This window comes from Rattus norvegicus, chromosome 18, assembly GCF_036323735.1.
Source record: "Rattus norvegicus strain BN/NHsdMcwi chromosome 18, GRCr8, whole genome shotgun sequence".
NCBI classification, from domain to species: Eukaryota; Metazoa; Chordata; class Mammalia; order Rodentia; family Muridae; genus Rattus; species Rattus norvegicus.
The window spans coordinates 57025716-57169894 of record NC_086036.1 but is presented as its reverse complement, the minus strand read 5'-3'; the positions used below and the strand labels follow the sequence as shown (position 1 = coordinate 57169894).

At 47.8% G+C, this 144179-nt stretch overlaps 1 protein-coding gene and 2 non-coding genes across 3 annotated transcripts; 2 read left to right on the top strand and 1 right to left on the bottom strand.

Moving 5' to 3' along the window:
• Nucleotides 1–38428: 38428 nt before the first annotated feature.
• Nucleotides 38429–140631, top strand: Ppargc1b (PPARG coactivator 1 beta). The gene is made up of 12 exons (NM_176075.3): nt 38429–38539; nt 116834–117007; nt 123416–123628; nt 127494–127610; nt 128306–129401; nt 130154–130190; nt 130747–130808; nt 131813–132614; nt 135579–135654; nt 137628–137749; nt 139359–139513; nt 140345–140631. Exons 1-12 carry the CDS (start codon nt 38462–38464, stop codon nt 140443–140445), a joined length of 3033 nt encoding a protein of 1010 aa, NP_788264.2. The 5' UTR covers nt 38429–38461; the 3' UTR covers nt 140446–140631.
• Nucleotides 40883–40995, bottom strand: Mir3557 (microRNA 3557). Its single transcript, NR_037335.1, has one exon. It is a non-coding gene; the product is annotated as a microRNA 3557 (primary transcript).
• On the top strand, nt 40909–40973 carry Mir378 (microRNA 378). Its single transcript, NR_032139.1, has one exon. It is a non-coding gene; the product is annotated as a microRNA 378 (primary transcript).
• Nucleotides 140632–144179: the final 3548 nt, after the last annotated feature.

Sequence of the window (144179 nt, the reverse complement as noted above, 5' to 3'; positions counted from 1 at the left end):
TATGAAAGAAAGAGTTTTATCTTAGTTCACAATTCCAGTGGGAAAGTCACAGTGGCAGGAACTTGAAGCAGCAAGTCAGGTCTACACTTATAAGCACAGAGTAAATGAATGTGTGCTTGTACTTGCTTTCATCTTTTTTACACAGTCCATGACCCAAACTCAGGGACTAGTGGTTTTGACCAATTATAGACTGGTGCATCCCGCATCAATTAACACCATCAAGAACATTTCTCATAGATATCTCACAGATTCACAGACCAACCTGATCTAGAAAATTTTTCATTGAGACTCTTCCTTGGTGATTCTAGATTGTGTCAAGTTGATAGTTAAAACCCTATCATATCCTTCTTCCTGTACATTGATTATTAGCAGCTATTTGGTCACAAGAAGAATAGTACCAATAATATAGAAAGTTAGTACCAGAAGTGGGGTGTTGCTGTGATAAATCTGACTATATGGTACTTGGGACTTTGGAACTGCTTTGCCAGAGGAATGTGAAAGAATTTGGAGCTGTGGACTAGAAAAACCCTGGAAATATTTAATAGGCCATTCTGATGGATGTTTAGAAGACCAGAATGTGGAGAGAAATATGAACACTGGAGACCTGACTCATGATATTTCAGAGAAGAACAAAGTTTATAACAACAATAGAGATAGAGTTATTCCAGCTATAGACTGGCAAAGAATATGGCTCATTTGTACTGGTCTACTGAGAATTGGTGTTTCTTTTCCTGGAACCCAGGTGGCCAGTATGAACAGCAGGGACCATCCTCTGATGGGAGTTTTCAACTGTGAGCTACCACAACCCCATGGGCTTCAGCTGCAAAAATGAAACAGAATTTAAAAGCTTTGTTTGACTTGAAACCCAAAAAATCAGACACTAAAGTTGGAAGACATAGGTAACTTGAAAAGCATTCATAGCAGTGATTGGCTAAGTTCTTTGAAAGTATCTGAGAGATGTACATTATCCTTCAAGATTCAGGATTGCCAAGATGAAACTAACTGGCTACTTAGTTTAGCTGTGAGACTTGACTATGGAGATATTGCTGAAAGATACAAGGTCTTTGTGCCTGGTAACACAAAAAGCACTGTCAACTACAAACACAAAGTCACCAATCAACTTGGCCATAACTAATCCTGAATTTAAGGTTGCCGTAATTGCTCTGGCCTACCTCCTTCAGATTCACGGTCAGGATGGTTACCCAGGGATACCTCAGGTGTTTTGGTTGAGGAACACCTAACAGAGGGTGCTGCTGCTAAAGCAAATCCAACAAAAGAGGGCTCCCTTGTCACTGTAGGCAAACACATTCTTGGTTTTAGAGCAGGAGATGAAGCTGCTCAGAGTCTGCAGTTGTCTCACGTAGAGAGGTACAGACAAAGCTTGATGTGTCCATAGGATCTGTCCAGACAATTCCTGCTGAGTCAAAGACAGAACGCATACTGGGGAATCTCAGATGATGAACATGTTGGGATTTTTCACCTGCTTAGGATGATGGGAACCGTGAACACCAGCATGTGTTTGGAAATCACATATTACATTTTCAAAGGAGGAATCCCAGAAATTTGACTCTGTTCTAGAGATTTACCAATACTGTTCACTTTTACTGTTCTCTGCTCTTTTCCATGCCCACAAAAAAAAAAAAAGAGAGAAAAGAAAAAGAAAGAAAGAAAAAAAGCAAATGGACCAGAAAGTTACAAAAAAAAAAAGTGCAGTTTAGCAAGAAAATGAGAAAGTTTAAAGTCACAAACACGATTGATTTAGATTCAGAGCAATTAAACTTGTTAAAGAGTTTAGCAATATTAACAATAAACTTTTTCCTCTGCACTGGGACAACAGGACTGTGCCTCAAGGGCAAGATTCCAGCCATTGGCTTCCATCTAGTGAAAACGCAAGTCCATCTGAGAGGAGAGAACTGGAACTGGGACTGTTGCTGAAGGGGACCCTGCTCGAAAACAATCATTGAAGAAGGACTTTGGATTCTTTCTCCAAAGGCATACAAAGGCCACCACTATGGTACCTGAGGGAGCAAGAGTACATCTCCATCTAGCAGTGGAATTTGTTGGCCTTGTCTACATGGTACTGTTGATATGAGAGATGAGAAAGCATGTGTCCCACAGAGGCTTGCACCAGTGGGCTATAGAGCCAGGCAATGTGCGGCAGGTTGGAATCTCTGCGTGGAGCTCCATTGTATGAAGCTATGAAGGTAAAACTCAAGCTGCAACTCCAGCATGTTAGGGATGCTGGGACTATGGGACATCCACCAAGAACAACTATAGGCATGGAGCATAGATGGCACCAGAGAAAGGCTGTGCGTGCTGCAGATGGCAGAACTGGAGGGAAAGGCTTAGGTATCCCTTTGGAGCCCAGTTGATTTTATCATAAGTCCTGGCTGCTGGACATGGAGCTGAATGATTTAGTGTTGTTCCTGTAGGATTTGGATCCTTCCTTGTTATCCTCTTGTTCTGCATGTCTAGAATTGGACAATACTCTTATGTCTGTTGAATGTATCTAACTTGCACTTTGATTTTATAGAGCCTCCTAGTTAAGAGATTGCTTTGAATCTCAGAAGAGATGTTGGGCTCTTGAACCATGTTTGGACTACTGAAGACCATATGGGGATTGTTGACGTTGGAAAGCATGGATTCTGCATGGTAAGATAGGCACAAGTCTGTGGAGACCAGGAGTGGAATATTTTGGTTTGAGTACAAAATGCCCCTCATAAGCATAGGTTGGAAGATGGTGGCACTGACTTGGTAGGTTGTGGAACCTTTGGGAGACAGTGCTTTGGTAGATGAAGTATTACACTGGGATGAGCCTGAGGATTTATAGCATGGCTCCAATTCTTGTTTACTTTTCGCTTCCTAAATATGGGCACAATGGGACCGACTGCCTTACTCCTGTTTCCATACCCCCCCACCATGATAGCCTGCATCCTTTTATTATTAATAATAGTGTGTGTGTGTGTGTGTGTGTGTGTGTGTGTGTGTGTGTACACGCATATGAACACAAGAGCAGGCACTTATGGAGGCCAGAGGCATCAGATGAGATGCCGTGGAGCTGGAGTTACAGTCAGTTACAAGCTTCCTGAACGGAGTAATGGGAACCAAATTTGAGTCCTCTTCAAAAACAGCCATCTCTTTTAACCATTGGGTCATCATTCTAGTCCCTGCATCCATCCCGCTTTTAAAAAACTATTTTTATATTTAGTCGTACATCTGTGTATCTGTGTGGTGTTGTGCATGTGAGTGCAGTACCCTCAGAGGCCAGAGGCTTCAGATCCCCCTGAAGGTAGAGACACAGATGTTCATGAGCTGCCAAGTATGTGTTTTAGGAGCCAAACTTAGGTCCTGGCAAATTCAGTAGGTGATCCTTGCCAGTGAGCCAAATCTCCAATCCCCCCACCCCCCCTTTAAATGCCTTTTAAAATTTGTGAGCCCAAATAAACCTTTCCTATTTATGTTGTTTCTTGTTATGTCAGTCATAGCATCAAGAAACGGAGATTGCGGACAACAAGATGGCTTACTAGGTCAAGGTACATGCTATAAAAGTACGATGTTCTGGGTTCGATCCCCAGAACCTACATAAAGGTAGAAGAAGAAACTGACTCTGTAGACTTGTCTGGCCACCACACATCAGACTCATCATAGTCCTCATCCCCAGCAGTAATAATTAAAAAGTAAAATTTAAAAAGGGGCTAATACAAGAATTCAGGTTCCATAGCAAAAACTGAGAGACACCTCCTACCCCCGCCCTCAGGAAATGCTGTATGGCGTCTATCATAGGCCCTTCCCCCTACCTCTTTCCTCTCTGAAGGGACCCTGGGGAAGGGGGATCACTGGTCTCTCAAGTATCTTTGGGGCACTAAGTTCATTGACCTTGGCCTGAATTGCTGAGGGTTATGTGGCTATAGTAGCTACTTAGTCAAAAATAGCGTTTCTGCTGACTCTAGCCCAGAGGACAGCATCCAAGCAAAGGAAGCTAAGCCCTTGACGGGGCCATCCCCTTCATCCCCTTCCTGCTCCTTTTCACTGGATAATTGTTTCAGCATGCTAGAGGGACATGGTGTGTACTTCTGTTTGGCTGCAGGAAAAAAAAAAAGGCTGTTTGTGGCAGCACAGAAACTGAAGGGCTGTGAATATAGACATGCAGAGAGGACCATTAGAATAAATGTCAGCAAGTGCATGGAGCAAGGAAAAAGAGTCAGGCTGCTACCATTGACACTCCAGTGATGTGGTCTCATTTATTCAGTTAACAAACAAAGAGCCTTTGCTACGTGACAAAGACTGTGCTGTCACTGGATACTAAACAGGGAAAGGGTTCTTCTCACCTTCATCCCTCACTGGTAAGCCATCTTGTCCCCAACCCTAATGGTTGCTTTTACATTTTTTTTTAAGGTTTATTTATTTTATTTATATGAGTACACTGTAGCTATCTTCAGACACACCAGAAGAGGGCATCAGATCCCATTGCAGATGGCTGTGAGCCACCATGTGGTTGCTGGGAATTGAACTCAGAACCCCTGGAAAAGCAGTCAGTGCTCTTAACTGCCGAGCCATCTCTCCAGCCCCTACTTTTAAGGGCATGAGAAATGCCCTAACCTGGGTACTTTATAAGACATGAAACTCACACAGTGAACAAACCAGCTATTTCCTGGCCCCTTGCTGCTTGCAGTCTAGAAGGAACAATGGACAAATGATAGACAGAATCCAAAATTGCAGACACTGTCTTAGCACGAAGAATCCCAAGTGGAACTGGCTGAGGGTCCTTGCAGGCCTGAGAGGAGGCTGCCCCTGATGATGGACAGCGCCGCTGCTCTGGTCACTTAGGCTCACTGCTCAGTGAAGGACTGTGTCAGGGCTCTCAGTGCTTTTGCCCATAAGTAACATTGGGGAAAAGCTGTCTGGGTTTTGCTTGAGCCACAGGCGCCTCCAAGTGCTAAGCAGAGAGGGGGCTGCTCTGATATTTTTGGAGGAAAATTTGGAAACACTCATCAAAGCTCTGAAAGAATGCTTCTCCTTTGACCTAATAAGTTCACTTCTGGGAATTTATCCAAAGGAAATAATTAGATAAGTGCACAGGGATGCACATTAGAAGGAAACGCATTGCAGCCTTATTTCTGGTAGTTAAAAATTTGAAGTGATCAAGACAGTTAATAATCAGGGATTGTCGAAGCTAATTGCAGTACATCCAGTAAATGACAAAAAAAAATGATTCTTTTCCCTCTATGCTAATATAGAAAGATGCCCATTGTCAGCCAAGTAAGAAAATCTTGGTTTAAAACATATGGAACCTGGCGTAGCGAAACACTTCCAACCCAGCACTCTAGAGGTAGAGACAGGAGGATCACAAGTTCTAGGTCATCCTTTGTTACAAGTGAGTTTAGGGCCATCCTGGGACATATCAAATCCTGTCTTAGAACCATCCAGAAACAAACTAGTACTGAGAGTCCAGAAACAAATGCACACAGCTGTGGTCTTCAAGCAGGTATCTCCGAGGGCATTGAATAGAGAAAGGAGAGTTTCTTCAACAGCGCTAGGCTGAGTAAAGAGCAACAGCAGGAGAATGAAATTGGACCTTACCCCACACCGTACATACAGTCAACTCAAAATGGAGGCTAGCTGAGCACGAGCACCCTTAGAAGACATCAGAAGAGTAATTCTTGATGTTGGGAATAGTTTCTTAGATCCAAAGCACCCCACCTCCTAAAAAGATAAAGTAGACTTCAACAAAATTAATTTTGTTTTTATCTATAAAGCACTCTTGTTTCAAGGAAACCCACAGAGTGGAAGAAATGTATTTGGAGATTGTGTGTTTGAATGTAGAAAGGTCTGGACTATAGAGAGAAGTTTTATGATTCAACAAGAAAATGCAAACAATCAAAAGACTTGAATAAATATTTCTCCAAGGAAGATAAGCAGATGGTCACCAAGGGTGTGAAAAGACACTGCCCAGCCCTGTCCTCAGGGAAGCACAATGCAAACCCATAATAAGGCACCACCACATGCCCACAGCCTAGGGCGAGTAGTAAGGGCTGGCTGAGGGCCTTGTGCGTTGCTGGGGGTAAGGTAAAGAGCTGCAGTCACTGAGGCAGCCAATCTCAGCTTCCTCAGTGAGTCAAGCATACGCTGACCATTCAGCCCTGAAATCCCACCTCAACTGTAAACCTCTAGAATTGAAAATGGCAGCCAGTGGTGGTGGTGGTGGCCATGGTGCATGCCTTTAATCCCAGCACTAGTGACACAGTGGCAGGTTTATCTCTGGGTTCAAGGCTAACCTGATCTATAGAAAATTCTAGGACAGTGCAGAGAAATCCTGTCCCAAAAGACCAATTAATTAATTAGCTAATTAAGTAATTAATTAAAATAACATTGAAATGGAAATGTACACATGCATGCTTTTATAAACTATCCTTAAGAGTTCAAAGGTGAAGTGGTTCAAATGTACCTCAGCTGCATTCATGCCCTGGAACATTACTTGACTCTAAAAAGCAAAGAGGGAGTGATTCCTGCTGTATCACACATTGGCCTGGATTCCACTACACTATGTGAAGGAAGAGGAACATAGAAGTCCTTATGCTGTCTGGTGTCATTCATGTCAAGTACCCAGCACCCAGCATGGTGATCCATGGGGATAGATCCATGGGGGTGGGGACAGGGGTCCTGGGAACTGTATTACAAATATAGTTTCTTCCTGGGGTTGATGAAAACACTTGAGTCTAGGACTAGATGACAGTGATAGTCATGTGGTAATGTGAACAGACCGAATTTGCCAAATTACACTTTTTCAGTGATTAAAATAGTGGAAAAACTGTGGCTAGTCTAGAGAAAATAACTGTTAGGACAGATAATCAAATGTTAGCTGATGATATGTGAGGGCTTGTGACTTTTCAGTCTTTTTTTAATAATCTGCATGGTTTACAGTAAGCAAGTTTTGCATTAATAATCGGAGTAGGAAAGGAGACATAAATTGTTTTTATTATTATTATTATTATTATTATTATTATTATCACTTATTTATTATAAGGGAGAACAAGAAGCCAGCAACATGGCACAGTGGGGAAGTTGCTTGCTGCTTAAGCCCAATGTCCTGAGTTCAATCTCCAGAACCCACAGTAGAAGGAAAGAACTCACTCCCCAAAGTTGTCTTCTGACCTCCAAGAAGCATACTCACTCACTAATAATAAATAAAATAAGAATGAAAAAAAAGCCAAGGATGCTTTCTGGAGATATGGCTCATTGGGTACAATGCTTGCTGTGTGAGCGGGAGGACCCTAGTTGAATTCCCAGCACTCACACATGTTAATGCTTGACAGGAACCCCTGTCAACCAGTGCTAAGGATGCAGGAACAAGAGCATCCTGGGAGCTTGCTGGCCAGTCACTCTACCAAAGCAGTGAACTTCAGGTGAGCCATTCAGCTTAGACATACAGGGAGGATAGCTACTTAAAACCAGATAAAATGTTATCTGAACAAATACTCATTTATATGTTCTGTTAATTATCTAAGTTGATCCTAGAGAGAAAAAAGAAACCATGAAACTGAACTTGGTTAAAAATCAGAAACCATGGAATTTTCAGGTAAACAGATGGAACAAGAAAACATTATACTGAGTATGGGAGCCCAGATGCAGACAGTCAGATATTGCAGACAGACAGATATCACATGTTCTCTTTTATTTGTGCTTCCTAGTTCCAAGTCTTCAGATATGCATGTGCAATGCGGTGTGACCACAGGAACCAGGAAAGTGAAAAAAGACTGTGGGGGAGGGGGGAGCTCTAGACAGGAGAACACCTGGATCCAACAAAGAGAAAGAGGGAAAGGAATGGGGTCTAACCTGAGGAGGGGGAGGGTCAGGAGAGGGGGAGGGTTAGGAGAGGGGGAGGGTTAGGAGAGGGGAGGAGAGGAGGAGGGGAGGGGGAGGGAGGCAATGTAGAAGGACAGAGGAAGGAAGAGGAGTAATTAACACAGGAGATGTTTATGAGAACCACAGGAATCCTATTGTTTTTATGTTTGCCTAAAATTACATCTAAATGTATGTGAATTATTCATACACATACACCCTGAAATACACATGCACCACAGTTTTAATAAAGCTATACCACACAGTCATAACAGGCTCCTCTCAAGAGCCATGGCTACCTAACAGAACTCTGGGCCCCAGGCATGAGAGGCCTCCCTGAGTTGTTGGTCAGGGGAATCCAAGAAACTCCTAAAAGGATATGGGCTATGGCCATTGTCCTCTGTTTTCTCCCAGAATTTAAAGGTAAAACCCTATTGCTGAACACACCATACATTTCAGACCCAGGAATCAAACTGGAGATGACCCACAAGCTGCTTTCATAGTACCAGAAGGTGTATCCGAGGGAGGAAAGGAATCAATAGTCGTCCTACCCAGCTGCGATACCTATGAACTACAGTAATGACCAGTAATGGCCAGTAATGGCCAGTAATGGCCAAGATATCACCAAAGATGCACTATATATCTTGGGGGTAACCAATAACTGTCTAATTGGGCTCAAGACCCCCTCAGTAGGAGGGAATTCACGCCTGGTCCTGTAAACACAGCCAACTACGCCTGGCTGGTGAGGTCATAGACCTAGAAGAGATTCTACCATCATCACTGTCCAAACCGGTATAATTCCCAACTGCATTCTTAAATGCTTATCCTTATACCCACAGCTAAGTGTAGCCTTCACCTCTCATCAGAGAAGCTCCTTTTACAGCAGACAGAGACCATTACAGAAAACCACAGCAGGTCAAAATACAGACAACCACTGACCACAGGGGAGCCCAGCCCCAACTGATACACCTACGACACAACCTCTACATTTAAGGCTCAGGGAACATCTCAGAAAAAGAGGCAAGAAGATGGCGGGAGTCTGAGGACCACAACATCTTCTGTGAGACAGTGTCTTCTCTCCAGGATAGAAAAGTTGGAATCGCAACATAATGGGTGATATGCCCGAGCCTGATGAAATCGCAACAATGTGGCTGTCTAAGATCTGAGCAAGGACAATACCAGCTGACATGCCAGTGTGGATGAGGGAAATCTCACACAAAGCTCCACCCCTGGATGAAAAGCTCCATCAAAGACTGATGTGGGAGATGAGTCTTCCCCAGGGATAAGCCCTCTACTCAGTTACCCAACACTAAGAAATCAGCCCTAAAAATGTATGTATACAAGCAGCACTAAATCAACTCAACAGGTTATATTTTTATACTTATTAATTTATGTATAAATAAATAAATATAATAAGTATGCATAAATAAATATTTTTAAAAGGCCATGAATTTGAGCGGAGGCACAGGGGAAAGTGGAGGAAGAGGGGAAGTGATGTAAATATAATATACATATATAAAAATTTAAAAATTAATTTAAATATTTTTAAAGGAAATAAGAATATATAAGAAGAGAGAACAAAACCTGCAGTTAGCCTTTGGCTTCTACATGTACACATAGGGGTGAGTGCCCCTTTACATCCCTCCCCCCAATATGTACATGCATATATTACATACACAAGAAGAAAGAAAAGCAAAAGCAAGAGGAGAAAGGAAAGGACAGAAGAGGAGGGAAGGGAGCCATTGAAAGAGGGAAGGAGGAAGAAAGCAAGCCTTGGAACTCCACTCCCACCCCATGCATGGCAAGACGAAGGCCTTGCTGATATCGGGCTGGGAGCTGTAAGGGTTTCTGTTAGCACAGGAAGGACTCATGATCAGCAGTGACCAATCAACATCGCCCTACGGGTCCTATGGAAAGATGCCCAGGACGCACGGTGGTACACACATAATGACTGTGGAGTGAATATGTGTGCACTTGTGAATGCAAAGATTTTCTCCAAAAGTGAATAGAACCCAGCGAGAATGGTTTTCTCCAGATAGCTCAGCGGGTAAAGGCACTTGCTTCTAAGCCTGACAATTCCTAGTTCAACTCCCAGAACTAATGTGATGGAAGGAGAGAACCAGTTACTCTAGGTTTGTCTTTGATCTCCACAAATGTGTGTGTGCACACTCACATACACACACACACACACAATAAATGAAGGAGGAGGCAGAGGAGGAAAGGGGGAGGGGAAGGAGAAAAGGGAGGGGGGAGGGGAAGGGGGGAGGAGGAGCTAGTAGTTAGTTGTCTCTGGTGTGATGGTACTTGTCTTTAATCTCAGCATTCAAGAGGCAAGGCAGGCAGGTTTTTGTAAATCTGAGGCCAGCCTGATCTACACAGTAAGTTACAGGCCAGCCTGATCTACACAGAAAGACTGTCTTTTCTTTTTCTTTTTCTTTTTTTTTAAAAAAGCAAAACAAAATAAAACAAATAAAAAACTAGTTTTATTCTGAGCTGGCAGGTGGAAATAGAGACAAGGCTAGCCCTGTCTGTGCCTGTGGTAGTGGTTGCCTCTGCGCACATGCTTGGCAGGATGAACTTATTCAAACAGATACATTCTTTGCCAGAGCACCTGCTTTATGTAATAAAACAAACTTCTCAGTCATAAGATCAAAGCTATTTAAGTAAAAAATGTTTTTCTTGTCCCTGCCCCATTTTGCATTTGCCAAATTTTTATAAGACATTATTTAACACATGGAAACAAGCAAACATACTGTAGCACACAGAAACAACCGGGAATGTTTGCAGTAAAAACAGAACACTCTTCCCAGCTAACTTCCAAAGAGAAAATATGTTCATTTAAAAAAAAAAAGTATTTTGCCCAGTATCACATACAATATGCCAATTCAAATATTATCAACAAAAAAATTAAAATACACATGTAAAAGTTTTTTTAAAAAATTGAAACTACTACAGAAAGCCCTCCCACTACACTAAATTTTCTATAGTGCTATCTATTATTGTCTCTGAAAAAGCAATTTTCCCGAGCCTCGGGCAGACTTAAGATCTAGGTGGCAGGGCAATACCCTGCTGACCTTGACCTCTGCCAGTCCCCTTTGGCCCTGAGCTCTGTAGCCTCCTTGGCTGATCTCATTACCCTCCTGCAGCTGCGCAGCCCAGCAGAGCCGCGGGGGACCCTGCGGGGTTGTTGGGGCTTTTGGACAGCTAAGGTCTTCCTAGGGTATTCAGCCTGCTTCCAAGTTCTGTTTATCCAACAAACACCAGGCTTGTGCTTTGATATTATATAGAGCAGAAAAAGAATGTTTTCGAGAAAGAGAACTTTTTTAAAGGGTTGGCAGAGGGGGCTCACTGCGTGGCTGCCATTAAGTGTCCCTTAGCTTCTCTGTGTACAGACAAGTCGTTGGATGCGCCCACCCCCACCCCACCACTCCTCTGGGACTCCCCTGACTTCTTCGGCGGGCGGGCGGGATGTGTTAGGACTCTTGGGATTCTTTGCTGAGCCGTTCCTCATTTTGGCTTCTCTGCACTGCTGCTCCCTGCACACAGCATAGGTGATGCTGAGCGCGGTGAGAGTGGCTACTCAAAGCTTTCCTAAACTTTCTGGAGCCAGCTCTAACCAGATCCACAGGGTCCCTCTATCTAAGGACCATTGTTTTGTATGCTTGGTTCTGCATTGCTGTTTAAAAAGCATACGATGTTACATTCTTGCCAGACCACTCAGGAGGCAGAGGCAGGCAGATAGATCTCTGAGTTCCAGGCCACCCTGGTCTATATAGTAAGTTCTAGGTCAGCCAGGATCACAGAATAAAACCCTATCAAAAAAAGAGTTGTCTGCATCTTCTGAATAATAAAAACATCATAGAAAGTAACAAAACATGAAAACAATCTTTCTCGGACCATAAAAAAATTTTTAAAAATCACCACACACCCAGGACCTTAAAGAAGTCCTGATATATTTGAGAATATTTCACTGGGGGCCTTAAAAAAAAAAGAATCGTTTTTATTACAGTTTTTACCTAGTTTTGATAATATCAACCTTGTATCAACTTTATAAACGTGGTGTGTGTGTGTGTGTGCATGCATGCGTGCGTGTGTGTGTGTGTGTGTGATGTGTGAGTGTGTGTGTGTATATGTGTGTGTATATATATGTGTGTGTATATGTGTATATGTGTGTATATGTGTGTATGTGTGTATATGTGTGTATATGTGTATATATGTGTGTGTATGTGTATATGTGTGTGTGTATATGTGTGTATATGTGTATATATGTGTGTGTATGTGTATATGTGTGTGTGTGTGTGTGTGTGTGTGTGTGTGAGCAAAGGTCACAGGATAGCTTCAAGTCGTCTAAAGTTGGAGTTACAGGTGGTTGTGAAGCACTTCATGTGGGCACTGGGACAGGAACTTGGATCCTGTGGCATGGGCAGTGCGAGTCTTTAATCATTAAACCGTCTCCCTAGACTACTGTATTTTTTGAGAGAGTCTCAAGCATCTAGACTGCCTCTGATTCATTAAGTTGCTGAGAATGACTTTAAACTTCAGAGTCTCAATTTCTTCCTCTCTAGTGCTGGGATTACAGGGATGCTATGCACCTGGTTTATACAGTGCTGGGCAGAGATCAAACCCAGGGCTTTGTGAATTCTAGGCAAGCACTCTACCAGTGAGCTAAAGCCCCAGCTTCTGTGTGTGTGTGTGTGTGTGTGTGTGTGTGTGTGTGTGTGGTATGTATGTATGTATGTATGTATGTATGTATGTATGTATGTATGTATGTATGTTTTAAGACAGGGTTTCTCTGCGTAGCCCTGGCTGTCCTCGAAGTCACTCTGTAGATCAGGCTGGCCTCAGATTCACAAAAATCTGCCTGCCTTGCTTCTTCTTCTTTTTTTTTTTTTTTTTTTGGTTCTTTTTTTTTGGAGCTGGGGACCGAACCCAGGGCCTTGCGCTTCCTAGGCAAGCGCTCTACCACTGAGCTAAATCCCCAACCCCCTGCCTTGCTTCTTGAGTGCTGAGATTAAAGACAAGTGCCACCACACCAGGGACAACTAACTACAAGTTCCTCCTCCCCCTCCTCCCCTCCCCTTCTCCCTCCCCTACTTCCCAAGTGTTGAGATTAAAAGCCTGTGGCTTTCTTTCCTTTCCTTTCCTTTTTCTTTCCCTTTTTAAAATAGAGTCTCGTGAGGCATCCTAGGCTTGCCTCAAACTTAGGATTCCCTCCTTCAGCCTCCTGAGCCCTGGGGTTGTCACACCTGGCAATTTCTATTCTTCATTTTACAACAGGAGGCAGTGTTGCTCGAAGTCCGGTCTCTGATGTTCTGTGGCTATTAAATCTTGGGGAATCTCTGAGCTGTTTGCTTATCTGCAAAATGGGGATTACTACCAGTATCCACCCTACAGGGCTGCTGGGTGGAGCAAGTGTGATAGTATGGGTGAAATGCTTCGCCAACAGTCTAGTGCAATAAACATCAATATTCCTAGATGCTGTGGTGAGTTCATTTTTCAGTGCAAATAATACCACACTCCCTACCCCTTCGTCTGGAGCCTTGTCCGCTGAAGATTTATTCCTTAGAAGAGGTTCCCAGAAGTGGACTTTGCTGGATGCAAAGGGTCTGGATCCTTTCCAAGTTCTAGCCAGGAGAGGCAGATCCTGGTTTTCCGTGTCTCTCTGTCCTCTGGGGTAGGACATCGAGTCTTGTCACATATGGTTTCAATGACCATGAATTCAGGAAGCTTCCTTCTTAGGACAAGCCTATTAAGATAAAGGTCTCTTAGCATCTTTGGGGGCCTCCTAGAATAGCCCTGAGACATCAGTTTTACTCTGGTAAAACTGGAAGGAGAATCGCGCCCAAGGTGTGGTAAGAAGTAATCAATAGCTAATGGCTGGAGCTGACTTTTGTCCTCTTCATCATAAAAGACCTTTGAATTGCTTGGCCACTTCTGAGTTTCTGAGGAAAATGATAACATGAGGCCAAAGTTCGTACCAGTTGGCCAGGCTCCCTCACTCCACTGCCTGTGAGCTGGAGGGCAGGAGGGAGTGACCAGTCCCATGAGTGTAGGAACAGAATCACTGGAATTGGGGTCACCAGGGTAGAAGTCATCTCTCTGCTGGCCCTCCCACACATCCCACCACAGAAAATGCCCTATGCACTGTTTATCTGCTATTTGTACCCAGTACCCCGGACATGGGTAGAATTCGGCAGAGGGTAAGCAGAATGAGGGGATCCTTGGTTAACCATGACATCAAAGACACCAATCAAAACCAGGAGTTCCCCCTCCATGGTCATTACCCAGCCTCCCACCACTACTTTCCCAGAATGGCTGACTCAAAAGTCTCTGTCCCTGAGTCTGGATGTCTGCATTTCGTCCTCGGAAGATCGTATCATCTAGCAAATTAACTTAAGGAACATGGGGATCTACAGACCAAGTATTGTCTGCTCAGCTTTCTTCTGTGTTCGAACTGTCTCCACAGCACCCACCTTGCAAAGGGGAGCCTGGGCTCTTAGTATGGCCTTCAGGCCTCAGGCTACCTACTCAGACCCACCTTCCGGCTTGTCCTGACAGCATTCTGGGCAGCTCCTGGTGCCTGAATAGACTGGAGACCCCAGCTTCGCTGCTCTGTTAACTTGGTAAAAATCCTTCCTGACTTAAAGTTCCACTTGAAGGCTCTAAATCCAGGGGTCTGTTGTTTAATTTCTACAGATTTGTGGGTTCCCCGCATTCCCTCCCATTACTCATTTCTAGTTTCACTTCGTAGTTATCAGAGAATATACGTTATATACTTTGAACCCTTTCAATTTATTGAAATTTCTTTTAGGGTGTATCATTATGATTATGCTAAGCAAAAATATCCCATGTGCTGCAGATAAGAAGGTGTGTTCTGCCAGATGGGATGGCAAACGCCTTTAATCCCAGCAGCACCAGGCGGATCTCTGTGAGTTCAAGGCCAAGCAGGTCTACAGAGCAAGTTCTAGCAAGCTATGGCTCACAGAGAAACCCTATCTCAAAAACCAAACCAAACCAACCAACCAACCAACCAACCAATCAACCAACCAAACAAACAAACAAACAAAAAACAATCTAAAAACCCTGGGGGCTGGAGAGATGGCTCAGTGGTTAAGGGCACTCACTACTCTTCCAGACATGGGTTCAAATCCCAGCACCCACATGGCTGCTCACAACTATCGTAACAAGATCTGTCACTCAGGTAGACATACATGCAGGCAAACACCGATGCACATAAAATAAAGGTAAATATGTTCACAAAGAATTTGTGCTGTGTTCTACTTTTGTTAATTGGTATGGTCTGTCAATGCTTTTGAGGTCTAACTTGTTCGCAGCATCCTTCAAGACTCCTGTTTCCTTGTTGCATTTTTATGCCTCATCCAACTTTTGTTCTTCCATGAAATATCGAACAAATGCTTCCTTGAAAGCCAATGTTACCGTTATTTTAGAATTAGCTTTGGAGGCTGATCTACTCCATTTGACCAGGTCCCACGTTTAATCCTTGTGTCTCTGTATGTCTCTGTATTTCTCTGTATGTCTCTGTATTTCTCTGTATGTCTCTATAAGTCTCTGTATGTATGTGTATTCATATGTGTGCAGGTACACATGTGTGCCTGTATATTTGTGCCTGTGCACATACATGTAGGGGTCAGAGGCCAATCTTTGATGTTGTTCCTGAGGCAATGCCTGCTCCTCTCCACTTTGGGGGACTCCTGATGGCCTGGAACCTTGCAGCTGACCAGCCAACAAGCACCAATGATACACCTGTCACTCTACCTCCCTGGCACTGGAATGGCAAGTGTGCGCCATGATACCCAGATTGAAGCCTCAGGTTCTCGTGCTTACAAAGCAAGCACTTTACTGGCTGTGCTGGTTACATTTGTGGACTTGACACAAACCATAGTCACTTGGGAAGCAATTCCTTCAGTTAAGGAATTGTGTCCTCTGAACTGATGTACTGATGTGTGTGTGTGTGTGTGTGTGTGTGTGTGTGTGTGTGTGTGTGTGTGCTTTCTTGATTAATGATTGCTGAGGGATGGCCCTGCCCACCTTGGGTGGTGCCACCCCTAGGAAAGTGGTCCTGGGTTGTATAAGAAATCCAGTTGAGCAAACTATGGATACAGTCTAAAAAGGAGCATTTCTTCATGGCCTCTGCTTCAATTCCTGATTCCAGCTTCCTGCTTTGAGTTCCTGCTCCGACTTCCCTCAGTGATAACTTGTAAGCTGAAACAAACCCTCTGTCCTCAAACTGTTTTTGGTCATGGTGTTTGAATCACAGCAACAGAGGCCAACTTCAACTGAGCTATCTCCCCAGCCCTTTATATTTAATCCTTTTTATACGAAAAGACTCTCCATGTTTCTGACAGCTCCAGGCCTAAACGTCTCAGGACATACAGCTCTTTAGAGAGTCTCTGGATGAGTCAGCCTGACTCTTCCATTCAGTCAACCAGTCTGCCCCCTTGACCCTCGCTTGACAGAGCTGATTTGTGTAGCCTAGGTTAACACTGAGTTGGCAATCTCTCTGCTTCAGTCTCTCAAGTACTAGGATTACAGTGGACCCACCATGCTTAGCCCTTCCTTTTTCTGTTTCCTACTTCCTGACTTTCTTTTTCTTTCCCACACATCACTGTTCTTCCATCTATCCCTTCATTTCTTCCTTCCTCACCTTATCCCTTCATTTCTTCCTTCCAACTTTCCTTCGTTCTACTTAGCCATTTATCTTCCCTTTCCTCCACCCATGCTTCCTTACTCCCATCTATCCGTTTACCTCCTGCCTCTCCCTTCCTCCACGACCTTCCTCCTCTTCTCGTATCTAGCTCCCTTTCCTGTCTTCCCTCCATCTACCAATCCACATCAAATGGAACAAACAACCTAAAATGCTGGAGCTCAAAGCAAATGTGACAAGAAAGGTCTTGTTAGTGAAGGATCACAGAAGGAACTGGACTGAAGGACCCTGGTTTCCAGTCTCCACTTCCCAGGATGACTAAAGGTGTTTCTTTCTCTCTTTTTCTTTTTCTTCTCCTTTCTTCCTTTGTTTCTTCCTCTGTTTCTTTGTTTCTTTCTTTGTTTCTTTCTCCCTCCCTCCCTCCCTCCCTCCCTCCCTCCCTCCCTCTCTCTCTTTCTTTCTTTCTTTCTTTCTTTCTTTCTTTCTTTCTTTCTTTCTTTCTTTCTTTTTTTCTGGTTTTTAAGACAGGGTTTCTCTGTGTAGCCCTGGCTGTCCAAGCTCTGTCGACCAAGCTGGACTTAAACTTACAGAGATCCATTTACTTCTCCCTCCTGAGTGCTGGAATTAAAGGTGTGAGCTACCACCTCCCGACCTAAACGTGTTTCTTTACTTAAAAACTTTTATGAAATAACTGTTGTGCTCCATACAGAGAGCCAGGCACTGTTGGGGCTCGGGGTGGGGGGTGTTCTTCACAGGATCAGACACTAACACCAGAGCCTGACTGAACCACAGTACAGTGACTTGCAGTTTTGAGAGTGACGCACCAGAAGATACTTTGAAATCGCTTCGTGGAAAAGCCAATATTTGGTTGGGGTCTTAAAGGACAAGTTTTCTTTCTTTCTTTCTTTCTTTCTTTCTTTCTTTCTTTCTTTCTTCCTTCCTTCCTTCCTTCCTTTCTTTTTCAGGAGGGGGTGTCAGAATCAAATGTGAAAATGTCACAGAGAAGAGTAGAAGGTTATATTTCAGATAACCTGGTAAAAATGATTTAGACTAATTACAATTGTCTAGAGTGGTAGCAATCGTCTTTGGTGCAGTATTTAAGGCTGCAGGCTGGTTTTCTATGTTGGAACCCAACGCTCAGAGTAACAGGGCAAAATGAAGGAGTTCTGCAGAGTGAGGGCTTTGATGTAAGACCAACTTTGCCCTGAGCCCTGCTGTCCCTTTGCGGTCCATATGGTCATCTGTAGAAGGAGGGTGTGGGCAGAGAGGGTTTGGTGAGTGATGTGTGTAGAGGAGGGCCAGCTCATTGTGAGTGCAGCTCTGGCTGTTCAGGGCAAAGGTACTGGCCAGGGGTGGCACAAATACACATTGTCCCCTGGAAGAGATGCTTCTGTCTACATGGCCAAAGACAGAACTGTAAGAAAATTACTTAATTTTTCTTAGCCTTTCGTTTTTAGATAGGATCTCTCAATATTATAAAGACAAAATCAAACTCTGTCAAGAGAAAGATTCTGAAAATTATCAAATGCAAGTAAAAGCCATAAAGATGTTCACCTCGAGTGTTGCTTATCATGGAGATGTGACCCTGCCCCACCCCCAAAAAAGTCACAAAAACAAAAGTAGACTGTCAGGACAGAGGACATAGCTCGATGATAGATGGTTGAGTGACTAACATGCACAAAGTCCTGTGTTTGAGTCCCAACACCACACAAACCCTCACAGGTGTGGTCTTAACATGCTGGCAATCCCAGCACTCAGAGCAGAAGCAGGAGGATCAGAAGTTCAAGGCTGGCTGTGGCCTCTTCCCTTGGTCTACCCTCCTCTCTGGAGGTCTCACTTTGCTTTTGGTGTCTCGCCTGCTAAACTTTGACTACTTGCTCACTCTAAAAAACAAATTCAAAGTAATTCTCAACTATGTATTCATTTCGAGGCCTGCCTGGTCCACATAGCAAGTGCTAGTCTATCTGGGACAACTCCGTGAGGCTCTGACTCACAACAAAATCAACAAACAAATCAAAAGACAGCAACAGACAAAAATTTAAAAACAATGTTTAGGATACTTTACTTATTGCATGGTGGCCCACAAAGTCTTCAGTAAAGTGTCCAGTGCCTGTCAACATGCGAAATTAGCTAGATGTTTTTGGAGGGTGAATTGAAGCACGGAAACTGGCCTCAACTAGAAAAAAAAATCCCCAGGCATCCGATCTCACCTGAGGATCAGAATGTAGAAGGGATTGTAATGACCTGAAAAGGAGGTCCCAACATCCTGTGAAATAAAATCGGACACAGAAGAGTCTGTGCACAGTTAACTGTATGCTAGTTAAAACAGAAAAAACAAACAACAACAAAAGAAAATGCTTGCTGGCCTCTAGGTGGTGAGTTGAAGGAGTTCCCCCTTTGATTATTCATGCGATATACTTCTCTTTCATCAGCTTCTACTGCTTGTAAAATTAAAAATGATGTGAGATGCTAGATGAGCTTGAACCAAGCTTACCGGATCTGACCAGTTGCTAAAGAAACTGAGCTGGAGGTCAAGCAACATTGTCAAGGTCAAGCCGAGCCTGAGCGGTACATTGATTTATAGCCAGTTCCATGACCTTTCCACTTGACCAGGAGAAAACACCTCCCTGGCAGTGTGTTGAGTGCTTCTAATATAGAGCAGGGGAGATCTGAAGGACTGGGCCTTGCTGTCAACCCCCTGCCTTCTCCCTCACTCCCTTTCTCTGTTTGTAGAAGACAACCTGGGAGAGCCCCTGGCTGGTGAGATCTATCCCTCTTCTCCCATTTCAAAGGATACTCGCTCACCAGGATTCTTTTGCACCCCAGCTTGGTAACATGACCTTGGGGCTGTTCTGGGCAGAGAATCTTCTCAGCAGAATGGGCTGAGAAGCCTCCTGCAGATTGAGCCAGTGTAATCTCTGCCTCACTTGTGCAGATAACAATTTTTGTAAAGGTGTCTGTTGTGTGATCAGGGCACGGAGAGTGGGAGATGGAGATGCCAAGTGACAATCGAGGAACTGAAAGGGCCCTTAGAGATCGCCTAATTTATGCTGGATGACTTAGGAAACTGAGGCATGTGTGTGTTAGCCAGCCAGGACCAGAATCCAGGGGGCTTTCGTTTCTTAAGCATTTCTTCATCCCGTTCTTTTCAGCTCCTCCTTCTTCCCCTTCTTAGGCCCATGGACCACACATCCCTAGCTGATCTTTCAGTGTATGATGTGTTTCATGGGGCCAGCCCCTTGAACCATCCTGTAATATAAGCCTATGAGTCACCATGAAAGAATGTTGAGGTAGGATAGGAGCGGGATCTGACTGTCGGGTGGCAACTGTAAACTTCTGGCTGCTGCATGGAGAGGGAACCAGCACCGTCAAGGGGAGCATGGAGTCTGTTGTGACTGTTCAAGCAAGAGGGAGGCAGTAGGCCATGTCTAAGGCAATAGCAACAGACATGGAAGTCATCAGTGAGAGTCCCCATGACGTCCTTGAGTCACATCCAATTCCTTCTTTGCCACCAAGTCAGTAGTCACCCGTCTAATAGGCTTGGGCTTGCATTTGGTAGGATTCTTTTAGGTGTGGTTGTGTAGGGACCTAACTCAAACCAGTGCTCAAATCTGTTTGTTGTACAGCATCATGTCAGGCATGTGGTAGGTATTTGGTAAATGAATTCGTGCATGAATGAATGACTCTTGACTTCTGGACCATTGTTATTTCTACCGCACATAATTCTGACTTTAAGCCTAAATTCCATAATCCTAAATATGTTTTAAGTCCATCTATTCCCATTTGTTCTCAACTCAGGAATCCCCTATAGGACGTACTTGGCAAACTAAAGAAACTGAGCTGGAGGTCAAGCAACATTGTCAAGGTCAAGCCGAGCCTGAGCGGTACATTGATTTATAGCCAGTTCCTTTCAGGCTGCCTTTGAAATTCTCCTGAGACAGGCTGCCTTTGAAATTCTCCTGAGACAGGAGAATTGCCTGAAAGAATTCAGGGCTGGTGAAATGGTTCATCAGGTGACAGTGCTTGCTACCGAGACTGACAACCAAGAATTCCATCACTGAGATCCACACGTAGAAGGACAGAACCAACTTCTGAAAGTTGCCTTTTGACCTCCACGTGTGCACCCAACCCATCATGTGAGAGTTTCCTGGTGCTACTTTGCAGCCAATCTGCTTGCCCCACACCTGACCTTTATTTTTTGGTAACGTAAGTTGCCTTTTCTAAAGTTCCATTTAAATAGACTTCTAAGTACTACATAGACTTCTGCGTCTGGCCTATTTCACTTATTGAGATTCATTTGTGCTGTTGCATGTGTGTTGCTAGTATGTTGCTCTATTGTTGTGGGATAGTAGTTGATTGAATGGACGTACCACAATTTGTTTACTCATTCACCAGCTAAAGGGCTAGCTTCCAGCTTTTGACTATTATTAATAGGGAAACTATGAGAATTCTCTCACAACACACATCTTTGTGTAGACATTGTCTTAGTTTGCTTCCATAATACCTAGCATGGGATGTCTGTGTCCTATAGAAGATGTGTATCTAATTTAATTAGAAGCTGCCAAACTACTTTCCAACGTGTTTATAGCGTGTTTCACTGCCTACGAATGTCACAGGGGAGTTTGAGTTGCCAGGCAGTATCACAATCAGCACTGCCAGTTTATGGTCATATTCACCACAGAACAGTGCCTCACTGCTTTTCAAGCGTGTTAATATTAGATCTGGAGCATTTTCCCATATGCTTATCAGCCATTCATAATAAGCTATGAGCTGTAGTTATGTGTGCATGTGTGCATGTGTGCATGTGTGCATGTGTGCATATGTGCATGTGTGCATGTGTGTTTGGAGGTCAGGGAGTTGAAAACAGGGTCTCTCTCATGCATGCCCGGCAAGTGCTCTGCCCCTGGACTATATTCCCAGCCCTAAGCATAGTTATGAAGCAGTTCCTTTTTCTGTTAGAAATGTCCAAACTCAGCCAGTCGCAGTATAATCCCAACATTTGGGAGCTGGAGGCAGGGCCCAGCCTTGGCTTCATAATAAGTTCAAATCCAGCCTAGGCTACATGAGACAATGCCTCAGAACAAAGGGAGGAAAGAGAGGAAAGGAAAGAGGGATGAAATTGCCAAGTTCTGTCTGAGCCTACACTTACCTATAATCCCAGCACTTAGAGGCCAGTCTGGCCATAGGAGACACTGCCTGAGAAATAAACAAACAGGCAACCAGATGGATGGCTCTCAGCAAGTAAATGTGCTTGCCGCTCAAGCCTGAGGACCCTTTAGAAAAACCGTGGGAGAAACTGCTTCTGGTTTGCACATGCGCAATGTAGCACCTACTTCCCCATCACATACCCTCATACTTACACGAATAAAAAACAGAGCTTAAAAATAAATAAATAAATAATAAGCAAACAAAAAAATCTCTAAGCTCTCTATTGGTCTGTTTCAGTCGACAAATGTTTACAGACCACTTGCTCTGTCCCACATCCTGTCATATGTGTGAAGTCTCGACACCAAGATCCATTGCTGGTCCTGTTTCATCACTTCCTTGGATGGGGGTGGGGTGAGGGTGGGGGTGAGGATAAGGGTGAGGGTGAGGGTGGGGGTGGGGGAAACGGATACTTCCAAGAGTTTTCTCTCAGTGCATCTGAGTGAAGGGGAAATGAGGAAAAGCGTCTACAAGCCAGGGGGTGATGGTGGAGACTAGAAGCTGGGGTGTGCTCAGGGGACTTCCAGTGGCATCAAGAGACTCAATCAACTATTTGCTCATTGAATGCTCACACAGCATCCTCTATGAGCCAGGCAGTGCTTCCTGGTGGACCACCATGGCCTATACACGCAGCCTAGAGGATACCACCAAGTGAGCTTCCTTTCCTTGCAGCAACTCGCTTTTGTTAAATCCACTTAGTTACGAAGATTAAAAGACACCTACACAGGCTTCTGTTGCTTGTAAACGTTATATATAATGTTACACGGACACTTTATTGTGATGTTTAAATTAAATATGTATTTATACAGTTCTTTCCTCCATGGGATTTCCTCATTTAAGCTGTATAATCCACGAGAGAGCTCAGGATTGCTGTCATTGAATCTGAGAGCCAGGGGACTAAGAACTGGACCAAAGGCACTCGATGTAGGTGTCTGAATCCAAATCTTGGGTCTTTAAGTTAAACAAGTACACTGAGTTGTCTAAAGTACCACTGGTATATTTTTAGTACAGTTTTAGGATTAAAATACTAACCCTAATCAGTTAAAATTAAGGTCCAAGGGATTATGGTTTAGAACATTACCCAGGTTTTTCTAGAAAGCTCCCGAATCCCTGTTTGACCTAGGAAACCGCCCCGGGGCTTAGTGGAAAAGACTCAGAGTGAGTCAGAGCCCCAGCCGAGGCTTCCTGATGTGGCTTCGAGAGCCTGGTCTCTGGGCCACTTCAATTGTTTGATCAATCACTGTTTATTTATTGAGCTCACGAGCTTTGGGAGCAGTGTGTACAGCTTCAGGACAACGTGTCAAGGGCACAAGTCCCAGCTCTGTCACTTCCGAGAGAAGGATATGGCAAGCAGCCTAATCTCCTGGGTCTCAGTTTCCCCATCTGTGAAGTGAGGAATAAAAACAGCACCAAAACTCAACACAACTGCTACAAGTCCCAGAGACGCCTAGAAAGCCCTTCCCCTGAGCTCTGCGCTATGCTGTTTATTAAATAACAAAGGAGTACAAATACTTAGGTCCCTGTTGAGTCTGCAGTACCAGTGGGCAAATTACATGAGGGCTGCCTTTTCTATTTAGTAATTTCGCTAAATAGAAGGGTTTTTTTTTTATAATGAAGATCAACTTAAAGAAAAATTTTAGCAGAGAACACTTTTTCCAAAACCTAATCTCAACAAATATACTGTTTCTATTTCTCCATCTTTTTAAATTCAAAAGTCTGCCCTCACTTTGGAATTTCATTAAAATCATTCATTTTTAAGAACTTGACAACATTAAGTGTACATTGGGGTGGAGGGCTTTTCTTTCTTCCTTCCTTTCTTTCTTTCTTTCTTTCTTTCTTTCTTTCTTTCTTTCTTTCTTTCTTTCTTTCTTTCTTTTTAATAAGAACATCTAACTCTGAAACTAGGTAGGTTGACCAGGCTGGCCTTGAACTCACCTAGATCAGCTTGTCTTTGCTTGCAGAGTGCTGAGACTAGAGGGTGTGCCACCAAGCCTGAGAGATTGCGTTCTATATAAACCACAAAAACCACTAATGGTTTGCTACGTAGAGTGGACATCACTGAAGTCCTTTAAAGTACCACATTTTACAGATGAAGCCCCAAGGCTCAGCTTATCCCAACACCTTGCCAACATCTGCATAGTTCATGCTTCTTTTATTGCTTTTTGCAAAACATTACCCCCAGTAAAGCTCTCACCATAAACACACAGGAACTTAAGCCTATGTAAACCTGGACATGGTAATCCCAGGGCTCCTACAGGGAGAAAATAAAGACAGGAGAACTGCTAGAAGCTGCAGTCTGGCTGGTTTGAAGATCACAGTGATGAACCTCAGAGACCCTGTCTCAAACAACGGAGACATGTGAGGTGTGCCACTTGTACAAGTTGGCACAAATGTGTCCACACTCACGATAATGCACATAGCGCATGTATACATGTATACATTTACATAGGACTTGCTCCCAAATTAAGTGACTTAAAAGCCATAGAGCTGGAGGTATATAGCTTAGTGACAAAGCACTTCCTTAGCATTTGTGAGAGTCTTAAGTTTGACCCCCCAGCATGAACGAAAAAATGAATGAATGAATGAATGAATGAACAGGTTTTATTTTGAAAAGCCATTGTCACTACCTACTTGCAGTTTGAGCAGGGCTGTACAGCTGGTCTCTATGGTTCTGTGTAGCACTGTCTGGATAGCAGGCCCACAGTTAGATGGCCCAGAGTGAGCTTATTCAGATGCCTGTGTCTCGGCAGAGGAGGCTAACAGGGCTTAGGGCATCTTCTGCATGGTCTTTCCATGGTGGCTGGCCCCCCAGAGAGCAAAATCACACGTAGCCCAAGAATAAGCATAACACATCTTCTGTTGCATTCTCTGGATCCAAAGCAAGTCATAAGGGCTGCTCAGATTTATAGAGGCAAGAAACAGATCTACTTTTGATGCCTGTGTGGAATGGGACAGCAATTGTTCCACACACCTGTTCATCCTGGGAATGCTTTACCTGGAAAGACGTTTTTCTCACACATTTTCAGGGGGGATCCTAAGAGAAGGAGGAGAGGCTGAAAGGGCAGCAGACTGTTGTACACTAAGGCAAGTGACTTCTGCATGACACCCGTCTAAGCACTGGGCATGTTTAAGTCTCTTTCCCCCACATTCTACTTTCTCTTTGCAAAGGAGGCTGGATCTGTCGCTGCATCACATGGTTTAATAGGGGAGCCCTCAGCTGTGCTGGGGCCAGCCTGCTCAGGACTTCTGGGTAACAATAAAGTCAGCAGAATCATGAGGGCTGGAGGCATCAGGGGCATGTGGAGAAAGCAATTTGCTGTCTCCCATGTTTCCTAGGATTTCAAACAGATGAAAAGATCAGTGTTTAGTGTTTCCCTGACACATAACCTGTCTTTCCTTGCTATGTCTGCCTATGCCTACCTTCTTCTGTCCTGTCCAATTCAGTATTGTTCAGAGCACACTCCAAATTTATGATTACCCTCTCTGACACGTGATGTGTTGGTTTGAATATGCTCGGTCCATAGGGAGTGGCACTATTGGGAAGTGTGGTGTCTTAGTCAGAGCTTCTATTCCTGCACAAAACGTCATGACCAAGAAGCAAGTTGGGGAGAAAGGGTTTATTCAGTTTACCCTTCCATGTTGCTGTTCATCACCAAAGGAAGTCAGGACTGGAACTCAAGCAGGTCAGGAAGCAGGAGCTGATGCAGAGACCACGGAGGGATGTCTTTTACTGGTTTGCTTCCCCTGGCTTGCTCAGCTTGCTTTCTTATAGAACCCAAGACCACCAGCCCAGGGACAGCACCACTCACAATGGGCTGGGTCCTCCCCCCTTGATCACTAGTTGAGAAAGTGCCTTACAGCTGGATCTCATGGAGGCATTGCCTCAACGGAGACTCCTTTCTCTGTGATAACTCCAGCTTGTGTCAAGTTGACACACAAAACCAGCCAGTACATGTGGCCTTGTTGGAATACGTGTGGTATTGTTAGAGGAAGTTTGTCATTGTGGGAGTAGGCTTTTAGACCCTCCTCCTAACTATGTGGGAGCCAGTCTTCTCCTGTTTGACTGTAGAACGAGATGGAGAACTCTCAGCTCCTCCAGCATCATGATGGCCTGGACACTACCATGCTATCTGCCTTGATGCTAATGGACTGAACCTCAGAACCTGTAAACTAGCCCCAGTTAAATGTCCTTTATAAGTGTTGCCTTGGTCATGTTGTCACTTCACAGCAATGGAAACCCTAAGACCCTCAAGCAAGCTGTTTTTCTTCGTGGAGTATCAGCTTCCTCCTCAGTACCAAGAGCCTTTTACTTAAACCATAGACACGAGGTTCACTCCTCATTCGGCACCATCTTTCCCATTGCAGGCTCTGTGTTGTGCTTTGAGGGAGGCCATGGGTAACGCAGCAAGGGGCTCCTGGTACTACTAGTACCTTTCTTGTCATGTGAATGAGCCAACAAGATCATTTTCAAAAGTTTAACTTACATCAGATTGTCAGGGCAGGTATTCGAGGAGATGAGCTGTAAGCGGAGGATGATGGATATGAACAGGCTCTGAAGGATTGTGATGAGGGAAGGAAGGGTATTCCAGGGCAAGGGAATATGGAGAGCAAAGGCTACAAGACAGGAGACAGTCTAATGCTGGAAACTGAATGGTGCCCATGGGTAAGGGCACCTTCTATAGACTGTGGAGAGTCCTACAAGCATTCTACAAGTGGTTGTAAAAATGTTCTCATATCCTTTATTTTGGGGGATCCTCAAAATAACTGCAGAAAGGACCAAGACACAATGCAGGTATTAATTTTACGTTATGAACTGTCTTTGCAGAGTTTCCCCCAATGGCCTCGCTCACCTTCAGAGCTTGAATTTCGTTTGATGTGTCTCCATTATTCATTGCTTTTCATGATTGGAATATTTTGGGAGCCAGAGACATCTTTATACATATCTTTCTATAGCGGTATTTAATTCCTGTTAACTTTTCAAGTGTGCTGATTTTTATATATCCTTGTAAGAGACATTGGGTTAAATTTACCTTGCTGTGTCCCTGTCTACTCTTGTTGTCAGAGTAAAGCTGATCTCAGCAAAGAAGGTAGCGTCCCCTCCTCTTCTCTAGAAGAGATAAAGAATTGCTGCTAATACTTTACCTGTGAGGTGGAATTGAGCAGTCAGGCTATGCAGATCTGGCCCTTCCTAATTGGATAAATTTTTTTTTAAAAAAATGGAGTTCAGAGGGCTGTATGCACGCTAGGCAAGTGTGACAATAAGCCACACAGCAGTCCTAGTGTTTTGAGTGTGAGGGAGTTGTCCCCTCTTTTTGAGATAAGGTCTGTGTGGGTCAAGCTGGCCTTGAACTTGTGACCCTTTTGATTTTTCTTCCCGGGAGCCAGGATACAAGGATGTACCACCATGCCCATCACTGTGTGGGCAGCTTTTTTGTTACCAGCTGAAGCTCTTGTTTCAGGCCTGTGGAAAGCTTCCATTTCTTCTTGAATCAGTTTCAGAGCATTGTGCTGTGTAGGAAGTTGTCTATTTTATTTGTTTTCTAATTGCTCTAACCTTTTAAATCTCAGTTAAGTTGGTAGTCACGCCCCTGTCACACTGCTAGCCAATCTAAAGTTTTGTAAATTTTTTTGGTCCTTTCAGAGCAACAGTTACTGATTTTGTGATTTTTCCCCATCCTATTTTTCCTAATGTCTGCCCAACTTTCAATATTTCTACCCCTCTCTTCTGTTTTAATTCACGCTTCTTCTTCTAGTGTTTAAGGTAGCGAGATCATTGGTTGGGACATTATTTGAATGAATGTTTTATACACTATATTTTGATCATCCCCCCTCTATTCTGCAATGCTCTCCCTCCCCAGAACCATCCACCCAACTTTCTTTCCCCATCTAAGTTAGTAGTCTTTGTTCACAAACCCTGGTTTAGGAGTCTGTGTAAACCCTCTCAACCATTAGATTCACAAGGCATGTAACTCAATTCTGGCCAATAAGAGCAGGGAATGGCTAAGCAATGAACTTTTGCCCCAGACTGAAACAACCAGTGAGCTCAAGGCTTTTGGAGGAACTAACCAGAGGACAGCTCTGCTAGATTTGCCAAGTGGATTGGACCTTGGCCTAGAATGTAACACCCTGACATCCACAGTAGCAACCACAGAGGAAGCCAGAGCTGAGGGATAAGAATCCTGACAATTCTCCCTTTGGAGTGTTAGCTATGTAGGCCAGTAGAAGCCAATTTGCATAAGGTTTTCTCTTCCTTGCAACTGAAGAAGTCATAGCTAATGTTGTCCCCCTAAATTTAGCACCGTGTAGGGCACAAAGTAGGCTGTTTACAAAGAGATGATAAATGAACTCCAAACAATGTAACATGATGGATGCTTACCAGGCTCCTCTGTGCAGATCTGACTTGGTTGTGTATTAGAAGACCAAGGCTCAGAATAAGCATCTCACAGGCCTTTGATGGTTTAACAAGTCATTCTCACTATTTTTTTTAAAGCAAAATTCACATATTCCTTAGTTAGGACAAAATAGTCATTTGGAGAAAACAAATCAGCACCACAAGGGATCCATGGTTATAGAGCAAGTCGATGGCACATTTACATAGGGTACTTGAGTGTCACGGCACATGTGTGTAGGTCACACGACAGCTTGGGGGGGCTTGTGGGGGTGAGTTCTCTCTTTCCACCACGTGGGTCCTAAGGATTAGGTGTAATTTGAAATAGTTTACAATTTAAAGCAAAGCAATGAAATGAGTGTGGTTGTTCCCTTTCCAACTTGCCCCCCTCCCCTTGTCCGTGGGGTTCTTGAGGAAGTTGGAGAGAGATGCTAGTATCCATGATACTCAGCTGCACGGAGGACTCACCATGCTTCGATCCTTGTGGTGCTGTGTCATACCCTGAGGTCATGCTCTTCCTCTGGATCCTGTAGTCCTCTTGGCTGCTCTAGAGTCGAGGAGATTCCTCCTCATATAAAACACTCCTGGGGTGGCCTACTGACCTGGATTCTCCTCTCAGCATCCTGACTCGAGCTGCCTTTGCTGCCAAAGTATGCATGGCCCAAATGACTTCTCCCACTAACAGGAATTAGAGCATCTCACTGTCAGGGCTGAAGCCCTGGAGAGATGCCTGTGGCAGGAAGATGGGATAGCTGGTCCAGTTCAAGACCATCGTTGTGCAGACTGAGAGTCCAGTCTTCAAGGAGAAAAGTGACTTGTCTTAACTGGTCCTCAGCCCTCCAAGTTTTCAGTGAAGGACCCATGACCTCTCCTGACTTGTCTGGTGACTCTTCACCCTCCTGACTTGTCTCGTGACTCTTCACCCCTACACGTGGTGGGACCCAGAACCCTGAAATACCTGACAACAAAACCTGAAAGTGACCACTATTAGGCCTGTAGCAGGTATCAGGCATCTGGGAAGATATACAAGTTGTGTTGAATCAAAATCTGTAAAAACATCATGCTGTGGTTTTCCTGTCTTTTGAGTCAGACTTAATCCCTCCTAAATGAGCACTGCTAATTCCTTAGAGCAATAAATATCGAGTACAAAGTCTTCTATAACATGAACTTGACTATACAAAGCTTTAGGTCAAGTTGGAGACATAGGATAATCTTCAAGGAGTGATTTCCCCAATACCCCAGGGCCAGCAAATGACAGTACTCAGCTATCCTATTTGTCATTTCATGTATATGAATATTTACACATATTAAACTGAATCTAAACTGTGTTGCCTTTTAATGTCAAGTACTATCTCTTTAAGTGTTGCTATTCTGATATACACATATATTATTCTTTTTCTTTTCTTTTTTTTGATATTTTCTTTTTTTTAATTTTTAATTTATTTAATACTTAATAATAATTCTTTGGTTTCCGGGCAAACATCCCCCTCCCCCTCCCCTTCCTTATGGGTGTTCCCCTCCCAACCCTCCCCCCATTGCTGCCCTCCCCCCAACAGTCTAGTTCACTGGGGGTTCAGTCTTAGCAGGACCCAGGGCTTCCCCTTCCACTGGTGCTCTTACTAGGATATTCATTGCTACCTATGAGGTCAGAGTCCAGGGTCAGTCCATGCATAGTCTTTAGGTAGTGGCTTAGTCCCTGGAAGCTCTGGTTGCTTGGCATTGTTGTACATATGGGGTCTCGAGCCCCTTCAAGCTCTTCCAGTTCTTTCTCTGATTCCTTCAACGGGGGTCCTATTCTCAGTTCAGTGGTTTGCTGCTGGCATTCGCCTCTGTATTTGCTGTATTCTGGCTGTGTCTCTCAGGAGCGATCTACATCCGGCTCCTGTCGGTCTGCACTTCTTTGCTTCATCCATCTTGTCTAATTGGGTGGCTGTATATGTATGGGCCACATGTGGGGCAGGCTCTGAATGGGAGTTCCTTCAGTCTCTGTTTTAATCTTTGCCTCTCTCTTCCCTGCCAAGGGTATTCTTGTTCCCCTTTTAAAGAAGGAGTGAAGCATTCACATTTTGATCATCTGTCTTGAGTTTCATTTGTTCTAGGCATCTAGGGTAATTCAAGCATTTGGGCTAATAGCCACTTATCAATGAGTGCATACCATGTATGTCTTTCTGTGTTTGGGTTAGCTCACTCAGGATGATATTTTCCAGTTCCAACCATTTGCCTACGAATTTCATAAAGCCGTTGTTTTTGATAGCTGAGTAATATTCCATTGTGTAGATGTACCACATTTTCTGTATCCATTCCTCTGTTGAAGGGCATCTGGGTTCTTTCCAGCTTCTGGCTATTATAAATAAGGCTGCGATGAACATTGTGGAGCACGTGTCTTTTTTATATGTTGGGGCATCTTTTGGGTATATGCCCAAGAGAGGTATAGCTGGGTCCTCAGGTAGTTCAATGTCCAATTTTCTGAGGAACCTCCAGACTGATTTCCAGAATGGTTTTACCAGTCTGCAATCCCACCAACAATGGAGGAGTGTTCCTCTTTCTCCACATCCTCGCCAGCATCTGCTGTCACCTGAGTTTTTGATCTTAGCCATTCTCACTGGTGTGAGGTGAAATCTCAGGGTTGTTTTGATTTGCATTTCCCTTATGACTAAAGATGTTGAACATTTCTTTAGGCGTTTCTCAGCCATTCGGCATTCCTCAGCTGTGAATTCTTTGTTTAGCTCTGAACCCCATTTTTTAATAGGGTTATTTGTCTCCCTGCGGTCTAACTTCTTGAGTTCTTTGTATATTTTGGATATAAGGCCTCTATCTGTTGTAGGATTGGTAAAGATCTTTTCCCAATCTGTTGGTTGCCGATTTGTCCTAACCACAGTGTCCTTTGCCTTACAGAAGCTTTGCAGTTTTATGAGATCCCATTTGTCGATTCTTGATCTTAGAGCGTAAGCCATTGGTGTTTTGTTCAGGAAATTTTTTTCCAGTGCCCATGTGTTCCAGATGCTTCCCTAGTTTTTCTTCTATTAGTTTGAGTATCAGGTTTGATGTGGAGGTCCTTGATCCACTTGGACTTAAGCTTTGTACAGGGTGATAAGCATGGATCAATCTGCATTCTTCTACATGTTGACCTCCAGTTGAACCAGCACCATTTGCTGAAAATGCTATCTTTTTTCCATTGGATGGTTTTGGCTCCTTTGTCAAAAATCAAGTGACCATAGGTGTGTGGGTTCATTTCTGGGTCTTCAATTCTATTCCATTGGTCTATCTGTCTGTCTCTGTACCAATACCATGCAGTTTTTATCACTATTGCTCTGTAATACTGCTTGAGTTCAGGGATAGTGATTCCCCCTGAAGTCCTTTTATTGTTGAGGATAGCTTTAGCTATCCTGGGTTTTTTGTTATTCCAGATGAATTTGCAAATTGTTCTGTCTAACTCTTTGAAGAATTGGATTGGTATTTTGATGGGGATTGCATTGAATCTGTAGATTGCTTTTGGTAAAATGGCCATTTTTACTATATTAATCCTGCCAATCCATGAGCATGGGAGATCTTTCCATCTTCTGAGGTCTTCTTCAATTTCTTTCTTCAGTGTCTTGAAGTTCTTATTGTACAGATCTTTTACTTGCTTGGTTAAAGTCACACCGAGGTACTTTATATTATTTGGGTCTATTATGAAGGGTGTCGTTTCCCTAATTTCTTTCTCGGCTTGTTTCTCTTTTGTGTAGAGGAAGGCTACTGATTTATTTGAGTTAATTTTATACCCAGCCACTTTGCTGAAGTTGTTTATCAGCTTTAGTAGTTCTCTGGTGGAACTTTTGGGATCACTTAAATAAACTATCATATCATCTGCAAATAGTGATATTTTGACTTCTTCTTTTCCGATCTGTATCCCCTTGATCTCCTTTTGTTGTCTGATTGCTCTGGCTAGAACTTCAAGAACTATATTGAATAAGTAGGGAGAGAGTGGGTAGCCTTGTCTAGTCCCTGATTTTAGTGGGATTGCTTCAAGTTTCTCTCCATTTAGTTTAATGTTAGCAACTGGTTTGCTGTATATGGCTTTTACTATGTTTAGGTATGGGCCTTGAATTCCTATTCTTTCCAGGACTTTTATCATGAAGGGGTGTTGAATTTTGCCAAATGCTTTCTCAGCATCTAATGAAATGATCATGTGGTTTTGTTCTTTCAGTTTGTTTATATAATGGATCACGTTGATGGTTTTCCGTATATTAAACCATCCCTGCATGCCTGGGATGAAGCCTACTTGATCATGGTGGATGATTGTTTTGATGTGCTCTTGGATTCGGTTTGCCAGAATTTTATTGAGTATTTTTGTGTTGATATTCATAAGGGAAACTGGTCTGAAGTTCTCTTTCTTTGTTGGGTCTTTGTGTGGTTTAGGTATAAGAGTAATTGTGGCTTCATAGAAGGACATATATTATTCTAATATAGACAAATATTGGTTATATATTTTTATAACATCATTTTTAATATATACATATATTTGTTTTGAGATTGGGTCTCTCTAAGTAACCGTGGTTGTCCTGGAATTTGTGATGTAGACCAGGTTGGCCTTGAACTTACAGAGATCTTCCTGTTTCTGTCTCCTGAGTGCTGGGAGGTGTGTGTCACCATGTCCAGTTGGCATAGAGTACATATTGACTAATAACCTAGAAAAGACACCATATCTTTCAGGCCTCTGTTTCTTCACCTAGTAAATGAACATGAGAAGAATGATGTTCAAGACCTCTGTCTTGAAAACACATAAGAAGAAAGCATGTTTCTATCTGTTCCCAATTTCTCTAAACTCATGATGTTTGTTTGGTTGTTTGTTCTTTTAATTTTTATGCTGATTCAGAGGCCCTTTAGACATCTTTAGCACATGAAAGAAAACTGAACATGATTTGCTGTTTCTTTCAACTGCATCAGTGAAGCCACAAAGTACCACTGCTGGAAGACAAGGGCGTCATCAAACACAAAATGTGCCTTGTTCATCTTGGGCCTTCATAAAAGAGGCAGAGACTTCCACCTCCAACCTAAGACCTTTAAATGAAATCGTCTAAGTGATCTGGAGCCCTGAGCTCTAGTTCTGGCTCTGCTGAAAATAGCCTGGTGATCCAGGTGACATTCTTTGCCTACATAGCCAAACCAGTGACCCTCTACAGTTCCTCATTCAGGGAAAGGCAGAAGGACAGTTTCTGTCCTGGCTTCCTTTAATGGTAGACTATTCTGTAGATGTGTAAGCCAAATAAACTCTCTCTTCCCTTACTTGCTTTTGCTCATGGTAGGAGTAGAAACCCTAAGACCGAAATTGGTATCAGGAGTGGGGTCTTTGTGTGACAGATCTGAGCATATTTTTAGAAGGATTGTGGAAGGACTTTGGAACTTTGGGCTAGAAGAGCCAGTGAGTGTTGAGAGCTGAACAGACTGTTCTGTTGGAATTTTGCAAGGCAAGGGCTGGGAACATAGTTCATGTGGTAGAGCATTGTGCCTGTTATGCATAAAGTTCAGAGTTCCATAGAACTGAAGTAAAATCTTTATTGGGACAGTTGATGCTGGTCAGCTGGAGCTGCGAGATCAGTGAAGAGACCAGCATGTTCAGAGGAGCTGAGATCTTCAGGAAAGTGTGTCCCCAGGGTCAGCACATAAGCTATGTTCAGAGGTAGCCAGGGTTGTAGGAGACCCCAGCATTTTGGAGGTACCAATACAATGGGATGACCACCAAGAAGAGCAGCAGCTAAAAGAGAAGTAGTAAGCAGCACCCCTTCATGTCCTCTATATCAACTCCTGCCTGTAGGTTCCTGTCCTGTTTCAGTTCCTGTCCTGGCCTTCTCCAATGAAGAACAGCCAGATGGAAAGTGGAAGCCAAATGAAGCCTTTCCTCCCCATCTTGCTTTGGGTCATGGCGTTTCCTTACAGCAATAGAAACCCTAACTAAGACGGTGACTTTTAGGATGAACTGTGCAAAGGTGCTATTTTTAAAAAGTTCATCTTGGCCTGAGTTCAAACGTTCCTTGGGCACAAAAGCTGAAAAATAGAGCAGCATATGGTAACCTAAGTTCGGTCAGAGGCTCACAGAGTTGTGGTGGCTGGCAGGAAACCTCATTGCCTGTTATGACCCACATCCTGCCTCCCTTATGGAACAATAGTTTGCTGAACAGTTGTGTTGGTCAGTGTATGGCCAGGGATGACAGATGTTCTACACACTGGCTTATGTGTACACCAAACACAGTAGCTGGTACACCACAGGTGCTCATTAAACATCTGTTGAATGATGGGCATCATTGTCACCTAGGGGGACCTATAAAACCCGGGCCTACTTCAGATCTACTAAGTGACAGAGCCCAGGTGACCACCATGTCCTCAAGAGTCTGGGAAACACAGCTGCAGTGTCTGAATAGATCATTCCCCTGTTATCAGACAGAGACATGCTGATGTTGTCCCTCTGAGGCTTTGTGGGTAGAGAGTAAAATATTCAAGTCCCATTGTGTAGATTCCAGATCTGAGGAGCCTGGGGTGCTCTGGGCATTGGGCTGGGTTGGGTAGGCACCACACTCACTTTCACTATGTTCAAGGGAGGCAAGGCCAATAAAAAGGCTTAGGAGGAAAGAGGTGGAGTCACATGGAGTCCAAGTCTGGCAACGTTATTGCCCCTCCCGTGAAAGTTATAAACGAAGAAATGTGCCTCTGCTCTGGCTTCCTCTGGGTAGCCGGCTGCTTCTTATTCCCTTCAAGGGGGCTATGGCTTGGACCTGGTATATGCCTAGGCTTGGCCTAAGCTGGACCTCTAGGACTTGGGCTGCAGCTAGTCACTTTAACCCCTTCTGCAGTGAGTACTGAGGATTTAGCCTAGAACCCAGAGTGTGCCAGGCGAACGTTCCACCACTGAACCAGATCTCCAGCTTTAACTGCTTTTAAGCTTGTTTGAGATGTACTAATGGATAGCGTGATTCATCCCATTGAGGGTTGTTGAGGGATTAGCGGCATCACGGCTCAGAAGCACAGAAAAAGCGGGAGGCTTGGTCTGATAGAAGCTGGCAGTACATTTGGGTCAGGGGACTCCGCACAGCTTCCCCAGTGGCCTTTTCATTGACTAGAAGACCAGCAAACAGCAGGAGATGCTCTGCCACCTTCCGTCTCTTGAGAAGTTTTGTTTTTTTGAGAGAAGGACTCGCTAGGTAACCTAGGGTGGCCTCAAACTTGCACTGAGGTCCCTCCTGCCCCAGCCTCTGAGCGCTGGGCTACAGGTATGAATTATCACACGAAGCACTTGAGGGCTCTCTCAAGGAAGAACTCCACACTCCCACAAGGAGGCCCCTGATGTGATTGCTGCTCATGAAGGTGCAGGCTCGACTCAGGTGGGGAAGGAGCACCTCAAATGACTTGTCAGCTCCAACCTAATCAGAGGATCAGTGATAAAGTCCTCTAGGCTGGGCAGCCAGTAGTATTTCTAACACCACCACCAGAGTTTTCAAAACAAACAGATCCTCTGAACAGTGCAGTCATCCTGCAAGGCCATGGCCAGAGACGGCTGGCTGGGGAGGGGATCCAGTATATCCCTTGGACTATAACAGGAACAACACCAAAGGGCCAAGCCAAATGGGGACCATCCCAAAGGAATCCAAGTTGATCCAGCAGCAGCAGCAGCCTTAGGAACATTCAAATCCTTGGTGAGAATGAGGAGGGTAACAACGGGGATGGGTGCTTCCTGTCTGCTGGACCAGAGCCAAGCAATTTATTTTGAACACATTGTTTCATTGGACCCTATGTGGAATAATACCGCCGCTGTCCCCATTTTGAGGTTCAGAGAGGTTAAGCAAGTGATGCTTTTACCTTTTTGTCATTGTTGTTGTTTTGATTCTGTAAGACAAAGGTCTCATGCAGCCTAGGCTGGGCTCAAACATGCTGGGTAGCCAAAGATGACCTTGAATGTCAGATCTTCCTGTCTCTACCTCCCCACTGATGAGATTTCAATACATGACACAATTCCAAATTTTATCCCATTTTATGCATGATGGGCACAATGTTCCCAGCCTTATTATTATTATTATTATTATTATTATTATTATTATTATTATTTTATTATTAATTATTGACAGCATCTCATGTAATCCAGACTGGCCTATAGCTCCTTATGTATATAGTACACTATAGTTATCTTCAGACACACCAGAAGAGGGCATCAGATCTCATTACAGATGGTTGTGAGCCACCATGTGGTTGCTGGGATTTGAACTCAGGACCTCTGGAAGAGCAGTCAGTGCTCCTAACCACTGAACCATCTCTCCAGCCCCTATAGCTCCTTATATAGCCAAGGATGACCTTGGCCTCCTAACCCTCCTCCCTCCATGTCTCAAGTGTTAGGATTACAGCCTGCATCATCACGCCAGCAGACTCTTCTTTTAGGTAATAGTAGCACGCAGTTAAGTTGGCATTAGGATTCAGACCTGAATGGAGCACAATGTTTGTTTAAGTGTTGGAGGGAAGGTATTTTCTACTCCTACAAGGGTATTTTCTCCTCCAGGAGCTTAGCACTCCCCCTAAGGTCAGGCCCTGTGCCAAGCACTTTACATATTTTATCTCTTTATCTTCATAACCTCATTGTGAGTAAGTGATTTTACTATCGACATTTCTACAGATGTGAAAGTGAAGGCCTGAGACTGGGCGACTTGCTGGGGTTCAAAACCAGGCAGTCACATTACTGAGCTGCCCAGTGCTGGAACAAGAGCCAGTGTGGGCTGGACCAGAACCCAGGACTCCTCGGAGGCTAGCTGTACATTCTCTCTGTTGGCAGCACTGTTCCTTAAAAGCGTGCTGGCCTGAAGCCCAAAGAGTGAAATCACACCCTGCGGTTCTGGGAACCTCAGACTGGAGAAGAAGGAAGCTGCTTCTGTGAGGCTCAAGTCTGAGCAGGTGTGCTGGGACTGTTTCCTCTTCTTGCTGGAAGGAGCCTGCTCGCCCTGGCAGGGTGGGGCAGCCCTTGTCAGTACCCTGTGGGAGCAGGGCGGGAGGCAGGTGTGCCCAATAAACAGGTCTGAGTCTTCCTGCCTTCCAGCCTTTATTCAGCTCCAGTACACCCCCAACCTCCCGCCCTACCTACCCCCCAACCCCCGCCCCGTGCACACACCTAGATGCCTGCCTGGCAAGCAGGGAAGTGATGAGAGTTCAAGGTTGGAGTCAGAAGGCTTGCTTCCTGGCTCTGGTTCAGGCCTCTCCTGGTGTGCACTCCTGACCTTCAGCTCCCTCATGTGTGTAGTGGTGGTGGTAGTGGCGGGGAGGCAAAACCTTCCAGCCTTTTCAGTTAACACACTATTTATTAACCGCCTCCGGTAAGCTGGAGAAATAGCCAAAGCGAAGTTTAAGCCGGGTTTCATGCATCTTAGACTCTAGCAAGGACAGACTGACTCAGATCAAGTCTTCATTGAATCGAAGGTACTAGGGCGGCTGAAACACTTCTAAGGGAAGGGTAGCATAGGCTTGAGGTAGGAGAGCAACAAATGGCACTCACAAGGTTGGTGGGTAAGGATGCCCTAAAGATGCCATTCTTTGGAGAATAGCTGATTGGCATGGCAGCTCCTTTTCAGAAGGCTCACACTAAGAAAGCGGAGAAGACCAATGGGCCCTGGAGGCTGACAGAAGCTTAGCCAATTCTAGACACTGGGCTACAGTAAAAGACATGATTGAAAATTTTTTTCAACGGGGGTTATTGGCTGGGCCTGGGGGAGAGAGATGTTAGGCTTAATAGGAAATGGGGGGGTTGCTTCAAAGAAAACAGGAATGCCACCCTCTCTGAGAAGCCTTCTCTGATTTCTCCGCCGCCTTTGACCTGTGCGAGTCTCCCTCCCTCTCTGGCCTTGCAGTCTGGGTAGAGAGAGAACTTAGGCCTCCGAAGATATCTCTTTTGCTGTTGCGGAGTACTGCGGCTTCAAACGCGGTTCTAAGCCTCCTGGAGCCTCAGTTTCCCCAGCTGTGTAGAAGCAGGTTGTCTGGCAAGGGCCCGCCCAGCGCTAACGCAACGTGATTCGCTCTAGCAGTAAGGAGGGGGTGCCCGCATTGCTGCGCAGGCACCAGGCTGCTGGCCCGGGCACCGCCACCTGGCTGCCGGCGCTTTTTTTCCCTGCGGGGGGCTGCGAGACCTGGTCGCCGCGCCAGACTCTGAGCAGGAAAAGCGGGGGTGCGACCCCAGGCTCTCGCGGCCCCGCCCCCGCAGCCAGCCCGCCTGCCGCAGCCGGGGGCCCGAGCTCCGCCCTCCACCCGCCCGCCCGGCTGCCTCCTCCCTCCTCCTCGCTCGCTGGCTCGCTCGCTCGCTCCCTCCCCCGGGCGGGCTCGGCGCTGACTCCGCCGCACGCTGCAGCCGCGGCTGGAAGATGGCGGGGAACGACTGCGGCGCGCTGCTGGATGAAGAGCTCTCGTCCTTCTTCCTCAACTATCTCTCTGACACGCAGGTACTGCCAGCTGGGAACGCAGGCCAGGGACTAGGGTGCAGAGCCGCGGGGCTGCAGCCGCAGCTGCAGAGGAAGGAGTGCAGCGGTGGGCGCACCGGGGCGATCGGGGGGTTCAGGCTGCAGAGCCCCCCCTTCCACGTGCCTTGCCCTGCGCTCCGTTACAGTCGTAGCAAGCTGCAGGTCGCCGGCGCATGCTGTAGCATTGGGGGATACAGCTAGGGCCACCTAGAGTCTACTGTCCCCCACCGGCAAAGTTGAGGGGTACTACGATTCCTCTGGCAGGTAGAATCCAGCCAGGGTCGGGGGATCCCTAAAGGCTGGCTCTGGGTTTTGTAGGCGCGTCCTCGGCGCCCGGCACTTGCTGCCGTACTTTCACGTGCACTTGTGGCGGGGCTAAGGGAGATGATCGATAGCCCTGGAGTCCCCTCGTTCTCCAGCATCGGGTACCCCGTAGCCCCCCACCTGCTCTGGCAGCGCAGAGTTTCCTGTCAGTTGCTGGCTAGGGGGATAGGGGTCGGCGGGGCACGTGGACATGCGGGCGGAGATTGCGTCTTCCAGCTCTCACTATCCGGAGGAGACCCGCTAGGAAAGAGCAAGGCAGGATCCGGGCGGAAGGACTATCTCGGGGGTGCCTGGGTCCCCCTGCGGCGCGCGGCCCCGGCGCGCGCTCCACGATGCAGGGGGAAGGGAAGGTGAGGCGGCGTCCCGGGCTCTGGCTGAGACTGGGAGCCTCACCGGCTACAAGCGCATGACAGGAGTGTGCCCTGGTGTATGGGAGGGAGGACGAGGAAGCTGCGGTCTTGGAGACTAAAATGGGGGTTTGCTGCTGGGACAAGCAGTTGCGGGGAAATGTGTGCACGCGGCGTGGGGGCCCCCACCTCTTCCTCGGTTTCCCCCAGCCCATGCCTGTTGCAAGCCTAAAGTTTGGCTCCCGAGTTAGGGCTTTTACTCCTGGCTCCTGGCTGTGTGTCCCCGAGAGGCTGGGAATGCGACAGAGCCTGGGAGGAGACCCCGGATGAGGGGACACGCCTGGGTACGAAGAGGGGCTGCAAGGCGGAAACCCGCGGGACTCGCGGGGACCGGCTGAGTACCTGGTGTGGAAGCGTTTGTGCCGGCCCGTTTTGCATAACACTGGGAGGGAGGGGAAGGGGGGGCGGGAGGTGGGAGGAGAGAGGGAAACTTTGCTTCTGGTTAGAATCTACCAGTCTTTGGGCGGTAGCAGCTGTCATGGGACCGGGTGGGCGGGGAGAGGCTTGCAAGCTGACTCCTTGCAGTGAGACGCGACTTGGAATGGGGACGCCACGGCCGAGACGTTCTGCTCCGGGAAGACTCCTGGTAGCGACTTCAGGCTGGCGACTAGGACAGGCGTCGTGGCGGGGTGTCGCCGAGAGGAAGCCCGCCACGCGCGGGAGACGGCGGTCCGTAGCTCTATACAAACGCCGTGGCGTCCGGGAGCCGCGGGGCCGCGTGGTGTGTGGCTGGCGCGCTCGGGTGGGTTCATACATAGCAGAGGCCCAAGGGGCTGGTGGCGAGTGGTCGCGCTTCTTCAGGTCGGGAGGGGTTGTTAATGAGCATGAGCGGGCTGTGCGCGGGTGTGTGTGTGTGTGTGTGTGTGTGTGTGTGTGTGTGTCCCCTGAGCGTGTGCACACGCCGCGCGCGCCAGGCGCGTACCTTTACCTCTGACGAAACTGCAGTGGAGCTCCCAGCAGCGTCGCTGGGCACGGTCACACGCCCGGTGTTTGTGTCTGCCCACGGCGGGCCTTAGCCTCAGCACCCCGGGAGTGGACAGCGTGGAACCAGGACAGGAGGTGGTAGGGATATGGGGGTCCCGGACAAGACTTGCACCCCAGATCTTGATTGCTTGGAGTCGTGTCTGTATCTTTACACTTAAGAACCGAGTAGAACAGGCCCAAAAATAGCCAGTGAGACTCTTTCACCCATACCAAGGTTGTCCGCTCTGGATAGGACCCTCTTTAACTCTAGCTTTGGTGTTTGTCTCACCGCTAATTGTTTGCCCTTTTAGCCACCAGCCTATCCTACTCAGTAGGTAGTTTCCTTGCTTCACCCAAGAAAATTGGGTAATCAGTTGTCAGCAGAAACAGTGCAGTGAAAGTTAATTTGGGACGTTTGCTCCCCCCATCCCCTTTAACTTAATCACGTGACAGGCCGAAGATCTCCGGGTGATCTTTGCCGGGCCAACTTGGGATATGTAATTGATACCAGGAGCGTTGCAGCCGCCCCTAGAAGGCTCCGAGCTGAGCGGGAATGGGCGGGGCAGCCCGCCGCCTCATTTTACAGTTGGGGAAGAGGCTGTGAGGGGTGAGCTGCTTGTCCACGACCACTCAGCCAGGGGGTGACAGAGCCACCCAGGGCTCCTGACTCCAGGTCCTGTGTGTTACCTCGAAATAGCACTGGACTTGGAGTCAGAAGGCCTGAGTGGAGTCACCTTCCCCGCTCTCTGGCTGGGTGATCCTGGAGCAAGCCATTTTAACTCTCCAGCCGGGCTCCTCCATCTGTCCAATGGGGCCGGTGGTGCTAACGGAGAAGCCAGAGAGAGAGAGGCCTGCTGGTGGGGTGAGCTGTGTTTGCATGTGAGCCTCAGGCTGTCCTGCTTCTGCCTCCCCAAATCCCTTCCCAGACCCTCCCCTCCCCCTGCCCTCCCCTCGGGAGTGTTGGGGAAAGTGGATTGTCTTTGTCCCCAAAAGATTTCTTCTTGTCTTTGGTGGCTAACCCGTGACTAACCTAGGCTTAGATTAAAGAGAACTGTTTGAGAGACTTAATGTTTATCTGTTGGGGCTAAAGTAGACATTTATCAGAGCCAGGCTTGTGGAAGTGTCTTGGAAATGTTTGAAGAATAGGTTCCAAGAACCAACCCTGTGCTGTTTTTACTTTTGTTCCGGCTGTACCTCTTGCTTGGTGTGCCTTTGCCCTCCATCCTGCATGGCTTTCTCCCTTAGTAGGCCTTCCTGCCAGCTTGCCCTGATCTCTCTTCTGCCTTTCATGAAGCCAAGTACTTTATGTGTTTGAGTCTATCCAGTCGGATCTAAGTTGAGCCTTCTTTTTCTCTCTGTGCCCACATGGCACCTGTCAGCATGCTGAGCAATGTCCCCTTGACCAGCTCTTGATGAGGTATGTGGATTACAAGTAGGAGTACAGCTGAGCCTTGCCCAAAAGTGCTTGGGCTGACAGGGAAGACAGCTGGGTGGTGAACATGGGAGAGGACAATGTGGAGGGCTACAGCTGCTAGCAAAAACCTTGACTCCAGAGGCCACACGAAAAGCCCAGTAAATAAAGGAGTTATTTCAAATCACTCGAGAGCCTGGAGGAACAGTCAGAGTATCAGAGATGACAAGGACATTATAAATCGCCAAGTCCAACCCTTATTTAAAAATAATTGTCACGCTGGTAGAAAAACAGCGCCAAGCCTCGTGACGAGGGAGTCACGTCTAATATTTTGAATTTGTATATATTAGCTAATTTTGTATGTGTGTCCGCATGTGTGTGCTGTGGCATGTGCGTGCAGGTCAGAGGACAAGGTGCAGAAGTTTGTTCTCCACGAAATGGGACGTGGAGATTGATCTCAGGTCGTCAACCTTTGCCTGCTGAACCCTCTCACTAGCCCAGAAATATGTAATATTATCCAAAGATAGCCACTCTAGAGTCCTATTATCTTTAGATGTTTTTCTTTCCTACTCATATAGACCAGTTATTTGGGGGCGGGGTGGGGAAGAAAATAATAAAGGAAGTTATTCTGTTATACTAATTTGTAACTTGCAAGCACACTGTTTTGTAACTTGCTTTTTTTTTCTCCTCCTCACAATATGCTGTGAACATGTTTCCTCATCAATAAATATTGTGCCTACTATCTTAATGGCTGTATAGTATTTCATGGGATGTTGAACCAACACGGATCAATCAGTCCTCTGCTGTCACTCTGGTTTGGTTGCTTGCACTTATCCTATTGTGAGCAACGCTGAAACAAATACATTTGTGTCCATGTGATCTTTCCTTCATTTAAATTCCTAGAAGTGAAATTGCTCTGTCAAAGGAACCAGGCAGGCATTTGGTAAACACATAAGGAAATCGCCTTCTAGAGAAATTGTATTCATTTACACACTCATCAGCATTGTGTGGAGATGCCTGGCTGGCTATACCCCAGTTATTCATGCCTTTTGTATTCTCGAGTCAACAATATACTTTGTTACCCTTGTGGTTAATGTGCCTTTCTTTGATGTTCAATGGCTACTCCCTTGCATGACTCCAGGGACTTAACCTGCTAGGGCGGTGAGGGGATGAAGAAAAGACAGACTGCTGGAGGAGGCTCTCTCATGGAGAAACCCTCAGATGCTTAGAGTGTATAATAGGCAGTTGTACAGCGAGGTGGAGTTTATTGCAGCCAAATCAAGGAGGTGGGATTATTACATACAGATAAATGAGAAGGTGGGATTTATGGCCCACTGCTGTATCAAGGGGTCAGGTTTAGCTACCTTGGGTAGACATCATCTCCCTAGGGGAGCAGTCTTCAGACTGTAGTATCTAAAGGAAGAAAACCAGGGTGGACATTTTCTGCGCTCACTGTCAACATTCACACTTGGACTCCTTTGCGTGCTTCAGAGCCCCATTCTGACAGGACTAGAGTGGGATGGGGTGGGGCGGGGTCCTTTGCCATTTTCCTGTGGGTCTGAGATGTGTCCCCGCCAACAACTTGGGGCTTCCTATGCACCCTGTGTTCAACCCTTTCCATGGGGAATCACTACTGCTGGTTCCATACAGCACCATGGCTGGGAACTGGTCCTACTTGGCAAATGGATCTTTGTCTCCTCACCACTGTTGAGCAGGACCCAAGCACACAGAGGGAGAACTGGAGAAATGACCTGAAGTCCCAGTGCTCCTTGATAGGTCTAGGATAGTGTTGCCTCCATTGTCACTGAAGCCAGGGCCAACTGCTGTCCAAGGCAGAGCGGCAGCTGTACTGAACAGATGCGTTTGCCCACCTTCAGCCTGCGCGAGACTAGGGGCAGGGTAACTTCTTCATCTGAGTACGTCTTGGGGCGTGTTCCCCAGAGGGCTGAGCCCCACTTTCTCTGGCCTCTCTAGCTGAGGCTGGTGGGCAAGCATGGCTGAGAAACCCAGCCTAGCAGTTGGGCCCCTGGGGCTCTTGTTTCCCCCTGGCCTTGGGGCCTCCTCTCTTGAACTGGTGCAGGTCAGCCAGGAACTCCACTATGCTAAGCTATGAGTCATCCTTTTCCTTCCCTCTCATTTAGATGGAGCACTGGCTTGAGCCTGAAGCAGCCCCGCCATGGGGCCTCGGGCTTGGAAGTGAGGTCATGACAAGAGCATTGCAGTGTTAACAGCTGCCTTCCCTTCTCAAGCAGCAGCAGCATTTATAAAGCGTCCTCCCAGTCACATGTTCTCTGCTGAGCGGTCTGTTGGCACTATTACATCTTTTCCTCACAAAGATGCATAAAACCTAGGCACTGCTTAACAGTTCTAAAGATTTCGTGGTCCCTAAGAACTCACTGCCTTACCACTCACTCCACTCACACTGCCTTGGAATAACTGAAGTTATGTGATGACAAGCCCTCACAATCTTAATGCTACCTGAAGACAGACTGCTCTCTATTTGTGCTCAGGGTTGTTTCTCCGGCACCTTAAACTGATGATGACACACTGAGAGAAGACGGCGTCTAAAAGTTACTTCTGTCGCTCTAGGCCTCAGTTTCTCAACCTGTGAAACAGGGCTAACACACTCTGTCAGGTGTAAAAAATAATGGTTGTAAAATGAGCATTGACTTGCTTCGACTTGGAATTTTCTCACTGAAGCACTTTTATGGGGCAGGATTAAATTTTAAGCTGGTCCTGTACCTGTCTTTTGGTTGGTCGGTTGGTTGGTTGGTTTGCCGTCCTGGGGACTGCACCCAAGGCCTTGGAAAGGCTAGACAAGCATTCTACCTCTGAGCTCCACCCCTAGCCCTCTTTCTGCTTTTTATTTTGAAATGGGGTCTCCTTAAGTTGCTCAAGCTGGCCTGCAGTCTGTGATCCTCCTGCCTCAGCATCTGGGGTAGCCAGGAGTACAGTGCCCCGAGTCCTGGACTGCAATCATGTTTGTGTTAAAAGAAAAGAGAAGCATCCCTTGAGCTGTGTGAAGGTGATAGGATGCTCACAGCCTGTTTCCCTCTGACTCATCAAGGCAGAGGAGCAACTCCTAGTCATCTCCTGGATACCTCGAGGATGTGCAATCCTTTGCACTGGGATGACCTTTCTGTTCTCTCTCCTCCTTCTGTCCTAGGTCCTTGTCCAGTCCACAACTAGATTCCCATAACTGCCACCAGGCTTTGCCACGACAGACAGTGTCTTCTCTCCTTCGCCCTTGGTCTTGGTCACAAGATTGAGAGCAAAACATAGACTTTTCCTGTATAAGCCTGCTTTCCCCTTAACACACACAGTCTTCCTAGCTGTCTGGGTTCCTCGCCGGAAGTCACAGCTGATAACCTATACACCATGACTGCCCAGAGCTTCCCCCACCCCCTTTACTACACTTCGCCACAGGGCTCACCCCTAGTGTCCCACATTCCATGGACTAGGACAAGTGTGTAGTAACGTACATCACAGCACTGCAGGGCTGTCCCTCATCCTAAGAGCCCTCTGCACTGGTCTTTCCTTTCCCTTGCTCCTTCTGCTCCAACCACTGGTAGTTTTACTGTACGTACAGGCTTGCCTTTTTCAGAGCATCAGGTAAGTACAATCACATAGTATATAGGTGTAAATGGGTAGTGATGAGATTTGTATGGCTCAGCCCCCCTATGACTTCAAATTCATGGCCAAACTTGAACTTTGTTGTACAAGGGCATCAGGTCCTTGAAGTTGGAGCATAGGCCCCAGGATTTAACCTGAGTTGTTTACTTGTCCCAAGTTTTAAATCAGGACTTAACAAGCACCATGACCTTGAGCAAATGTCCCCAATCTCCGTCGGTTCTTTTACAAAACTGGAGATAACAGTCTAGTCTTCTGTACCCCATCCCAGAATGTGCTGGCAGATTTCTATTTACCTGCAAGAACCCGCTCCCCTGGCTGCGCTGGGTATGGACTCTCCCATCTCTAGACCCTAATGGCTTCAGCCCTGTTCTACAGTGTGCTGGGCCTCCTCTGCAATGATCTCCACTGGGTTTGAATCCTGATCTGTGGTTTGTCTGCTGGGAAACCTCCCTAACCACTAGAAGTCACACGAGCTTCCAATTTTTTTTTTAAATTATTACTCTTTATTTTTTCATACAATATATTTTGATCATGTTTTTTCTCTCTTTCTAATTCTTCCCAGATCACCTCCACCTCCCTACCTGCCCACTTTTGGTCTTTCTATCTCACTTTCAACACCCCTCCCCAATAAAAACCGAAACAAAAATTAAACAAAAAGCCCACATAGACAGAAAACAAATGGAACTTACTTTGTGCCAGCCAGCTGCTCCTGAGCATGGGCCCGCCCTAGACTATGGGTGACACTATTGGAGAGAACTGATTTTCCCTTTGTCAGCAGGTATCAATTATGAATAGCTGCTTGTTTAGGGGTGGGAGTCTGTGTTCTCCCTCTCAGTGCTGGGACCCCATCTGGCTTGAACCTGTGCGGGTCTCGTGTGTGCTGCTACCATCTCTGTGAGGTCATACGTACATCCAACCTGTTCTGCCTGGAGGACACTATTCCTTTGGGGCCATCCATCCCATCTACTCTTACAATCTCTCCATCTTTTCTTCCACATGGATCCCTGAGCCTTGACGAGAGGGGCTCGAGAGGACATCCCATTTAGGACTGAGTGCTCCCAAGTCTCCCCTACTCTACCCATTGTCCAGTTGTGGGTTTCTGTGTTAATTCTCTATGTCCTTGAATACAGAGAAGCCAAGCTGGTGCCAGACTTGAAGCTTCAGTACTATTGACCAGCCTTCATAGTGCTGGAATGAATTCCCCACACCGCTGGAGGAGGAAGGGAATTGTCCATCTCTGCAGTTACAGACCCTACAGCTGACAACAGCCACACGCCTGAGGAATACATCAATACCATAGTGACAAAAATACCATGGGAGTGACCAGTGGCATTTTGATTGGCTTTAAGGCCCACTCCATTAGACATTGCCAAAGTGTCCAAGAGCCCAAGTCTAGATGGTTCACAAATCATGTGGGGGAAACATACTACTACTATTCTGTTCAGAGAACATATCAATGAGATAACTCTTTTTTAAAAAAACCATAACTCTTAATGGCATATTGCCATCCCATAGAGCATCCCCATCAGACAGCTTCCTATAAAGAGCAGTTGCAAATCGAACAATAGCATGGGCTTACAGCATCTCGTTTGTCAAGTGGACCAGTGCTACTTATACAGGCCACAAGCAATACCCTTTGGGAAATTTCTCCTGGATAGTCAACATATGAAGATGGAGCTTTATCTGTTTCAGTCACCATTTTCTCCTATAGAACAGGCAGGCCCAGTGCACGACAGATGTTCGTGCTTCCACACTATGGTGGGATATGCCGTCTTGGGAGCAGGACACTCACTGGTTTTCACTGTGTCTTAGAGTTCTGGAAAAAGGCCACTGCCCCGCTATCATTTTAATATCTTTCTTTCTAGCCAACCTGAGCCTTAAGCCGCTGCCTAAGAACCTGTGCTCTTTGTGAAGCCATTTATGTCTCCTTTGCTCAGGCAGAGCTTGCCTTCTGCCGTGGTACCTGGACAAGCTTTCCTCACAGGTCACCAATACGGTTGCCCATGATGACTAGTGGAGGCAGTACCTATAAAGTATCTTTAGTGGACTCCCTAGTCCCTCAGCATACCCTTCATTATCAGCAATATCAGGGTGTCATGGCACGCGCTACACACCACATCTTTCATCTGAGCCGCTCAGTATCCGTGAACAGATGGTCCTGACGCGGTTGGGCTTCCTGCAGTGATGCTGGAGGTCGGTTGCGTATTCTCCATTTTCTGAATTATGAAACCAAGGCACAGAGAGGTCGGGTCAGTTAAATCTCACAGCTGGCCCAGTGGCTGGCCCAGAATTTGAACTTTGAGCAGCTTCCTTTCCTCCATGCTTTGTGTGTGGGTGGGGGGGGGGGGGGGGCTAAGAGAACATCATACCCAGCCTGCTTTCACAGACGAAGGGGCCTGAGGTGCCTAGATGTGCGGTCTCTTTCTTTCTAGCTGGGTCTTGTCCAGCTCTAGGGCTTGGCCAGGAGAGAGGGTATCTTGGTTCAGAGGGAGGTCAGGGCAGGAAGTCTTCTCAGTTATTACTACTGAGCTCTGGGTATCTGTTGGACCCTAGACTAGGATTTTCTTCTTTTCTCACATCCCTGAATCCCCAAGACCATGTATGTGCACTGTTTGCAGTCGATCCACATGGATGCTCTCCCTAGACACTCAGTCCCTCTAGTGTGGGAGATGGAGAGGATATGGAGAGGTGCCATGGTCACCTCGAAGAGCTCCCAGAGATGAGTCCTGGCTTGAGGTCTGGTCTACAGGCTTTGGGTGGCAATGGGGCTCCTGGGACCCTGCTCTGCTCTTTCCTAGGGCACCGAGTTGCCACATGATCTAAAGAGAGAGAGAGAGAGAGACAGAGACAGAGAGACAGAGAGAGAGAGAGAGATAGAGAGAGAGAGAGAGAGAGAGAGAGAGAGAGAGAGAGAGAGAGAGACTTACAAATAGGGAGATAAAGTCAGTGACTAGTTAGCTCCATGGTCCCATCATGGGTGCAGTGTCTACAACAGGACACTTAATCTTGACCCTGATTAGTCCAGAAGAAGGGCTTAGAATTCTGGGCTTGGGCTCTGGGGACAGTAGACCTATGTATGGCCTTGGCGGTAGATTTGCTTGGGTCTCCACATTTTCATCTGCCAAAGGGTGTGGGAGTAGCATACTGTCATGTACTCTCAGGTCTTCGTGCAAATGGCCCGAGGCAGTGCCTGTAAGATGTGCAGAGATGTTTGGTATACAGCCTTCTGTATGAAGACACAGAGTATAGATGCTGAGATCTTTTTCCTTTTTTCCTCCTGAACTCTAGGTCTTTGGCCCTGCCTAGGCCTGAAGTTCCTCCGTCGTAGTAATTGTTTTCCTTCTCCTGTACTAAATCTAAAGAAGTGTCCCATTGCGCCTTAGCAACTGTTGCCATGCTGGCTTTTAGGAAACCAAATCCAGTTGGATGCCACTTGAAGAGAGATGAATGAAGGAATAGCTGGTAGTGGCTAAGAACCCCAGGCTTTAGAGGTTAGCTGCCTACATTTTAAAGCAGGGCTTTCCCGCTCTTTAGCTTTGTGACCTCAAGCAAACGTTTTGATCTCTCTCAGCCTCATTGCTTCAGATGTGGATCAGGAGATAGCCGTGTGGTCTTGGGAAAACATGGCACAACCGTAGTGCACACAGAGGCTTGCCTCCCTGACATAGGAAGTGCCTGATTGTCACATCAGTGATGGCAGCAGCAGGGCTGGAAATGTGCCTTGTACAAATGTCATCTTGAGTTTTGAGGGGCTCAGAACACCTTAGGGATCACTTTGCTTAATTTCTTTTTTAAAAAAATCTCAGAGTGAGGAAACAGTCTAAGGACAGGCGAGATGCCTCCAGGTCATACAGCAGGGGCAGGCTGGAACCCCGGATTGCTACTGTCTTCTTGCCATGGCTGGCCCTACATAGCAGGGGCTCTACTTTCTGGGACCCACCATCTGCATACTTAGCTGGGTAAGCCCTGCCTAGCTAAGATGGATGCTCCCCGACAGCTCTGCAGCCATATTTTTTTTTCCTTGTGATTGCCTGGCAGAACATAGTCATTTACCAGAGGGAGAGAGGAGACGTTAGAAACCAGGCCCTGAGCAGTTGCAGCAGCCGGCCCACGAGTCCCTCCCTGATGTTACCATGGCAAACAGCCTTGGCAACGTGGCTGCTCGAGCCTTTATTTCTGGTCTCAGGATCCTTGTGGGGAAATGTGGTACCTAGAACACCGAGAAGGACTCGGTTATGGCTCCTTGGCACTGAGGGTGGCCCAGACTTCATGCTGCTGGAGATCTCAGGCCACAGTATCTCCTGATGGAAAACTCTGCAGTCCACCCTGTATGACCTGCAGAAACAGACCTCTGCATATGACCTTCAGGGTCTCAAAAGCCCATCTAGCGCCTTCACTTGTCAATCAGCTACTGCCTGTGTGACCCGCTGTGATAAACAGGAAAACATGGTATTCAGAATGTGATCTCTGACTCTAGATGCTTCTAGACCGGCCTCATCTTCAACCCTATCCTTCAGCAATAACAAGAAGGAAGAGGACAGATAACAACCACTATCGAACCCTTCCAAGGGCTTGTTTGGCCCTGTCCTCAATTCTACCCACGTACAATCAACCTCAGAGGAACCTCATGAAGCAGTCTCTACAAAGCTCCATTTTACAACTGGGTAGACTGAGGCTGACATAGAGTTGCCTGGTAGTGTTCTAGAGACACTGCCTTGAGGGGTCTGACCCTCCTTACTGCCTTCATCTCCACCTATATTCATCAATACCCAGCTCAGATGCCACCCACTCTGATCCCCACTCTCAGAAGTGCCCCTTCTGCTGTGGTCCCACGACCTTTTTTTTTTTTTTTCAGTCCTTGGCTTTGTACTGTATTTTGTCATCCTGAGAGGTTTTGTTCTGTGATTTGGTGCTAGGGATGGAGCCTAGGGCCTCAAGCTTGCTAAGTGGACCCTAACATTGAGAGCTACACCCCACCCCCACCCTCCACCACAAATATCCCACACGAGGAGCCTGACTAACTAGGAAAGCCTCAGCTGTCTAATCCACACAAGGAGTTTGGCTGGGTATGCCTTAAGAGTCATCAAAGAGGTTTGCTGTCACCATTATCTTTCTTTAAGGGTAATCACAAGATAGCAACCACTTGGATTGCTTGATGTGCAGGAGCCTAAGCTGGGATGCTAAGGGGCATTATCTTTGAAGTCCTCCAGCAGCCTGTGAGGTTGGTACTCTAATGCCTGGGGACAGGACTTAGGGAATTGCAACCACTATCCCCAGATCACCAGATCCTAGCTCACGTTGGCAGGGCTGGGATAGAAAACTGTGTCTGCTTCAAAGCACTTGATCCTGACAACTGCAACGTGGCTAAACCAACTGGGCACAGAAAGCATTCAAATGGGTTGGCTAGAGGCATCTGAGTGGGCCATTGGTGGGGTCAGGAGAATAGATAGACAAGAGGGGACTTGGTCTGAGGAAAGTGCATAGGAAAGACATCCTTCAGGGCCCATTGTGTACCATACTGTCCCAATTCTTGATCTTACCATGAACTTGGTTAAATGCTAGAAGGTGGCCTTCACTAGCTATAGCCTTTGTGCTCAGAGCTGTGCTATGATAAATGGGTGAGGCCTACAGAGAGATTGTAATAGCCTCTGCAAGGGGCCAATGTCCTTGCCACCAAAGATATGCTTTATACACAGAGAGCTTAAAGACAAGCTCTTTGTGGAGTCTCTGGAACTCTATCAGAACACACCTTCTGAGGGCATGTCCTTGTGGAATGTCAAGTCCCTGGTAGGAATTCTTGCAGTTACAGAGTATGGCTGTTGTCTACTCGGGAGCTCCCAGATCCTCATAACTCAGGGACGTGTCCCTATTTATGGACAAAAAAGTTTGACGCCAGGTCGGGCCTACATGAGCTCTTCTCTACCCTGCAAGTCCCCAGTGTATCTGAGGAAGGTGTATTCTGTCAGAGAAGCAAGGAAGATCAATGCACACCTTTAGTCTCAGCCCCATAGGAGGCAGAGTCAAGCAGATCTGTGTGAGTTCAAGGCCAACCTGGTCTATAAAGTGAGTTCTAGGACAGCCAAGGCTATACAGTGAAACCCTGTTGAAAACAAAGAAAAAAGAGTTTATCCAAAGCAGTCAAAATTTTAGGCTTCTTATAATTTCCTTTGTATGCATCTGTTGTTCCTCTGTGCTGCCCAGTGGCTAAGGTGCTAGGTCAGTTGTCAGCTTTTCTTGGAGAATTAATGCAGTCTGAAGATGAGATATTGTCTCTCAGCTTTCCAAGGCTTCTGGGGATAGTACAAAGAACACAGGCTATGCGCTTGGCAGGTGCTAACTGCCCTCAAGACCTGGTGTAAACTTAGGGGCTTATGGGCCTGGGTCAGTCTTAGCTTTGGGACTTTTAGTTGTGTGATCTAAAGAGTCAAAAAGCAACCCTGTGCTCCAGTTAGCCAGTGCCCGTACAAGAGTATAATTGGGGTTTACCTGATAGGCTCAGGAGCTCATCAGTGGCTGCCAGCCACGCATGCACATCAGAATCAGCTATTCAGTGCAAACATTGTAATTACACGTTGGCCCGCTGCGTGTATAGGCCTCAAGCTTCTATGTCTTTTTGTTTGCTTATGTTTTTCTATGTCTGTCCCTTTTTGTCCTGTGCCTTAAAAGACTTCCTCTGACAATATCCTTACCCTGGTCCTAAAAGGCCAGATACTATTTGTGGAGTGTTTGGCACTAACCCTGTGGGTTTCCTCCCTGTTCTGTGTCCCTGGCTTCTGCTGGGAATGCTGGGTACCTAGCCGGTCATTTACAACGCCTGGGGGTAAATGGAGGAGACACTGGGGTGCCTGGTTTAAGCAGGTTCGTTTCCCTAGGTAAACCTTCTTCTCCTTGCTTTTCATATCCCATTTTATGGGTGGGGAAGTGAGGCTGGTGCTGGGAGTGGGCTTGACCAAATGCTTCGTTCTAGCCATTTTGTGCCTTCTGAGGCCAGAGAGGTAGTTTTGTGGTTTAGAATGCTTGCTGCCATTAGAGGACCTGGGTTTGCTTCCCAGCACCCACATGATAGCTCGTGACCATTTCCAGAGAATCTGAAGCACACTTCTGACCTCCACAGGTACCAGACATGAACAGGGTGCGTGGACATACATGTAGGTAACATATACATGTAAAATGAGTGTAAAAAAAATCAAATCAAATAAAACAACCCTCAAATACCCCATACTGCTCTCTCTCCTCCATTGTCAACCACACGCCCATATGTGGGGCAACTCATGGAAGGTAGGATTATTTTAAGAGGCGAGAGGGTTGGAAAGGAGGAAGCCAGAGGGGATGCCGCCTGTAGACCCTCTGTCTGGGGTTCCTTTAACTGTTGAAACCCTTAAAGAGTAGAGGGTGCTGGTCATGGTCGCAGCCACACAGAAGTTTAAAGGAACAAAGGACCGGAGTTCATATGCACTGTCTTCTCAACCCCCATGTGCTGTCTTTGCCAGTGGGCATGAGGGAGCCCAAGTTAGGACTGCACTGTGGTGGGGCCTTTGTGCCTTCTCTTCCCTCTCCCTGAATGTTCTTCCCTGAAGTCTCTCTTGCCTCTAGGTTCCCAGGTACCTTCTCAGGCTGTCTCAGAGTCTACTCTCCTCCCTGTTGTCTACCCCGACACCCAGCCTTTTCATTAAGGCATGTGGCGCTTGGGTTTATTAATGTGTATCTTCTTTTATGAACCATTTTTTACTCTTTTATGTAGATGAGCGTTTTGTTTGCATGTTTGTCCGTATGCCACATGTGTACCTGATGCCCACAGAGTCCAGAGGATGTTGGAGCCCCCTGGAACTGCAATTACAAGGTGGTGGTTTGGCACCATGTGGGTGCTGGGAATATAACTTAGACACTCTGGAAGGGTATCCAGCACTCATAACCACCAAGCCATTTCTCCAGCTCCGTGTGCCTTCATTGTTCATTTCCCCTCTGGGCACTGAGGGTCTACAGGACTGATGTTGCCAGAGCTGTGGTATCTTATGGACCTAGACTAGAGCGTGGCACGTGTTCCACATCTATTCAATCTTCCTTCCCTCCTTCCTTCTCTTTCTCCTTTCTTTTTCCCTGTAGCAAAATACTGATACAATTTACTCTCTTAGCTTCTTGTTCAGTGTCCAACTCAGTGCATTCCTCATCCTGTGCGACCAGCCTGTCCAATTCTGTAGTTCTTTTCATCTTGTAAAACTGAAACTTTGTACCCACTAAGCAAAGCCCTCCAGGGTCGCTTTCCTTCTCTGTCTTCAGGATTTGGTTACTGTATGTATCCTTTTGTTGGACTGATTGTTTTACTGACTACCATATCTTACCCTCAAATGTTTACTCAAATGGGTCAGAATTTGTCCTTTTGAAGGCAGAATAATATTCCGTTGTATGTATGTGCCCGTCGTTGGCCCCTCCGTTCATTTGTGGATTTGGATTGCTTCCCAGCTAAGCCTGTTAAATGATGGTGCCGTGAGCCTGGGTATAGAGATAGCTGCTTTGGGGGTGCACTTTCAGTTCTTCTGGGTACACACAGAAATGGAACTGCTGGATCCCGTGTCTATTCTATTTTTAATTTTTGAGTAACCGCCACACTTTACACAGCAGCTGCACCATTTTCCATCTCCACTGACAGTGAGCAAGGCTTCCACTTTTTTCACACGCTGCCCCACTGGCTGTTTCCTGGGATTTGATAGTAGCCATTCTACCTCCTTGTCGTTCTGACTGTATTTCCCTCCTGACTCAGCATCTTTTGGGGGTGCTTATTGACTATTCAAATATCTTCTATGGAGAAGTAGCTATTCAAGTCTTTGCTCGTGTTTTAGAAGCAAGGTCCCTAGTAGCCCAGGCTTGATTTAAACTCACTATCTAAACAAGGTTGACCTAGGACTCTTTTGACCCTTTTCTTTCTCTGTCCAGGTGTTAGGATGATAAGTGTATATATACCACAACACCCAGCTCCTTTCCGGTCCTTTGCTCGTGTTGCTTTTACTTGTCCGTTTTCAAAGTATTAATCCTGAGCTGCCCATGGTGGTGCATGCCTCAGTCCCAGGAGGCTCTGTGAGTTCCAGGGCAGCCTGGTCTAAATAGTGAAACTGACTTAAACCAGAACCAAAACCAAAACCGAAATATTAACTCCTTATCAGGAATATAATTTGCAAATATTTTCAACTTTCGGCAGGGAAGCTTCCTCTTTGCTCTGGGACTTTTCTTTCATGAGATACAATTTATCCATTTCTTTTCTGCCTGTGGCACTGTGGAAAGAAGTCATGGTTACTCTAAACCCAGTGCCAAGTAGCTTTTGTCTCCTAGGCATTTTGAAACTTTTAAGTCTTGCCTTGAGGAATTTGATTCATTTTGAGTTAATCTTCATGATTGGGGTTAGATCTGGGAGCTCCTTCATGCTTGTAATAGTTCTTTGAATGAATGAGGGTAACTGAATGAATGACTCCCTCAAGCTATGCAGAGTCCATTCAATCTTCCCAGTAGGCCAGGCAGTACATATCTCAACCAAGGTTGAGGGCCTGGGTCTTAGGGTGAGGGTCCCACTGAGCTATCCAGCTCCTTGGTTGATTGATTAAGCCCTCAAAGCTCAGAAAGCAAGTGTGGCTAGAGCCCTGCTCCAGAACCACAGGTCATAGTAATATGCTATCATGCCCCAGTGCCCCAGTGACCTCAGGCCACTTTCTCCCTGGAGTTAGGCAACACCTTCCTATCGTATGGGTGTGGCCCCTGTACCTGCCCTGCAGAGCCTTGGGCTTCTAGCCTGCTTTAGAACTTACTCTTTGTTCTAGTGGCTGAGAGAGAGGCCACCTGGCTCAAGTTTCTTGGTCTATCCCTCAGCAGGAATGTGGCAATGCCCCCCCTATAGTTTGTGCCTGTGCCTTCTGCAGTGCATATGGGTAAGGGAGGCTGTGGGGCAGAGGTCCCTCTCCTTAGAGTCAGAGTAGACCCACAGAAGCCTGTTCTAGGCTCAGCCTGGAAGGTAGACTAGAACTGATGAAGGGTGGGCCTGAGCACGGTGCCTCCTGGATCTTCCATTTAGCAGTCAAGTAATTTCCAGCATATTGCTTATTCTGCCTGGGTTTCAGTTTCCGCATTTGTGGCATGTTGTAACTTTATATATCTCAACTGAACTGCTTTACGTGGTGTTCAGGTGTTATTACGGACAAGGACATTTGCCAATGACTTGCTGGTTTGGTGACAACTTGGTGATGGAAGCCAATAGATCTGCTATGGAGCTGTGGACAATTATTTGGTATTTCGTTCTCCGTCCACACAGTGGTCACTTTTTGTATAGCATAAGCTGAAGTTGCAGATTTGAGCAAGCTCCACTCTTTGCTCTGGAAACAGGTCTACAGAAGGCCTTGAAGAGGTGGCTCATGGAGCCTTGGAAGGACATGGTTGTGGAAGGAGAAGGTTGGCTGACGTGGTGGGATCAGCCTGCACCGATGTGGCAGTTATATGCCCAGTGACTGGGGTGGCAGGCATGAGTGGAAGCTGTGCCTCTGAGAACTCACAAGAGGCAAAATGAATGCAGTGTCTACCAGAATCAGAAGTGTCTGGAGGAACCATGAGGATGAGTGGTAAGGTATCCAGCAAAAACAACTAGCTGTAGGCTGCTTTGGAGTAGAGAGGCATGCCTTGGGAAGGTTCCCAAGGGAAGGTGATTTTTGGATGACTGGGTTTTCCCAGGGCCACACAGCAGGACAGAATGAGTGTTGCTATCTGTGGTTTGCACAGCTCATCCCCAGGCCTTAAGGGTGGAGGAAGCACTTGGGAATTTGCTAGATGGGAGAAAGGCTAGGGTACAATTCTCATCTTAGTTCTGACTGGAGTCCTTGCTCAGTAGAGCAATCATGTCTCTCATGGCCTGGACACACCAGGTATCTTCCGGACAGGGAAGGTAGTTTGCTTTGTAAAGTAAATTTGCAATAAATGTAACAAGGACGATGATTATTGTCATAATAATTATTATCCCTCTTTTAGTGTTAGGCCCAGTAGCATATTGCTGGGAAATTCCATCTCACATCTAGAATTTACATCCTTGTGAATATTTTCATCACCATGCACAGGAAAGCCCAAGCCCCCAGGATGTGGAAGTGACTTGTGCTGTAAGGACACTGGTGCATGAACTTGGCAGGAATGTGTGACTGGTGACTCCCACCCCCAAATCTGCCTAATGAGAAAGGAAGATGTTTGAAAGAGGCCTGGTCCTGTCTGGGCCTTGTCTAGACTCAGTTCCCAGATTGTCTTTCTCAGGAGTGATTCCCAGTCTTTTTGAAGTTGCAACATCTACCTATTGTGTGATTTTGCAACAGTTGCAATGGAGAACCTCCCCCAGAAAGCTTAAACTTCCATCATTTTCTCTTAGTTGTGAGTTAGGGAAGGGGGGAAAACAAATCTGCAGAGATTGTCGTCGCTGTTGCTTGGGGGTTAGGGTGTGGTGGAGGGAACATGGTCTTTGAGAGTCTGGAGGGAGTGTTCTTTGCTGTCTAACATTGGCTGGACCTTGCCTCCTCTTGGGGCTCGTGTGTTCCAGTTTCTCTTCTCTACCAGCTTATATCTCATTATCTTCCTTGCCTGGAATTGTCTTAGAGTCCAAGTTTAGATTTATCAATTGGGGGGGTATTCTTTGATAAATACTGTCTGTACCAAATATCAGACAGATCAGGAGAAGGTAGTTTTCTGGACACAGGTGGATCTAGGCCAGCCTTATCTCAAGTGGGTGGTGTGTGTGGGCCACCCCCATGCTCACTGGGTAAAGCCAGTTGCAGGTCCTTAACTCCCAAGATTGTTCTCCTTCCCTGGTGACAGGGGCTGACTTCTCTTTGAACTGTAAGTTGGGAGAAACGTGTCAGAGGATCATGTGCTTTAAGAGAGTGGGTTGGAAGGAGGAGAAGGCGGAGGAGGAACTCCAAGCTAGAATGCCTGCTCCCAACCTCCCCAGTGAATTATGGAACATTGGATAAGTCATTAAGGGAGGTGGCAAGATTGGGTGAAAATTGGAAACTTTGGGTTAGATTTTTTTTTTTTAAAGTAACAAACCATTAAGATCCTTTACTGATTCTCTCTCTCTCTTCCCTTCCTCCCCCCTCTATGTGTGTATGCATGTACATATGAATGTATGTATGTATGCATGTATTATGAATGTGTCTATATATGTATGCATGTATGTATGTATGTACATATGAATGTGTGTATGTATGAATGTATATACATATGAATGTATGTATGCATGTATGTACGAATGTATGTATGTATGTATGTATGTATGTATGTATGTTTACCCTGTACTATTTTGGCTGCTTATAGTTTTGGGATCTGGTTTAACTAAAAAGTGTTTTAATAAGGAAGGTAATACAGGAGAGTTCCTGAATATCCTGGGGTCAATGAATCTGACTCTGGGTAGCCCTCTGAGTCTCTGGACGGTCATTCTCGGATGCTGGCTTGTGGTGTTGGCATGAGGTCTGCAATTATTTAAAGAAAGTTCACATCAAGTGGAAAAGAGTGACCATGGTTACCATACCATGTGGCCAGTAAGCAATTCAACACCAGAGTCACCCAATTCCCTCTGAGCCTCCTCAGCTGCCGGCTCAGATAGTAAAGCCAGTGGATTAGGTGACCAAGAGATGATAGACAGGGCCAAGTGGACACAGGGAGAGCCCTTGTGGGCTTGGCCCTTAAGCCTGGAAGACTGGATTTGCCTATGCCTAGGGAAAGTGTTGAGTTTGCGTCTCACAAACCAAGTCAATGTGAAGCCATCAAGTGAAAAAGGAGCTAAAGTTGACAAATCTATAGAGTGACAGTGTTTATTGCAAAAACTCAGACATTAGTCTCAATGAGCTGTATAGTTTATAATTGATTCCAAGATGTCTTGGAGATGTGGTTTCTTCCCTTCATTCCTATAATTAGTTAATTGATTTATTAAGGGGTGGTCCTGTGATGTTGCCTAGACTTGACTTGGACCTCTCTAGTTTCTGATTTTCCTGAGCGTTATACCATACCACACTCCTTTAAAAATTTTATACACTCCTAAAATTTTATATTTTGATTGTCTTGCTTAACAAGTATTATATATATTTAAACTGTCATTTAAAAACATTTTAAAAGTAGTACTTTAAAAGTTTTCAGCATTAGGGACTGAGTTAGGTGTGTGTGGGGGGGAAGAAGGGGTCAATTATTCAGTCCCACAGTTTTTTCTCCTTACTACTTTTGGTGTTTAAATGTCTCTCAGATGAACATGTGATTACTTCTTCCATTTTTATGTAAGGTTTGGTATGTATGTGTGCAAGGAATTGTACATTTGAAGCAAGTCTACTGTGAAGCGTCACCTTTCCCCACTAAATTGTGTTTGTGTATACATATTTTATTTGTTTTTCAATACTGGGTTTCTTTATGTAGGCTTGGCTGTCCTAGGACTTGAGCTGGCCTCTAACTCACAGAGATCTGCCTCCCTCTGCCTCCAGAGTGCTGGGATGGGCATGGGCCACCACTGCCTGGATATTTTTTTCTCCATATATATATATATATATATATATATATATATATATATATATATATATATATATATATCCAGGCTTGGTGGCACATACTTTTAATCCCAGCACTTGGGAGGCAGAGGCAGGCAGATCTCTTGAGTTGGAAACCAGTCTGAGCAAAGTTCAGCAAGTTCCAGAACACCCAGGGTTACCCTGTCTCAGAAGGATGTGTGAGCTGTGACAATGTGCATGTGTAACTCCCAGCACATGGGCAATAGAGACAAGAGGGTTGTGAGTTTGAAGCCAGTTTGGATAATATACTAAGCCCCAGCCTTAAATACACACACCAACCATTGAAATGCATACATACATTAAATAAAAGATGGTAGTGGTTAGATTATTGAGAATGAAAATAGGCAAAAAAAAAAAAAGAGAGAGAGAGAGAGAGAGAAAGAGAAAGAAAAAAGAAAAGAGAGAAAAAGATCTGTTACAAGCAATGCTTAAAACGGCACACACACAAATAAAAAGACCCATTATAGGCTCTATGTTTGCCAAGCTTCCCTCCTTGGGCACACAACCTTGCCTTGCCCTTGCCTTCTAGGCTACATCCATGGGCTGACTTCTGCCTGTGACCTTGAGAGGGAAAGTCACAATTTTAACTGTAGCTTACCATGTGACCGCCTGAGCCTCTATCTCCTACCCTAATACAGTAGGAACAGCTCATCCCTGGGTAGGAGTGTTCACAATGAGTCTAAGAGCCCCGTCGAGGCCATCCTCTCACAGGCTGGACATGAGGCTCTGTGGCCGGCCTCACCAGCCTTGTACAGCCCAGTGCAGTTCCTGGCGCCCCCATCCCACATGTTTTAACTCAGTATTTGATCACGTCCAAGTGTCTCCCAGGACTTCCAGCCATTCTGTCAGGTTTTCGTCACCTCCCCCCCACAGCATTACAAGTTCACCTTACACCCATACATATCTGTTAAGATGGACAGAACAGGGTAAATACCCTTACTGGCAGGAGAGATATTTGCACCCCAAGCTTCCTAACTTAGAATCTGTTACTCAGCCAGACCGGTGGAAGTGCTAACTGATCCATCTTGTGATTCAGGCTGCAACTGGAGCAGCCCCAAGGGGAAGCTTCTGGGGACAGCCAGGAGAAGCAGGCCCCCTCCCCCAGCAGCCTCCAACTGTCTGGTGAGCTGACTTCCACATTGGTTTCATGATGCATCATAGTTCCATGAGGAAGAAAGACATAGACGTGTGTGTGTGTGTGTGTGTGTGTGTTCAGTCTAATAAAGCGTGTGCTTGGTGTGAAAATTATAAAATTTATGAATGGACGCCATCCTGTGTTCTTACTGTGCTTTCCTTTCCAGAGAAATTTTCACCAATTTCTAATCTGTCCTTCCAGAAATTAGCAGACAGCGGCAGTAGATGGTCTGACTTCCTGCCTCCTTGCCACCCCCCACCCCCGTTTTTGGCACAAACAGTATTAAACTAAGAACATTGTTGTGTAACTTGCTGCCCCCCCCCTTAATAGTTTTTGAAAAATCCTTTCATGTCAGTGTGCAAAACTCGACTTCCTGTTTTGACTCAAACAGAGTTTTAGTTGTCTATTGGGTATTCCTGATGTAGTGTGGCTGGTTTTAATGTCTCTGCATAACTGTCATTCTGTACACACATTAGAATGTGCACAGCTGAATACCTTGAAGGGAATTGCCAGAATGAAGGGTGTGTGCACGTTACATTTGGAGAATATTAATGCTTTCTTCCTCACTAAATTCTGTCAGTTTGTTTGCGTAGAAACAAAGGAAAAGTCTCTGTTTCCTCCTACCTTCACCAACATGGTGATGCTATTAAACTTTTAAAAGTATTTATTTTTAATAGTATGTTATAAGAGGATAATATGATTAAATAATCACTCTGTGTGTGTGTGTGAGTGTGTGTGTGTGTGTGTGAGAGATATGTGTTTGTGGGTACGTGTGTTATGGCGCGTTACTTAAAGGTCAGAGGGCAATTTTGTGGAGTCAGCTTTTTCTTTTTGCTTTTACTATAGTCTCTGGGCTGGGTCCTCAGGCTTGTGGGTAAGTGTTTTCATCCTGGTTTGTGTGGCCACTGGCATTACCCTGTGCTGTCTCACTGGCTTACGTAGCCAGTATCTCACTTGCCCAAACCAGATAGATGTTTATCTGTTTGATGTCTCTTAGAGATTCCATTGGGACCCCAGTTCCTCTCACAGGACTGAAGCTTACCTGTCTCCTTCTTGGTGACCTGCCTGTCAGGTGGCTGGTTCTTATTGGTCAATGAGGGCGAGCTTGTTATTATCCACATTTCCCGGCAGGATCTGGGGCCTTTCTTGTGCTCCTGCTTCCTCTGGCAGCTTGGATTGAAGGACAAAGAGCCCTGTCGTAGCTCTCGGGTGCCCAGCCTGCTTCTGTCATCTGACTGCTGTGTGAGTGTGCTCAAGTCACAGATGTGAGTGATGTGAGTGTGTTAGTTCTGCAGTAGCCATGTTGGCTCACACGAGATCATCAATGTGAAAGTATTTTTTACAAGCTTTAGGTTAGGAATTGTCGCTTGGTTTCACATTGAGTGGTAAGGTTTTAGACTCAAGAGCCCAGTGGTGTGGTCAAACAGATAGACTAGGACCTTCCTTCTGCAGCGGCATGTGAAGGCTGGGTCTGGCAGGTGTCCACTCACCTGGCCTGGTTTGTAGCTAGGAGCCATGACGATGCTCAACTTCTTAAGAACTCCTCAAGATACATTGGAAATATCTCCCCTCCATGATGGCATTTTCCTTGGGGCTGGGCTCTCATAGCTGACATTTTTTTTTTTAAACGGAATTCCTTCTCTGCTGTTAGCTGTGGGCTTGGACAGGAGATGGCTTGCTCATTGCTTTCTCTGTGTGGCTTCCTCACAGGGCTGTAGAGAGGCCGAGCTCTGGCTTTGGGTGGGCTCTTGGTGAGGTGATCTGGGTTCAAGGCTTAGGTCAGCTCTCCCATGCCGTTTGGGTATCCTCGGGTATCACCGTCCTCTCAGGCATGGATGGGAGTCTGGGCTGTTTAAAGATCCATTGCGACTGTAATCACAGCATTCGGGGTGGGGCTGGGAGCAAGGCAGGAGGACTGCCATCAATTAGGGCCAGCCTCAGCTACATAGTGTACTAGAACTGTGTAGGATATATTAGAGACTATTGCAAACAAACACAAAATCAGTGGCTTTGAATAGAGAGGTACAATACTACTTAGGAGGCACACATGAATATGTTATTTAAATAACCCTCACTGAAATGCAAGTTAATAGAGAGGCCCCGGGGACCATTGTCCATTCTCATACAGGTTCTGTTGTGTCACTCCTATAAGCTAAAGGACACATCCTGAGGAAGTTTGGGGTGTTTTCCTACTTCACAGACTGCAGATTCCTTCCTGTGAGCTGATTTTTTTTCTATAACCCTAGGAAACCCCACATCTGGCTTTCTTCTTGCCTTCAAGTGTGGGGGGATGGTGGTGGGGTTGGGGTGATGGTGGTGGAGTTGGGGTGATGGTGGTGGAGTTGGGGTGATGGTGGTGGAGTTGGGGTGATGGTGGTGGAGTTGGGGTGATGGTGGTGGGGTTGGGGTGATGGTGGTGGAGCTGGGGTGATGGTGGTGGAGCTGGGGTGATGGTGGTGGAGTTGGGGTGATGGTGGTGGGGTTGGGGTGATGGTGGTGGAGTTGGGTGATGGTGGTGGAGCTGGGGTGATGGTGGTGGGGTTGGGGTGATGGTGGTAGAGCTGGGTGACGGTGGTGGAGTTGGGGTGATGGTGGTGGGGTTGGGGTGATGGTGGTAGAGCGGGGTGATGGTGGTGGGGTTGGGGTGATGGTGGTAGAGCTGGGGTGATGGTGGTAGAGCTGGGTGACGGTGGTGGAGTTGGGGTGATGGTGGTGGGGTTGGGGTGATGGTGGTAGAGCGGGGTGATGGTGGTGGAGCTGGGTGATGGTGGTGGGGTTGGGGTGATGGTGGTGGAGCTGGGGTGATGGTGGTAGAGCTGGGTGATGGTGGTGGAGCTGGGGTGATGGTGGTAGAGCTGGGGTGACGGTGGTGGAGTTGGGGTGATGGTGGTAGTAGTGGTGGTACCTGGCTCGACAGAGCAGAAGCCACTTCCTGAAATAGGCTGTCTGGGCTTGTCCCATGCTCTGTGGAGTTTAGGTCTGGCTTCTGGAACACTGATCTTGAGTTTCTCTAGCTTATAAATTATTCTGCCAAAAGGATTTCCCTTTTCTACCAATCGAGCCCGTGTTCAATGCCTATTTTCTGTGTGCCAACCACTGGGCTTGGACCTGGGAATCCAGCTGTAAACTTGACCCTGGACTACTCAGGAAGGCAGAGAGTCAGGATTTCAGAGAATGACAAGGCTGAGAAAACCAGTCTACAAGGCTGTGAAGGGCCATTGTCTGCAGCAGAGAGGGTGATCCAAGAGGGTGACTCTTACAAGATGCTCATCTGAGAGGATGCTTATCTGAAGGCTGAGAAGTCAAAAAATTAGCAAGACTTATGGGAAAAGTGTCCCAGCCTTGTCCAGTCTTTACTAAACACACACACACACACACACACACACACACACACACACACACACACATTAACACACTTAACATATACACATTCATCGCACATAACACACACATACACACTCACATTCACATACACACACAAAAAACACACACTTAACACACACCCATACACATACACAACATACACCACACATACTTAACACACACTCACACACACACCACACCCATACACACATACCACACCCATACACACACAAAATACACATGCACACATTTAAATACATACCACGTACACTCACCAGACATATATATACTCACCACACACACACATACACTCACATACGCATACACCATACAAAAAACAACACACATACACTTAACACACACTCATACACACTCACACACTAACACACTGACCATAAACACATTCAATACACATACCATACACACACAACACACACACATAAAACATACAACACACACATACACACACTCATAAACACACTTAACACACACCCATATACACATATACCATGCACACACATACATACACATACCATACACACATTCAACACACATACCGTACACACTCACCACACACACACACACACACACACACACACACACACACACACACACACACACCCCTGGCTAGAGCAGGATTTATTGTAGTTACTGCAAGGCCTCACTGAGAGGGTAGCAGCTGTAGTCGAGTGTATAGATCAATACACTTTAGGCCGTGGCTAAAGTTACAGATTCCACCAAAGTAAGGACATTTTACATCCTCCATAAGTTGCAGAATCGTGGTTTTCTGAATTTAGTAACCCTGGCAGACTGTCCTGATGGGGACGAAGTCTCCCTCACTGGCCTTCCATCTAATGGTGTCAGCATCCACAGCTACCGTTGACACAAAGTCAATTTCCACTTTTGGATCTCCTATTTAACGCCCGGCTGCTTGGAGAGCTACAGAGAACGGAGGTCAGAGGGGCTAATTGGGTTGCTTAATAAACGGCCATTTCTACAGCTGGAATAGCCAGGCCTCAGGCAGGTTCAAGGCACAGGGAAACCAGCATGGCTAGACCAAGGAGCTAGACTTGCGGGTGGAGGCAGAGCCTGGGCTGGAGTCCTATTAAAGGAAGTTGCCACCATCCTGGAGACGAAGAGCCACTGTCCTGGGACGGAAGCCTGGTCCCACTGTAAGTGGGCAGCATGAGTTATTTCCTGGCTTGGATTAGTCTCTCCTGCTCACAGCCTTGTAGTAGTACACTCCTCTTGTTTGTTCTTTAACCATGACCTTTGCCAGCTGATGCCACATGTGTGGTCAGTGTTATCACAAGTCTGTAATTGTATGATGACCCTGTAAGAGTATAGTTCACAGAGATAAGGCTAGAGTTCATCCAGTCATCCTGTGGTGCATGCTGGCTAGGTGGTGAGTAGCTAGCTTTGAACAGGTCTAGCCTCTTCACCTTGTCTCAGCTCAGACTCCACAGGTTTACCCATTCACCACCCACCGTTCAGACCGAGTCAGCTCTGTACTTCCTTTTGTTTACTTATTTAACAAGTATCTACTGACCCAGTCTGAGTAGAGCTGCGTGTTTTTGTATAGAGGACAGAGGGTTCCTGCAAACTTAGAGCATAGTACCCTGAGGGAGGAGGGCAATAAAGCCTTGAGAATGGTGAACTTGCTAGAAGTATTAGCCTTTTGTCAGCAACACCATACACAGCAGTCCTTGTTGGGAGACACATCCTCACAGATGTGTCTTTGGAGCAAGCTATGGTCAGGATGCACATGGAACTTCCACGTCTTTGGGAAACAGCATTTAGGTTGTGTTTCCTATGAGCTAATTACCAAGGGGTTGAAGATGGTTTAGAATATCTATACCCACATTCTAGAACCTTCCATCTAGGCTCTGTAGTGTGCTGTATTACTACTCTTTGGTTGTATATTGCTTTATATTGACTTCAATAAATACTTATAACTCTGTTTGGAAGATATAGTGTCTTAGTTACTTTTTCTACTGCTATGCCAAAATGCTCTGACAAAAGTAACTAATAAGGGAGAAAGATTTGTTTTGACCCACAGTTTGAGGGTATAGTCTATCACAGTGGGGAAGCTGAAGTAGCAGGAACTTAAAGCAGCTGGTCACATTGTATCCAAGTCACCAAGCAGAGATTGAGGAATGCAGGCTTGTGCTCAGTGCACTTTTCCATTTTTACACATGCCAGGATTCTAGCATAGGGAATGGTGCTGCCCACCATGGGTAAATCTTCTCATCCCAATGAACTTAATCAAGTTAATTCCCCATAAGGCTTGCCTAGAGACCTGTCTCCTAGGTGATTCTAGATTTCACCAAATTTGACAGTCGATATTTATTGTCACATGTAGTTCAAGAATTGACCATCAATTTTATATATTCACAATGTAAGGCTTCATAAATATCTTTTCCTGCTTTCTTTTTCTTTAAGTTTTTTTTTAATTTTAGTTTATTTATTTCAAGGTCTCTAGGCTGGCTTCAAACTTTATAGCTGAGAGATGTCCTTGACCTATTGTGTCTATTTTTCAAGTGTCTTGCTTTTTTCATTTGTTGTTTTTTTAATTAAAATAATACTTGGTTTAAATTTTTCTTACAAAGGACTTAGATCTTTACTGAAGAAAATTAAAGAAGTTAAGATCAACTTTTCCAAAGGGAGCCTGTCCCCCTCCATAGTCATTTCACTATTAAGAAGCATCACGCGGAGCACATTTTCCTTCCCACATCCTTTTTCCTCTGGAAAACTATCTGCTCATATTGGCTCTGTGATGTTCTTGCCACTTAGCATTGTTTCAGTTGGACACTCCGGTCTTTTTTTTTTTTTTTCTTTTTTTCGGAGCTGGGGACCGAACCCAGGGCCTTGTGCTTGCTAAGCAAGCGCTCTACCACTGAGCTAAATCCCCAACCCCCAGGACACTCGGGTCTTACTTGGTCCCCTGTCTCACTATGGTTTAGAGGCGCTCACTGTGGCCTTACAGATTTAAATTCACCCTTTTTTTGCTGACAGGGGCAGGAAGAGGTACTTCATGACCTTGGCTGGAGATTTTGCTCTGTGGTTTTTTTCTTCTTGTGAGCTACTTACATTTCACTCCTGACTCCTAGTTCTTGATAGTCTCATTAACCCAGACCACTGGGAGATAGCTGTCCTTTGTTGAGTGGACTGAGTCAATACTGGACCTGGTATAGTTGCCACCAAGGAGCAGAAGCAGAGTGAGGACAGGGACACTGCCATTTCCTATTCAGAGGCCAAGTCTCCTGCCTGTGAGGCCATGGAGCAGCACACGAATGGAGGTTGAGCTGAGCCCTGGGCAGGGTGAGTTAGTGTACTCCAAAGGCACCTTCCTCATTCTCACCATCCAGAGGAAGTGAGGATTTTGTTAGGAATGCCCCTCAACCCTGTCATCGTTAGACATTTTTCTAGCTACTCTTTAGAGCTGGGAGGAGCCTACCTGCCTATAGTCCTCAGACTGGGGTCCTCTCATACTGGTTATTGAGGCTCAGTGAGGTCAGACCATGCAGACAGCCTATCAGCGGCAGCGCTAGGATACGGAGTGAGGCTTTTCCACTGTGTTCTCCATGTTAACGCCTGTATGGGTGGGATAGAATGTACCATGTGTACAAGGAGCTCTGCGGGTTGATGTAAGCATGGAAACTGAGGGAAATGCAGTGTGGAGACACTTCGAGGGCCCAGTGAGGCTGTCCACATACTCACCTCTCGGCACTCATGAACGTCTTCGCTGTGTATGGGTAGCCATAGTAATTTACCACTTGGAGTAGACGGCAACACTTGTAACAAGTTTGAGACTGCCTGGTCCAGCAGGCCCAGTGGATTCCAAATGCTGTGGAAACTTAGCATTATTCTACTAACAGTTTTCTGCACCTGCCACACAAGTAAGATCTGTGTATGGATCCAGGGGAGAGGAGGAGGGGAGTTGTCTGTTTTAATTTTTTCCTGCAGAGTGTTATGGAATCCCATTAAACCAAACCACTGTTCATTCAAGTAAAAAGGAAAGATTTTGCGGATGTGGAAGACAGTCTAGTTGGGGTTTAATTCTGCCTCTAATTTTCTTTTTCCAGCTTTTTTTTGGAATGGGGGGTGGGGCTCATGCGTAGAGACTATGATGTGCTTGTGGAAGTCAGAAGACGATTTGTGGGATTTGTTTCTCTTCTGTTGTGTTGGTTCTAGGGGTCAAACTCAGGTCCCCAGGCTTGGTGGTAAGGGCCTTTATATGCTGAGCCGTCCTGTTCATTCTGGTACTAACAACTCAAATTGTAGAAAGTCGAGGTCCAGGAAACGATTTGATGCATATTCATCACATGCATACTTTGGGGTGGTCATGGTCAAGATAAGTAATATGTCCTCATCAATGCGGTTTTGTGTGTGTGTGTGTATGTGTGTGTGTGTGTAATATATATATATATATAATATACACACATATATATACACTATATATATATATATATATATATATATATATATATATTACACACACACACACACACATACTAAGAACATTTAGGTCTCCCCCCTGAAGAATGCAATATTTTGTTTATTATAATCACATTATTTACTTTATATCTCTAGAACTTAGTCCTCTTACCTAACTGAAACTGTGACCTCTGACCAGTCCTTCACCATTTCTTCATCCCTGAACCCTGGTACAGCTGGCTACTCTCTGCTTCTCCCATTTCTGGATTTATAGCCAATAGAAGTGAAAGCAGGCCCTAGAGGTAGCTAGTACTCCTGTGGAACCCCATCATTTACAGTAGCTGTTATATAACCCGCAAAATAGATGGATAAAGAAAACATGATACTGGCAAAGATAGGATACTCTTCAGCCATAAAGGATGAAATTCTGTCATTTGCAGCCAAATGGTGTTGCTGGCAATCACAGTGATGGTGACATAAGCCAGATGCAGGCACATGCTTCGTGATCTTGCTTACACGCAGACTTGAACAGTTTGTGAAGTGACATCGGCAGACTGTGGGTCTGTCTTCAGTTTCCTCATCTATAATATTGAAGTCTGTGAAAGACCACGTGATTAAGGAATTCTCAGATTTTCATCTAGATTTCTGCCAGACCAGTGCTGGCCCTGCTGTCTAGAAGCCTGAGATACTACCAGGCCTCCTCTCTGACTGGATGCTCTTCCTTGCAGGTTCTTGGATTAGAGAGAAGGAGTATGAGGTACAAGATGACAGCAGAGAAATAGGGCAGCCCCCTCATAGAGCCTGTGTTGGTTCTGGGAGGATGGGCCACCATCTTCCCAGGCCTAGCCTTCTCTTTGTCCTGAGGGTTAGTTCCGAGACCAAAGATTGGAAAACAGAACCTGTTACCTAACATCCTCTAGGGTGGGCTTGGCTTATCCACCTGCTGATTGCTGTGTGCACAGGCCCTCTTTGGAAGTAAGTAGGTCACGGTGGCTGTGTGGCAGTCTGTGTGTGGAACTAAATCCAGCTCCCGTCTTTTGCTTCTCTGTGTGGCAGTGAAGTATTCTGGAGAGGTACGCTGTTGTCCTCCATACACTCCCTGGTTCCTTTCCTCTCCTGGTCCTGCAGGTCGCATCGTGGAATCTGCATGGCAGCCTTCTGTGGACCTAAGTCCCTGGTTGAGCTCTCTTAGAAGTTTGTGCTCATTTTGACTCTTCCACTGAGGGAAAGGTGCAGGCTAATGGCATGCTTGCCCTTCTTGCTGCTGTCAGGGTTTGGTGAAGCAGGGTAGAGATGAGAGAAAGGGAGGTGTTTTGAGCCCCTCTTGGAGATCTGCCCTGCTCTGGTTGGGTGTGGCTGAGTGGAATGTAAGAGATGGGATTGCCAGAAAGGCCTTCTGGGAACTTTGTTTTACCTCAGTTTAGTTGTGATCCCCTGAGGGGAGATTCTGAGATCTGTGGACCCCTGTGGAGGGATGGCAATGTAAGAAAGGTTGCATGGGCTTTCATGGACCCTAAAAGCTGCAGTCAGGCCTGAAGTAAAGACTGCTGTTTCTTCCTTCACAGACAGACAAACTGAGTCCTGGAAACGACCTATGTCGATGTCTCTGATGTCACTGATGGCTGAGAAGCTGGGGCCTCAGAGCAGCAGAGAGAAAGGCTCGAGGCCTCAGGTCTTCAGCCCCATGCAGGAACCTGAAGTGGGCTGAGAGACTCTAAAAATATGAATTAATGGTGTATGTATGTAATGGGCATAGCAGGAGCTTTGGCTAGCCAAGTTCTGAGACCTAGGGATACCTGGCATTGGGTTGAAAAACTTCAGGTATTCTACTGCTTTGGTACATGACAGAAGAGGAAACTGAGGCCCAGCCAGGTCAGGTGACTGGAATCAGGTCAGTACATGTAGATGGCTTTAATCAAAGGCTCAGTGTGTGTTCTGGGGAGTATGCTTGGTATTTGGAGTGGAAGCGACTTAGTTTGTTTTGATACTAAGTGTTTATTTTTATGTTCGTGGGAGAATATACTGCTAGACACATCTAACTTACTATTGAGGAGAAGTCTAAGAGGGGAAAAGAACAAAAGACACTTTTTTAAAAGGTCTTTTTTAAATTAGTTGATTTAGTATGTGTACCCAGATACTATAGCATGTATGGAGGTCAGAGAACAACTTGCAGGAACTGGTTCTCAGGCCTGGGATTGGTGACTGGTACCATTATACACATACGTATATCCTAAAAAATAATTTTTTAAAAAGGCCTGTCTGGATTTATGATAAATTTGATCCTGGCTGGTCCCTGAGTCTTCATGGGAACTTTCCTTAGGGCAGAGAAACAACCCATACTTTCTTGCTCCCTGCCTCCTTCCTGGAAGGGGGCCTCTTCCCAGGGACAGGGCAGAGTGGGAGGAGCCCAGGGAGTGATGTCACTTTCCAGAGATGTCTTTCCGCTGGGACTTCGCTCAGACTCCAGCATGAGTAGAGTAACATCTCCAACCAAAGTCCAAACACGTGGGACTGGTTTCAGCTGTAGGCTGCTCCTAGCCACGAGACTGAGAAAATGGAGCAGGCTGTGCTCTGTCCCCTGCTGATCTGTACCAGATGGTGGCTGTGTGGAGCCTACCATGTGATGAGTCAGGGCTCAGGGGTCCTAGGGTGGCTCTGTCCACCCCCCTGAGCCTTCAGATCCTTATTTCCAAACTGGGGGAAAATACAGCCCAAGCCTTTGAGATTAGCTTTAGAATTGAGTTTAAATGTGGCGATGTATTTAAAGCTCCTGACAATACCTTGCACATACTCAGTTTATTTAAAGCTACTATTTTAATAGAGCTTCGTGTGCGCGTGACTCCTTACAGAAGTTCTGCCTTCTGTGTGACACAGCAGAGGTGGGAAGTCTGAGTCTGGGCAAAGCCTGGACTTCACCACGTTGACCTGCCTCCAGGCAATCTGCCACCTGGTGGCAATTTACCCAAATTGCAAGCTCAGTGTTTTGTTTTTGTTTCGAGGCAGGCTCTCTCCCACTATGTAGATTGGAACTCACTATGTAGATCAGACTGGCCTTGAACTGAACTGACATTGGTTTGCCTGGCTCTACCTCCTAAACTGGGATTAAAGTCTGGCAAGTTTGCCCCCACTCCCAATCTTAACCTTATGATGATGATGATGGTGGTGGTGGTGGTGGTGGTGGTAGTGAAGGATTATGGAGTTGTGGTTATGGAATAACCAGGAAAGACAGGCTGAGTCCCCTTCCCAGGCTTCCCAATACCAGGCCTGGTGGAGCTTTAATAATCAACCAGCCCTATGTTCAAGGTTATCACTATTGGGCACGTTCTGTAAGCCAGACAACTTGATTAGCACATTGAGTCTGTTCTTTGTAAACCACTTTGCTACAAGGCATGGGCATATGATTAGTGTTATATTTTAAGAAGAGAAACTGTGACTTAGAAATAACTGAACAACCTTTCTGATGCCGCATGGCTTGTAGGTTGACAAAGCAAGAACTTGGGCCGGACAATATGATTTAGCTTCTTAGTAAGTAAGTAAGTAAATAAGTAAGTAATCTTTCACCATGACCAGGCCAAAAATCTGTCCTGCCCAGGTGTCCAGAGGGTTCAATGGGCTATGCTCCTGGTTTCTGTTACCAGGGCCGGGTTTGTACCCTACAAGCCCTGCCTGTGTCTGTTACTGAGCCTAGTGTTTAACTGTAGCATCCATGTGATTTTTTTTGCATCCCCCTCCCCCCCAAATCCTGACATGGTTGGATTGCCTATCCCCATCCAAACCAGTGGGGAGAATTTATCTTCTTTTTCTTGAGCAGTTCTGAGGAAAACAAGGGTCTGGCTTGTGCTTAGAGAGCCCGGGTCTGGAAAACCCTGGGGAATGGAGGGGGAGTGGAAACAGAACCAGTGACTTCCTTTCACATCCCTTTGGCCGGTGATACTTTCCTGATTGGCTATCATGAGATGAAAACCCGGTCCTCTGAGTGAAGAGAGAGCAGTCTTCTCAGCGCAAGGATGTCCTCTGATGCCAAGGGGTGGAAGTTTGTCTTGTACTGGAGAACAACGGCCCTCTTTCTGAAAAGCTGGCCATCCTGGCCCACTTCTCACACTAGCCCTGATGGAGGGATGGGTGTGGGGTGGAAGATGAGCTCTGGGATCTGTGGGGGTTGGGGTGGCATCGTGTATCCCACACATGTGTTCCTCCATCTCTAGTCACTTCCACAGCTCTATAGGATGTCGCGTGGGTGAGGCAGGCTAAAAGACTCCATGATTATAAAATAATTAATTATTTAGGACTGGTGGATTATTTGGGACTCCCAGGGGAAGTCATCTTCTTGGTGCTTCTTCTGGGTCTGAGGAGATACCAGAGGGTTCTGAGGAGGAGCGGCAAGATGTCCTTATATGCCCGCGGGCATGACTCTAATCATGGTAGTGTCGTGTTTCGAATTAAAGAAGTTAGAGCTTCGTTCCAAATGTAATTGAATACTAGAAGTCTAGAACCTGCTCAGATCATGAATTTTTCCAGCTTTCTTTTGGCCGGTCTTTGCTTCCCATACACGAAAGCCCTCCACCCCCCACCCCCCAAATGGCCTCTCAGTGCTGCTCTGACTCTTAGTCTTGCAGCCCCAGGAGGTTGTCATCACATTGCCTTGGGCACACCACCTCTTCAGGTTCTCCCTTCAGGGAGCTGCAATGACTCTTGCCTCCCGTTGGCCTTTCTCCCATAGTTGAAGGCTCTGGCCACTTTCTCCGGCTTGCTGGGACATCGTACCATCATTTACCCAATGAGTCGGGGTTGTATTAGCTTTCTGATGCAGCTAAAAATAAGCCATCACAAACTTAGTGGCCCTGGTGATGTAGCTCAGTGGTAAGCCTCTTCCCCACCTAGCGTACTCCAGGCACTGGGGGATAGAAGGTGAGGGGTAGGAAGAGATTGATTTATGTTACCCAATGAGTAGCTTTTTTATCGTTTTTCTTTATGTCCAGCCAGCCACTTGTGTGGTCTTGAACAAAGTTCACCTCTCAGACTCAGTTTCTTAATTTGTTAAACGAGAACATTAAGACTCTTGGCAGGGCTCACTGAGGGTTCGTGGAAGGGGTTGCATCGGAAGCACCGGAAGTGAGCCGGGCTGCACCGGAAGTGAGCAGGTTCTGCCGTTTGAAGGTCCATCATCTCCATTTTCGAAGTTTATGTTCTAGAATCCTGAAGGTATCGGGTGGCTGCTTTGTGGAGCCAAGGCCGAGGAGGGTCCTGGGGCCTCTAATCTGTGTATGTTCCTCATTGAACAACACCTTGCTGAGGATGTTTCCTACAGGGCCAATCTCGGCTACCCACCTGACGCCACTCTTTTAGTACCTTGGCTTCACGGTCTCATTACAATCCCTAGGCAATCCTATAAATTAGGTGCTGTATTGCAGAGTCTCACACACAAGGCCGTGGTCATTCTGCTCACATCAATCTGCTAAGGCCATTGTGTGTAAGGGTAGGCTTTATATGACACAAGAGTGTGGTGTGGACGGCCAAAGTAGGCAGGTCATGCAGCTTGCTCACTATACTCGTGAGGAGCAAAGGTCCCAACGAAGATGCCAGCCTTTGATAAAGCAGCTCTAAGAGCACACAGTAGGTCTTGGATCAGGCTTGGTTTTCATAGCTTTGGTGGTAAAAGTCCCCACCAGTGAGCTCACTGGGCTGACGAGACGACATGTTGCTATGAGGTGTTTGGCAGGGACGTGTCATGGTGGGTTGGGTGTGATGGTGGTGTTGATGGGCTGACTATCTGGGATGTACTTGTGTGAACCACGCAGCCAGGCTTCCTGGGTAGAAGTGGGTATTTGGTTGTGTTGAGGCAGTGCGTTGCTGTGGTACCTGTGGTTTTAACAATATGAATGTATCTTCTCATGCTCCTAGAGGCCAGACAGCCATCAGGACTGGTTTCCTGAGGCCTCTCTTGTTTTCTGTAGGTGGTATCTTTTCTCTGTGAACACCCATTCTTCTGACCATCTTATTGTGTGTTCTAGAGCAGTTACCTGTCACTCTGGCTACTGCATTTCCTGGGGAGAGCAACAAGCACCTGGCAACAGACCAAAGAGACAAGGCTAGCCTTGTGGACCAGTGATTTTGACTAGGGTTACTTAAGAGCAGCTACATCACCAAAGAGAACACCTCACTCTCCCCATTGCCTGCCCATAAATTTGCAGAGGGGCAGGGCTTATGAGCATCTTTCCCAAATTATAATAAATGGGCGAGTCCCATCTTGTGTAGTCCTCTTATAGGTGATCTCACCTTCTAACAGTTCAGAAGGCAACAGTGTGTCACACCCAGGGACAGCCTAACTGTAATGTCCCCCTCTGAAGACCTTCTCCAATGGGTCCTTTAGTATGAGCTTGGGTGGATTGGCCTTGAGGACTGTGCTTTCTGTAACTGTAACTACTATGGTGTTGGTGTTGGGAGAGTTCCAGTGACCTTGTGCAACAGTTATCATGTTCAGTGCAGTGGCTTCCCGAGGCCACACTTAGCTGTGAGCATGACTGCCTCATGGGGTGATGACTGGCTAAGCTGAAGGGGGCAGATGGTTTGGATGTGGTAATGTCAATATGATGCTATACTACTGTGTGCTGGCATCAGGGAAGTTCTTGGTGCTTGGAATGACTTCACAAGCTACCTGTGTAGTTCTGCCACATGTGCCATAGGTAAAAATACACGTTTGGCTCTTACAGGCCAGAGGGCAGGAATATGTGGTTTGTGTGACAAGACACCATTTAGTCCCCAAGGTTGCATACTAGCCTGGCCCTTGCCTACTTACTGCCTGTTCTTTCTTGCTGGGCACTGTATTGGGTATCCATGCTCTACCTTGTGCTTGATCATTTGGCCATTTTAACCTAGATAAGGTATAGGAGGCATTTGTCTTGTGTTCTCCTCTTGATGGTGGCCTGAATGTTTTTCTGAGAGAGGTTGTGGTGATGTGGGCATCTGAACACTAGTGGAAGACTATAGGTAGCACCCCACAGCAGCTACAAGGAGGGGAGTGTGGTAGCTCCCTGTAACTGCCTTATAGGGACACTGTAGTAGAATCCATCAAAGCCAAGGGCTTGGGACCTGTTGGTTCTGCTTTACTTGTGCAAAAGGCCCTATTCTGTTACCTGGGAAACAGGGCCAGTGATACTGTGTACCCAGAGGCCATGACATAGAAGTAACCTTATATAAGGCCACATTTTTAGCTGGGGTCCTGACTCATAATAAGGGCCCATAAAAAGGCTTACTATTTGTAGTCTCCTCCCTGTGCCCACCATACGGACAGAGTTTTCACATCCCATGCATCAGGATGGACAAAGTTAGGAAAGACCATTAATTTTGACCTTCATCCATTCAGCATGCAAACTACTCTTCTTAAGAGGCAGGCCCTATTGGGGAAGTGAGGGGTTCCGGAGTTTCAGGGATGAGCATAGTAGGGTTCCTGCCCCCATGTGTTACTTAGCTGCTGGGCTAGGCCTGGGTTTTACCCATTTTCTGTCTCTGCCCCCTTGTGCTGACTGTAGACATTCCATTTGTAACCAAGTCCCGTTGGGCCAGAGTGACTGGGATTCTCTAAGATCTGCTGGGGGAGTCATGGAAACCAGATGAAGCTACTGGTTGGAAACTCAATACTCAGTGGCTGGGCTCTGACCCTTTCCAGGATTAAGCTGCCTTCGTGTGGGACATGTCCCCGTGGTCAGAAAGCAGGGATAGCTACAGTGGAGGTACAGATGGTGGGACTGTTCTCAGCTCAGCCTGAAATCACCTCCCCACCTTTGGTAGGCGTGTGCCAGGCTCCTGAGGTGTGTCGGAGAGGTGTTTAGGGTGGGTTGGAGCACAGTCAGTGATGAATTCTTACTTCTTTGGGTTTACTGCATATGCTGTATCTAGAGTTAGGAAAACACACTTCTGAGTCACGAGTCCAGGTACATGTCCCAGTCTGCAGGATAGGCCCTGCAGGATAGGCCCTCTTGCCTTCTTTCCTTCCCTCTCTCAGAGGAAGCAGCATGGTGTGGTCAGTGGTGGCTTCATGGGTGAGGGGGATAAGGGCAGGGCTGAGGTAGCATCAGGATCCCTGGCAGTCAGAGCTTACCAGATTCCTCACTTTCACACCTGAACTTAGACAGGCCTCAGACTCCCCTGCAAGAGGCTCACCAATGGCTTAGAAGTCGATTATCTGGCCCTTGAAAGCACAGGCTCTAGGTCTAAAAAGGCTCCTTGGTATGGACACCCCGGTGTGACAGCCACTTCCTTCTTCTGGCCAAGAAGTTAAGGGTGTGTGTGTGTGTGTGTGTGTGTGTGTGTGTGTGTGTGTGTGTGTAGGCTGATCTCCAATTCACTATGTAGCTGAGGATGACCTTGAACTCCTAACCTGCCTCCATCTTTCAAGAGCTGGATTATAGACATGTCACAGCACCTTCTCCATTTCAACCTCTTCCCCAGAACCTCTCTCCCAGGCAACTCTAGAGATACACTGGGCTGTCTGTAAGGGAAGTAAATCAAGAGAGACAGAAATCAATATTCAATACAGTCTTTCCATTTCTGCTTCTCCTCTCTGGCCCCCTCTTGACATTGTTCCAACACAACCAAGCTGTCTGAGGCTAGCAGTGCCCCCTGGTGGTTAGCTGTTGAGAGCCAGGATGCACACTCCTTGTCTGCAGCTGCCCTTGGCCACCTGCTCCCATTAGCTACCTCAGACAATTATGTTTCTTTTGGGCCCCTTCTACAACATGCTCTGACTGTAATAGGCAGCACAACATATGTACGCATGTGTTTGTGTGATACGATATACATGTGATACATATATATATGTATGTGTATATATATATATATAATTTATATATATTAGCTTGTAGGTGGTGAAGACACTGGTCTAGGAGTAGAAAGAGCTGAGCCATGTGTAGTTTTATTTTTAGGTTGTCATGTGATGGGACAGATTCCTTTTTCTCTCTGGGCCTCAGTTTCCCCATCTATACTATGAAAAGTTTGCTGAATGAGGTGTTTTCCAAAAGTAGTGTTTCCAATCAGATGGTTTTCTTTGGTGTGGTATGGTGTCCCATACATTTGGGACAGGAGAACATACCCAATGCTTTTGGCCATTGTACCACCTGTGGTTGGCAATCTTGAGGTTTCTGAGACTGTGGATGAGGTGACTGCTGGCTGAGGGAGGGCTGCGTGGGCTGCTGGCAGTCGTTGTTTTGAAGATGAGTTGCAGACTTCCATGAGATGACTCACTGAGAGGCCCCACAGTACAGTAATGGAGGAGCCCCTGGGTTCAACTCTCTGCCCATCCCTGGCCAGCTCTGGACCTCAGACAGTCGGAACAGGATAGAATGTGTGGCCCAGGAACCTCTTCCATTTGGCATCATTTTCAGATTGGGTAAGGCTGGGCAGACCCCTGAACTGCACAGAGACACACAGACTTATGCACTTAATCTTACACTGCCCCTCCTGCCTGCCTGCTTCCTGGGGGCCTACCCCCCCACATACACACTCTTCCATAATAGTAGCAGACATACCCTGGCTGGGAGAATATTGTAGTTCACAAGAGGGAGACTATAATTTTCATTTTGCAAATGCCAGCCTAAGACTTAGATGGGGGTCATGACTTATGTAGAACACAAAGATGATGAGGACTGGAGCCGGGGTGAGAGTACCCTGCGTGGTGGTACAGAGGCAGACTGGTGGCTTGTTCCATCTGCTATTTATTAAGTACTTAGTATGTGCCCTGGCTGTAGAATCATGGTATGTTAAACCACACACACACACACACACACACACACACACACACACACAACCACACACACAACCACACATACACATACAACACCACACACACACAACCACATACACACACAACCACACACATACAACCACACATACACAACCACACACACAACACCACACACAACCAAACATACACACACAACACCACACACACACACAAAACCACACGCACACAAACACACAATCACACACACATACACACAATCACACATACACATACACACAATCACTTATACACACACACAACCATACACACACACGGCACACACACACATACACATACACACACAATACCACACATACACACACAACCACACACACAACACTACACACTCACACAACCACACATACACACACAACACCCCTCACAAACACAAACACAAACACACACACAACACACACTCACACAACCACACATACACACACAACACCCCCACACAAATACAAACACAAACACACACAACACCACACACTCACAAATACACATATACACACAATAACATACACACATACACAACCACACACACACACAAACACAACCACACACACAAACACAACCACACACTCATACACACACAATACCACACACGCACACACACAAACACACACAACACCATACACACACATACAACTACACACATACATACACATACACACACGTACCCCTTACAGACACACAACAGCATACACACCACACACACACACACACACACACACACACACACACACACACACACCCCTTGCAGATGTGGAAAATGTTCTTTAGAGAGACATCCAGAAACAGATATCCTGGTTGCCAGTGTTTCCTGTCTCCAGAGTCTGTTTTCCACCAACCCTAACCATTTTCAAAAGCCACCACCCTCTGGGCCACTCACTGCCCTGTGTAGTAAGGTGGGGCCTAAGCAATGCTGACAGCCAGGAGTGGGAGGGGGCCTGCCTGGCTTCAAGCCCAGGAATGCGTTGGGAAATTCCTCTATCCTCCCACACTTGGATGCTGCACCGGAAGAGTTAAGTGGCTGCCTCGTGCCCATGGATCACGGAGGCCTCTTCTCTCCTTTTACAGCCTGACTCTTCTCAGGAAACCGATGGGCAGTGTCCTCCCTCCCCCTCCATCTGGACTTATTTCCTTCTTTGGTCCTCTTTCCCCATGAGAGCAGCAGAGTCCTGTCCTCCTCCCAGGGCCTCTGGCTTCCCAGGAGGGGACACTGAGAAGGAGAGATTTTAAAGCTCTCTTCCTAAAAATGTGCGTGTGCTACCCAGCCGCCTACATGCCCGAACCAGCATTAGGTTGATGCCTGCAGGTGACTTGTGTTTGTAAGTCATTGCAGAAGAAAGGCACACTGAGCCCAGTGTGGAGGACCAGATTCCTGGCCAGTGCCTCAGCCTGTCTCTTCCCTGGCCTGTAGCTTGGTGAGAGGAACCAGGTTGGTGAGTTTCCGTGACTTGGTCTAGATTTTTAGTGAGCAGAAGAAACAGCTCAGAGACCATGAGGAGAGGCCCAGAGCAGAAGCCAGTCTCTTCAGCTTGATAGGGCTGGGGGAAATTAAAGGCTATGTTGTGGAGGCTACTGGCTCACCCCCAGGCAGTCTGTGTTTGCACACATCCTGTCACAGAGCCTCACCACCTCCCAGGCTGCCTTCTTTGGGCAGTTCTGACTGTCATCCCGGCTTCTACTCATGGCTCCGGCTCAGTTTTGTGGTCCTTCACAGAGCAAGGCTCGCCTTCCTGAACTGTCAGGGAACACACATACATACACGCCTCACTTCTTGGTTCCCTCAGGAGTACTCAGGACTGTCTGGAGGCAATGAGGTGGCCTGTTTCTGTGTTGAAAAGGGAGAAGCTTGATAGATTGATCGTGAACCCCTTCAGTTCCCAGGATTCAAGGAAGGAGATCAGCTAGGAAATTTTAGAACCATTTCATAGGGGCCATGGCTCGGGCAGTGCCAATGTTGGCCAGGGGCTTTATTACTGTCAGTCTTTTAGAGAAAAGTTTCCCCGAGAGTCATTGCTCCAAGAGAAGTACCAGGTTTTTGTGCATCACACGCATGAAAAGACCCATCAGTCCCTCAAGAATCTTCCTGGAGTTTCTTTGATCTCCCAGGCCAGGACCAACATCATCTAATCCCAACTCCTTTACCGTCCACTCCTCCATGGAGCTCATGGGGGCAGCTAGGCAAATCCCTGACCAAGCCTCTCTAGATGGGTTTTGTCCACTCAGATAAAGGGCTAGTATATGGCTCTGTGGCAGAACATTTGCTAACACGCTTGAGGCCCTGGAAAAAACAGACACACAACCCTTTGGGGGTCATGGTACACGATGGGCAAGTTCAACTATAAATTTTCCTGTTGTGGCATGTTGGTGTGGTAGGGTGGGATGGGGGCAGGGCTACCTCTCCTGTCCTAAAAGTCAAGTTTTAGGACCTCTCACACACCCCAGTATCCCTGGACCGCCTCAGACACCACTGTAATATTTGTGTCTTCAGGAGGTTTTTATTGAGCATTTACTGTACACCGGAAATGGAGGGTCTACTGCAGACCATCGAGATGACCTATCATAGCTCTGGCAACAGAGACAAGGAGACAAATCAGAAGACGGTGAGGCAGGGAAGGAAGGGACAATGAGAGGAAGGTACATCAGGACGGACTTGGTCCAGGAGTGACTCTTGAGACTTGTCAAAACAGAACCTTGAAGACGACTGGAGGACCCTGAGAGAGGCTGGGGTAATGAAGGACTGTGAGGAGGAGGACAGGGAAGGTTGCAGGATAGCTCTGTAACAGGTCCTGGCTGTGCGTCGGATGGGGTGCCACTGCTCTGTGATACTTGATAAAGAAGCAGAAGGAAGCCTTTTCCAACCCTCCATGCAGGTTGGCCCAGCTAGATTGTTCCCATGACCCGGTGGTGTTTCCTAACACTCTCTGTCTGGCAAGAGCCACTGAAAGGAGATCTGGGCGAAAGAGTGTCCATCCAGGGCTGCGTGGAGGGATGGGGACCCGGGATGAACTCCCAGGTTCATGTCGCCAACTCTTCTCACGGTGGGGTTTGGGGGAGCTGGAGTGGGGAAGCAGAGCCATTCGAGGGGGGCAGTGCGTGAATCTGCGTACCCAAAGCCCTTGCCTCTCCCATTACAAGAGCTGCTTATGGCCAAGGCCTGGCGCCAGGCTGAAGAGTTCACATTCTTCTCCTCCTTAGTCACAAAGGCTCAGATGACCCCACTTAGTCCTCCTGACCTTGAATTGGGTGTAAGACTTCAAGTCAAGAGTCATCTGGTATTCGGTGGATACGGTTAAACCAAACACAAGAGCGGCCAATGCTCCTCACCTCTGAGCCATCTCTCCAGCCCCAAAGTCTCCATCTGTACAGTGAGAGGTTTGGACTGGGTTCTCTGAGACCCTTCTAGCTTCCATAGTCTCTCCTTTCTGCTCTTCTGTTTTGGAGCTCTTTGCCAGAGGAGAGACTTGGCAGGGGGAGGCATTGGGAGAATAATGAATCTCCAAAAGGAATCCATACCTGTGACACTGTGCTCCATTAACAGAAGTCTGGGCATAGATCTAGGGGGCATTCACATACCCTCAGAGGATCTGTGGCTCATAGCTGTCAAGGTGTGCACCCCAGAAGATACAAGGAGGAGGAGATCCTGAAAGCCATTTGAAAAATCTGTCAAGGAAAGCGGCAAATGGAAATCATGGGTAGAGATTCTAGTGTGGGCTGGAAGGACCTTTCCGTAGAGCTGTCTCTAGCTGGAATGAGCTGCCTGTCAGGGACGGGAGGGAGTTTCCAGTGAAACGGGTGAGGAGGCACATGGATGGACACCTGACAGATGTTCTTTGCCCTCTGGGGCACTGGATGGGGTGATTTCTGCTGGCTCAGGATGTGTGCCATTTTGTGAGCTGAGCTGGGGGCTCAGGTCCAGTCCTGGCAAATAGCATTGTGACAGTCATGACTCAGTTTCCTCCTGTGAAAAAGAGACAGAATGTCAGTTTGCCTGTGTGGCTTCTTGAGGGGGTGACAGAGACTTTATTATGCTCCACGGGAAGAGGTTGTCTGCCTGCCACCGTGCTGGCTCTTAGGTGGTAGGCAAGAAGAGGGAAGTCTGTTTTTTCCCCGGAGGTTAAGGCATCTGGCATCTAAGTAGCCAAATTGCTGCTTTCAGAGATTTAGATTTGAGAAGAGTGTTGTACATGGTAAACACTAAAGCAGGGCTGGGTGTAGTGGTGTGTACCTGTCATACAGGGGCTCCGGGGGCTGAGGCAGGAGGATCACGAGTTAAAGGCCGTTCTGGGATATAGACCAATCTGGGGTACAGAGCAACTTAAGGCAAACCTGCGGTACATCGTGAGAACCTACCTAAAATACAAGGGCTGGGGATGTAACTCAGTAGTAGATTACCCACCTCGTATACATGAGACCCTTGGTTCCATGACCAGCATCCCAGTAAACAAACAAATGAGCCATCGGGGATAGCCAAACTAGGCAGGAGAGGATGGCTAAGCCATCACTCATCACTCATTACTGTCCGCCCCTGCTGGCTCTACGGCCTCATACTCTTCACCTGCAACAGCGACTACTTAGTGGTACAACTTGACCTGTGAGGTAGACTCTATTTGCCTCTGCCGAATAAAAGGAAATAAGCACGAACACCAATCTCTGTCATCATTAAGCAAGTGACTCAGCCAGTGGATCAAGGGGGGTGTTCATGTGTTGGCAGGGAGTGGATAGGGTTTGGGGCCGATGTGGCCTCCTGTTGAAGGTGGTCATGGGGCAAGCCTGAGAAGGGGGGAAGAAGAATACAGGTTGATCGATGTCGTTTTTGCAAAGATCACCAGCAGCAGCCATGCGTGCGTGCGTGCGTGCGTGCGTGCGTGCGTGCGTGCGTGTGTGTGCACCTTTCATTTTCCCAAGCACAGGGCTAATGACTGTGTCGAGGTGGCAGTCTGTGAAAGAGAGATCCAAATGGCAAAGAAATGTGGGGGCTGGAAGCAGCAGCTACACTCTCGTGGTTACTGCGAAAAGAAGCCAAGATGTGGGCTGGAAAGGTCTGCATGGCTGATAGATGCTTTCATTTCCAGAGAATAGGAATCACCCCCAGGTCAGCAGAAAGTCCGGGCTCAGAGTAGTAGAGTTGGTGTCCAGACCTTTGTGCCATTGCAAGGCACCCTTTATTCTTCCCTGAGATGGGGAGGGAAACTGGTATGGGCAGGGGCTGGCAGGTTCTCATATATTTATTTATAGCTGGGACTCTGGGTCATGTGGCCCTGGGTATTGGCATGTCTGAGTGCCTCATCACTGGGCCTAGCATCCTGCAGATTAGCAGGTGCCCTAATATGAACCCACAGTGCAGGGCTGGAATCCTACCAAGCATTCCCTCTGAGTTCTCTCGACCCCAACCCCAAAGGGCCAAGAGGCCCTTTGGAACAGAGGAGGGGAACATGGGGAAGGAGAAGGGAAATAGGCCTACACGTAGCAACCAGTGATCCTGAGCTTACAGGACAGAGCCCCCGGGGTGCACACTGGCAGGTTCCGGTGCTGAAGTCACCCCGAGTTGAAAGAGAACCTCTCGGCTCCTTCAGGCCACCCTCATTTTGGTGCGTGCTTGCCCCTTTGTGCCATACTCAGCACCCCAAAGGCCAATTTGTCACTATCCTGAGAAGTGCAGCCACTGACGAGACTGTGTTTTGACCTACTAGCCCACTTGTCCTGTCTTGTTCTGTTGAGTCTCAGCTAAGGCTGTGTGGCTTTTTTTTCCTCTCCCACCCCCTCCTTTCCTTCCCTCCCCGATAACTCATGGCCATAAACTCACGCTTTCCCTGCCTCAGCCTTCTGAGCGTTGAGATTACAGGCAGGTCTTCATACCCACCTGTGTGGGTTTTTTTTTTCCTGTGAAGAAAGTGGGTGTCAGGCAAAGGGGATTAGGCAAGGACTTCACAAAGGAGCCGAAGTCATGGCCTTGGTAGGTAACTCTTTGTGTCTTGAGCTCCTTATCTGTGAAATGGGGAGAGACGAGGCCTCGCAGGGATGTTTTGTGGTTCCAATAGTCCATTATGTTATATAAATGTACCGTTCCCTGCTGGCCACCTACCTCTGCCACATACACGCATGCCGGGCTGCTTACACGGACAAGGTGAGTTTGAGACCTCTTGATGTGGCTGCCAAGGCTGGTGGCTCTGCTCCAAAACGGGGTTCCTCAGGGCAACTCCCACCCACATTGCTGCAGGCCTGAACCCAGGAGCGTATCTGAATTACTTGTCCATAGCTAGGTCAGAAGTAGACCCCACGACTTCACCTTACCCTTCTCTCCCTCCCCGACCCCATTGTCACCTCCTGACCTATAGAAAAGCCACATGGTTGGGACATCTGTTTTTGTCCCTATTCTGTGTGCCAGCCAGGTTGTAATCTTCCTGACCCTGTCCTAAGGAGTCCTACATAGGCTCCCTCAGTAGCCCAGTGACAGCCCATCAGGATCTAGTCCCTAGTATTTCACCTTCATTCTGCAGGCCCCTGCTATCCACTCTGGCCACCCGAGTTCCTCTCAGTTCCTTCCCATGGATTCTAATGGCTTGGTCTGAGGCTCCCTGCTCAGATTGGAGAACAGGGGAGTCTTTCTCCTACTACTGTTCTTGCATCAAACCTCAGATAGGACCTGGTATTGCTTATTCTCACGGTCATAGTTCTCATATAGAGAGTTTCCATGCTCTCAGGCGACCATGGCCTCCAATGACAAGGAGTCATTACATTGATATTCAGGATTGAGACGAGAGAAAGAGAAGTCCTCCCAAGGACAGCGGGAACTCTGGGTCCCAGGTAGAATTTTTGCCTGGGGTCAGCCCCTTTCTGGTCTTTCATGGACATGGAAGCATGTTCAATGTATCAGGGACTGGGCCAGCTGCTCTCCCCTATGGGACTTGCTTGTTCTAAAGGGAGCACAGGAAAGAGACAAAGAGGCTAGCATGGCTTGTGTAGCTTGCTGGAACCAGGTTGCAATCTTGTTCTTGTCACTTGCTAACTGGTGGCCTTGGACCTCTCTGGCACCTCTTTTCTTCATCTGTGAAGAGGGATGGGATAGGTGGGTTTCTTTTTCAGGGTACTAGGATAACCAAATGATACTTAGTGGGCACGAGAAGGTAGTAGCCCTTTCCGATCTGATGATGGAATCTGACAGTTTACGTGTCTCCCAGTCTTCATTTGCAAGACTTCTTGGCTTGTCCCCTCTAGCTTCTGGTACCTGATGTTCATAACAGCCCACCATGCCACTTTTTTCCCTGGCTTCGGGAACTCCAGTCTCCTTCTTCCCATGTGAGACCCTTTTTTGTATTTGAAGGTGCCATCTGAGTATCCAGCTATGTCTGGGAGGCTAGAACTGTGACTCTCTGGCTCCAACCCGGACTGGGACTAATAGAGCCAGAGAACAGAATAACTTGCTCATCTTTCCCCACATCTATACCGTTGACTGCCTGAGGCTTCCTCCACACTTGCTTCAGAGCAAAGGCAAAATGAAGGTATAAGCCAGTACCCTTGTTCATGGGAAGATGCCTGAGGCAGGAGTCACTGTACGAAGGCAGGTGTCATCGATACACCTGGGGTCCCAGACACCCTCATCATGGGGTGGGTTCCTGTTGAGCCCTTCCACGGGCATGTTGCAGACTGTCTGCAGAACTGAGGTTGAGGGTTTGAGAGGAGCGCTTGGGTAACAACAACGGTGGGGAATAAGGATGGAGGCCATCAGACAGCAGCACATGTTGAGCAATGAGTGAATATCTCTTTCTAATAGAGGCAGAAGGCTCTCCTATGTCTGAGAGCTGAGGACTAGGCCTTTTGACTGGCCAATTTTATTAGGTGTCCAGGGTCACTAGCAGACAAAATATATCAAAAGCAAACCTTAAGCTGAAGGTCAAGCTCAGTGATTCCCACAGCTGTTCTTTTTTTAACCACAAAGCTGTTAGGCAGCCAGACTTGGGGAACAGGTAGCAAGATGCTTCCCTAGGTAAAGCCTGACAACCTGAGTACCATGTCTGGAACCCACATGGTGGAAGGAGAGAACCAGCTCCTTCAGGTTCACACACACACACACACACACACACACACACACACACACACACACACACACACCACACACACATACACACACATACAGACACACACATACAGACACACACATACACACTACACACATACAGATACACACCATACACACACTACACACACATATAGACACACACATACACACACTACACACACATACAGACACACACCATACACACATATACACACTACACACACATACAGACACACACATACACACTACACACACATACAGACACACAGCATACACACATACACACACTACACACACATACAGACACACATACACTACACACACAGACATACACAGACACAGACATACACACACCACACACACACATACACACTACACACACATACAGACACACAGCATACACACATACACACACTACACACACATACAGACACACATACACTACACACACAGACATACACAGACACAGACATACACACACCACACACACACATACACACTACACACACATACAGACACACAGCATACACACATACACACACTACACACACATACAGACACACATACACTACACACACAGACATACACAGACACAGACATACACACACCACACACACATACACACACCACACACACATACAGACACACACATACCATACACACATGCACACACTACACTACACATACAGACACACACACACACATACAGACACACACATACACACATACAGACACACACACCATACACACATGCACACACTACACACACACACACATACAGACACACACATACACACATACAGACACACACACACAGACACACACACACCATACACACATGCACACACTACACACACACACACACACACACACACACACACACATACAGATGTAGAAAGCCAGGCTTGCACCAATGGTGGGCGTGGAGGAGAAGCCACAGGAACAGGGCTCGAGCCAATTGAGTTTCTTTCCCATCCTCATGACAGTATATTTAGCTGTTAGATCTGTTTTGGTTCTAAGTGGCAGAGCTGATTCATAGCCACCTCCTTCCAAAAGAAATCAACTGATTCCTACGGTTGAAAATGTGGATCAGTTGGATACAGGAGCCACCGCCTCTCAACCTTGCCTTCCGCCTTCCTTTATGACACTTTTGTTTTCCCTGTGGCTCCCCTCCCACTCAAAGGAAAAATGGCAAAATGTTTTTTTTTCCCCTCTTGGTACTGGGGATTGAACCTAGGGCCTCACACACATACTAAGTCAGCAACTCTATCACAGAGATATCCCCAGTCTCTCTTTCAATTTTATGTGGAGACAGGGTTATACCTCTTACACATGTAACTTAGCCCAGGCTAGATCTGTGCTCTGAAGCTCAAGCAGGTCTTAGACTTGCTCTCTTCCTGTGACAGGCCTTTGCTACCAGCGTGAGCTCCCACAGGTTAATGTGAGTCAGCTTGGTAATGACTGGGGAGAGTACCTTTCCAACAGCAAGAGCCTTTGTTCATGGGCTAGCTGTCATTGTCTAACAGGTACATGGTAACCCCTGAGCCCATCGTGGTCGATAGAAAGATGGCTCTCTGATTGCTTAGGACAGTGTTCTAAGCCCACCACTAGGGCAAGGATGAGACTTCAGATAGGAGAATTGTCCCTCAGACAGACAGTGAAGAGACAAAGACCCTGGAGCCCACAGAGGCCACACAGTCACCTTCCCAGTTAGGATTTAAATGTAACTAGTAACAAATTACTCAGTACACACTGTGCTAGTGTTCCTGGCCACAAGACAGCCTTGCTGATACAGGATGCTGAAAACATCTGCTGTGCCCCTGGTAGTCAGGAAGATGAGGCTGTGGGGTTGAATGAAGCAAAGTGTCTGTGTCAAGCAGTGGGGATATAAAGAAAGATGGACGCCTCTGTGGTAGGATTCTACACACGGGGCACTGTGATTTATCGTGGTATCCATAGGAAAGGTTTAATATATATAAGAACATGGGCAGGGTTATGTGTACATCTCCCTGCCATAGCTAAATAAAGAAGTATCCTGAGTTTGGAAGAAAAAGAAAGATCTTCCTATGGAGTAGAAAGGTTGGATTTCGTCATTTGCCATTTGTGCTTGACTGATAATAACCATTGGAAAATTCAAAGGGGTGCTCTGACTTGGCCAGAAAGAGACCTGCTGTTGATTAGTAATGTCTGCAATGGGCAAAGACACTAAAAATGGTGGTATGCTCACTGTGTTGGAACCATTCATGTACTTGTTCGCAGATCTTTCACTTCAGACACAAATCAACAGAACAAAATTAAGAACCGCCCCAGGGTTCAAAAAGGAGACCCATGAGATAGAGGCCGGCCTTGGAAGTGACTTGAGAATTCTGAGTTATACTAACTGGGTGTGTGTCCTTGTGGAAGGCATGCTCCCTGCTAAGTTCCTTTACCTCATCTGCAGAATGGAACAGACCATTCCTTCCTGTGAACTAAGCAGGGTGGTTAAGGAGTTTGAAATGAACTCATAAATGTGAAGTCATTTTGTCACACTTAAAATAGCAGCAAGCAGTTTTATGTGCTGGCCACTGCTCTAAGTGTTTTGTTTATATCCTCATTTAATCCTCAAAATAACCCTATGAAGTATTTACTATTGTTCTCTTTGGTTTATAGAAAATGGCGCTTGGGCAGAAATGCCAAGCCACGTGACCCAGATCACAGAGTTGTAGAACAAGGTTCGGGCCTAGGAAGCCTGGCTGAGGAGTCAATGCTCCTACCCTCTTCATTGTGGTGCTTTCCACTCCAGAACCTTCTGTCATGCTTCTGGAAGGGCTGTGCCGTTTTTTTTGTTCAGAAAATGACCGTATGCCTTTAGTCATTCATTGACACCCATGAAATTAAAAATGGGTTTGCATTTTTATCTGTGCCTACTTTGCAGGGCTTAATGATACTGTTCCCAGGGTAGTAAGGGAGGGGACGTGGTACAAACTTAAGGATCTGTCTGATCACCAGTCACACTACCTGCGTTCGCCTACTGGCTCTATGCCTCCCTAGCTAGGTGACCTTGTGCATGTCACTTAATGTCTCTAAGCATTAGTTTCCTGTTTGAGCTCGAGTGACAACCACATGTACTATCCAGGGACCAGGATCTTGCTGCAGCGCCATTTATAGCATGTCCTAGTCAGCTGTGAGCAGATTTCTCCTTTGCTGGTGCTAGGTGGAAACTGCTGTTCTCCTGATCCATGGGAAAGCTGACCCCTTGGGGTGGGTTGACTCCTTGGGGTATGCTTGTCCCTTAGTGCCAGCTCCCTTTATCTCCTCCGCAGGGTCCCAGACTGCTCTGCAGTCAGCAGCTGGTACCCAGGTCCTATCTTATTTCTATAGCCCCAAACCAGTCCAATCCAGAATGAGCTGGTCTGCAGCCCTGCACTTGTTTTCTGGAGGCCTCTCCTGCTTAGAAGATTATAATGTCTAGGGGCAGGTCTCGGAGAGGTCCAGGTCCTGACTCTGGTGCGAGGAGCATGCAGAGGGCTTGCGATTAAGCCAAGGCTGATGATAGCACACCACGGATCTCTCTCCTGTGGTTCATGCTGAGGGCGTTCCTTCTGTTGGAGGTCACAGGAAGCCTGGCTGTGTATCAGGGTCTGGCAGTTGTGGGTATGGGTGCATAGTCACACAGTTACAGTTACAGTAACTGTTACTTTACCACATGGGGCCTTGGATAAAGTACAGATTCTTGGACTCCCCCTGAGATGGATTCAGCACCTCTGGGGTCCCTGGGATCCATGATTCTGAATCTCTGCTCGCCAGGAAGCTTCTCCAGTGAGTGGCTAGGGCTAGAGACCAAACTTGGAGGGACTCTGACAGAGCCAAACCTTGAAGAGCAAGCCTGTAAGTGAACCCTGCTACTTGGGAGTTTGAGACAGGAGGGTATCAAGTTCGAAACCTGGCTGGCCTGTGGAGAAAGTTCAAGTCCAGCTTGGGAAGTTTAGGGAGCCCTTTTCTCTAAATGAAAAAAAATATATGAAAGGGGGCTGGGGGCACAGCTCAGTGGGAGTCTGCTTGCATAGCAGCTGAGGCTCTGAGTTCAACCCCTAGTACCAACAAATACACACACACACACACACACACACACACACACACACACACACGCATGATAAGACCAGGTGAGGTGATCCCCTCCACCCTATAGCAATCCGGCACTCAGGCGGCAGAGGGGGAGGATCACAATTTCAAGGCCAGCCTAGTCTAGCAAGCCAGGGAGACAATGGCCAGCAGTACCTTCCTGCCTTCTTGTAATGTTTTATAGATTAAGGTATTGAGGGCCATATCCCAGTGCTGCGTGCTTTTCCTGTTCATATGTGAAAGGGCACGCCTGTGAAGGCTTTGCTCTTGACATAAATGCAGGATGAATGAGCCCTTCCTCAGCCCAGGGAACCTATCGTAAATCCCTGCCTTGGGTCTAAAGCTTCCTAAAGCTGAAGCCGGTGGAGAGGGCACCGAGAGGGCACAGGCAGGGCACAGGCGGTGGCCTTTAGGCGAGTCAGAGGGATAGGATGGGGAGGAAGTGCAGACAGCAATCACCTGGCGGGGGGGGGGGTGGGTGGGAGGGAAAGACGGAGCCTGCTGCTGTTTGGAGTCAAGGGTAGGGATGCTGTAAAATGGGAACGGAATCCTCAGGTGCTCCCACAGAGTAGGGGGTTGAGATGTCGGACTCTCCACACACACACACACCCCTCCCTCAGACATCCCCCCCCCAGAGGCAAAGGGGGCCAAATAAGAGCAAGATCTTTTCCCAGAACCAGTTTATTCCATTTTGGGGCCTGGCTCAGGCAAGATGGTAAAGAGAGAACCAGATTCTTGACTTTGTTTAAGGAGTGGGGATTCTATTTATATCTATCCGTGAATGACAAGGTCTCACGTTGCACAGGCGTGGGCTTGAACAGCCCTTGAACTCCGTGTCGTTAGGGTGACCTTTAACTCCTGATCCTGCCTCCTCTACCTCCCCAAGCTCTAGATTACAGATGTGCACTACCACACCAGGTTTGTGGCGCTCGTTATCGAACTCAGGGTTTCAAGCAAGCTAGGCAAGCCCTCTTTTAACTGAGCTATACTCCCAGCCTCTGGGATGGGCTTTATGCAGAATCTAAGCTCCCACACTCAGATTCAGACTCTGTCCCCAAGGGACTGCAATGCCTGTTTGTGGTAACTTTTGAGTTGTGGAATCTGTAAGGTGGGCTAATGCCAGCTCCCACCTCGCGGGACTGTAACGAAGGATGTGGACCAGAGCAGATAGAGAGGTTGGTCTATGTCTACTTACATAGATCGCTGGGGCCTCCAGTCACCTTCACACTGTCGACCATCACCCTGTGGATACAGCAAAAAGGAAATGGTTGACTTAATCTTAACATCCTCCCTTGTGAAGAAAAGACAGACCGTTCATCTGCTGGTGTCCTGGGTCCACCCTTAAGAGCTCACGACAGAAGTTTGCCTCTTCTCCCAGAACTTCACAGATGAAATGATAGGCCAAACATCTCAGCCGCCCTCCATCTTACCTCCCTGTGGATCCCTGTGTCTGCCCTTGGTGTGTCCCTTGGGTTCTCTAGCCTCTGGGGTGGCTGCTACTGTTTTTCCCTCCTGGTCTTCCTGGGAACAGGTGGAGGCAGCTGTGCTTTGCGTAGGTTGGAGTGTTTCTGCCCACCAGGAGGAGTCCCTGACTCAGAGAGGTTTCTTGCCAGCAGGGAGAAGTAGTTAGATCATCAAGGCCTAGGGGAAGAACAGAAGGATGTTGGTTCAGTTAGGGCTGCTTCTGTCTCCTGGTAGATCCAGCATGCTGCTTTAAGAAGTGCCTAGCACCATCCTGCTTGACAAACAGGCCGCAAGGGTTTGTGGGAAGGCAAGGTACACTCCAGCTTCCCAACATGTCCTTGAATCTAGCGAGCCATTTTGTTGGGACCATCCCAGGGACCTCAAATTGCTGTCCACACAGAGAATTTCCTTGAGAAGCTAGAGTCTTTCATTTTAGATATCGCCTGTGTTTGGAGCGGGATGGGGCAACCACTGCAGGAGGCCAGGGGCAGCGCCTAAGCTGGGAGCTGTGGCATTTCCTGAAGACAGTGCTTGTATTTCAGAGAGGTATGTTTGCTGGAAAGATGGCAGCTAGAAGCTCTGCCTGAGCAGAGCAGCCCCTCTCAGTGCCTGGAAAGCAGGCTGGGGCAAATAGAAGACCTACTGTGTGTTGAGGCTGGGATGATGATGACTCTAAGAGTTAGCTATCTTCAACAATGGCCACTTTCTTCTCCTCCTCCTCCTCTTCCTCCTCTTCTTCTTCCTCTTCCTCCTCCTCTTCCCCTTCCTTCTCCTCTTCTTCCTCCTCCTTTCCCCTTCCCTCCTCTTCCTCCCCCTCCTCTTCCTCCTCTTCCTCATCCTCTTCTTCCTCTATTTTGATTTTATTTTTATTTTGTGTACATTGGTGTTTTGCCTGCATGTCCGTCTGTGTGAGGGCGTTGATTCCCCTGGGAACTGGAATTACAGACATTTGTGATCAGTCATGTGGGTGCTGGAAATTGAACCTGAGTCCTCTGGAAGAGCATTCTATGCCCCTAATGCTGTGCCATCTCTCCAGCCCCCCATTAGCAAACTCCTTTACAGCCCTGTAGGCTAACTCCTGTCGGCAGCCTGTTTTTGTAAATAAAATTTTATTAGAACCCGCCACGCACATTTCTTTATATGGGATGGCTTTTACAGCATAACGTGCAACGGTTGCAAGGAGACCTTCTGGCTTAAAAGTCCAAACAGAAAGACATGCTAGCACTTTTTGATATGAGCTAACAAAGGGGGGTTAACAGTCAGCTTTAGGTAAAGAAAGCCAAGAGAGGTCTCTTGGAGCCTCCCCAGTATGACAAATGTTGTCAGCCATGTGTTGAGACCTTAATGAATGGGAAGCTTGTCGGGTCCCACACTGGGGTCAGAAGGATGACAGACAGTGCCTAGTTTGACTCTTGCATATTCATGTGGAGGAAACTGAGACGCGTAGAGGCAACAAGACTTACCTGGAGCAGGTTTAGCAGAACTAAGTCTCGGAGAACCCAGTTCAGAGCACTTTGTTCTGGACGGCTATTTTATTGGAAGCATGCATGTATATACATGTGTGTGTGTGGGGGGGGGGATTGATCTATAGTAAAATGGCAGAGATGTGCTTGCCTCTAAAGGGCAGTTGGTTATCTTATTTCTCCTGTGCTTATTGCCTTTGAGCCAGGAGAAATGTGGGCATAGATTGCTACCCTGTCCTATATAAGGAGCCTGTTGTCCTGGCAAGGGCCGCCCCATAGCAACATGGCTAAAATGGTCACAGGCCGTTCTCCTTGAGGCCAACTCCTGCACAGCAGCTGCACGGTGGCTGCCAGCGGCACACTGTCTGCCCAGCTCCTGCCCTCCCTGCTGTCACCAGATCGGAATGCAAGCCCTATCCATCGGGTCTGTTCTCCTGGAGTGTGTCCATTGTGGGGACCAGTGTCCCAAGGATAAATGACCCCTGTATACCTTGACTTGTGTCCAAGGCCTTGGGGACACACAAGGTAGCTTAGCCTTTTGGCTAAAAGGGATGCCAGATATTCTACCAAGGACCTTCTCAGCCAGGCATAGTGACACAGGTTTTTAATTCTAGCTATTTTAAGAGACTAAGGCAGGAAGATGACAAGTTCAGGGCTAACCTAGACTACCTCGTGAAAGCCCCTAACACTGTTTCAACAACCCAAAAGGTACAAAGTGGGTGAGGATCTAACTCAGGGGTGGAACACTTGATTAGCATACATGACGCCCTAAGTTCAATCCTAGTGACAAAAACAAAACAACAGCAAAAGAAACCCAACAAAAACAAACAAAAACAACCAGGCATCAGTTACTTCCTACCATGGGACTTAAACCTGTTGAGGCAAAGTTCCTCTCACTCCCTATCTGTATAGTTCTACCTCCCGGGCATCCCTGGGAACAGCTCTGAAGCAAGAAGGCTTTTGTTTCTATTGTAGAAGAGAAGGTTAATGTCATGGTGTGTAGGGTGTTCAATTTCCTGGTTTCCTAGCTCAGTTCAACCACCTGCCCAGCTGGGTATTTCCAAAGGAAGTTGGTGGACCTCCCTGGGACTCAGGTGTCCTCACCTGTGCAGCAGGCACAAATGGGATCCTCCCATCAGCACCTGTGGCTATCATGGTTAAACTGTTGGGTAGCACCTGAATTAAAGGTTGTTCCCACTGGGGCGCTGCAGGTATAACATCCACACCCCCCAGGTTCTCAGGCAGGCTTGGTTGGGCAGTGAGTTTCCCAGTCAGAGGACACTTCAGGGTTCTGGAAACTTGACCTGGAGATTAGAGGCCTAGGCTTGGGGAGGGCAGAAAAGCAGGGCTGGTGGTGGTGGAGAGAAAGAGCAGGGAACAGTAGGAAATTCCCAGGATTCTACTTGCAAATGTGAATCCAAGTGTGGCACGACAGCCCCGCTAGCTTCTCTGGGCAATGGGTTCAGGAGTCAGTGGTGTCTGGGCAGGACAAAGTTGTAAGCTCGTGAGTCCTGGCTGCTGTCATCTTGGTCCCAATCTTCTGTGTTTTTCTGTATGATCCTCCTCCCTTGTCTTCTCTTTAGGATTGAATGTGTGTGTGTGTGTGTGTGTGTGTGTGTGTGTGTGTGTGTGTGTGTGTTGAAAGCAAAAATGACATAGTGACTAAGAACCTGTTTTTGAAGTCAGACAGGGGAAACTCAGTTTCCTCCTCTATGCAATGGGAACGATGCCAGCGAAGGGATCGTGTGACATCATGCATGGAAGGACTCGACTCACTTTCCCACACACAGTCAGCCCACTCAGTAAAATCTGAAGAGTACCAACTTTGTGTTGAGCAGGGATCTGTGGGAAGCAGGACAGCATTTCGGAGCTTTCATTCTAGTGGGCTTGGAAAGATAACAACAGTGAACGCAGCGGTGTGGCTCAGGGAGAGTATGGCTCAGCCAAGGGTCACAGGATGTGACAGAGTGGGGACGAGTGGCCACTGCTCCTTAAAATGGGTGTCATCTGATGGGAAAATCAAGGAGACAGCCACAAACAAGTGGCTCGTGCAAAGGCCACGGAGTGGTGAGCAACTGTTGAACTCAATTGTAAATAAAGTGCTAGCACAGCTGACAGGGGCCGTGTGAGCCTTAGATGTTTGTGTTCTTCAGGGGTGTGAGGGCTTTTGGACACTTCTGACCTGCCCGTGAGGGGATGCCATCTAATTTGCATAGTTCAGAGGTGATTTTTGGTGGCCATTGGGCAGACCGTGTCAGGTGGGAAGGTGGGAGGCAAATGGGAGGCAAATTAAGAATATTTTCTCCAACTCTTCAGTAGACAAGGATAGCATAGACTGGTGACATCAGAGATGGAGAGTACAGGATGGCTGGCACCCCTGTCCTAGCGGGAGGAGTCATGGGAACAGGATGCAAAAGGGTCCTCCTTCCTTGCAGGTGTAGGCAAGGATGCACAGCTGCTGTGTGGAAGGGTTCAAGTTGCTCTCGAAAGAAACATTTTATTTATGTGCCTAAATTTAATCAATCAATCAATTAATTACTCAATTAACAAGATCTCACTACGTAGACCAACTGGCCCGGAACTCAGAGAACCATCTTCCTCCACCTCCTGAGTGCTGGGATCAAAGGCATGAGCCACCATGCCTGATACTTACTCTTTATAATGTGACACAAGGTCCTCTGTAGCTCAATATATGGCCAAGAATGGCCTTTGGCCTCTGGTCTTTTGCCTTCATCTCCAAAGTGCTGAGACTCCAGGCACGTGTGCCCATCCCTGGTTTCTGCAGCATTAGGATCAAACCCAGGGCCTCATACATGCTAGGCAGGCAATCTACTACTCGACGAGCTACACCCCAGCTCGAAAATGCAGCTTCTTCTCTGCTTGGACAGCCTGTGTCTGTCTCATGAAGCCTTAAGCTTCTTCTGGCTTAAGCTTCTGGATTAGCTTTGAGGCTCACAGCCCTTACCCTGCCACGTCATATAACCCACAGCCTGCCTTGAGCCCCCAAGGCCCAGAGCCACTCAAAGCATTCACTCTGCTGTTCCCTCGCTCCCTTCTGACAGACCTCTGTTGACATGCGGGTGGGAACTTGAACCCTGTTAGGTCATGGAGAATACCCACCTCTGTGTAAAGTGCTGGGCAACCTCATGCTTAAGGAGTATGTGAATTTGGGTGAGAAAAGTTATATTTGTTTTAGCATTCCCTTTAAATATGAATGTAGGTGACAAAAAAAGGCCTTAGTGGTGCCTGTGACTTTTGTCACCAGTGGAAATCACAGATATTTCCATATAGCTTCACAGTTGTCAATGTTCTTCGGAAATATTTGGGTTTGTTGCTAATTAGAAGTTGTAGGCAATTACTACACTTGCCATGGCTCTCACTGCTCCATAATGTTAATAAGGAAACACCGTTAGGGTGGGATTCACCCTTCTGTGTAGTTTCTAAAAATTTAAATTCCGTGTGCATGTGATGTACGTGTATGTATGTGAGGGAGTGCACACGTGAACACAGGTCTCCACGGAGGCCAGAAGGCGGTGGGTCCCCTGGAGCTGGAGTTGAGCACCTCCTGACAGGCACCTGAAGAGAATACACACCCTAACCACCAAGCCATCTCTCCTGCCCCAACTTTTCAATATTTTATGAGTGTATTTTGATATTAACTTTATTTTCTTTATTATCCTGTGTTTTATTTTTACTTTATGCATCCACGGGCATTCTGAGGACTTCATAACCTTCACTGTATTGTGTAAGGGCCTGTGGCTCAGAGAAGGCCAAGCCCTCTTCCCCCATTGTATGAGAACAGCTGAGGCACAAAGACATTGATCTTATCTTGGTCGCATGCACAGAGCTGGTGGGGGATTATACCCAAACCCATGCAGCACCTTCTGATTCCAAAGTGTTTTCTTCTGTCTGTCTGTCTGTCCCTCTGTGTGCTCCCCCTGCCCCTTCTTTGTACATGCAGGAGTGTATGCCACCCAAACTTAAAGGTCAAAGATAACTTGTAGGAGTTGGCTCTCTCCACCATGTTGGTGGCAGGGATTGAACTCAGTTTGTCAGACTTTGCAGCAAGCCCCTTCACCCTCTGAGCCATCTCACTGGGCCTCAAAGTCAGTATTCTTAAGTCTGTCAGTGCCTCCAAGTAGCCCCATTAGCTAAACCTGCAAAGGCTTTGAGCACAGTCCATGCAACACTGTTTCTCAGCTTTTTGCCTAGGATCAGGCACAGAGTAAGTTCAAAAAAGGAGGACAATGGGGAGCCCCTATCGCCAGTGCTGGGGAGGTGGAGACAAGGCGATCTCTAATTGGTGAGCTCCAGACCAATAAGAGACCTTGTCTCAAAGGAAGTAGGCAATATTACTGAGGATGGTACCTAACATTGTCCACGCACTAAGTGCTTGCACCACATGGGTGCACTTGTATACACACACACACACACACACACACACACACACACACACATACACACACCCCACACCCCACACTCACATATACACATACACACACCACACACACACACCCCACACACACACAGCCCACACTCACACATACACACACACACCACACACACACACACACCACACACACACACACCACACACACAGCCCACACTCACACATACACACACACACACTCACATGTGTACACACATGCACACTCCCTCCCAGGGTAGTAAGTAGCACATGGCTTTGATCCCTGTACTTGAGAGGTAGAGGCAGGTGGATCACGAGTTCAAGGCCATCCTTAGCTATATAGCTATTTAGTTCAGGTAGCAGCCTGAGCTACCTGAGATCCTGCCTCAAAGCAACAGTGAAGAAAAATAATACTACAAATCAAAAGGAAAGAGAAAAAGCAGCTTCTGCATCTGATTCCCTGTCATGCCTTTCTTTCCTGTAGTAGAGTAATGATTTCTTTACCAGGGAAAGGATTTTCCTTTCTTCTGGGCATGGTGGTGGTACACATCTTTAACCCCAGAACTTGGGAGTCAGAGACAGGCAGATCACCATGAATTTATGGCCAGCCTGGTCTACAGAGTGAGTCTCAGGCCAGCCAGGGCTATACAGTAAGACTGTGTCTCAAAAAAGAAAGAAAGAGAGAGAGAGAGAGAGAGAGAGAGAGAGAGAGAGAGAGAGAGAGGAGAAGAAAAGAAAAGAAAGGAAAGGAAAGGAAAAAAAGAAAATAGGGGGACTGGAGAGATGGCTCACTGGTTAAGAGCACTGACTGCTCTTCCAGAGGTCCTGAGTTCAATTCCCAGCAACCACATGGTGGCTCACAACCATCTGTAATGGGATCCGATGCCCTCTTCTGGTGTGTCTGAAGACATCTACGGTGTACTCACATACTTAAATAAATATTTAAGGGTTGGGGATTTAGCTCAGTGGTAGAGCGCTTGCCTAGCAAGCTCAAGGCCCTGGGTTCGGTCCTCAGCTCTGAAAATAAAAAATAAATATTTTAAAAAAAAGAGGGAGAAGGAAGAGAAAGGAAAAAGAAAACAAAAGAGCATCTACCATTCTGCTCTGGTAGATCTCAGAGGGAAAGGAAATGGATACTTTTGCCCCTACTTTATGCCCCTTGAGTATATGAACAGAGACAGAGAAACCAGCCTGGGCTAGCTGTAAGCAAGCAAATAAATAAAGCAAAGCTGGGATTCTGGGCCACAGCTCCAGCCATCAAGGTCCAGTTCAGGCCTTTGCTGTCCTGGTCCAGTCCCGAGCCCGGTGGCGCTGCACACTTGAGCACATTACTTCTGTGAACTCAGTTTCCCAAGATGATCTGGATACGAGATCTGCTTTTCTTTGGCTGTCAGACAGTAAAGTAAGGTGCTTGGTACCAAGGGGTCCTACAAAAGCAGTGGCTATTACGATGAGATAGTGCCCAGCTTTCCCAGATCTCAGGGAAGACGCAGACGCCTCCTTGCTCCACAAGATGGCATAATGGTTAGGCTCCTGGTGAGACTCGGAACATCGGAGATGAGCCATCGGGGAGGGTGGCCCTTCATCCTCATCTCCATCCTGGACCCAGTGTGAATAGTGATGCCCCTATTTTGCACGCTCTCTACTTAATGAGCAGGGCCACGATCAGCCTTTGGTGACTTACGGCCTAGATGGACTGTCTCTTGGCAGAAGTTGAGCTTGAGTCATGGTTTGGGAACAAGTACCAGGCTGGCTGCCAGAAGCAGAATTTACCTCAGATCCTCTGCCTTTCCCTTCTCTCCCCAGGCTCCATTTTATGCTTGCTTCTGACTTATTTTGGCTTTCACCAGGCCACAGACCTAGAAAATAGCTGGGGATCATACACTAGGATTCTGACACCTGCCCTATGCTCTGCCCAAACACAAGCCCGGGGGCTAAGTCCTGAGCCAGCTACTAGGTCTCCGAGTCGCGGTGGGGAGGGCTCTAAGATGTGTACATACCAGTGGACCAGAGGAAGACCTAGAGGAGGGACAAGCTGGGACAGTCAGGGTGGCTAAGTGTGGGACAGAGGATAGATTGAAACATATATGTGATTAAAAACAAAAACCTTCTAACTGAGAGGGTTTAAATGGGAAGGAGATATTCTCTGGCTTCCCCTTTCTCTAAACAATCCCTTACTCCCATTCTCTTGGGCCCTTGACATTTTCTGTATGTCCTTCTCACAGCTGTGCATGCAGTGAAGGGCTCACCGTGCATCAGTGTAAAACCACAGATGTCGTACAGAGCCAGCCCTCCCTTCCTGTAGCCACTTTGGCCATGAAGATGGGAAGGGTAGGGTGTTTTGTTTTGCTTTGCTTTGTTTTGGTTTTGGTTTTGTTTGTTTTCTTAATAATTTTTTAAAAAATAAATAATAAATAAAAATTTTAAATAAATATTTAAAAGTTATTTTCATGTGTATGGTTGTTTGTCTGCATGGATGTCTATTTATCACACAAATGTCTACTGCCCAAGGAGGCCAGAAAAGGGCAGTGGATCCCCTGGGACCGGAGTTACAGACAGTTATAAACCGCCACATGGGTGCTAAGAACAGAACCTGAGCTCTCTGGGAGAGGAACAAATGCTCCTAGCCACTGAGCCATCTGTCCACCCCTAAAGACGGAATGTGTTTTGTTGCTGTTGTTTCGTTTATCAGTAGTGAGGGAATGATGGTAATCACTGCATGTGGCTAGAAGGATGTGTCCAGGCATTCAGAGATTCGAGAAACCCCGCAGCGTGCAGAGGAACTTGGATCTGGCTAGGAAATCATAGTCAAGAGCCTGTTTTTTTGGGCATTGAAAGATTTGATGTCAAATCCCAGCTCTATGCTCCTTGAGCATATTTCTCAGCTGTGTGATTCAGAACATTCTCTCTCTCTCTCTCTCCCTCCCTCCCTCCCTCCCTCCTCCTTCTCCCTTTCTCTCTTTCCTTTTTTATTTTTTATTTATTTTGTGTGTGAGTATTCTATTTGCATATATGTCTGCACCAGTGTGTCTGGTGCACTTGGAAACCAGAAGAGGGCAATGGATCTCTTGGGAGTGAAGCTGCAGACAGTTGTGAGCCACCATGTGGGTGCTAGGAATAGATCCTGGGTCCTCTGTAAGAGGTACAGATGATTTTAACCCCTGAGCTCTCTCTCCATCTGTTGACAAGTTTCCTTGCCTACTTGAGTCCATTTCTGCATTGCTACAGCAATCCCCCCTTTGGGGTAGCTGTCCACAAAGTCTGCCGCTCTCCCCAAGGGCACCCGATCCACAAAAACAACCTCCTTGTTTCTGCTGGTCTCATCCTGTGACCGATGGGTGGGGCTGGGGAGCTGACCCCTGACAGGTAGGCCAGGTGAATTCTGGGTGTTCCAGGAGTAATTTTTGGAAGGAGGAGAGCCAGCCAATCGATCTGCAGCTCAAAATAGCTTGGAAGTGCAAGAACAACAATAAATAATGAGGGCCGGATGCTTTTAAATCTTGGCATTTCCTGATCTTGGCTCAGCTGGGCCAGACAGCTTCATCAGCGTTTACTGCAGAGGCCAGCAACACACGCCTCCCCTGGCCGCGATCCAGGCCGACGCTGCTTTCAAGAAAATCAGATCTAGAAATGTTTGGACCTCTGGCATAAGTCCTTTGGGCCCTGGATGTAGACTAAGGATCAGACAGCATCTGAGCTTGTTTGTGTCCTGGGTGGGACTAGAGGCAAAGGTGAGAAAAGAGGCTGTTCTAGGGAGCAGGTGGGTACGATGTTGGCTCAATATTAGACAGGCTCCTGATCGCTCTAAGTATTTACTGAGCACTTACTATGTGTCAGGTACTAGGATATCATGCAGATCAGTGTTTAATTTCTCATAAGTTATAGAAGGTTCAGGATTGAGAAGGCTATGAGAGCATACAGTCGGGGTCCTAATGTGGTCTGTAAACACTTCCGGAAGGAAGGAAGGAAGGAAGGAAGGAAGGAAGGAAGGAAGGAAGGAAGGAAGGAAGGAGTAGCAGGTGGATAGGCACTACCTTTGTGAGATGTCCATTCTAGAAGTGTATTCCACAGAGAGAGAATGGAGTGCAAAAAACCTTACAGGGAGAGATCCTGACGAGTCAGGGACAGACAATTAGCCAAGGCTGGGGCCTGAGGCAGAGGAGTGCTTTAAAATGACCCAGGAGAGGTAGACAGCAGCCAGACCCTACAGGGCCTATGGACCTGAGAGTGTTCAGTCTTTCCCTCAGAGGTCCCTGGAGCGATTTGGCAGGCTCAGAGCTGCATCTCCGGGTGATGGCGGCAGCTGTTTTATCCAGCAGCCTGGAAAACTGCTGGAAGGAGCCCAAGTGGAGGCAAGAGGCCTTGGTTACCTTGAGATGTGAGGGGAATCTACTACAGACTGGGCTAGCCTCAGACCTTACAGTTAACACTATGACTGTGTGGTGAGAGAGGGGCAGAACCATTTATCAGCCCTAGCTGTGGCTGTTCTAGGACCATGTTGAGATCTCACTAGTTCTTATCTTTTTTTAACCTTTGAATTTCTTTAAGTGTGCGTGCGTGTATGTGCACCTGAGTGCAGTCCCCCAGAAGCCAGAGTTGTTGGATCTTTTAGAGCTGAAGTTACAGGGGTTGTGATCTACATACTCTGGTCCTCTCCAAGAGCCATACACATTCTTAACCTCTCTCCATCTTGACTATCTCTCCAGCCTAACCATTGTCTTTTGAACACCAACTTTGTACCAGATAACATATAGCAATCTCCTCACTCAACCCTCATAGGGACCTGAAGGAGCCATATCCAATTCTTGCTAATGCCCCATTATCTAAAGAATAAGAGTGGTTAAATCGTTTGACCAGAATTACACAGTACAGGACCTCCTATCTCATTGGACCACCTAGAAGTTGTCCTACTCAGGGCAAGCCATAACCCAGGCTTCAACCTCGTTGCTCTAGTGACTCTCAGCATTGTGTCTGCTCTAGCCACATGAACCAGTTCAGAGCCAGGCCTAGAAAGGCACTGTCATGTGTGGCCTGAGGGGACACAGCCCTGTGGTTCTTGATCCTTGCTCAGGCCTGCTGGCTTTTGGCAGCTCTTGCAGGGAGCTGAGCAGTTTGTCTCTGGGGATTAGATGGTCTCTGCTGCTTGGGTTTTTGTTGTTTCTGACCTTCCGTGCTCTCCTCTTTCCTCTCTGCTCCCACCCCATCCCCATCTGTTGCTGCCCATGGGGTCTTGGCCTTGCTTCCCAGATGTGCCGGCAGGACTTGGAGTTGAAGCATAAGCTGGCTTCCTTTTAGCCTGAGGAAGGAAAGAGGAGTGAGCAGCTGTTAACCGGCCAGGGTCTCGGCACATGGTTGGCCTCTGTGGTTTCGCCAAGCCTCAGGCAGTACCTAGAAGGGTAACTCCGCATGATCTGTTCTCACTAGATGGGGATTGCTGGCCTGCAGAACTTAGACTCGTGTGCTAGCCTCTCTTCCTGATTTTAATACTCTTGCTTGAATACACTTGAATGTGCATGTGTGCTACCAGGATCTTATTAAAGGCAGGCTCTGACCGAGGTCTGGATCAGCGTGAAAGGTGGTTACTCCAGGTGAGGTTGATGTTGCTGGGACCCCAAAGTTAGGAGCAAGTGAAAATGTGCCAGGTGTCTTACACTCGGCTCATGATGGACTCCATGACTTGTTCCCTCAGGACTCACACCCTTCATGAGTTCTTCCTCATGAAGAGTTGCTTATGGGGCTTCTGTTGTGCCCAGGGTATCACCTGTTGACCCTACGTGTACCAAGGCCCTGGTGACTTCTCCTGGCCAGTGTTGGGATATGGGAAAACGACTCAAAGAGATAACCAGTACAAGATCCATGCCACTGTCTAGAGTGTATTCTCAAGCACCCCACTTGCATTCTTTGTTACAGCTTCAGCTAGGAGCTGGAGGTCTAAGGATGGGTCGTCTTCCTCTCTTTGACTTGCTGTGGCCTTGTAGAAGCCACTTCCCCTATGGACACCTCAGTGTCACTATTGGAAAAACACCCTGTTGTGAAGAGCAAAGAGGAGAATGCCCACTTTAGAATTCAAAGAATTCTTACAAGCTCTGAGGTCCCAAGCCCTAGCAAGGAGGGCAAAGGGATTTGTTCTCAGAATTGTACAGTGTGGATGAGGGCTTCTAACGTCCTTTTTCAGGCTTGAGTGACTCCTGAACATTATGTGCTTCCTTTTGACTGCCTCTGTGGGCAATAACACTCCCATCCTAGGTCACCTGCTTCTTAAGAAGGCAGTGAACATTTTTGATTGAATGGCAGATCTCTTGGTCTGTCTAATTCTTCAGCTTGGATGTTCTGCAGAAGGCAGACCCCCACCATAACTGAAAACCCATGATCTGGGCCTCAGCCTGTGGATCTTCCCCAGCAGAGCAGCCTGCCCGACCTCTGACCCTCCCCAGGCACGTGATCAAGGAAGGCCTATGGGACCGAAGAGAATCTCTTTTCCCACCAGCTGTAACTGGGAGTCTGTGGGTCTGGATTTCTCATCTGACCCACGGAAAAGGAAAGAAGTTTCCATAGGGAATTCATGGATGCAGCAGCCCTCTTTTAAGGGGGAGAGTGTGAGGGAGCTGATGGCTCACAGGAATGTGAGGCAGAGATATCAAAATTGGTCAGGGAGCTCCCTCCTCAGCTCTCTTCCCAGTCTTCCCACAAAGGTTGGACACTATTCTAGGTGCTGGGAATCAGCCCAGAGAAGACACAGCCAGACCCTCACCCCTGCAGAGTAGAGGCAACCAGGCCCTGGTTTGATGCTGTGGCCAAAGTACAGTGCTAAAAGAGTGTGTGACTTGGGGGTCTTAGGAATCTCCTTAAAATTGAATGGTAGGATAGTGGCCAGGACATGGCAGAGGTCAAAGGTTCAAGATCTGTGTTCCAAAGGGAGGAAGACCACTGTTTTGCGGTCACAGAGAGGTAGACTGTAGAGAGCTCCTCTAGACAATCTAGGTTGGAATCCCTCTGAAACTTTGGCATACAGTAGGGCCTCAGCCAGATAGTATGCCCAGCTTGGTTTGCTGGAGTGCTAGCCAGCCCTGAACTGAGTACTTCTTTCCTGAGGTCTTTCAGCCTTTCCCTGAGTACTTCTCTGAGGTCTTGCCTGGATTCTGAACTGGAAAGAGGACTCAAAGGAGTCAACAGGCATTGAGAGCTTGCCATCCCACCAGGGCTTCAAAGTCCAGCAGCACAGAGAGTCAAGGAGATTTTTCTCTGCAGTAGCATTCACAGCACACGGTGGGTCAGGCCTCATAGGGCAACAAGGAATTCCGAGCTTAAATCTGGACTAGAATTCCTGCTCAGCAAATATGTACCACCTACCCTCAGGCCTCAAGTTCTCTATCCTAAAATGGAACATATCCACTTAGCTGGGCTCTCGTGGGCCGCTCAGACTCAGAGTGATGGAGACAGTTCTTCAGGAGTGGCTGCTTCGTCTGCAGTCTGGATCAAATTAACCTTTTAAAAACCTTTAGATCACCATTGAAGTGTGCATGTGGGCAGTGTGTGTATGTGTCTATGCTGCAAAATATGTACCCTATTTTTTGAGTATAGAAAATAGTAACCTGGCTATTTTATTTTATTTTGGGGCCGGGCATATTGTATTGAATTCAGTAAGGTTAAATAGTGAGGCGGCTTGCCACTATATGGCTCTCAGCTAGTAAAAATGGAAAATCTAATTAACTCCCTCAGAATTCCTTTCTCTTCAAAGCCAAAGGCCTTACTGGGGCTGTGGGGGAGGAAAAGAACAGGCTGAGGGTTCCCCAGGGAGCCCAGCATGGGAACCACAGGACCAGATGGGCCATGTGGTCCTCCAGCTTCCACACTGTGTGGCAGCAGGGGCATGGGTGGGCTGAACACTGACTGAATCATGCTCCCTGGGTGGGTTGAGTGGAGGACTGGCCAAGAAGCCTAGACTGGTAGGAAGGAAGACTTGACTGTGTAAGTTGCCAAGGCCCCAGCCTGCTAGGAAAGGGGACTCCTCAAGGATACAATGCCAGCCCAGAGCCCCAAGGAGCCGACCACCTCAGGGTTGTTGATATTGAGCAGGTCACAGCAAGGTCTCCTTCCACCTGGGCAGATGGGGAAAGATGTGAGCTCGCAGCTCGCTGGCCTGGCGAGTGTGACATTTTCTCAGATGCTACATGGGGCTGCCTGACCTTCATTCTTCTGCCAGAACCCCTTTCTGCTTCTTTCTGGTTATTTATAACAGTGCTAACAGGCAAAGGGCTTTACAAATCAGCCCCGGCCAAGACTCTACCATCTCTGCTGCCAGCTGGGGCAGGAGATAACGTGGGCAAAACTAGAGAAAATGGATTTCTGGGACCCCCCAGGAGCCTTCAGATGGGGTGACGGCTTTTCTTTTTTTCTCCTTTTCTCAGTCTTCTTATGTCTCTGGAACTTTTAAGCATTTGTTTTGCTTCTATTAGAGTTGAAACAAAACACTGTTGTACCCAAAGTGTACAAACCAATGTATTGAGGGCAATGTCATTAAGTACACTGATTAAATGTTTGGGGGTCTTTATGCTTGTTTCTTTGTTTGTTTTGAGGCGGGTCTGTGCCTATCCTGTGTCTATCCTGGAACTCACTATGTCCACCAGGCTGGCCTTGAACTCACAGAGATCTTCTTGCCTCTGCCTCCTGGGTGCTGGGAATAAAGTCATGTTTTATTGTGCTTGGCTGGTCAGAATGTTTTTGTCAGGTCCTTTTCAGCCACCTAACCTAGGAGGCTCTATCCCTGCCCCAGATACACTCTAAATTTTGGGAATCCTTTTAAATGAGGGAAGGAGCTAGGCAGACTTGCTAGCATCCCAGTGGCTTCTACTTTAGCTACAGAGGGGTGAAAAGGCCTGCTTCCTGGCCCAGTTTGCCTTACAGTAAGTCAGAAGGTGAGGGAATGCCTTGATTTGGGGGGAAAAAAAACCAGAAATCTTCTCTCATCTCTCATTGTTTTCCTAAAAATAAAAATACTCATTTATTTATTTACTTATTTAGAGGGTGAGGGTGAGTGTGTGTGTGTGTGTGTGTGTGTGTGCGTCATGGCACTAATGTGGAGGTCAGAGAACAACTTTTAGCAGTTCTCTCTCTTCTATCATGTGAGTCCTGGAGATCAAACTCAGGTCCCCAGGTTTGGCAGCAAGCCCCTTCATTCACTGAACCCTCTTGCAAGCCCTCTACTATTTTTAAATGAACTCTAGTCATTTGCTAGACTTCACTCCTTTATGAATAAACAGAGGGAGTGTTTTATAATCTCCTTCAAGATTGAATGCTGGGCATTGTGAGACAGGCCCATACCTCCAGCTGTTCAGAAGGCTAAAGTAAGAGGATCAGAAGTTTAAGGCTCACCTGGGCTACAAAGCACATTCCAGTCCAGCCTGGATAACATAGTGGGCCATGTCTCAAAAACCAGACAAGCAAGGGCTGGTGAGATGGGGAAGGTGGGTGGGGGATGGGGAAAGACAATGCCATGCAAAACCAGGCTGCCTGCGTTCAATCCCTTGAGCCCACTGAGTTGTTCTCTGACCTCCACACATGTGCTGTGGCACATGGGCCTGCAGGATGCACACATACAATAATAATAAATAAAAACATATACATATATGACTGTAGACGTGTAGAGGTAGCGCAGTGGTAGGGCATTTTTTAGAAACCTGGGTTGAATGGAGAGAGAGGGAGATGGATGGATGGATGGATGGATGGATGGATGGATGGATGGATGGATGGCAGGCAAGATAGATAATAGATGTATATGCATGCATATATACAGACAGACAGACAGATGATAGATAGATAGATAGATAGATAGATAGATAGATAGATAGATAGATAGATAGGAAGGGAAGGAGAGGGAGAGGAATAGACAGAGACAGAACAAGAGAACATGAATTCCTGTTGGCTAGGCGTGTTATCGCACATGTATCATGTCAGCCTTCGAGACGCTGAGGCAGGAGACCAAGAGTCTGAATCCAATCTGGGTACATATTAAGAACCTATTTGAAAAAAAAAAAAAAAAACAAGCCCCAAACTGAATGGTGTTTATTCCCCTCGTTAGTCCTTTTGCTACTTTAAGAAGAATTTAATAGCATTTCCTATGGAGAACACTTTATAGCTTTTCCAAACACTTTTCCACCCAAAACACTTCAGCAAACAGACTAGGACACTTCCATAGCCAGTGACGACTTAGAGGTCCCTTTGCAGAGAGATCGAAATGCACGTCCCAAGTCTCTGCTCAGGCCACGGCCTGGGATGTAATTCCACATTAGTCTCCTGCACATATAGTAAGTCCTTCATTGCGCCTTGCCAAGTCAGGGCCGCGTTAGGCCAAGAAGGCGCTTGGCTCCTGTGCAAACAATTCAGCAATCAAAGTAAGCTGTACTCCCATCCATTGTTTTTAAAATGCTATAAATGTAAAGATACCAATTTTAGAAATACAGACAGGAGCTCCAGGATGGTTTCCCCAGGCCTGAGGCAGAGGGATAACTCAGTAGTCCCCACTCTACCACACGTGAGTTCTGGCATTTGTTAGTCATGGTGGATCTATTGTCTCTTCTCCCTCCTCCTCCCCCACCCCCTTCTTGATGTACTTCTTATACTGCCTGGCTTTTTGATGCCTACGTCACCCTCTTCTCAGCTATGGCTCTGACTTCCAATTCCTGTCCATTGCTGTGGCAGACCCCGCCCCCCCTCCCGCCCCCCAGTCGCCAGGCCTCTCAGGGCCTTTCAGCCACTCCTGAGCATTAGAAGAGCAGCCCTGAGTGGCATTTGATCCTAGTGGTTTATTTTTGGCCCTGCTCTTCAGCAGCTGATAAATGTAGAGCTGGGCAGAGGTGATGTGCCGGAATGGTGAGTGCTGACATCAGCTGGCGTGTGTGTTCACACGGCTTCATTCTCGACCTCACGGAGGGGCCTCGAACCAGGCACGGAAAGGAGCACAGAGCAGTTCGGTCCCCACGGGGTTGACAGAGGTGGAATTATTATGGGATCACTGAGGTTGTAAGAGCAATCCGGCTGGGTTTGGGGGTCGTCTGGGAAAAAATATTAACACGTCCGTCCTCTCTGGCGCTTGCTTGTTGCCCTTCACGGTTTACAGGGCTCTTGTTTCGCTTGTTACATACATCTTCATTGAACACCTACTACACGCCAGACATCATGCGGTGCGTTGAGGGGGTGGGGTTGGGGGTGGGGGCATGGCGGGGACAAAGCAGGACAAGGCCATGCAGTCAGGGAACTCCTAATTAAGGAATAGATACATTTAAAATAGGGGAAAGTTCAGAAAGTGGGGGTGGTGGTGGTGGTGGTGGTGGTGGTTGTGGTGGTGATAGTGGTTGTACAACCATGTGGATATGGTTAATGCCACTAAACTGTAGGCTTGAACGTAGCTCAAATTATTCCAGGAAAATGAAGTGCTCTCTGAGAGAATCTCAGCAGGACGTTGGCAAAGCCAGAGGTGGGGTGGTCTGCTTCTGTGGGTTGCAGACCACAAAAGGGTGGTAGCCACTGGCAGGTGAAGTGTCCCAGTTCGGAGGGTCCCAGGTAGGGACCCACATGCTCCTCCCCACTGCGTGTGGGGGTCTCCGGAGATGTCTGGAGGCGCAGTGGCTGCCTGTGAATAGCAACGCTCAGCCAGCTCTGCCTCTGGTGCCTCCGATGTGTGTGCACGCATCACTTGGCAGTTGAGCCAGTGTCTTCCCTGCCACTCTCGTGGGAATTCAAGAGGCCCTTGAGTTCAAGTGCATACAGTCAACAGCAAGGACAGGCAAACGCAAAGCGCCTAGTGGCCCAAGTCACCGGCATTCACTAACCTTTTATTGTTTAAAAACAAACACAGCCTTCTGGGGCCTGGACATCAGCGTGCCTGCTGAGAGGTACTAATGGCGTGGTCGGGAATCCATGCTGCTGTGGGTAGAGAGGAGAGCACCCTCCCAGACCCTGGTGCCAGACACAGGGAATCTGGCCTCCAAAGGCCTGCACCAGGCCCTGCAAGAGCTCCCAACCCCCTTCCCTCCCAGGTAATCCCATCCTGCCTGGTCACCTGAGCTCACAGATCTCAGAGGGATAAGAGGCTGACTGCTTGGAGGCCACAGGGAACGGGGAAGGTGGTGACTAAGCAGGATAGCACCTGCCCTGTGGACCTCTGTTCTCTTTCCCTTCCTTTTCCTGGCAGGCAGGAATCTGACCCAGAATTTGGGGACAGGGACCAAACTTTGAGGAAGTGACCTGTCATTTTGAAAAGAGCTCGAACAGGGGATACAGGGAGATCCTAGTTGTGTGATCCTGCTAGGAACTGGCAGTGTGGATCTAGAGTGACTCCCTTCCTGTTCCCTTTCTATTTGCCTCAACTTTATCACCTACAATATAAGAGGTTTGTTTGGGCAAGTGTGGCACGGGACCATTCCAGCACCCCACCCCTTATGGTGTTCCTCAACTGATACGAGGCTGTTTCCAGCACAGCGGAGGTGGAACAGGTATACATCAGTCATCTCTTATCTGGCAGCAGAGAGAGGGGCTGTGCGGGGGATGGGAATTCCTAGGAAGAGGTCAGATAAGTTATGGAAATGCTGTACCTACCTACCGCCTTAACAAAGTCATGTGTTCTGTGCTTTCACCTTGCTTCTGGGTAGAGGACTATGGTACCAAATTGATAATCCCAGTCAGTCCAGCACAGTCCCCACCCCAGAGCCAGAGAACCCCAATGTCTTGCTTGGGGAGCCACACAGTTGGATCAAGATGCTTTCTGGGCACCCAGTACAGAGTCCACTGTCTCCTCATCTTTGATTCGGATCTCCCCATCAATGTGTCTCGTCTTTGATCCAATCTCATCCATATCACATTTGACAGCAGCTTGGTTTCTCAGTAACTCGAGCTTCTTGGCTTCTTCCACAACCTGCAGCTTAGTTCTCGTGGAGCTCCCGTCCTTTCTTCCAACATGTTCTAGTTAAGAACCATTTCATTTTTTGTAAGGCTAGAAACAATTGGGTTCGGGGGAAGCAGGGCCTAGCAGAGCACAGGCCCTGGGGAAGCAGGTTGGGTGGGTAGGACAGAACCACACCAGCTAACCTGGTTGGCTGGTCAGCTGGAGACTGGGTATCGCTGTACCATAGGTCTGGTAGGATTAGGTTTGCCTAATTAGGTTGCCATAGCCTACAGAAATACTGGCATGCAAAACATTCTGAGTGGGGCTGGGCTGGGATATAGAGGTTGCTGTCCAGGATGGTTCTGATGCCCTGTCCCTGAAGCAGAGCTGTTGTCCCAAGCACACTGTACCTTGGCTCCTTTACAGCTGACAGGGAGAAGCTCGTGACCAGTTAGTTCTGAGTACCTGACCCTGCCTTGCTCTCTGAGCTGGAGAATCCATTCTTATCAGACTTTCTCTTAGGGTCTTTGACCACTTGCTTGGTTAGAGCTTGGAACCTGACTATAAAGGGCTGAACATCATGTTGTGTTCAGCTGGCCCAAGGCCAGTGCTTAGGCCCTTCCTTCTTTCCTTGCATTTGCCCTTGTGCACGCGTGCGTGTGTGTGTGTGTGTGTGTGTGTGTGTGTGTGTGTGTGTGTGTGTGTGCGCGCGCGTGTGGTTTCTGATGACGCTGTATTTGGTGATGGGAGGGGTACAAAGCCTGTCTACCCTTCTTACTATTCTTCTAGACTTCTTTCAGAGTTTTGTATTAATTTGGAAGACAAGAAGAAGATTGGATTTTTTTTTTTTTTATGTAAGAGAGATGAATTGGCTATCACTTTGTCATTGATAGGTGATACAAACTCCATGCAGTTTAGAAGGGTACAGCTGAGCCCAGGGAGTCACTGCCCTCAGGCCCACCTGGATACAGTGCGTGAATTACCTTGCTGGAATCTGATTCTCCAGGTTGGCTCGGCATTGCCCTAGCTTGCTGCTGTCTAGGCTGCTGTTCGAGGCACTCGAGAAGATGGCTGCCAGGGTGTCTAGAATAGCTGAGCCCTCTTAATCAGACGCATCACAAAACCTGAATCCAATCTTGCACCCTGGGCCGGACTTACTTACCTGGTTTTAGGGGAGGGTTAAGTTCCCAAAGATAATCAGTAGACTTTTCCCACAGGGAGGGAATCAGTGAGATGCAGACCAAACAAGGAATGTCAGAGAAGAAGGAAATGGCTTTTGTGGGGACCTTGTATGTATTTCCTTCCCTCCTTTCCCAGAAAGGCAGGGAGGCTCAGGGTCATGGTCTAGACTAGGCCATTTGTAATGGGTTAGTAATAGCTGCTGCGGCTTCCTGTTCTAAGAACACTAACCTTGCTCACAAGAGCTCTATTCTGTGACCCAGTCAGCCCCCAAATACCCCACCTTTTCACTTGGAGAGTAGGATTTCAACACATGAATGTGTGGGGTCATATTCAGTCTGCAGCGACCTGGGGTACTCACCAGGTGCTGGCATATGGGAAGCACTCAGCCTCTCTCCTTATTTTGCTAAGAGGCCCGGAAGGTAGGACTCTCCTTACCATCAGTATCTGTCTGTAAAAGCAAAGCCAAGGGGACTGTCTTGATCTCAGAGGAGGAGTCAGCGGCAGGGCCTAGGCCCGCCTGCTGCCCACCTTTGCTTGGCTGATTCCCTTCTCAGTACATCTCCCTTTTGTACTTGCATTCCACTCTGGAAGTTCATTCATTAATTCACTCGCTGATGTGTTCATTTGATTAGATGCCGAGTTCAGCCTCAATGTTACCCCAAAGCTTGCATGGTTCTGAGATACTTGATAAAGTCAAGAACTATATGAAAGATTTGGGTAAGAGGGGCCCTGTGCTCTCTGTCTGTCCAGTTTCAAGTTCTGAGAATCCCCTGAAAGTCCAAAGGTGTGTACAGCATAGGTCCAAAACCCCAACTGTCCCCGCAGCTACCTGCCATCCCCCCTCCTCCCTTCCACTCAGGAATTCTGAGAATTTGCTCTGGGCCGTGGAGGAAGCTAGGAGATTTGCTGATTGCAGGCAGGAAAACTAGACTGAACATTTTTTCCCCCTCCTGAAGATGCATTCTTTCTGAAGCAGGGGATCGATTTCCAACAAGATACACAAGCTTCCAATGAAGCCACTTATGTGAGTCTGGAGTGAAGCGGTGCAAATCCTCTGCCAGGGTCATTTATCTCCCTGGCTTGAGGAAGCCACAACCCTTTCAGATGAGGGGTATGGAGTTGCCAGAGGAAGGGGCATAAAGGAACAGCAACTTGAGAAGCTGTGTGTAAGAAGCTGGGGGCATGGTGCAGTGTCGCCGCCTGTCCCTAGTCTGACCTTGCTCTCCCATGTGACCTGGGTCATTCCCACCCCCCACCCCCCCCCACCCCCGCTTCCTAAGCCACACTTCCCTTCTGACAATGGTAATGAACGAATGGTCTGTATTGTTCTCTCTCACACTCATCGACTGTAAAGGGGAGTAGCTCAGACTTTTTAGAGGAAAGACGGGTTTGACTCAGCCTCACCTCTCTGGGAGCCTGGGTGCTATTTGGAGATAAGGTTATTTACAGAAAAGGTCAAGTTCAGTTGAGGTCAATTAGGTGGGCTTTGGTATGGCGTGGCTAGCATCCTTATCAAAGAGGGGAAACGTATGTAGAAAGGGAAGATAGCCACCTCCAAGGCAAAGAAAGAGGACTGGGACAGAGCAGTTCTTTCCCTTGAAAGCCTTGGGAGAGCCCAGATGGCAGTCTGGTGTCAGCCCACCAGCCTCCCAGACTGCAGATCCTGATTTTCTGTTGATGCCATCCATATACAGGTAGTGTAGGCGTCACTGCAGCCATAGCAGTAAACACAGGTGACCCTCCCCCACCAGGCTCCTGACCAGTACTATGGGGACAGTGGTGTCCGCTCTCCTGGGTTGTTTTAGGACTCCGAGGCGAAGGTGTACATGAGACATTTAGCATGGCGTTTGGCATATAGTGAGCACTCAATAATAGCGATGGCCCTTAGTCCTGTGCCATGACCTCTTGGCTCTATTAGGAGAGCTTGCAGAAGGTAGACAGCCAGCACAGGGCCAGGAAGCCCCAGTTGGGACCTTCTCCAGGAAACTGGGTCACCTTATGTACCCCTTCAAAAGCCTGTAAATGTAGAGGAGGCCAAGAATGTCCCATTAGTGGAGCACCTAATGGTTTTTAGCTGGAGAGTGGTCTTGGGCCTAATTGATGAAGCTACAAAGCCTTGGTTCTTTATTGCTGTATGCTGGCTCTGCTCTGAGCATGTTGAGCTGCTGTGGGGATCAGTGCCAGCACGGACATTTATAGGGGTTTTGTGAAGGAGGTAGTGTGGTCGCCAAGGAGGGATAGATATTCTCTGGATGTCCCAGAGCAGAGCCCTAACCCTCCTTGAGCCTCAGTTTCCACATCTGCAAAGTGAATAAGGTGGAACGGCCAGCTCGGAAGCTTTCCGGCTGTGTGACGTGACCTCAGAGTTGCGTGTGAATTCTATGTGCACACAGTGTGTCTTGGGGGGAAGTTTCCATTATGCCTGTCTTTCTGGAAGTGCTGGAGATTGAACCTAGAGCTTTTCATATGCCAAAAGCAGGCACTTGACCCCCTCCCCCTCCCCAGCCCTTTTATCTCATTCTGGGAGGAGCCTCTATACCTGGCTTACCTTTCAGGACCACTGACCCCTGGCTGAACTGGGCTTCTGAGAGTCTAAGGGTGCTTCTAAAACCTGGGTGCTATGGAGGTAGGCTCTGTGAGCTATTGGGATAAGAGAGACCAAGGACATAGCAGAAGGCCGACAGCGGAGGGCTTTGCTGGTCAACAGGCTCCTGCCAGCTAGCGCTCTTCTATCTCAGCAGCAGGTCCTCCTTGCTATTCTACAGGCCCTAGATGATGCCCAAGCGATGGCTCTCCTGCTTGCCACCTCATCTCCTGCATGCCTCCTAATACTGTTGCTATGCTTATCCTACCCCCCATCACACTCAGACACTGTTGCTATGGTGACTCTACCCCCATCATGCTCAGAGTGAAACCCAAATCTCTTACAATCCCCACCTGATCCGGCTTCCACCTGCCTGTCCACTGCCACCCCCTGCCATCCCCCAGCTCCGGCAATGAGCTGCAGCTTGCTGAGCTCAGCACTTCCCTGTCTCCATGTTAGCATGTCCTAGGCTCGTTCTCACTGAGGTCTTTGCCCTGACTAATGCCCGAAAAGCCCCTCCTGCCTCCTCCATCACCTGGCTTCTGTCTGTCCCCACCCCCATCTAAAACAGTCAGCTCCCGTGCATCAAATGACCCAGTAAACCCAGACCTAATATTTACCCCCCAGAGAAATAAAGACATGTCCTCGGAAAGACGTATACACAACTGTGCCAGACTTACAATGGCCCAAACCTAAAAGCAAAGCAATTGACCATCCACAAAAGCCAAAGCCATCTGCGTTGTCACAGACTGAGTGGGTGTATAGGTACAAAAGCTCCAAGAGGCAGCTGGGAGTAGCCACCCTTAGTGAGTTCCCTTTAGTGGCAGCGGCTACTAAGCGTTGGTGATTGGTTACTGCCGGGAGTCAGTTAAGGCATCATGTCTCCCCCTCACCATCAGGCCTCGAGCTAGGCCCAGAAGCTTCCAGCTGACCTCATCATGGTTCCTGCAGTGCTCCTTACTCTGTACTTCAGAGATTGCCTTTTCCCCTCATGGCTGCACGTTAGCATGTCACGGTGACGGCATTGCTGCTCTTGCACTTTGGGGGGCATTTACCAGTGAGGTAAGAAAGAGTAAACTCAACCACCGTGCCACAGCAGTCTGTGAGGTAATGGGGGGGCCTCCGGAGAGCCTAATGGGCAGGTCGTATAGACCCTGTGGATACACTGAACCAGTGAAGAACTCAGAGACTGGGCCTGACTACTTAAGATTTCATCACACTAATCAGAATGGAGCATAATTTAAAACTTACGAAGTGCTTACTTCTGGGATTTTTCTGTACAGATAAGAGGATGGCTAGAATCACATCTTCTGTGTGGCTTGCCTAGCTCTATCCTCCCTCAGCCCTAGTGGTCCACCTCTGAGTGGACAGTGGTTGACTTTGTCCCACTCCTAGCTGTTGCATGCTCTCTAGTACTTGACTCTGAGTAATTTGCAGCTCAATATTTACAGATATGGGATATATGAGTATTGGAGAAAATGGAGAGCAGGGATGGTGGGAACCCGCCCTCAGAGCACATTTGCTGGCACAACACTGCTTGGCCTGAGACTCAGCTGGGGACGGCCACGCACACAGAGGCCTGGTTCCCATGCTGCCCATATAGGCAGGATTCTTGCAAAATGCCAATTAAGATATTTGACCCAAATTTGGGTAAAAGCCCTTTTTCCTGTTTCAAGTCGAGCTAATTATACACATTTATTCATAATTTATGAGGCCTAGTAAGTGGGAACAATTAGGGAAAAGGCCCTGGAAAAGCCTATTTCTCTTGTGTCATATTTGCTTTGGGGGTTGCTGAGGCCGTTCCCTCCCATCTGCCACGGAACGATGCCACTCTCATTATGACCACCATCTCCCTCTGAGGTCGCTGCCCCTAACCTACATTGACAGAGTACTTGGTGGACCTGACTGTGACGTCACCTCAATTGCTCTTGAGCCTGTAAGGCAGGTACCCATCTCACAGCGAGACAGTTGGGTTTCGGAGGGTCATGTGAATGGCCTTCCCTAACAGGCTCACGGCTGATGAGTAGAAATCTAGACTTTGGATAGCCAGGCCTCAGCTGCCTTCCTCAAATCTGTGGGTTCCCACCCACTACAGTGCTGTCTTCCCACCCCAACAATCCCTGAATCTTCAGGGAAGTTCTATAATTGGTGATGGGTGACCTTGGGTAGTAGACGAGAAAGTCAGCAGCTTCTGACTCAGCAGAGGTGGGCTGGCCCTAGTGTCTACAATAATAGTAAATCCCCAGGAGAGGAGGATGCAGCTGGTCCTGCCACTTTGAGAGCCACTGGTCAGGATGGTGCTGCTACCAGAGTCCTGTCAAACGTCCTCCCACCCTGCCCTCACTGCAGACGGGTGAGGGGCTCTGCCAACCTCTTCCTGTGAGCTTACATGGATATTATCCCAAACTGAGAAGCTTCCAGCTCGGTTGCCATTCCCTCCCACACACATGTGGATTGCGGATTGCCTGCCGCACGAGGCCATTCTATGACTTAGCTTCTCTTTGCCACATCTTCAAGGCGATCCATAGATCTGCCTCATTCTTTTCGGTAGGACTGTCGCATTCTGTAATGGAGCTGGGTCGTAGCTTTATTTCAACCTATCCTCTGATGGGTGGTATTATAAACAACCCCCCATGGTGCCCGTGAAGTTGGGTGTTTCACAAAGGCTTGGGAACCACTCTCTCTGTGTCACTGTTTTATCTCTCTTCTGTTCTGTTCTGGGATTAATATATACAGGGTATTAGCTTTGCAGCAATGCTCTTCAGGTGACAGGCACATATGTAAAACTGCAACTGTTTGCACGCTCTAATAAAGATTCCAACAAAGTCCTAGCAAGAAGAAAGACATGCTGTGTGGTCAGGGTCTTGAGGGACATGGAGCAGTACAGAGGGAGAGAGAGAAGCGGGGCCTTGTGCCTCAGGGCCCACCATATCTTCCAGTTGGCTCAGCAGTTTCAAGGAATAGGGAAAATCTTTACATTTATTGGTTACCTGGTAAATCTGGGTCTTAGCACAGGGTCCAGATCTACAGTTTTATGAATGAGCAGGTTCCTGGCTGGGCATGGCCAAACTCAGCTCTGATCACCTCACCTCTTTTCCTTCCTGTCTCCTCAGGGTGGGGAGTCTGGAGAGGAACAGTTATGTGCTGACTTGCCAGAGCTCGACCTCTCCCAGCTGGATGCCAGTGACTTCGACTCAGCCACGTGCTTTGGGGAGCTGCAGTGGTGCCCAGAGACCTCAGAGACAGAGCCCAGCCAGTATAGCCCTGATGATTCCGAGTTCTTCCAGGTGAGCCCCGACTCTCACCGGTCCCACCCTGTGTCAGCTCTTTGGTTTCCCAATTTCTGTGCTTGCTCAAGCCACCCACACAGGTTCTCGGACTCCTGTTTCCCTCTCTGGATCTACACCAGGTGGAGGCCAGCTCTAGCATCCATGCCTGGCCTGTTTGACCACCTCTAGAAAGTAGGGTCTGAAATGAGCTGCCCCACTTCTGTGCCTCACAGGAGGAAGCAAGTTCCTCTGGCATTCAGGGGGTTCTGAATCCTCTGTGCCCACATCATTTCCTCACCCCCTTTCCTGTGAGTCATGTGTCATTATTTCTTGGTTTTATAAGAGGGGAAACTGAGGCTTGGAGAAGTTGAACAAGTCACTTCCTCCGTAACTGAGTTAAACTTAGACTCTGAACTGGGCATCAAGAATCATGCTTGCAAATCCCAGCACCAGAGGTGCTGAGACAGGAAGATGGCCATGAGTTTGAAGCTAGTCTGGGTTTCCTTCCATGAGCAAATTCTTATCTCTAAAGACAAAAACTGGGAGCTGGGGAAATGGGCCAGCAGTTAAGAGGTTGCTGCCTGCCAGAAGACTCAAGTTTGGTTCTCAGTGCCCACAACCACTTGTAACTCTAGCGTCAGGGGATGTGACACCCTCATCTGGCTTCTGTAGACACCACACACGTGTATGGACACACTCATCTAAATACATTATAAAGAAATAAGTCTTAGCAACAATGTCAGCAGTACGAGTCCAGCCTGCTTCCTGAGCCATGACTTTTGTGATGAGGACTCCAGGGCGGAGTTTGTGATATTGAGCATCCCTGCAGTCCTGGTGTGCACAGCCTCACTCTGTTATCTCACTAGAAAGGGCTCCCAGAGGTTCAACCAAACCAGTGCCCAGACCCATTCTGCAGAGTTGCTCAGCTCCAGTGGCCTGAGTGTCCATCCCCAGACACATGGTGGCTGACACTCCTTTTAAGAAGGTCTCTTCAATAGAATAACAGCATGAAAGGTCTAGGGTGTTCTTCAGAATAAAACAAGTCCTAAAGGCATTTGCTTATGTGCATCGTGGGGAGGAGTACAGTGCATGGATGCCCACAGAGGAAATAAAGCTCCCTGTGTTGAAGCAAGGTGATGGACCCTTCGGACTCACTGGTCTTTCCCAAAATCATCTTTCCTGTAGGGGCAAGTGCCTAGGCTGAGTGTGCCTCTGTGGCATTCAGGTAACAGCACTGTATCGTGCACGCACAAGGCTTGCATGCCATTGTGCTGTCCCAGAGAGTCCTACAGATGGAGCTTGTCTGTCCTTCTGGAGTAGCCGGTCAAGTTCCCTGTGTGTCAGGAGCTGGGGTCATCAGAAGACTCAGTCTGGAGGGAGATATCCCTAGATTAGCAAACCCATAAGCCAGCAGCCAGGGCTGTCAGGGCACATGGCAGAGAATGCCTGCAGAGTGGTGTCAGGAAAAGCCTCTTGGATTTAGCTGGGTGCAGGGGGTGGAAGGGTAGAAACTGTGACCCTGGAGCAGCCCGCTGAGAGCTAGCAGCCCTAGGAAGGAAGTATGGGTGTCAGACACGTAGTCGGGGTCTCACCACAAGTCTTGTGCATTGTGGTAGAGTATGGATTTTCCATCAGACTGTTCTCACCTGCAAGTTGCACATTATCATCACATTGTATAGATGCCCAGAGAGCTGAAGCGACCAGCTCAAGGTCACACAGCTGGGAAGGGTCAGGGCAAATGTTCTGGCTTAGGAGGCCACAACCTGCATTACTGTGTGGAACCCTTTGCCAATCCTCTGAGAGCTGGGCCATGCAGGATTTCTCTGACTCTATCTGTCTCTGTCTTTGTTTCTCCTGTCACTGTCTCTCTCTGTGTCTCTCTCTCTCTCTCTCTCTCTCTCTCTCTCTCTCTCTCTCTCTCTCTCTCTCTCTCTCTCTCTCTGCCTGTGGAGGCCAGAGGACAGCCTCTATGTCATTCCTCAGGCACCAGCCACCTTGCTTTTTGCCTGTATTTGGTTTTGAGAAAGGGTCTCATCACAGAGGTCCATCTGCCTCTGCTTCCTGAGTGCTGGCATCAAAGACACACACTACTCCATCTAACACATCTTGCTTTTTAAGACAGACTCTGTCCCTGGCCTGGAATTCACCTGCCTCTCCCTCCCTAACCCTGGAATAACAGGCTCATGCTTACCCCTCTCTTGGCTTTTTTTTTTTTTTTAACATAGGTCCTGAGCCTTAATCTCAGTTCCCTTGCTTGCAAGCAACTGCTTTACCAGCTGTCTCACCAGCCCTCTCCATTAAAAAACAAACAAAGGGGTTGGGGATTTAGCTCAGTGGTAGAGCACTTGCCTAGCAAGCACAAGGCCCTGGGTTCGGTCCCCAGCTCTGAAAAAAAAGAAAAGAAAAAAAAAAAAAAACAAAACCTGAAACACGGCACCAAAATAATGTTGTCCCCTCCCTCTTAGGGGACAGTTTTTCAGAAATGCTTTCAGAGTGCAGAGAGCTAATGGCCAAGTGAGGCCAGAGTGCCATTGGAGTCCATTCACTCCCAGGACACTGCACAGCCCCCAAACCTACCTACTCCTCCAAGCTAGGGCCTCAGCAGGCCTCTGGAGAAGTCATGCCCTGGGTGACATGGATTCAGAGCTCAATGAGCCTGTGGAGGCTTCCAGCTCAGTGAGCAGTTAGCCCTCACAGTGGGCTGAGCTCTTACACCACTACCTCTCCACAGCACTCCCTCTTCCCCAGACCAGGCCATGGCACATAAATGCAGCTGCTGTACAGGTGATGATGTGCTTAGAGTCTGCTATTGTCATTGTCTGTGTGGCATCCCTCTGTCCCTTTTTGATCTCTAGGGCTATGTCATTGTCATGCAGGCTTTACCCTGTCTGTGTCTAGCATTGTGTCCAGCCCTAATAAATAGTAATTATATAAAGAAAGCCATGAGTCACTTCTCCCGAGGCATTTGATCACTTCTGCTCATGAACACTCATCTTCAGTCTCTAATCTTCCTAAGATGATGGTTTACTCATTTCTGAAGTCCTTGCATATGGTAATGCTTCAATTATTAGGTCAAAGGAGCTATCGAGGGCCAAATATGAGCTCTTCCAACACCTTGAGTGGAGAGGCCCAGGTCCCACTGGTTCTGATCTTCTTTTGGCCATTAACATAGGCAGTTTCCTCCTGCCAGGGGGTACTATGGATCATGGTGTCAGAGTCCTTTTCTGACCATTTAATGGCACCATTGCTACAGGACTCGCTACGGGAGCAAGCTAAGAGAAAGGATAGCATGCTATAGTTCTAACGGTTGACAAAATCTGGGGACATGGGCATTGCTTTCCATTATCTGAATGTCCCAAAGTCTTTGGGCCAGGGTATGACAGGCACTTAGTTGGATGGTCTAGAGTAAGCAGGCGTTTGGCTATTTTGTGCTACGTGGCCTTGGCAAGCTCCTGTTTCCAGGGCCTCAGTTTCCCCTCACTGTTTCTTGGTGTGTTAAGGATGGAGGAAGAAAGTTATCAGGCCTTACAAATGCTGGGAATTCACAGATTCTCAGAAGAAGGGTGTGCTGGGCCGTGGGTGACTTCCTGAGTGTCCCCAGACTCATGGAGACCTCTTGGACAGGCAAGGATCTCTGTGTGTTCTTCTAGTTCTCCTTCCTGCCACTCCAGTCCCCAAATGCAGTATTTCATTAAGGTTCCTCCAAGGCTCCTTTTCCTCTAGCTTGAGATGAGCCCGGGGAAAGCTGGGGTTGGGGCAAGTCTATTAATATCCCTTCCTCAGCTGATTAACTCGCCATTAATTTTCACTCCATTTCTAAGCTGAGTGGGGGAACAAGCTAATGGGCCCAGGCAGGATGAGGTGGCTAGCTCCAGTGATATCTAAAGGCACCTACAGGGCAGCCAGGAGGCCTGGAAAAGAGCCGCAGCAGTGTGTGGGTAAGGTGGCCCTTTTCTCAGCCCTACCCAGCCACCCCAGAGCTAGGCTAGCCCAGGAGAGGGGCCGAGGAACAGGTCTTTTGTGAGTCTGTATAGGTTACGTCTAGCCTCATCGTGGTCTCTGCCATTTGGTGCTCATCCCCACCCAAGCCTGTGCTCTGTAAGTTAGGGTTCTCTCATCCTTGGCCCTGCCCTGGCTTGCTGTGTGGCTTTGATAGGCCTTTGTTCTGAGGCTTCAGCCCACCCGTGGAAAGAAAGGCAGGTAGGCTTCCCAAGGAACACCAGCTGTGACTGTTGCCTAGAGCCGTTGTGTCACCAGGACTCTGGCATGAAGTCATCCATGCTACAGGTGAGCTGGAACGCACCTGTGGCTCTTTTGACACCCCTGGCCACTGGTGACCCAGAGAGCCCTTACAGTTTTGCTCAGTGGTGATAATTTATGGCACCCTGGGAATTCTCATTCCACCCAGCACTAATGACATCATCCTGAGTGACTTCTCTAGAACCCAAGGAACTGAGGTCGGCCAGTCTCCCCGTCGTCCCTCTCGCCTTTGTTCAGCAACTTCCTGCTTCCCACACTTAAGCTAGGAAGAGGGGCCGTCCTGTTGTTACATCTTTACCTGGTGTAGCAGGTTCAGCGGAAGGAACCACCATGTCCAAGGCCACCCTGGCAGTAGCAGAGCTCCCCCAAATATCACTGGGTCCCCAGTCCCCAGATCTTAATTCCCCATCAAAGCTAGGAAGTTGGTCTAGAAGTAGAACATAGCCAGTCTTGCCTGGGGACCGGGGGAGTCTTGCAGCTGAGGGCAGCTGTCCTGATCGCTTTCTAGATCCACAGCCCACAAAACCCTGGCTCAGACCCACTCCTTAGCTCTGTTCTAAAAATTACAAACACGTCTATTCTCCTCTCCCTGAGTCCCCGATTGAGTTACTCAGCTGCCGCTCTGACTGTAAGGAAGGTTGCAGCCTGGAACAGATTTAGTGCAGCCCAAAGGCCATCACGAGATGTGTATTTCAGAGGAACTTCCTGAAGAAGGGATGAACAGCTGGCCCTGGGGTGGGAAAGTGTGCCTCAGAAGGGACCATGTGATAGCTTGAGCTACTTCTAGCACGGACCCAGGGACTCGGGGTTACGGACTGGGGTGCTTAGCCTAATCTAGAAGCAGTTTGGTCTATGCTCCCAACCTAGAGCTTGGAGGCCTAAGGGGCTAGGCGCCTCAGGGGTTGCAGAGAGCAGAGAAGCAGAGCCCTGGTTTATTTGTGCATAGGCATGTGGTCCTGGCTTTGCCTGATGATTTCTGGGTAATCAGTTTTCTCTACAAACTGGAGATTAGAGCCATGTCCCCTCAGTGGTGGTATGTGAGCTCCTAGGTGCTATTGACAGCTTCCTAGTCCCCTCAAGACCAAGGCTTTCAGCCTGGGTGTCCCCTTGGCCAGAGCCTTGTTTTCTTAGTCCTTTGCTAGGCTACTGATGTTTAAGAACCAGCCACTGACCGCTCTAAGCAGCCTGCAATCTTGTTAGCTTTCCTATCCCAGGCTCCTCTGTTTTTCCCCAAGTCTCTCTCGAGCTCAGAGATGTGTTCTTGTCTTGTTCTCTTGTCTAGCTCCACTCTTCACATAGGGTCAAGCTCTGGGAGGGCAGGGAATATGGTGGTCTTGATATGCTGAATGGCCAGCATCCAACACAAAGCCAGATGCAGTACAGCCTGTGATGGGAAAGGAAGAAAGGAAGTGAGGTGGGGACTGGTCCTCATCATTGTCTCGGAAATGGTGGTAGCATGGTTAGCAAGGATAGCATAGCAAATAATAAGTGCTTGCTTTGTGTCGGGCACTGTTCTCTAAGCACCTTGCCTGCAGTCGTCTGCTCGTGCCCAACAAGAACTCCTTGCTGTGGGTCCTGCCTGTTATCCCACCCGGCAAAGGAGGACTAACTTGCCCTTAAGAACCCACAGTTGATAAGTGTGGTCTTTGTGAGACAACAGCTCCAGAGCCCAAGCTCCTAAGGACAGCACCCACTACCTCTCCCTGAGGGAGCAAAGAGAAGAAATCCTAGGATCCCCTGGGAAGACCAAGCTGTTTTTCATTGCTCTAGTTATGACTGCCCCATTGAGCCCTGGGATAGCCAGTCTCTGAGATACCCTGCGTGGGCCTCAAGGTTCAAGGGGCTGGGGACCCTGCTACCAATGATGGAGAGAAGCTTGGGTCTTTGATTGAAGAGGCAGTGTTTTTAAATAGGCTGCCTTCTGTCCAGGTCACAACTCAGTGAGCAGCAGAGCCAGGACTAGGACTTCAGGCAAACCCCTTCCTGTGGCCTGCTTATCAAATTCTTTGGTTCGTGGAGTTGACAACCTGTTTACTTAATATTCCAGAAACATGGAACAGATTTCTTGGGTTAAGGGGCTGGTAGCTGCGGTTTATCGGGGTAGGTAGCTGGCTCCCCCACAGTGACTAACCCTCTCCTCTACCCACCTCTGTTTCTTCCCTCCAGATTGACAGTGAGAATGAAGCTCTCTTGGCTGCGCTTACCAAGACCCTGGATGACATCCCCGAAGACGATGTGGGGCTGGCTGCCTTCCCAGGACTGGATGAAGGCGACACACCCTCCTGCACCCCAGCTTCACCTGCTCCTTTATCTGTGCCCCCCAGCCCCGCCTTGGAGAGGCTTCTGTCCCCAGTGTCTGAAGTGGATGAGCTTTCACTGGTGAGGGCTGTGGCCCGGGGCTAATGTCAGATTGTAGACCAGTGAGCTGTCAGTTCTAGCTCAGTCAGGGCCCTGAGCATCAGGACATGGCTTCTGTAGAGAGCCTGGGGTGCGAGGCCTCCCTGGACCTTATCCTTCCTGCCTGGGCCATGGCATTAGACTTCGTTCTATTTCTCTTTTCAACCTTAAAATCACACACAAACATTTTCACAAAGATAACACACGTAGGATAAAAACCCGAGCAGGAATCGGACACGTGGACAGTTAAAAGCAAAACCTTCCAAGCCCTTTCACAATTGCCTTCTTCTTCCCCAGAGGTAACCATGGTTACTGATCTGTTACATGACTTTCCTCTTCACCTTTTTTTTTAAAACTACAAAAACAACAGAGGCTGCATTATAGCCTGTTCTGCACCTTGCTTCCACACTAAGCTGTATGTACGTCCTGAAAACTCTTCAGGTCAGTTCGTGGAGCTCTGTCTCCTGGTTGACTGTGTAGGACTTCCAGGTAAGGATGTCCCATCATTTAACCATTCCCCTCCTGATGGACATCCATGGTCACCTGCCCCATTGTCACACAGGACACTACAGTCATTGTTTGCCCCCATGTAAATAGATCCAAATTCTAGAAATAGAATTTCCGGGTCTATGGATACATGACTTCCAAATAGGTCCTTCGAGGTTATGCTTCAAAGACATTGGACCAGTATTCACACTAGCATATACAAGTTAAATGTATGAGTGTGTGTAATCTGTGAACAAATGGGAGGACTGCCCTTACAACAGTCTGGACCTCCCGAGTTACTGAAGACACATACGCTGGGCTCTAGCCAAGGATACCAAAACCCAGGCATGTGGGGTCAACTTTTTGCTGCTGCTGAGAGTTTTGTAGCTTCTGGGGGTTTAGGGCCGGTCAGAGCTGGGAGGGCTCTTAGATCCTGGAAAGGCCCTTGGTGAGCATTGCGTTCTGCTCTGGGGGAAATGAAGGCCTAGGGCATGAGTCTCACAAGTTGGTATGCCAACCACATTAGACTCCATGTGTACTGACTTGAATACTGGGGCCCTGTGGCCTCTCCTCTGCTGCCTTTGGGGTCCCAGAGCATTGTGGGGACATTTACCAAGTGTCCGTGTCCCTGCACAGATTGTGTTCAGTCTCATAATGTGGCTCCCTCCTGTGAGGTCCTGCATCCGTCCAGACTGGAAGAGGTCTCTTAGATGTGAACTGCAGTTCTACTTGTGAGAGCTTGAAAGTCCTTGGGCACACACTTCTCTTTGCTTCCCTATGACTCAGCTTTCTGATCCACGGGAGTGGATGATAGGGCCTGGGTCAAAGGCTGTTGAGAGGATTACAGCGGGTAACACCCAGGGAGCATTTAGAATATTGCCTAGCATACAGGCCCATTTAGGGCACACTGGCTGACTCAGCCCTGACAAGGCCATAGGTAGTAAGAATTCTCTGCTCTTTCTGCACCAGGCTGCAGCAGGAGACCTTGTCAAAGGAAAGAGCAGCCCCTGCTGGTCAAAGGCTGTCTTAGTCTTAAGCCTTTGGTTCTGTCTACACCAACCGAGTCCACCCCCCACCACACACACACACACACACACACACACACACACACACACACACACACACACACACACACACTGTGTTAGCTTATGCACAGGAGGACTCAATGTCAAGTCTCCCTGGCATATTGATAGTTCTAGAGGGGCTCAGAGAAGCCATGCAGACTGTGGGCCTTGCCTTGGACTCCAGAGGGCTGGCCTGTGGACTTGGAAGACCTATAAACCTTTACAGGTCTGTACAAATCCTAAGGTTAGCAGTGCCTGTTGAAGTCTCAGAGGTGGTTTTGTTTTTTGTTGTTTTTTTGTTTGTTTGTTTTTTTAAAGTCTCAGATCCAGTGTGTGTGTGTGTGTGTGTGTGTGTGTGTGTGTGTGTGTGTGTGTGTGTCTCCCTCCTGCCCCCATCCTGTGTCAGTGCAGAGAAGGAAATAGATTGTTCAGGGTGTGACCTGAAATGGGGCTGAGGCAAACTAGAACCAGATCTTTTCCCTCTAGCCCAGGATCCAAAGTCACGTGGAGAGTGTGTGTGTGTGTGTGTGTGTGTGTGTGTGTGTGTGTGTGTGTCGTGTGTGTTGTGTTGTGTGTGTTATGTGTGTGTGTATGTTGTGTGTGTTATGTGTGTGTGTGTTATGTGTGTGTGTGTATGTTGTGTGTGTGTGTGTTTGTGTGTTTGCAGTCTAGTTAAGGTGTCAGGGGTCCTCAGTTACTCAGAGTGTAGGATGTGGCCTTTTTCTAGCTGGGCCTTTGGTGCTCTCTGCTGAGGTGTTAGGAAGGTGCACTCCCCAGGAAACTTTACTCAGTGCCATAGAACAATCCCAGGGTACCTCTCACATTGTTCTCACCTTGGCTACAGTGGAGTCTAAAGATATTTTTCTTCAGTCTCTTTGCTCTCAGGGTAGATGAACTGTGCACCCACCAGCAGGGACCTGAAGCTGGGGAGCTTTGACAATCTTTATTATTTTTAAAGTTATCTGAGGGCAGGGGGCTGGGGGAGGTAGCTCGATGGGTAAAATACTTGCTTGTCTGGCACATTATGAAGCTCATAAAACTGGGTGTGGAGGCGCATGCCTGAACTCTCACCACTTGAGAGGGAGAGACAGGAAGGTCAGGCATTCAAATCATCCTCGACTACATAGTTTGAGGGATAGCCTGGGCTACATGTGATCCAACCCTCCCCTCCAAACTCCCTCACCCCAAATAGCTGAAGAAAAGACAAAGTAAAGGTTAGCATTCTTTTACTTGTATGCAAAGAGCCGAGTGGGCTGGAGGTAGAATGCACCTTGGAGATATTCTTGTCGGTTATAGATTCTTATGATTAAAGCCTACCTCGTGAAGGCTCACAAGAAAATAGTGGCAGTTGCATCTGGGAAGGAGAAAGGACCTTGAGAAGGAAGGAGACTTTTTTTGTTTGTTTGGTTGGTTTGGTTTTGGTTTTGGTTTTTTTCTAGACAGGGTTTCTCTGTGTCATAGCCCTGGCTGTCCTGCTCTGCAGACCAGGCTGGCCTTGAACTCACAGAGACTCACCTGCCTTTGCCTCTTGAGCGCTGGAATTAAAGGCACATACCACCACAGCCTGGCTAGGAGACTTGCTTTTAATTGTCTACCTTTTAGAATTTCACGGACAGTGCTATGTACGCAAAGAAATGCATTCTTGAATGTCATGGGCAAAGGGAAAGTCAACTGGATCCCTTATAGGGCATCATATCGGTATATCCATGTATTTTACACATGTGTCTATTACAGGCATGTGGAGTTGACTGACTCTGTTCTAACAATAGACTGAGCAGGCATCACCCAGACCTGTTCCCTTGGGTCACTGACTTTGCTAACAATGAAGTATCTGGGTGTTTGGCAGACAGCAATCTGTTTTCAGACCAGGGGTTGGTCAACATCCTAAATTGTCATTCAGTCCCATTGTGTGTGATGCTCTACTGTGACCCAGGACAATGGCTATATCTTCCTCAGTTCTCTGACTTCAGCAGGAACTGAATGCCTTCCATACCTGTCTTTCCTATAGCATCTTCTTCTAAATCTGAAGTACCAGCCAGGGCTCTCTCCCATCTTCAAGTTGACCTTTCCTTTATTTCTTGGTCAGGTTTGCGTCTTGGTCATTTTTGCAGCATAGATCAGAAGTACTTTCAGAAGTAGACTGTGGTCCACCAGAGAGGGTGGGGTGGGTATAGCAACCCCACTGGGATCTGGGCACATCCTTCAAGCACTCAGTCTTGTGTGCTGAGTGAGGTTGGATATACCCTGTGTCTCTGAGTGTGCCTGGCCCTAGTCTTTTCCCCTCTGCCTCTTCCCAGCTGCAGAAGCTCCTCCTGGCCACATCCTCCCCAACAGCAAGCTCTGATGCTCTGAAGGACGGGGCCACCTGGTCGCAGACCAGCCTCAGTTCCAGAAGTCAGCGGCCTTGTGTCAAGGTATTTCCACATATGCCCAGAAGTGACCTGGGCCCCGAGGTGGCTGTCAGCTGTGGCTAAGAGTGGCAGATTCGGTCTATATCAGTCTTTCTCTGTGTCTTCACAGCACTGGCTGAGACAGAATCCTAGGCACTGCTCCTTGAAACCAGCATAATTTGAGACTCTAAAAAAAAGAGCTCTGTACTTTCCCACACTCGAGTGTTTTGAGCTGTGAGATATTAACACAGATCTCAACTCATATTAGAGCAGAGACAGGAAGGTGTGGCCTCCTTTGGGGCTCATGATCTAATGGGGAACAGATGGGAACATCTGGCTATGGAGGTCACAGTCTAGATCATACTAGAGTTTCAGGATTTCTGAGGAACCTTTGGCCACTTTAAAACCTTGCACACAAAAGGTGACACCCATACCTGTTCTGGCCCTATTTTTGGTGGGTCAGAGATAGCTTTGGTCGATATGTAGAAGGGTCTACAGTGGTTCTAAGGCTGGGAGCCCTGTAGAAGTCTGGCTAACTCATCCTTCCTCACCAACTCAGTTTGCTAGGTGCTAGTCCTGCTGGGGTCTAGGGATGAAGTGGAGGAACAGGTCATTCCCACAATCCTAGAGAAAGATGCTGGATCTTCTGGCTACCAGAGCAGGCAGAGGGAGAAGTATTGTGCCCCTCCCTGCTTACTCTGGCATACTTCCTTCTCCAGGTGGATGGCACCCAGGACAAGAAGACCCCCATGCTACGGTCTCAGAGCCGGCCTTGTACAGAACTGCATAAGCACCTCACTTCGGTGCTGCCCTGCCCCAGGGGAAAAGCCTGTTCCCCACCTCCCCACCCAAGTCCTCAGCTCCTCTCCAAAGAGGATGAGGAGGTGGGAGAGGATTGCCCAAGCCCCTGGCCAGCTCCAGCGTCTCCCCAAGACTCACTAGGACAGGACACGGCCAACCCCAACAGTGCCCAAGTTCCCAAGGACGACGTGAGGGCCATGGTACAGCTCATTCGCTACATGCATACCTACTGCCTGCCTCAGAGGAAGCTGCCCCAACGGGCCTCAGAGCCAATCCCCCAGTCCTGCAGCAGCCCCTTGAGGAAGGTCCCACCCCGATCCCGGCAAACCCCCAAAGCCTTCTGGACTGAGTTCTCCATCCTAAGGGAACTTCTGGCCCAAGATATCCTCTGTGATGTTAGCAAGCCCTACCGCCTGGCCACACCTGTCTATGCTTCTCTCACACCCCAGTCCAGAACCAGGCCCCCCAAAGACAGTCAGGCCTCCCCTGCCCACTCTGCCATGGCAGAAGAGGTGAGAATCACTGCTTCCCCCAAGAGCACTGGACCTAGACCCAGCCTCCGTCCTCTGAGGCTAGAGGTGAAACGGGATGTCAACAAGCCTGCAAGGCAAAAGCGGGAGGAAGATGAGGAGGAGGAAGAGGAAGAAGAAGAGGAAGAAGAAAAAGAGGATGAAGAAGAGGAGTGGGGCAGGAAGAGACCAGGTCGTGGCCTGCCATGGACCAAACTAGGGAGGAAGATGGACAGCTCTGTGTGCCCTGTGCGGCGCTCCAGGAGACTGAATCCAGAGCTGGGCCCTTGGCTGACATTCACTGATGAGCCCCTAGGTGCTCTACCCTCGATGTGCCTGGCTACAGAGACCCACGACCTGGAAGAAGAGCTGGGCGGCCTCACAGACAGTAGTCAAGGCCAGCAGCTCCCCCTGGGATCCCAGATCCCCACCCTGGAAAGCCCCTGTGAAAGTGGGTGTGGGGACACAGATGAAGATCCAAGCTGCCCGCGGCCCCCTTCCAGAGGTAGTCTGTGGTCCACCAGCGAGGGTGGGGTGGGCATAGCAACCCCACTGGGATCTGGGCACTTCCTTCTAACACTCAGCCTTGTGTGTTGAATGAGGTTGGATCTGGTTGCCCACTGCCCTTTCTGTACAATGGGCCATTTGGCAGACCTTCAGGTAAACACATGGTCATCTTCAAGATTCTTATCATGTATACCAAAGCACTGCTTAACGAACAAAGAACAAAAGGCCTTATCCATGCTTTGATAAGGAAAAGGGGCAGGAAAAAAATATAAATAAATAAAGCTAGGCACGGTGATTAACAGTACTTAGGAGGCAGAGACAGGCGGATAGGATTTGAAGGCAACCTGGGCTACATATGCAGACCTGTTTCAAATAAAATAACCAACAGAGACTGAGGCCCGAGGCTCTGAGCTTTTTAGTGAAGGACCTGTCACCGGAACCATCTAGAATCACAGCTTGGGCTTAGAGCCTTGGCATCAGCATTCATGGCTACTGCGCTGTACTGTTTGGCCAGCAGGGGTTGCCTTGCCCATCTGCTATTTCTGCAAAGTAAGGAGATCTACTGGCTGAGACCCGGCAATGCAAGGCGTATTTGAACTGCGCCTGATCCATCCCTTAGATGACCAAGGCCATATGTCACCTTGAAGGGCATTTGTCCTTGGTGCCCCCGGAAATGTGAGGGCTTCCTAGAGGGGAGAGTGTTTATGATGGTGTGTATGGGGAATCTTATTTTCTTTTTTGTCTTTTCAGACTCCCCCAGGTGCCTCATGCTGGCCTTGTCACAAAGGTAGACTTTTAGAAATTGTCGGTCTATTATTCCATGAGCTTTTGTCTTAGATTTGTGCGTTTGGGTGGGAGGTTATCTGTCCCTGAGCCTGGCCCCATCTATAGGACCTGCCTTCAGTGTCACCTTGAGCCCTCGGGATCCAAACTCCTTTCATAGGAATTGAGTTTTCAAAGGGAGTCTCTGTGAGCTGAGGAGAAGGATGGAGAGTCGAGCCATTTCATAAGCTGGCATCTCCAGGACTCTAAAGAGTGTTCTTTGGGGTGGGGCTGGAGGTTGTGATGCTGTGGGACTAGGAGCAAGTTCCTCCCCTCTCTAGGCCTCAGTTGCCCCATCTGTAAAGCAAGGACTCTACATCAAACTACCTGTACCTCCCAAAAACTGCAACCTGAGTTCTTTTAACAGTCAGGATGGGGCCCTTCAGTACTTCTCTCTAGGCCACTTTCCATGGCAGACCCAGGATCTATCCTAGTACTTTTTGCTACCCTCAAAAGTGTGGACCTGTGGAAGCCTCCTACTGACCAACCTCCTCTCTTTCTTTCTTCCCTGCCTCTACCAGTGACCCTCTTGGCAAGAAGAGCTTTGAGGAGTCCTTGACAGTGGAGCTTTGTGGCACAGCAGGTGAGCTAGGGGTTCAGCTGGTGGGCTGCCTGGGCGGGAGTACATCTCCTCATGAACTGACCACTGCCTCATGAACTACTCTAGCATTGAGATGCACAGGGAGCATGCTGGGAGAAGGGTCAAGGCCTGGGGCTAGCCCTTTAGCTGCTGGTATCAGCAGCTGAGGGGGTTCTGAGGTCAGAAAACAAAGACACAGCTCTGGAGGAGACCACAGCCTGGTGAGGCTAAGCCTTCAGGAGAATGGTTTAACCATGTGCTCATTTCTGTTCATTAAGGCAGGAAGTCAGTGTGGCCTGGTTAAATGGTGGAGTGCCCAGGACAGGGGGGTGCTGAGGGACTGAAGGACCAACAGGCATTGGGAAGACAAAGAAGATGGGTGTGCTTAGTTGAAGAATTGTTAGGGGTAAAGATACCAAAGAATGGAAGTATAGCGTATATCTGAGCTTCTGGTCTGCTGGTTCTACTAAAAGAGAAAAGTAGGGAGAAAGGTCCCCAAAGGACCAAAGCATAGAGGTGCCTGGCACACATCCTGTAGGCTTTGGAAGGCATGGAGAGAAAGGAAGGGGTATTTTTAGCAAGTTCCTGTGATGTGCTGGGAAGACCAGAAGACAAAGGCAGATTGAGTAGCATCAGAGACACTGAATGGTTGGTTTTACCAATGGCACCACCACCTCTGTTCAGGGATACCCCTGCGGTAGGGCTCTTTAAATGATTGTCAATAGAGTAGGAACAGATATCTGTGACCTGGATACATTAGCTGTCATTACCAAGTCCCAAAGGGATGCCCATTGTCTGTCATCTCATGCCAGCTCCTAAGAACAGGAGGATCCCTGGGCTACATAAAGGCTTAGGTAGTCGTGTGGTGACCAGTTAGTGATGCCTGCCATCCACCGATAGGAATGTTGTAGCTTGCAGCCACTTCTGTGTCCTTGCGAACAGAGCTCTTAATGTCCTCCAAGAAGACCTGCCTTTCCCTCACCTGTGTTTTTCTCTTGCCTGGGTAGGACTCACTCCACCCACCACACCTCCATATAAGCCCATGGAGGAGGACCCCTTCAAGCAGGACACCAAGCACAGCCCAGGCCAAGACACAGCTCCCAGCCTCCCTTCCCCTGAGACTCTTCAGCTCACAGCCACCCCAGGGGCTTCCCACAAGCTGCCCAAGAGGCACCCGGAGCGAAGTGAGCTCCTGTCTCATCTGCAACATGCCACAACCCAGCCAGTCTCACAGGCTGGCCAGAAGCGTCCCTTCTCCTGCTCCTTTGGAGACCATGACTACTGCCAGGTGATCAGGCCAGAGGCTGCCCTGCAGAGGAAGGTGCTGCGGTCCTGGGAGCCAATCAAGGTCCACCTTGAAGACTTGGCCCACCAGGGTGCAACCCTGCCAGTGGAAACAAAGACCCCTAGGAGGGAGGCAGACCAGAACTGTGACCCCACCCCCAAGGACAGCATGCAGCTAAGAGACCATGAGATCCGTGCCAGCCTCACAAAGCACTTTGGGCTGCTGGAAACCGCTCTGGAGGAGGAAGACTTGGCTTCATGTAAAAGCCCGGAGTATGACACCGTATTTGAGGACAGCAGCAGCAGCAGTGGCGAGAGCAGCTTCCTGCTAGAGGAGGAGGAAGAGGAGGGAGGGGAAGAGGACGATGAAGGAGAGGACTCAGGGGTCAGCCCTCCCTGCTCCGACCACTGCCCCTACCAGAGCCCACCCAGTAAGGCCAGTCGGCAGCTCTGTTCCCGAAGCCGCTCCAGTTCTGGCTCCTCATCCTGTAGCTCCTGGTCACCAGCTACCCGGAAGAACTTCAGGTACTCTTGGTGGCCCCAGGGAGGGGGATATCTGAGCACCCATTAGGTACCAGAGGGGAGGAGCCCTAGGAACTTGCTTTGAGACTTGGGTTGCCTCTCTGCCTGAGGTCCCAGCCTTGGTCAGAAGGCATGAGATAGACTCTCCAAGAGTCGGGCTACCCGAAGCAAGCAAAGCCCATCAGGGACTGTTAGAAAGAAACTCCACATTCTGGCCCCCTGAGACCTTATAGCCTAGCGAGCTTGACCCTTGTTTTCTGCTTTGTGTTTGTCAGTGGATAGATTTTCATGCAAACAGGCAGACTCGCGTAGTCGAAAAACAACATGATGTTAATGCGTAAAAGAAAGGTCAGCGGCGTGGTTTTGATCTATGTTCTGGAAAACACCCTGATTGAAAGCCGCGATGAGCTTTACTCCTGAGCTTGGTCCTGCATCATTTGCTGCTGTGAACAGACCCTGTAAGAGCCCAGTGGGGACACAGTGCGCCATGATCTAGTTTGAGCATCCCATCTTTGAGCACTGGACCTGGAAAGGGGTTTCTATTGCTGCGATAAAATACCATGACAAAAGGCAGCGTGCAGAGGAAAGGGGTCATTTCCTCTTACAACTCTCAGGTCACACTCTATCCCTGAGGGAAGACAGGGCAGGAATTCAAGGTAGGAGCCTGGAGGCAGATTTGGGGGAAAGCAGCTTCTGCCTCCTCGTCACAGCAGGTAACAGGACCAGCTTTGTCCTGGAGAAACTCTAAAAAGATTCCCAAGAGACGGGGGTGGGGGGGTGGGGGTGGGGGTGGGGGGGTGTGAAAGTTTCAGCTCTGAGCTTGAGGTTACCTGAGTGGCCACTAGATGGGACTCTTTAGCCTTGAGCAGAGCCATGAAAGTATCCGGACATCTTGTGAAGCTGGTGGGGGTCAGGGATAAGCTGAGCTTTGGAGCCTGTGGGCGTGGATCATTTGCATTTCTAACAAGTTCTTAAATCGTTCTGAGATCAGAATTGGGGTCTTAGAGATACCTTTTCTTAGACAAATTCAGCTTTATATGTACACAGCTCTACTAGCTGTTCAAGGACCACCCCCACCAAGAAAGCAGAGGCCCCTCTGCTCATCAAATGACACATACACAGACATTTTAGGGGTTTCGTGAATGCCCCACAAACCAATGTGCAAGTTACCTGTTACTACAAATGACTTTCCCTGAGGTTTCACTGACAGGCCATCAGCTCAGCTGTCTCGCAGAGCTCTCAAGGCTTGCTCGCCGGTCCTTTTATAATTTCCCAGGAGTTTGCCACTAAGACATCTTAATGCCATTGAAGTTTCTCCAGTGTTGAGCCCATTCCTCACTGCCAGCACTGGAGTTTCTGGGCACTTCTTTTCCTACCTAGCCTCCATGGGCTGTATTTGAAGAGGGTCTGTATTCCAGGGCTCTGAAAGTTGATACCAGATCTTCCCTGAGACTATCGAGTCCCTGTTTTCTCCTCTCAAATGTAGGCCCAGTGTAGGCCTGGCCATTTCTGTTCCTTGGACAGAGTGACTTGGTTATGACAGTCCCTGCTCAACTGCTCACAGAGCTGTGTATCTGACAAGCCTGGAAAACCACCCTTCAGCCTTCTCTAGACCTACTTTCTTCCTGTTGGCCATCAGCAGACAATGCACTGAGACCTGCTGAACAATGCCAAACCAGTTCCAAGGATTCCTGTCTCAGCAATCTGGAAGGGAAGGCCTGCCAACTCTGGTCCCAGTGAATGATAACTCTTGACTGAATAACAGCACGTGAAAGATAGCAAGTCACGAGTCACATCGCCTTCTGTTATGGTCCTGGGGCTTGATAGATGCAGTTGGAGGATACGTGTTTCCTTTTTTTTTTTTTCTTTTTCTTTTATTATTATTTTCAAGACAGGGTTTCTCTGTGTAGCCGTGACTGTCCTGGAACTCGCTCTGTAAACCAGAGGTAGAGGTGGAAGAAACAGGGGTTTAAGTTCAGTCTGTGGAGCTCAAGCATCCATATTCTTCTAAGCCATATTTTTTAAAAGACTCATATATGGTAGGCTGGGCCCTGGGATAGGGCTGCAACCCCTTGAGACAAGAGTAGATGATGAATTTTATAGTGGATGTAGCTGTTCCAAGGTGAAGTATGAACATGGTTTTAGAGTAGACCTGATTCTAGGAGAGAAGGGCCGGAGTAAGGAGGAAGGAGCTGGGAGAACATGGCGGCAGATGTTAAAATTCTTCTCTGCGCATAGGCACAGGTTGTTATGACTAGTCTTAAGGGATGAGTGTGTATAGGATTTTGTGCTGTCGAGATGGGCAAATTATATCTTATCAATTGGATCAGAGGTTATTGTGTGGTGGGTTCTTTCATGGGATGACTTAATTGAGTCCACAGTAAGAGAGCCGCAAGATAGATGGTCTGTGTAAGAAACTGGTGTGACAGTGACCTGCCAAGAGAGCTGTGAGTGAGGGCAGGGCGGCTTGGCAGGCCACCACACTGGAATGGCCCTGCAGTCTGCCTGGGTCAGAGAGTACTCGGGGGCCAGCGTGGAGCCACTGAGATAAATTAGTGCTAATTCCAATGACCAGCCGGAGCCAGAACTAGCAAGAGCGGGTATGCCAGGGAATGGTTCCACCATTTTCTTTTTTACCACAACATTTTCCCATTTCAAGTTTTGGTGAAGTCTTAACTGGAACCCAAGCTTCAGACTTTCTTTTGGAAAACAGGAATATATAAAACCTCCTGGATTTTTTTTTTAAATCTAATCGATAATACAAAGAATCGGAAGGGCTTTCTACCCGTCATGGTGGAGAAGGGTGAGGCCCGGAAGGCCAGGACAAGAATTAATACGAGGTGCTTCCCAGGGACCTCAGCCTGGGAGCCAGCAGAGGACCCCAGACCAGTGTTGGATCCCACGTAGTCAGGGCTGGGTTTCTGCAAGAGTGAGATTGAGCACTGTGCCTTGCTTGTTCACTGACAGACTTGAGAGCAGAGGGCCCTGTTCAGATGGAACCCCAAGCGCCCGGCATGCCAAGAAGCGGCGGGAAAAGGCCATCGTAAGTGATCTGGGGTCCCTGGACCTAGAAAAAAATGGGGGCAAGCCAGGAACATTGGGAAATGCTAAGCCACCAGCATCCACCCCCTGCCTGGGGACTAATGAGTCAGAGGCTGCATGAAGGGCACTCATATATCTTCTTTCACAGTTACATAAGTAACCAAAAGCCACTAAAGGTAGCACCATGGGAAGCCCAGCATTTGACTGGCCGTGGTCTGCAGTAGGTAGCCTCTTAGGTCTCAGCGTCAGGGACCCTGAAAGAATCAAGACAGAAGACGATGGGACTCGGGCAGAGACAGGCTTGGCTAGTCAGTTCACATGGTCTCCTGTATGGTCTTGGTCAAGAGCCTATCTTTCCCAAGCCTCAGTTTATTTGTCTGTACACAGGAGATTTGGACCCTCCTTCATAAGGGGTCCCTCAACAAACCCGTTCTATCCTCTCCACCCAACTTGAGCCTGCCGTTAAACCCTGAGGTTGCCCACAAAACCGTTAAACCCTAAGGTTGCCCACAAAGGTGCCCTGGGAGCCTTCGGTGTTCATGGGCCAGCCAGTTATGTCATAGCCCTATAAAGAAGGAAGGGGAGGTATAACAGACACACAAAAGGACAAACAGCCTCACTGGTTGCTATGCTTTGGGAGGTGGGTGGGTGGGGCACACAAACTTCAGAGTGCACAGCTTTGTACAGCTTAAAACTACAGGTAAAGCCAGGCATGGTGACACATACCTTTAATCCCAGGACTAGAGAGGCAGAGGCAGGTGGATTTCCATCAGTTCAAAGCCAGCCTGGTCTACACTATGGGTTCCAGGCAAGCCAAGGCTACATAGTGAGACTCTATCTCAAACAAAACCAAACACAGGTGAACATAGTCTTCTTGGGTTAGGTGGTTTGACAAATCTGTCATAATCCTAGGCTTCAGGTGACAGCAGTATAAAGACAAATTAATTCCCTATTCCTGTGGCTGAGACAGAAAGGAGAGAAAGACAGCAACTCATGAACAAAGGAAAATTGATGGGATTAAGAGTTGATAATAAACTTGAGATTGACAGAGTCCTGACTAGAATTTGGACCACTGGGGATAGTTGACTTACAAGAGGTACCATAAGGAGGTTAGTAATAAAGGAGCAACCAAAAGTATCTAGGCTCCAAGAGCTCGGGTAGGGGATGGGACAAATTCAGGGAATTACCAGGAGTCAGAGAGGAAGGGCTTTGTCTGTGGATCTGGAAAGACCCCAGCATGCCAAAGCAGACTCTCTGACTTTGAGGGGTCCTGTTATGGAGCCTGGCTCTGGGCTTTCTTTCCTGCCATTTGTGGTTAGTGGATTGGCTATGTGGAAAGTTGCTGGCTGTGCCTGTGCTTAGAGACAGCCTATCTGGGCCACACACTGTCTCACAGGTTTCCAGGCAACAGACGCGTCAAATCACGAACCTTAAAAGAGAGGCAGGAGGTTGCAGCCTGGCCTCCCTGGTTGTTTTCTCTCCCTGTCTGATCTGCATGCCCACTAGCATCTAACTCAGAGCCAAACTCTCCTAAGGGTGACCTGTGGGGCACGGTGTCTGTGTGCCGTGGCTTTATCCGACTTTCCTTGGTAAACTCAGATAAAATGCTAGTTCCTGCGACCCTAATACCCGTTTCATTATCTTTCCTCCTGGTGAACTCTGACCCCTACAAACCACCAGGTCCCCAGTTTTATCCTTAGCAGCTTGTAGGCTCAAACAGTGCTGAGTAGAACATGTGGCTGTCTGATGGTATAGCTCTTCTCTGCCTAGTCGCTGCTCAGTCCCTCCATGCACGAGCTTCTCCTCCGGGCTGCTTCAGTACAGTGGTCCCTGTTCCAACAAGGAGGGGTCCTTTGGTATAGTGATTGTCACAGTCCTCTCTCTGACTCTAGCAGTGCTGCTGCTCAGCCAGGCCTAGACAGAGACTCCATGAGAGTAATAACAGGGTCCCTCTCTGTCCCCTTTCATGAGCAGGGTGAAGGTCGTGTGGTATACATCCGAAATCTCTCCGGTGACATGAGCTCTCGGGAACTAAAGAAGCGCTTCGAGGTGTTTGGTGAGATAGTCGAGTGCCAGGTGCTGAGGAGAAGTAAGAGGTGAGCCAGGGCCAGCCAGTACAAATGGGGGAGGGGGAGGTGGGAGGGAGCCAGGGGCTGGGAGGGGCACAGGCGGGAGAAGAACCCTGGTGATTTGTAAAACTGGTGACAGCACCACACCCTGCTTCCAGGTGACCCAGCGTCCACAGTGTCAGTGTTTTCTGTCATCTAAATACTTGATACTTTTAAAACCCATCCATTCTTATTCGTCTCATTCTGGGAGACCTTAGACAACTTAAAAGGGAAAAGCTGAAGCCTAGGTAGGCTTCAAAGCTTTTGTTCAAACAACCCTGCAGGCCAGGCCTTTGAATGCTTGAAGATGTGCTTGTTTTGAGACTCACTGTGGAGGCCTCCGTGTTATCCACAGACCTCCCTTCCTCTGCAGTGCATCCTGAGCCTGCAATCTTCTAAGTCTTCCCGTCTTGTCATCATGCACCTAGGGGAGCCAGTTTTTAATCTGTAAGGAAATCTTCAAACAAACAAACCATCAAAAACGATTTGTCTATGAACATTCAATATAGACACCACAGAGAGTTTTGTGTCCTCGGATGGTTTGCTCATTGGTAGAACTGAACTAACAGAGCAGAGGTGGCTGGAGGTCTCCCTTGCCTTGAGTCCTTCCCTAACAGATTTGCTTCTCAATTACCTCAGAGCTTTAAGCTTACCGATTAACAGCTCAGAGTTTCCTGGGGAGCAGAATTCGTGCTCACAGTTCCAGCAGAGATCTGGGATAGACCTCTAGGGTTTAGCTTTGGTTGGTAGGTTCATCCTTAAACATATATATCACCATCTCCAGGGAGGTACTGTCACGTGACTTGATGCTCTCTGCAGAGGTAGAAAGGGGATGCTGCAGATGGGTAGACTAGCAGGTGTCATACAGTTAAAAATGGAGAGCAAGTTGCCTGTCAAGGAAGTGGAGGCTGAAGCTGTCTTTGAAGAGCCTAAAGCAGTAGTTCTCAACCTGTGGGTTGCTACCCCTTGGTGTTGAATGACCTGTCACATATCAGATATCCTTCATATTAGATATTTAATCATGATTCACAGCAGAAGCAAACTTACAGTTATAAAGTAGCAACAAAAAATAGTTTTATGGTCGGGGGTCACCACAACATGAGGAACTGTGTTAAAGGGTCGCAGCACTGGAAGGGTTAAGAACCGCTGATCCCGAGAATGGCAGAGTGAGATAGATGGAGAGGAGGCATAGCAGAACCAGGGAAGTGATAAGGAAGAGAGGGGAGTGTTAGGAGCATTTAGCTTCACCATCAGGGGTCTTGTCAGTCCCTGCTGTGCCCCATGCCACTGGGTAGAGCCTGGAACTCCACAGAGCTTATTCTCCCCACCCCCCGGGCAAGGTAGAGATGACAACACCCCCTCCCAGCCTCATCTGAATGAGAAGCAAAGCATGGTGCCCAGCAACTGTCTAAACATCCAGGAGTTCAGCTGCCCCTGCTGTCTTCAAAGTACAGAGGTTGGCCAATCAAATCTCATTTTCCCTCATTGAAGAGAAGTGGGCACGTGACATGGTTTCCTGTTCTTTATCCTACGATGTGTACTCTTCTAACATCCACTAGACTAGCCTAGAACATCCTCCCTTATCCTCTCCCTCCAGAGGCCAGAAGCACGGTTTTATTACCTTCCGGTGTTCGGAGCATGCCGCCCTGTCCGTGAGGAACGGCGCTACCCTGAGAAAACGCAATGAGCCCTCCTTCCACCTGAGCTATGGAGGGCTCCGGCACTTCCGCTGGCCCAGATACACCGACTATGGTAAGAGAGCAGAGTCTAACTGTATTGTAATGAGTCCCGTAGTATGAGGGACGGTGACTTCCTTTAATGCCATGTGGACTGAACATGGCCCTTTGAACATGGCCCCAAGTCAAGAGCCTCCCCATTGTTATTCACAGCTGCTTTTTCTGCGGCTGATATCTTGCTTTTTCTTCTGGCCTATGGTCCTATGAGTCGCTCTAACCACACAGCCACCTTCCTGTTCTCATAGGAAGGTATAGTCTGTGCTCTCAGTTACCCAGCAGCACCCTGGCTGACCTGCCACTTGACATGCACTCCCTGATGAGCTTTGACAGGCAGTGGCTTTGCCCTTAGTAGAGGGCAGCATGGACAGACACGGTGCCCGTGCCATTTCCAGCTTAGTGGAAGACAAACATGACATAGAGACAGATGACTTGTAGAGGAGAGCCCATGGTAGCCTTTGGAGTTCACTGTGAGACTTAGATCCCCATCTGTATGAGATAGATTCGTTAGCATTTTCTTCTATGACTGACTAGTATCAGAGTAGCGTGTTACCAGTTGGTGGGGTGTGGGGGATGTGTAGGGGGAGGTTGGAAAATACATCTCCAGGATTGTCTGGAAAGGAGTTGAGTTGTAGGGTGTTCTGTTCAGGGACCCATCGCTCTACAACAGGAACATGGAAGCCATGAGGTCTTGTCAACATGGAAGAAATTGTCTCAGCAGAATGGCCGTTGGTGCTCACTCCTGCACTGTGACACCCTGGCCATCCCAGTTCCTTGAGTCCCACCCTCAGTGGTAAATTTGCTGGTTTGGACTGAGTTTCTCACTACCTCACCTCTCACTGGCCCACAGATCCCACGTCTGAAGAGTCCCTTCCCTCGTCTGGGAAAAGCAAGTACGAAGCCATGGATTTTGACAGCTTACTGAAAGAGGCCCAGCAGAGCCTGCATTAATATCAGCCTTAACCTTCGAGGAATACCTCAATACCTCAGACAAGGCCCTTCCAATATGTTTACGTTTTCAAAGAAATGAGTATATGAGGAGGAGAGCAAGCCAATGAGCGAGCGAGCGAGCGAGCGTGAGAGAACACACAGGAGAGAGAGACTTGAATCTGCTGTCGTTTCCTTTAAAAAAAAAAACAAAACAAACAAATCAATGTTTACATTGAACAAAGCTGCTTCCGTCCGTGAGTTTCCATGCTGTCGATGTTCCACTGCCACGTTAGCGTCGTCCTCGCTTCCAGCGGATCATCCTGGGTGCACCTCCAAGTGCTGTCAGTCACCCTCTGCCCCTCCCACCCGACTGACTTCCTTCTGTAGACTTGAGCTGTGTTCACATAACATCTTCTGTCTGTAGCGTGTGATGATGAAATTGTTACTTGTGAATAGAATCAGGATTAGAAACTCATTTTTAATTGAAGAAAAAAAAAGTATATCCTTAAAAAAATGTATTTATGGCTCAGATCAACTGTGCCTGGGATTATCGTATTGCTTCCTTGATTGTTTAACTATGCACTGTCACGAGGTGTTCGCTACTGAGCTGCACTGCTGCTCCCCTGGCCATGTAGTCCTAGAGGGGCTAGGTGGCCACTAGGTCCCCAGGAAAGAGGGGCTTGCAGTCACCGGTATGAAGAAGAGAGAGGTGTCCAGGTATCTTCTACCAAGCCCTGGTGTCTTTTATTTTGAGTGAGTTCCACTCAAGTTGTAATGAGAATCCCTTTCCCCTGTCTGACCCACACGTGGAGGGTGCCTGTCGCTAGTGCTCAGAGCCTTGAGTGCCTGTAAGGAATGCAGAGTAAGCTGTGTTAGACCCACTCTACAGGGAAAGAGTGTAATGCCGCAGGAGATGAAATGCCCAAGAATCCGTGGCCAGGGAGCAGGCAGAGCAGTCATCCACACCAAGCCTCCTGACTCCTGGCCCCAGCCTGCTGCAGTAGTTAGCATAAAGATGTAAAAGTCAGAGGCTGGAGGAGCAGAATTAGCTAAATCGAGCAATAGGCTAGAAGCCTAATAGCTCGTTTGAGAATTGGGCTGCCGGTTGACTCACCAGCATTAAGGCAAATTCAAGCTTCAACACAGTCTCAGGTGTCCCTGAGCTTCGGTCCTCAGTGTCCTGTGACTTACCCTGCCTGCAGGTACCCCCTCAAGGCTCTGAGACACCTGCAAGTGGTGCACAGACTTCACCTAGGAGTGGTCTTTTGGGGCAGGGAAGGCAACTGGCAGCCCAACCTATATCCTACTGGTGTCCCTGCCTGCCCCTCCTCTGTAAAGCTATAGTGCAGAGTGAGGGGTTGTACAGGGTAGGGGTGGATGAGGCACTCCCAAGGAGCATCACAGTGAGCTCCTCTTTGACCCATCCTTGACTACTGTCAAAGCCATATCCAGTGTGACAGTCTCTGGGTTCCCAGGGGCCCTTTGTGAGGGAGAACTAGCTAGAGAGAGTATCAATTCTAATGCTTCATATAGATCAGTTCCTCCTTGGTCTTGTGATATTTTCTTTCTTTCTTCCCCTCCTCCCCCTGCCCAATGTTCTGCCAAAAAAGGAAGTTTGAAAGTAAATGACTCATTAGACTACCCAAGCTAAATTAATCAGCTGCTAATGCCGGGCTTGTTCCTTTGAGAATTGGTGGTTAACTTTTTTTTTTTTAAGATTATCAAATACCTCAGTAGAGAAAATGAGCCATGATCGTGTGCTTGGTGTTGGGAAAAATCTTCACCCATAGATAAGGAGGTTGGCTCCAGCAGAAATCGGGAAACAGAGTATCTGTGTATCAAGTCTGTTGACCTCCCTAAACCCCAGGTTCCCTTTCTGTGAAACAGACTTAGGAGGAAATTAGACAGCAGAAGTCTTAGCTGCTCAGGCAGTATATAGTCACAGTCATGCCTCCCCCCGCCCCCTGTATCCTTGGCCAGTGCAAACATAATTAATTAATCATAACACTATTTTTTGGAGCCTGGTCATGCTATTAGAATACTTAACACAGTGCTCTAGGCAGCCACTACTAATTGGCTGGTGTTTAATTTATTTGACCTCCTGTTCTAATCTTTGGAAGACTATCATTATAGAGCCATATGCTGGCCGGTTTGTATGCTGGCCATCCCTGTCATAACCTGATCCATAGGGGAAAAAAATGCCCCTGGAGCCATTACTTGGTAGAGGATTTCCAAAACTATTGCAAAACAAACTAGTGTACAAAGGAAGGGACGGACGGACTGGCATACCGGAATATAACCGGAGGTGTGGCTTCAAAGGATAGACCCGAAAAGGGACTTTCCACAGCACAGACCCGATCATTCTGAATTCCTTTATAGTTATTCATTGCCTAGTATATGGTAGGCACATGGAAGACGGGTATGGAGTGGAAAAGAATTAGAGTCCTTCAGTTGTACCCACCAAAACCAGGACTCTAATCGCAGGGGAAAGTCAACATTCACCAAAATCATCCAAAGGGAAAGGGACTAGATTTAATCTAGACAGCCATTTGAATTCTGACCCCACCAAGACCTTCTTTTGTGGTTTTAGTGATTCTCTTATTCCTGGGCCTCGGAGTATAGATGTTGCCCAGAGAACCATGGGCTCTTACCATTTGCTTCCGCAGTTATGCTGAACCAGATGACAGTTTCTGGAGTAAAAGAGCAAATTCTTAATAAACACTAAGTCTTTCTCTCCCCAGCCAGGGTTAACTGGAGCTGACCGGTCAGTTCACTCTCTGGCACTCAAAGTCACTTAGATGTTGTTCTTGGGCAGAGCGGAGCCCCGAGCCTGGCCCTGGGGCCTAATGTATCAGAGCTCACTGGTGGGAGCTGATGCCCACCAAGGGTTTCTAGTATTCCCCACTTACCCTCTCATAAAAATGGACTACCAGCTCTGCAGACGACCTCTCTCTCTGGAAGATCCATTCGGTGCTGCATATAATTTACCAAGGAGACTGTCAGGCCCCTCCAAGCCTAGGAATTTGTCTGGTCTCTCCCACCACATCAAGGAGTAACCCAGAGGGAGCAGCTGCCATCGGTAATCCTCTCTTTGTAGCTGTTCTAATGTGTCTCAATGATGTTTACCTGTGATTGCCCTTCAGTTTCTATAGACTGGTGACAGCTGCCCGGGGAGGGCAGGTTCCCCCGTGTCATCTCTGTGCTGTGCTGGTATTTTCTAGAAACGTCCTCCGATCCAACCACTAAGTGGAATTCTTCCATCTCCTTCCTTCCTCAGTCACTAGGAGACTGAGTCAGAGAACCCCCCTCTCTCTCAGGGGACTCTGTTACTGAAGGAAAATGCATCAAATAGATAAATATGAGTGGATGGAGTACAGCCGAGGTCCCTACTCCCCATCCCCCAACATCTATTGTGCCCCAGTTAGAAACATGTTTTGAATCAGAAAGTATCCATCCCATGCCTGTGTTTCTCTGTTGATTTTTTTTTTTTAAGGAATCTGGTGAACAGCAAGGCTCCAGGGGTGGGAGGACTGCTTTGAGTCAGCCACAAAGACTTAGTCCTCAAGTCCTAAGATGGGAAGGCATACAGTAAGATGTCCTTTGGGACCTCAAGCCTTGCAGGTCAGCATTTAGGGGAAGATGTGTCATGGCTGCTGTACAGGAGGTGAATGGAGAGAAAATGCAGGCAGGCCGTTCTTTTAGCATAGCCAGTTCTCTCCAGCGTCTGTCCCAGCCCTCGAGTCCAATTCACCTTT

Bases quoted from the DNA above. Each gene is read 5' to 3' on its own strand.
- Ppargc1b (NM_176075.3), top strand. From the start codon at position 38,462: ATGGCGGGGAACGACTGCGGCGCGCTGCTGGATGAAGAGCTCTCGTCC. The intron at 38,540-116,833 runs GTACTGCCAGCT...CTGTCTCCTCAG, and splicing joins ACTATCTCTCTGACACGCAG to GGTGGGGAGTCTGGAGAGGA. The intron at 132,615-135,578 runs GTACTCTTGGTG...GTTCACTGACAG, and splicing joins GCTACCCGGAAGAACTTCAG to ACTTGAGAGCAGAGGGCCCT.